We start from the raw sequence: 121896 nt of genomic DNA on the forward strand, positions 1-121896 counted from the left end.
GAGCTGGGGTGGACAGGGAGTTGGGAGGGGACACAGTAAGGACAGCTGACAAAATGGCCAAAGGGATATCCCTGTATTATATGCTGTCATACTCAGCAGTAAAATCTGGGGTAAAGAAAGAAGAGGTAGGGGACATTCAAAAGATGGTGCTTGTCTTCCCAAGAAACCATTAGACATGATGAACCCAACTTTCCTTGGAGTGACTGAACATGTATGCCACTTTACCTACTGAACTCTTTTTATTTCAAATCATGAGTTCTTGAACTTTTACCTTAGTAATTCTTCCCCCAATGGGATAGGGAGCAAGTAGCTGTGTGGTACTGAGTTGCCCACTGGGGTTAAACCACAGCACGCAGTAACTACAGGCCTACCTCACTGGCCAAGACTTGATAATGTCCAGTGCTACTCAGGTACCGTATAATAAGGGTACATCTCATAAAAGAACAAATAAGAAGTGTATTCAAACAGTGCTAGAGAAGAGGCAGAAAGTCATAGAATCATAGAATCACAGAATAGCCTGGGTTGAAAAGGACCCCAAAGATCATCCAGTTTCAACCCCCTGCTATGTGCGGGATCACCAACCAGCAGACCAGGCTGCCCAGAGCCACATCCAGCCTGGCCTTGAATGCCTCCAGGGATGGGGCATCCACAGCCTCCTTGGGCAACCTGTTCCAGTGTGTCACCACCCTCTGTGTGAAAAACGTCCTCCTAATATCTAACCTAAACCTCCCCTGTCTCAGTTTAAAACCATTCCCCCTTGTCCTATCACTATCCACTAAGCCAATATCCTTTTGTAAACCTCTCAATTACACTGTAGGCTTCTTAAGTTTGCATTTTAGCCTATGCTAGTCCAAAAAGAAATTTCACAGAAAGAAAGGAAAAAGGGAAAAGTGAAAAAGAAGGAATGGCAATAGGTCAAAGACTGTAGAAGGAAAGAACTTTCCCCTTCCCAAGCTGTGTGTGACAGCGGAACAAGAACAGGTTGGGCTACGTAGCCACCTGCTCTGCCTGGAAACAATGTCAACATAAGAATGTCTTCTTGCTGCACTTGTAATAAAGTTTTGTATTAACAACTTGATAGTGAAATAACAACTTTGTCCCTGGCCATCTTTCTCCTGACATTAACCGTTTCTCTTTCCACCTACAGGCACAAGAATAACCCTCCTTCACCAGAGCTCCACACCTGAGTCCTTGGCAACACTTTTTCACAAATCTGACTGGATTTGTGTCAGATTTGTTTCTTAGCCTGTAAAAACTTAGAAAATAGAAAAATTGAGACTTCTATATTCCATTTTAGTTGAAAATAAATAAAAGCTGCTATGTATTATTTCATGCATTCTTTACATTGTTACTTTCAGTTCATGTAGTGTATTCAATGATTACTTATGAATGTGATTCATAATATAGTATAATATTCATATATAACTTCATAAAGTATAATCTTATCACAGATTCACTCCCCTTATCTTCTCTTCCATCATAGGCAGGCCATTATACATCTTGCCTTCATTCTACAATGCTTTTGAATAGGAAATAGTACTCTTGCATGATCTCACAAAACCATAGTTGTAAGAAAGTCTTATTTATTGAAGAAAATCCAGAGATGTGCATAAGTGCTTTACACTTCTAAGTTCTCAACTGCTTCACCTGAACAGGTATGTAGTCTAATGCCTTTTCCCAGAGAACATGTTCACATTAAAAGTAGTCTCTATATTCCCCTGATATCTGAACATCATTAATGAGAGAAAGCAATCCTGCTACATGCTTGACAACAAATTCATAAAGTAATTGGATACTTTATGCTAAGTTGGTAAACTGATTCTGAATGCAGTAAAAACTGTTCAAAAGAAATGAAATGGAGAACATATTAACTTTTGAATACTACTGATCCTTATGGAAAATAACAAACATTTCTCATATAGCTATTTATTTATTCTTAATACCACTTGTGAACAGCAATGTTGCAATTGGAGATAATATCTTCCACAACCAGAATGAAGATAACATCAGCAGTCTACTAAGGAAAGAAAGGCAGAGGTAATTTTCTTTTCCTGGCCAATTTGAATTGCTGAAAAATGTACACAAACTTTGGGCATACACATTTCTCTGAAGAACATATTTCACCAAAGCCTTACCTTTGGATTACTCTTCCAGAAGAAACTAATTCCAAACCTTTTCTATTTACAACAGTCATTCTCTACAGATATAGCTGAAATTCAGCTTCTTTTTTTTTTTTTTTAATTTTTTTATTATTTTTTTATTATTATTTTTTTTTTACCTTCTAACAAGAGCCTGATCTCAATATTGCAAACTTTTTGGGACATAATATTTTCATAAAAGCCATTCGAAATTTATCATGACAGAGAGGGTAGAGGAATGGGTTCAGAGAGGAATTGATCCACAAAAGCCAAAAGGTAATTTGATATAGAATTGGATGGACACATTTTCCTTGGCAGGCTCCACGAATAATCATTAGTAAAGTATATGGGGCCCAGCAAATGGCAAAGACACACACAATTACAGCAAGTGACTTTGCAATCTTCTTGTCATGATGCAGTTTTGACCTGGCCTTTGCACAAACAGAAAAATCATTTTCTGGGGTCACAGAGTTGGCTCTGGATGGAGATGAGCTTTCAGTTACCAAAGACTCTTTCTTTGTCCTCATGGAGGAAGAAGCACTGTCCTCCGTTTCTGACAAAAAGGGTCCTCGCCTCAGCAAAAAACAAAACCTCCAGGACACACTGCTGCTCCCTGGAGACTCACAGTATTGAACGCTGCCACGCCGCTGGCGTCTCTGGATGTTGTGGAAGATGCTCACGTTGAAGTAGGTGACAGAGATCAGGGGCACAAAGAACTCCAGGGTGGATGCACACAGGAGGAAGTACCAGTTGTTGAAGAACTCGGCATAGCAATGCCCTTCCTCTACCATGCTGCAGCCAGACACGTACTCCCAAAGGAGAACTGCCGGAGAGTAGAGCAGGAAGGCAAGAATCCAGATGGCCACCATCTTGACGACAGGGTTGGACATCATTCCCTGCTGGGCTCTGTAAGATACCTGTGAGGGGAAAAAAAAAAAAACATGTTGTACACGTAGAGGCAAAAAACAAAGAGAAGTAGCCTGAGAGGAGCTTTGCATAGCATTTGCTAACTTGGAGTTGCAGCTTCAGTGATCACATGAACCTCTCTCGGGTAAGCTTAATTTATTGATGTTGACATAACATTGGGGTATCTACGTATCAGTAAAAAGTATTAGGGTCCTGGTTCAGACAAGAAAACAGAATCTTCCATCTGTGTTAGAAGTACTTTGCAATTTGGTATGCCTTGTTTGAGACATCTGCAGCCTGAATTGGCTGAATAATTAGCATCTTATAGTTGCTCAGAGAAGGATTCCCATTCACTGACAACTGCTCCGGTTTTTGCAGCACTTTTCAAGCACATTATGCTGTATGAGCGCTTTTACATTTCCAGTGTAATTTTTTCTTACAGAAAAAATGTTTTGAGTTTGATTTTCCAGATTTTTTTAATTAAAACAACATTAAGTAACAGAAAATTTAAAAAAAAATAATAGAGTCAAATATAATAAGTTGAAGTAACTATAATTAACAAAAATAAAACTGAAATTTTATGGTATGGCATTATATTGGCATTTTCACAGGTCAGCAAAGAGCTGAGACCCCTAGCTCAGCGCCACATTTCTCTGCCATTTCAGCAAGCAGAGTGAGTAGTGAGAACTGCTGACCTCCATCCTTAGCATGAACAAAGATATGAAGCACATATAAGGTGCATTGGGTGCACTGCAGAAACCAAAGACACAGAGTGCATCTATTCTGCTTCAGGCTCTGAAGAGGTTTTGTCTCATATCCCCAAGCAGTCTCTGCAGTCTGCCCTGAGTCTCACTCTCTGCCTCAGTTGCTCTTGCTCCCAGTGCTCTCCAGTATCATTAGGAGACAACTGTCCTAATGGCCTAGACGTAATCCCCAGCATCCTTTACTTCCCTGCCCTAGCTTTTCCCTCCCACACTGATTTATTTCAGATTTCCTTCTCCTGTGGTCCCTTTTTTTCCCATCTTCCTGCCTTACCCTACACTCCTTAAAGTGGCAGCACAATAGCACAACAACTTGCAGCAGAACTTGTGAGAAAAGACATATTTTCCAGCTATGGGCTGGAAGATGGGCTGCAACTACCTCCACATGCCAGCATATGTTCTGAACGCTATTATCTTGATTAATCCAAGTCCTATATTCACCAATATGGCAACATGCACAATACTAGTATCGAGATATAGCCCTGCCAAATCCCACCATCTTGCCACAAAACTCAGAGAGGCTATAAATAGGGTACTTACAGCTTTAGTAACTGAGAGGAAACGGTCATAACTAATTATAACAATGTTAAATACTGAAGCTGAACACATGAGATAGTCCATAAGGAGCCAGAGCTTACAGATGCCTCTTCCAAAGTGCCAGATCCCTGTCAGGGCATAGGGGATGTAGAGAGGGATGCAAAATGCACCTACAGAAAGCAACCACAGAGACACCATGAAGTTGTTACAGATTGCAAACAACACTCCTTGAAGTAAAAACAATATTCTGGTATTTAGTGTAAAAAAAAAAAAAAAGCATACTATTAAGGTGAATACATAAGTTATATAAAGAAATTCTTACATTACCATGAAATCTAATGAAAAGATTCAGATCTTATTATATGCTGATTGTTAGGGATAAAGTTAAAGCACATCAGCAACAAAGGATCTGCTGAAGAAGAAAACTGCAACCTAACCAACTTTACAGTCTGTAAAGATATATAATCAGTGCTGCATCTTGTATGCATTGTCATTATGCTCCAAAATGTAACCTTGTTGTTCTATATCTTATCTTTCATCTGTTTGAGTTTTCCGTCAAAATACATCTACAAACATTGCCAACATAGCTTATTAATATAAGATTAGCACTTGTGTACTAGAGACAGTACACTGGAGAGTCTGCATAGTGTCTGGAAACGTTTACTAATGATAGAGCAGACACAGTAGAGATATGAAAATCTATTCCAATTTTAGGGGGTGTTTTAAGTCACAACACTTCTCCAGTTAAGATTAACTACAAAAATATTTTTTGTTTTACTACATTTACCTTTTGTCCAGCAGTCTTTCTACTGAAGTACTTGGAAACATGACACTATGTCAAGAAGGGTTTAATACAGAAAATAATCAGGAGCAACAGTCTGTTGGTGGAATGATCCATCTGATCCATAGTCTACACTGAGCTCCATCAGTGGAAAGAGAGCTCATTGCTCACTACATCTACCAGGAAGGATGTTGCAGCAAGTGGAGTGTCTTTTCTCAGGAGACAAGTGATAGGACTCAAGAAAACAGCCTCATGTTTAGACAAGAGAGGTTTAGATGAGACATTAAGAAGAATTTCTTCTCAGAGAGGGAGATCAAGCATTGGAATGGGCTGCCCATGGAAGTGGTGATATTCCCATCCCTTGAGATGGAGATCCTTAAGAGATGTGGTCATGGCAGTAAGGGACATGGAGTTTGGTGGAGGGACATAGTAGGTCAAGATGACAGACAGACTTGATCCTGAAGGTCTTTTTCAATCTAAACATTTCTATGATTTTATGATCCTAAATCATTTTCACGTTTTATTTTTAAGCCAGCCACTTATTTATTGTACTGTGGGAACACAAGAAAAACTGTTCAGAGCAGAAGCTGTGGAGCAAGATAAACAGCATGAGAACCAAGGACACCTCTAGAAGAAGAGAGAACGTCCCACGGCACTGACTGGATAAGTGCCTGCATGAATGGTTGAAGAGTGTTTTGTAGAATGCTCTGTTGACATGTAAAGGTGGATGGGGAAGTTGTAGGGGTGGATGGGAAAGCCAGAAAAAGAAAACTTCTGAAGGTATATAAGTGATGTGAGAACTTGTAATAAATTATTTGGATCATTCACCTCTGAGTCCGTGCACCAGACGCTGCATTTTACCACTAATATTCTTTCAAAATTATAGTGTAATATCTAATTCTATTTGTCTACATTCCTGAAAAAGCTGATCCAACAGAGATAAATACAAAGCCATACACAGCCTCACGATCTATTTTCAACTCTACAGATTTTTCTTTTTTAATATGTCTGTCAAGATCTTAGAATTTACTGAACATGTTCAGGATGATGTGCTAATGGCTTGTCTTAACAAACATATCAAATATAAGCAGTATCAATTTTGCAAAAAACCCTCATTTTTCAAAATTGTTGATGTCAGCTACTGCACTCATCAATTTCAGTGGATCAAACTATGTTTGACACCATGTCAAAAATGATTGTTTTTTTTTTCCTGAAGATATCAATATAGATTAAAGAATCAGGCTTTAAGAGTTTATATTTGAAACTATTTTCAGTTTTGATAATTGGAGGATGCAAACAACAGTAGTTATGTTGCCTGAAAAGATTCCGTACTTCTAAGAAATTTAAAAATACTACAGCAGCTTTAAAAAAAAAAAAAAAAAATCTTTTCTGACTGATCCCAGAGATGAAGTCCTGGATTTAGACGGTCTATGGGCCAGCAAAATACTGACAACCATTTTCTGACAGCTGACTTGAGACTCCTCGAGGCACCAGCCACAAAAAAGAGCAGGTGAGGATGGGAAGTAGTTAAATCTCTTGACTAAATTGCAAGATACAAACAGAAACAAATTTGAAGATGTGAGCAATGAAATGATAGCTCCAGCAATTTTTCTGCCTGAAGTAGGAAAACAAAGGCTTTGATTCCTCTCGTTTCTGCCCCATGGGGAGGGCCCTGGAATTAAGGTCCACTTTTAATAAATGGCATAAGTGAAGAAACACCATAATGGCTAGCTTAGTACACTTCACTACTCAGCACTGCAAAAGAACAGCACTTTGGGGGGTGGTATTGCCAGAAGTGGAGTATGTTGCTGAGTGTTATTTCCCTCTTCAGGAGCCAGCGAGTACTGGTCTCTTTGATAGTCTCAAAGGGAAACAACTTACATGCAGAAATGCCTCCTTGCTAGCCTCAAGTCAAGATGATGCCAGAAGATTTTATCATGCTTCTCAAGATAGAATCACTTCCTTTACTCCTAAGACAAAGTTTTAAAAATTTAGAGCTCTGTGCTGAAGATACTACATTGAAAGAGCCAGGCAGACCTCAGTAAAACACCAACAACCTTCTAAAAAATATTCAGCACCTCAGATCTTACTTAAAAACCTGACTTTTTCTGTTTGCTGGAAGACCTACCACTGGGTTTTGTTCAGTCTTCTCCTCAGTTTTAATGGTCTGATCCCTGCAGGAGCACTGCACAAAGCATTCATGGCCGCTGCCTCTTTCCCAGTGTCACTCACTAGGACTGAATCCACTGCAGTTCAGGGACTGGTGCATGGACACTGTGGGACAAGGGGGCTAAGAAGGAAAACAGGTGGAAGATGCCAGCAGATTGTTGCATTTCTTGTAGTGTAATACACTCACAGGCCATTTAATACCAAATTAAGAAGTAATTCATTTACTTTGATGTACCAGAGATAGCTGTGTAAGAAAGCAGTTGCTCTGATAAATATGAAGATGTTGTGATGGCAGGTAATTAATAGTTTTACACAAGGAGCAAAAGTAAATCAGAAACTGTAGCATAGCTCCTCTTTCAGTCAATCAGTATTCATATACAGTAGATACTCCTCTTTTTTTGAAGAGACGTTAAAAGCATTTACTATAAAAAAGAATGCATTATGTGTCTCATTATGATGCATTTTGAGACGCAATAGGCTGCTGAAACACTTAACACAGTTTTCATCATCACTTACCTTTCCCCATGCCACACAGCTGGGAAATATTTCTCCAAGAAGAAACCACCCACCTACAGAAGACACCCTGCTCCCCCTAAGAGTACTGGAAAGCAAACGTTGCATGCTTCCCACTGCAACTTACCCACTGCAAAGTCAGAAATGGCAAGGTTGAGAAAGAAATAGTTACTCCGATGCCTGAGATTTCTGTCCAAGATGAAAGCCAGGATCACCAGGACATTTCCGAGGATCGTGACCAGAGCCAGCAGCACCATGAGCAGAGCCAGGAGCACCAACACACCCAGGGAAAACTGAGGGGTCGATGGCTGTGGTGACAGCGTCCCGTTACAGGGTCCCATCATGCACGGAATTTCAGCAGAAGAAACTTGGAAAGAAAGTTGCAAATATCAGATTTATCCTGAAGGTTGAGAAAAGCCTATCAAGAGGATAGGCTAAAGACTGAGACACCAAAAAACCCCACTGTATCAAAATAACAGATTACAAAATTTCAAAAACTGGAATCGTCAGTGTTTGTCTGAATGCACCTGAAAAAAAAAATCCGTAAAAAAGACACCTAATAAGTAAATGCAAACTGCAAGACAATTTGTCTCTTTCCTGAAGGCTGATCCTTATCTTTTGAGGTCAGAAAAACTGGTCTGAAAACTCTTTTCAAAGTCAGGCAGTTTGCATATTAGCATTATGCAAGCAGATTTTACACTGAATTCTGCTAAAGCTAAAAACAGAACTCTTTTCACTTCCCCAGTGGTCAACAGAATTTCTATAATCACAGTTCTATTTCTCTTACTGTAAAACGTAAGCATCGTTATTCTTGTTGCTATAGCACTTACTATACTACATAGTTAAGAACAGAGATATGCATTTTTTTAAGCCGAGGATAACAGAGCATCCAAAATTCATGTGTACGCTACAGAAGTGTTACCTTTTGAATTCACTCGAAGCAAGAAACCGTGGGCATAGCAAGCCAAACACCTGGCCTTTGCAGGTCCTTGTAAGCATGGTCCATGTAATCTTTCACTTCATAAGATATTCCAGGAAAGAGCCCGCTGCCCTTAGTCCTTTGGAAGCCTAAGAAGGCATAGTCATTCTTCATGGTAATTTCACCTATTTTGGTAAGAGTGACACAGAAGTCAGCAGGCTGTGGCTGTGACTCATGTCTCTGGGTCACCAGCCCCATAGCGCTGCAGCATGCTCTGAACAAGTTTTTAGGCTGTGGTTGTAGTGCTAGATGCTTAGCAAGAAGTAGGGCACAAAAGATGGAAAGAAAGCACTAAGATACTTTGGTGCAGTGCTCTGATCGTGTCTTGGGAAAAAAATAAATAAATATTTTATAGAGAATTAAAGCAAAAGGTGTAGTGCAACAGGAGTAGAATGCACCTCGGGAATGACAAAATACAGCAAATGGACACTTGCCTCAAGTGCATGCACAGCTTGGGAATTGCACAGGAGGATCTAAACCTGCCTGAACAGTCACAAAGCAACCAGGAGACAGTGAAGGAACTTAAAATCCTGCTTGACCATGTAAGCATGATATTAGAGAAACTAAAGCTTACCTGGAGTTGATGCTTGTAAAGGACATCAAAGACGACATAAGGAGCTTACACCAAGAGTCTCCACCTCTATGTTAGTAGTAAAAAGCTGAACAAGAAGAATGTGGGCTCATTGCTGAATGGGGCTGATGATCTAGTGATAGCAGATGTGGCTAAGGCCGAGGTTATCATCACCTTCTTTGCCTCAGTCTGTACTAACTGCATCTTTCCCACCCCTGTGCTTAGTGAGCAAGTTCAAGGAGGAAATCTAACAAATAGGAGGATTAAGTCAGGTTTTACTTGGGAGGACTTGACCCATAAGAATCCACGGAACCCAATGGACTTAAGAGGACTGAGAGAACCAGCTACCATCCTTCAGGGCTACTTCCCACCCTTTTTGAAAGGTCTTAGAGTTCCATGAAGGTTTCTGATCATCAAAGAAATGCACAAGTTTCACCCATCTTCAAAAGATGCCATAGGGTCACTGGAAAAATAACGTGGCATGTCCCCATGGATGGTACTTCTCATCATTTGAAGAAGGAAAATGTGACTGAGTATTGTCATTAAGGGTAAGTCATGCCTGAGCAACATGGTTCTATAATGGATTTGCAGATAAAGGGAGAATAGTCATTTGTTCCAAAAATTAGAGAAGAAAGCAAATTAAATTTTAAAGTTTTATCATAGCTCTTCACAGGGATGAGGGAAAAAAATCTACGTGGGCTATCCTTCCTTTTTCCATGTGAAGTAAAACTACAGCCTAGCATAGAGGACACAGGCAGGAGAATCATTAAAGAGTTTTCTAAGAAATAAACAAACAAATAAATAAACAGATAACACCATTCCTTCCAACATGTATGTTTTATTTGAGTTTTAGGATTTCAGAGGGCAAATTCAGAAAAATGCTGTTGTGGGTGGAGTTGGACCTCACAGAATCATTGGCCTACCGTCGCTGCCTACAATCGCTACCAAACATCTCCATAAACAGAAAAAAATGCAATGCCATTAAATGATGAAACAGATAACTGGATAGCAAAACTTTGCTCAGAAAAGCAAACTTGGCAAGGAAAGTACCTTTTTGTCAGTGCATGAAAGGCATGCCCAAAAACAAGTACTGAACAAGCATACTAGCAGAAGCCTGAAAAGTGTCTTTTGGAGAGAGAAAGACTTAGGATGAGACTTGGATTAAGACAGCTTTAATGCTGAGAATAGCAGCAGTGTTTGGCTTAATTTGGGAGCAGTGGAGCACTTAGAAACACACAGCAAACTCTGCAAATGTATAGGAGCTGAGTGAACACTGTATATCAAAAACACTGATCTCTAATGATTTCAGTTCTCTACGTGGTTTCAAAATTACTGCACGCTCTGCTCCCTGAAAAAACTCTTCTTTATCAGTGCTGCAAAGTTTTTACCATTTTATCTCATCGATAATTGAGTAGGCTATGTTTCCATAGTAATCAACCCATTTAGTTATAAATGCAAAAGATTTTCTTATACGGATTTATTTTATTTTATTTATTTGTTTGTTTTACTGAAAGCAGGTAATTCAAGTCTTTCCCAATTTGGGCATGTCTACAGCTTCTCTGTTGAGCAGATGTCCATTTAGTAGACTAGCTATTCTATAAATTGTTCAAGCATGTACATGCAGGTGGGTTTCATTTTGTTTTGTTTTGTTATTTTTTTTCAAGACTTACAGAAAAGTAAACCCCACAAAAATCTGTGCCAGCACCTTAAGTCACAACAGTGAAAGCAGCTGTGCTGAATCAATGACCTCTCGCAATTTATCTCCTTGCAGCCAGGCTCATAATGCATAATACTACTTATGTAAGGCAAGGAAGCAAAAATAAGCTGTGAAATGCTATCATCTGCCAGTACAAAAACTGGCAAGAGAGATCTTCAGCTTCAGGCCTCTAAACAGAATGGGATTTTAGCTCCTCAAAACCATTAACTTCTTTGTTACCATTAAGCTGTTTGTATGCACTTGGGCTGTGCTCACAAAGGGATCCTCTGGTTCAGCAACATTTCTATAGCCCATTTCAAATTTGATATTTATTCCAAAAGAAAACTACTTAAATCTTTGTTATTCTCTGCATTATTCTCTGTTAGATTTCTATTTCTGTACTTTCTACATACAAAGGTATAGGTGACCCTCTCTACTCTGCCCTCATGAGGCCATACCTTATGAGTGTGCTGCATCCAGGTCCAGGGCCCCCAGTACAGGAAAGATAAGGAGCTGTTGGAGAGGGCCACAGAAATGATTAGAGGGCTAGAGCACCTCCCCTATGAAGGCAGGCTGAGGAAACTGGGCTTGTTCAGCCTAGAGAAGGCTGCAAGGAGACTTCATTGCAGCCTTCCAATATTTGTAAGGGGATTATAAAAAGGAGTAGAATCAACTTTTTACAAGGGTAGACAATGATAGGACAAGGGAGAATGGTTTTAAGCTCAAAAGTGGAAAGCTTTAGGTTAGATGTCAGAAGGAAGTTCCTTATAGAAAGAGTGGCAAGGTGGTGGAACAGGCTGCCCTGAGAGGCTGTGGACTCTCCATACCCGGAGATGTTCAAGGCCAGGTTTTATGGGGCTCTGGGCAGCCTGGTCTAGTACCAGCTCTGGAGATAGGTGGCTCTCTCTGCCTGTGGCAGGAGGGCTGGAAGCTGATGATCCTTGAGGTCCCTTCCAACCCAAGCCATTCTATGAATTCTATAATGTGCATACTTACATTAAAATAGAGGGGAAAAAAATACAAATAATAACACTCATCCATCCATGAAAACCCTGAGGAAAACTTGCAACATTCAACAAAAGGTAAGAAAATCTGACACCTGGAATGGATTATAATCAGGCTCCATTGCATTACTCAGTCTTTTTATCACCACATATTCACTCCTGTTTTATTAATAGCTATTTAAGACACCTGTCTATCAGCTTTCAGACAGACTTCAGAGAACCTCTTTCTCAAGAAGTGAATATGGCTTCTGCTCAGTTATAGAGAAAACCCAGCTTGATGCTTGTTCAGTGTCAGACAAAATACACAAAATATCACAGCAAAGGTTGTGATATGGCACAAAGAAATGATTTAGTTTAAACATCACTCTGCCACCTTGAATTTCTTCCAGCCATTTAGATGGAATATCTTTGCACTTGCAAAGCTTTACACAGGAGAGTATTGTCTGTTCTCACACAAGACAGCCAAAAAACTCAAATGCATGAACTTTGTACTGCTTGCTCTGCTCATTCAACAGGAATGTGATCACATGCCAAAGCTTGGCCTACCTTCTAAGTAAACAAAGAGTGCACAAATCTGGCACTGAAGATGATTTAAGCAGGACCAAAGAGGCAGCCACTACCAGGAGAAAAGCTAGTGCTGGTAAAGAGAACGACTGTTTATGCCTGTGATTATTTTGATAAACAGTCTCAAAATTTCATTACCATGGAAACATCCTTTTTCTACAAATGACTCAGTTACTAATGCACATGCATTGTGTCCTACAGCACCAAGAAGGGACCACATTATAATTAAAAGGAGAAAGATGCTGGATTAGGCAGTCTGTACAATTAAGTAATGCCCATCACTGTAATCATAATGAGCACTATGTTGCTTTCATAACACTTTTTAAAAGGAAATGTTACTGCTCCTGTGTGGGTTTTACAGGACATTTCAAAACTGTAGCACGTGTTTCTCCTCTGCTAGCTAGAGGTCTACAAATTGTGCATAAAATTTTAACTCAGCACATACAAAAAGAGGTACATCCCCTCCGATGAACACATACAGAGATATCTACAGAAGAGTTCTTCCGTAATACCAAAAAGAAGCACTTCAAGCCCATAAGTCAAGAAGAGCATCCAGTAAAACTTTGTTATTAATTTCATTCCAGATGGTGTTTACTCTTGAATGAACCAGGATAAACAAAAAAAATCTGAAAATCAGCAAAATAAGAACAAGTACATGCCTCTGCCTATTCTTAACTAATGCCATTATCAAACAAACGTTTATTTCTATTGAAGAAATGTGAAAAAAGGCAGTAAGAGACAAATGTTATTTCTGACTCTTTTACTTTAATGCTCTAAACAGAAGGTGTATCATTTGATCTCAATGCTGCCAACTTTTGGGGACATAGTATTTTCATAAAAGCCATTTGAAATCTCATATGACAAAGTGGGTAAAGAAATGGGTTCAGAGAGGAATTGATCCACAAAAGCCAAAAGGTAATTTCATACAGAATTGGATGGACACATTTTCCTTGGCAGGCTCCACGAATAATCATTAGTAAAGTATATGGGGCCCAGCAAACGGCAAAGACACACACAATTACAGCAAGTGACTTTGCAATCTTCTTGTCTCTTTGCAGTCTTGACCGAGAGTTTGCACGGAAAGATGCAGAGAAGTCCCTTTTGACAGCCACAGGACTCGTTGTTGTTGGAGATGTACAGTTTGATGCCAGTGATGGTCTTGATAGCCTCATTACTGATGAAACACTGTCCTCCGTTTCTGACAAAGAGGATCCTCGCCTCAGCAAAAAACAAAACCTCCAGGACACACTGCTGCTCCCTGGAGACTCACAGTATTGAACGCTGCCGCGCCGCTGGCGTCTCTGAATGTTGTGGAAGATGCTCACGTTGAAGTAGGTGACAGAGATCAGGGGCACAAAGAACTCCAGGGTGGATGCACACAGGAGGAAGTACCAGTTGTTGAAGAACTCGGCATAGCAATGCCCTTCCTTTACCATGCTGCAGCCAGACACGTACTCCCAAAGGAGAACTGCCGGAGAGTAGAGCAGGAAGGCAAGAATCCAGATGGCCACCATCTTGACGACGGGGTTGGACATCATTCCCTGCTGGGCTCTGTAAGATACCTGTGAGAAAAGGACTTGTCGCTTATTAAGGTAACTCGTTGGCACAAAATAATATTGGAAAAAAAAAAAAAAGTAATCAAGCCAAATACAGTATTTGTTCTTCAGATTCCTTGATGCTTAGAGCAACCTCTCTTTTCCAAGGCCCCCAAAAATGCTATTAAGCTTGCTCATCAAATACTGTAGTTCCGCAATTTATTTTAATACATCAGGATTGGAGATGCGTAGAAGTTATGATGCCCTAGCTACTGCCCTCGGTGTAAAAGAGCATGGCTTCGTTTCATCATGATCACAGCAGGGTAGAAATGAGGAATCACTTTATGATTCATCAAATTCTCATGCTCGTAGGATAGTGAAAGCAGCTGCGGCTGCGCAGGCAAAAGCACAACTTTTCTGTATTAGACAGGTTTCTATGAGAAACTGCAAATACCAGACAATATAATTATTTCCTCTTGCCATAAAAGAAAAATCTATCCCCAACACATGCTTTAACATGTCTTCTTATTGAAATATTCCATTTTAACACTCACTTTATCTTGTAAACATCTTGTTGCATAGCTACAAAAGTTGATGTTTTGATGTCTACTCAGACTGCATTAATTTATCTTACAATCTATCTGTAAAAATCTATCTTTAAAAAAATGTTAGGAGTTAAAATTGTAGCATTCAAAGTTAAGAACTATCAACATTAAACCTGTCCTTGTAACATTTCAGACAAACATTCTTGCTCTTGGAACTCAATCTTTCGACTCTCAAGATTATCAGCCAATGAGAAGCTGGACAACTGTATGTAAGACATACTGTTAGATATTTGTCATCCCAGGCTTTACTGAGATTCAGAACTATCTTCCTCATCAACTTCCTATAGCACCTGCACGTCATAAAAATATTCATGAATGTTGTCTTCATTAATTTTCATATTAGGTATGAGGAGCATCATTGTCCCAATTTTATCAGTGAGTAGCAGAGTGATGGCACATTTTTACAGGCATTATTTCAGAATCTCAGTTTTAAACCTCTGGGCCTGATAATTCAGACTTCCTTACACCCTAAAGCACCAGTTCAGAGCACAGCTCCAATTCACTTCATCCGCAGTAGCAAATTTGCAGCCCTCTGCAAGACCACAGGCATCCCAGTTTAGTAGACAGATAACAGGAAGCTCAGCGTAACGACACAAAAATTGAGTGAAATGACTGGATCTGACCACATGTCAACAGCAGAGGTGGATCCTGAGCTGATGAGGAAGCACGACCTCTTCTGAACAAAAGGTTACACATTCTTGGACTCACTCCATTCTAATTCCCCAGAAGAGAAAAACAGAAGGTGATTATATATGCAAAGAGCATCAACAGTGCTTAAGATCATGGGGTCTGGCTGAGTTGCAGAAGACTTTATAATTTACTTTATTCACATTCTGAGTTCTGCAACTTCATTAATATATTTCAATACTGCAATTTGTTAAATACAGGGATTTTCATATTTTTTTCTTAAAAGAAAAACAAACAACAAATACCAACCAACCCTAAAACCAGAACACCAAAGAAGAGATACAAAGCTGTATCAGCACTTCCCAAACAAGAACCAACTGATCTTATGCACAGCTCATGTCACTCTAGCTAACAGACTCATCAAAAGCGAAGGATATTGGTTGTCTTCCATCTGAACACAATACCAAGAGCTCAAAAATGATGAAAACTAATTTTTAGTAGATATCTTCTGAAGAGGAATGATAGTACTCAAGGAACACCTCTCCCCTCTGCATATTTTGTTCCCTTCTTTTCACTTAGAAGGATTTATTTCCATACAGCTGCTGGTTGGCAGCATATGTCAGTCTTTTTTGGTGGTAACACAGATCATCACCTGTTCTCCAGTCAGTCCATCCTGTGTCTCTCTCCATATACCCCTCTCCAAAATAATCATAAAATCATTAGGGTTGGAAAAGGCCACTGAGACCATCGAGTCCAACCATCAGCCCATCCCCACCATCCCCACTAAACCGTGTCCCTTAGTGCCACATCCATACAGTTTTTGACCATCTCTAGTGACTGTGAATCCACCACCTCCCTGGACAGCCTGTACCACTGCCTCACTGCACTTTCAGGTAGGCAATTTTTTCCAATATCAAACCTGAACCTCCCCTGGCACAACTTAAGGCCATCATCTCTAGTTCTATCACTGTTACCTATGAGAAGATGCTGACCCCCACCACACCAGTCTCCTGTCAGAGAGTTGTAGAGAGTGATAATGGCTTGAGAGCAGCCTTGAGGAGAAGCATTTGGGGTGTCAGTTGATGAAAGATTCAACATGAACCAACAGTGTGTGATTGCAGCCCAGAAGGCCAAGCATTGCACCAAGAGAAGCATGACTGGCAGGTCGAGGGAGGTGATTCTGCCCGCGCTTGACTCAATCCAGATTTCTTTTTTTTTTTACCACTCTTTAATGGCTAAAGTCCAGGTCCTCCACACTCCCACATCCTCTGTAGAGTAACAAAATAATTTCTAGTCATGCAAAAGGAGGGAAATACTAAAATTATGAGAAAGACTTTATCTTTTCTCTAAATCCCAATGCCATAGCACCTATAGCCAGGAAACATGTAGAAAAACTCTTTTTTTCCAGTGTAATTCACTGAAGTGTATCTGACAGAAAAAAATCTTCAGACGATTTAGTTGCTTATGTCTTCCTAATCTCTATGAAGTCTTTGCAAACTCTGCATACTTGGGAAAATTTCCAAAGGCCAGGAAAAAGGATATCCAGGATGATCTTTCTGCTGTAGTTTCTCACCTATTACAATATACTGAAGCATCAGATTTTCTCCAGTACAGTAATAGTGCAACAATAAAGGCTGGCTTAGTTTCTGGGGTATTTGCAAATACTGAGTTTTACAAAAATCTCAAAATACATAAAGAAAATGAGAAATGTTCTTACCGCTTTTGTAACTGACAGGAAACGGTCATAGCTGATAAGGACAATGTTAAACACTGAAGCTGAACACACAAGGTAGTCCATAAGCAGCCAGAGCTTGCATAGGCCTTTTCCCAGGTGCCAGGTCCCTGTCAGGGCATAAGGGATGTATAGTGGCATGCAGAAGACACCTATGGAAATAAACAAATTGCATATCAGACAGCACACCAGTCAGTGCTATGCAAGCACAGAAACATTTCCATGGTGTCTGACAAAAAAAAAAGTGATGCTGACTGAAATTACCAGGTGGAAGGCCCTGCATTCTCATGCAACCAATGAACACTTCACCACATTCCAGGCACCAGTGACATTCCTGTTTAAGATATTTAGATCATTTTAGATTTAGTTCTTAATACACTACACTGCTGTAAAAGGTACCGAAGAGATTTTTGTAAGATTTTTAGGTAAATAGGAACTCTCAATTCCTCTTGTTCTCCCTCTCTACTGTGAATCAAGAGATCTCTGTATGCTAGTTATAGGGCCATAAGCAAAGATGTGTAGCAGAAGTTGTTGAAGATCAAAAGACAGATTGTATATGTTAGAAGAAAAAAAGAAAGGACTCTGCAAGGACAAAAATACATTCTTTTAGCAGTTAGAAATTGAAGATGATCTCGGCATATCCCAACTCTAAATTGTGTAGCTACAGAACTGAACTGCAGATCAGTTTGATGCTTAAGTATGCAAAGCTTTTCATCAAATTCAGACTGGAAAACTAGACAGGTTCATCAAGACAATGTGTGGAAATCAGATAATGCCAGGTAAACCATAATTCTTTCCTTGGCAGAGGCTATTTCATACTTCTCAGCTAGATGCCAGTACTTGTTCAGTGTGGTGCAAGACTGTTGAGCAGGACAACAGGACACCATTGACTGGTTTTATAGTCACTGCTGTTTTTTCCTCTTGTCAACCATAAGGAGCCCCATCTTGCAGTGGGGGAACTGCTGCCATTGACAAGGGCTCAGGGAGAAAGGCTCAGGATCTTCCGCCTGGCAGAAGAGGAATTGAGAGCCACAGAGACAGGAATCCCAGCAAAGGACATGATAGGCTCAAGCTGACGTTTGCAGGACTCCCTTAGCCCTGCAGTTTGGTTCAGCTACAATGAGGTGTTATGACTCAGCAGCACCTATCCAGGTGATAAGACTGCTGAAGTTTCCGTACAAAGCCTAGTGCTGTTTGAGAGTGAGACCAACAGGTGATAACGGGGTGCCTCAAGGATCCTTGAGGCACACCTGTACAGCAGGCAACAAGAGCTCTGCAGCACAATAAGGCAGTTGGAAGCTGGAAGAAGTCATCATCTTTACATGGGAAGGATTCCAAACATACAGAATAAAAACAGCCTCAGATTTTGTTGTGATATGACAAGTCAGAATACAGACTTCATGCAAGAGCCACTTGTATCCATAACCATTCATTTACATATACATTTATTGCCAGGGACATTTAACAGTTTAGATAATTTCAATTGCACATTACACTAGCTTTTTAACTATAAATTTTTTCCCCTAAGTTTCAAAATAAACTGTGTTCCTACCTATATAGATATATAATAAGCATCTTGAAAATAGCTTGATTTGCTGTTTTTGTTTATTGATACAAACACATTTTTAAGAAATTTCTTAAGACTATAGATAGTCCAACGTTCAGCAAAATATTTAAAAATATTATTAATCACTATTTAGTTGCAAACCCTAAGTAATTATCTGATTATTATGCTACAGTATACTGAAATAGAATATATCAACAACATATGCAAGATGCCCCAGATAATGTATACGGTGTGTGGTTTGATTATTTAGTCTTCAGTTGACTCATTACAGGCAACTGCCATTTTTTATTATTCCCTATTGCTTCACATATAGTAGTGCTTGGGCTTTTTTTTTTTTTTTTTTTTTTTTTAAAACTAAAACAACATTAAACATCTATTTACATAGATCAACTCTATCCCAGCCAAAACCAGCTCAGACCCATTCCCTATGATAATATATTTCTGTAAATAAGGAACATTACAAGCATTTATATGAAAAAAGATACATTATGTATCTCATTATGATGTATTTTGAGACACAATAAGCTGCTGAAACACTTAACACAGTTTTCATCATCACTTACCCTTCCCCAGTGCTGGGAAATATTTCTCCAAGAAGAAACCACCCACCTACAGAAGACACCCTGCTCCCCCTAAGAGTATTGGAAAGCAAACATTGCATGCTTCCCACTGCAACTTACCCACTGCAAAGTCAGAAATGGCAAGGTTGAGAAAGAAATAGTTACTCCGATGCCTGAGATTTCTGTCCAAGATGAAAGCCAGGATCACCAGGACATTTCCGAGGATCGTGACCAGAGCCAGCAGCACCATGAGCAGAGCCAGGAGCACCAACACACCCAGGGAAAACCGAGGGGTCGATGGCTGTGGGGACAGTGTCCCGTTACAGGCTCCCATCACGCATGGAGTTCCGGCTGTGCTGTTGTGGTTGTTGAGCATCCAGGTCAGTTCAGTCCAGGAAGAAACTTCCATTGTCCAGAAGGCTGAGATTCATAACAGCTGAGATGAAAAGGCTAGTAGGCATCCAAAAAATTGAGTCAAGAGGAAAAAAATTGAGAGGTTCTGATAACAGGTAAATGTTTTTCTTAAGATTTTAAAAATTGTAATAAATAATAAAACATGTGTAACCGCATGCATCTGTAGAAGAGTTACCAGAATGAGATATGCAGTATTTCAAAGCGCATATTTTGAAATGTAAGTTCTTGTTTATGCAACTTGATACTTATCTTCTGAGGTCATGAGGGCCTGTAGAAGATTCTCTTTCCTCTCCCTCATTTTCCTCTTCCTCATTTTCCTCTCAGAAACATTTTGCTCATTGTCGTTACAGACCTCAACTATTTCAGGAAAATATTTCTTAATCTCAGCTTCATACCCTTATGAAAATTTGATTTATTTCCACTTCTAATTTCATCCTAATGTCATTGTATTTCAACAAGTCTGTGGTATGTTTTTGCTGACCAAAGGCGTGGTTCACTTTGCTGTTGCAGTTCTTCCTCTTCTGAAAGCTGGTACCCTGAGTATAAACATATGCACAGTCCCTTACCAGACCAGCTAACCAGTAATGATCCAATGCTCAGAAATCAATTTCAAAACAACCTGTTGCAGCCTGAGGGATGCACGTTGATACCACCCCAGAATTCAGAGCAGAAATGGTGACTGTGAATAGTGTAAACAGGAGTTTTGCAATTAACTTCAATAGGAGTGGCTGGAAGGCCAGGCTCAGAGAGTGGTAGTGAATGGAACTAAATCCAGCTGGCGACCGGTCACGAGTGGTGTTCCTCAGGGGTCGGTGCTGGGGCCTGTCCTCTTCAATATCTTTATTGATGACCTGGATGAGGGCACTGAGTGCACTCTCAGTAAGTTTGCGGATGACACCAAGTTGGCTGGAAGTGTGGATCTGCCTGGGGGTAGCGAGGCCATACAGAGGGATCTGGACAGGCTGGAGAGCTGGGCTGAAGCCAATGGGATGAGGTTCAACAAGGCCAAATGCTGAGTCCTGCACTTCAGCCACAACAACCCCAGGCATTGCTACATGCTTGGGGCAGAGTGGCTGGAAGACTGCGTAGAGAAAGTGGATATGGGAGTATTGATTGATGCTCAGCTGAACATGAGCCAGCAGTGTGCCCAGGTGGCCAAGAACGCCAGTGGCATCCTGGAACAGTGTTGCCAGCAGGAAACAGGGAAATGACTGTCTCCCTGTACTCAGCTCTGGTGAGGCTGCACCTCAAGTACCGTGTCCAGTTTTGGGCCCCTCACTGCAAGAAAGACATTGAGGCCCTGGAGCGGGTTCAAAGGGCAACAAAGCTGGTGAGGGGTCTGGAGCACAGGCATTGTGAGGAGCATCTGAAGGAGCTGGGATTGTTCGGACTGGAGAAGAGGAGGCTCGGGAGAGACCTTACTGCTCTCTGTAACTACCTGTAGGAAGGCTGTAATGAGCTGGAGGTCGGCCTTTTCTCTCATGTAACTGGTGAGAGCACTAAAGGGAATGGCTTCAAGCTGCGCCAGGGGAGATTTAGACTGGACATTAGGAAATACTACTTCTCTGAAAGAGTGGTCAGGCACTAGAATGGGCTGCACAGGGAGGTGGTGGAGTCACCGACCCTGGAGGTGTTCAAGGAACGTTTGGATTTTGTGTTGAAGGACATGGTTTAGTGAGAGCTATTGGTGATAGGTGGATGGTTGGACTGGGTGATCTTGTAGGTCTTTTCCAACCTTGGTGATTCTGTGATTCTGACTAGGCTTCTCCTTCCACACTGGTGAGAGAAATCATGAGTCTTCAGCACTTAAATTTTGTAGAAGTAATGAAGACACTTGCAGAGAGCTATAAGCAGAACACAGTTGTAAAAAAATGAATCATATTTACTACAGGTTCTAAAAACACTTTAGTGTTTAGACACTCAAATTTGAAAAGTGTTGGCCATCATGTCTGCGCTTCTGTTGTGGGAACAAATTCATTAGCATTTGCAAAGCACTTGTGCTGAATGTTTGAATGGTAACAGTACAAAAGTACAGAAACTTTGCTATCTGTACACATAACTGCACAGCATGCACAACTATTTCTGTTTTTAGCTTAATCTCCTTACCAGGTTACATTGGAAATGTAGAAAACACACTTAGGCTAGTGGCATTCCTGTGTGGAGCCAGATGATGGGCTTGATGATCCTTGCAGGGCCCTTCCAACTCAGGCTGTTCTATAGATTTATGCATTAGATTGTCCTTGCTGCCTGTCTTCTACTAGCAGTATCGAGGCTGACACGAAGTCTGATGTCTCAGATATTGAAAAGAAAATTGAGGTCAAATTTAGGGTTCATTTAACTCTGTCTCCTGTCTGCCTCAGCAGCCAGCAGCCTAAGGAAGAGGATAAGGACACAGCAAAATGTTCTGCTGGTGTGCTCCCCGTATCTCTGGTGAATCGTGGCTCCAGGCACTGATGCAGTACCCAAAAGTGACGTTCAACTACTTTATTTTCACTTTGTCTGACAAAATCACTAAGTTTTTGCTCCTGCAGGTTGCTGATTAAGAAAAGGCATAACAGGGCCTCTGAGCCCTGTAGGCCTCTAAAGGAGGGTAACTCCTGTGTGATCTAAACCACAGTACAGCAGGGAAATCGCCATGCTTACTGACAAATCACAGATCCTATGCAAACTGTTAGCATATCCCAATTATACTCACTCTCCCTTTCCTTATACGTAACATGACCAGGCCTTTTTCACCAGTCTCACCTCCTTATTATGGGGAAACAGCCCATCCCCATGCATTCTAAGTCTCAACCCATGGGAGGAAGCACTGAACATAGTGCAGCTCACTTGCAACAATCAACCTGCTTCACACCTTCATGACTGGGTGCCATAAACTGCATAGTCATGTCTCCTGGAGGAAAGTACACAAGAGGTTTAATGGAAGACACACTACATGAGCTTTTGGCAGACTTTTTTTTTTTTTTTCTCCACATATGTGAGTAACTATGATTAAACCAGTTGGGAAAACTCGTCTTGCTAGAAAAATACCTGAAGTGGGTACTGCATAAACTTCTGATTTTCTATTGGGGCCAAGAGAGCATGTGTTCAATGCTAATCCTATAAAAAAGGGATAGGCAATTTCTATTCAAATAGACATGCTAGACAGTAAACAAACAAGCACAGATAAATACACCAAAGATCCATAAACAAAAGTTATGGCATCCACTTTCCCTTCTTTCTTCCCCAGGCATTTAACAATAACACACAGCAAACAGTAAAAGCACCAACCCTAACCACCCCACCACTGAAATGTTTAGACTTTATCAGACCGAGAAATCACAAACAGCTCAAAATTGCTCTGCTGCTGATACAGAGGTCTCCATTTTAGAAAGCTGCAGGTGCAAGCTGACCTTTCCATACTTCAGTAAGGAATCATTATATATATATATGATAGGAAATTTAGAAGAAATATTCTGTGCCACCACAATTTCTAGCAGAAATGACAGTTCTTCTCCATTTCTAAAATGTCTTGAATTTATTAATGTTATTCCCCTAGAGTATTTTCTTTTATAGAGAAATCAAGTGGAACTTCTTTAGAAGGCACCTTGCCAACAAAACAACGTGATCAGACAAATCAGATAAAAACTTCACCTCTTGTTCCACTCACTTAAGTCTGAGCAACAAAGACAAAATAAGACATTCTGATAACACCTCAAAGGAGACAGGGATCCTGTAATAGTTCATCAGGTTTCAGTTGTACTTCTGATTCATTTCCAGTAAAACAGAGTTCACCGTTAACAGTTCATTATCATAGAATATTTTTTTTCTTCTTTTGTTCTAGCTAATGAAACTTTTAACTATTCCACAACTGGGGAATACATATAAAGCCGACATTTTCCTTAATAAATGTACAGTATTTGACAACAAAATCACTCTGTTAAAACTGCTGCTTCACTTTAACATTATACATTTCATTAGGACATTATTTTTAAGATTAAAGCTATTTCAAGCCCCTTTTGTAACCCCTTTCCCTTGCTGGATCTCACTTGCTAGCTCCCATAAGTTATTCAACAGAATCCAATTTCCAATCAAGTCACATCCTGCACTGAAGAACACTGTGTCCTACACTGCTTTAATTGATTTTTCAGCATGTTCCTCTAGATCCTTATTTACAAATCCTTAACTTGCAGGAAAATATTCTCATAGTTTACATTGATAGACGAGATTAATACATCGTTTAGTGGCAGAAGTTCAGAATATCACAATTTAGGATAACGCACTCAGCAGGAACATGAAGACTGTGCTACTGTAAAGCCCCCCAAGTTAGATCTTTAACTTATCAAATGCAAAGGCTGATCCCAGCCTTGCTACCTGGCACAGGAGGAAGCTGTGCTTTATCTAAAGCTAACCTCATGTCAGCACACTTCAACTGAGTGAACAAATTCACTGCTTTCCTGCTATCAAAAGCAGTTTTTGCTTTTTCTGCTCAACTGAGCTTCACTGCAGAAACCTGCAAAAATAGTGACACATATCTATCAGAAAAAGCAAACCAGAAAAACCAGAGGCTACAACTTCAAGACCCTACCCTGAATCGAGAAGTCATTTGTCAGCAACATAAAAACCAAATTCTAAAAAGCTAGGTTCTTGTTTGTTTGTTAACTAGCCAGCTGCACTATACACAATGATAAAAGTGTAAGGATCAAAATGTATTGCATGCGTTAGCTGCCGCTCTGCTCTGTGCACATTAGGTTATTACTGTCCCTCAGTACCAGTCCCACTGTGAACATCCTAACATACCTCCAGTACTTCAACCTCAATACAAAGAGCCAAATTTTTGATGCTGCCACATCATACCACTGCTACTCTAACATTCTTGTACTACAAAGCAGAAACCGTTGTATTCAGCTAAGCGGTAGGATACAGCCTCCATGAAACACAGCTAATAATCAAAGAAGAAATATTGCAGGTTTTTAAGATCATGAGGCCTACCTTCTAAGGACAAAATCTAGCGTTGCAAAACTCTTCTGTAAAGCCACATGAAAACATTCTTAGAATAAAGGAAATTGCACACACAAAAAAGGAAGAGGCTGCACCTTTTCTCACTAAAATGTCCATAGGACAGCTAGCCATGTTCCCATTGAATGAAGCACAGTGAAAATAAATGCTCATTTCCATTTTGATAACCTACTTTCAGTGGTCTGTTGCCACAATTTTAAGTCACAGAACACTCATTTTGCTCACTGATTGGATGATCTATATGGCTTATTACACTTACAATGCAGTTAACAACTTGTTTCTCCCATTTTGGGATTTGGGGTTTTATCATCATGCAACACTGAAATAGAGGTTCTTGAAGACAAGGGACAGCAATTGCCAGAAGGTTAAAAAAAAAAAAAAAAAAAAAAAAACACTTAGTGGTTATAAATCTCAAGCTAAACACACAAAAGCAGACTTCCTAAATCTAAATTGGTTCTGTGTACTCTTTGGAAAAAGGCCATACATTGCCACAGTTCCACCACAGGTAGAAGTGAATCTATGGCAGGAGAACATCTCACAACTCACCTGTTTTCCATACCAAGTAACTGCAGCAATTTCATACTCCCGTAAAAGCAATAGAAACTTTCAAATACTTAGGTCAATATGCTAGTGGCAACATTCTGACTCCAGAAGAGTTCATCAATAAGACAAACTTTGTACAAGTACTTCCATGACTCAAAAAGTGCCAAGATTGGTACATATAATAATAAATGCCATTCCTTCACTGGGAAGACTGCTATTTTGGTATAGCAAGTACAGATGTTAAGGTTGAACCCAAAGAGTTTCAAAAAGCAGATGAGGTAACAGAACTGCAAAAAACTGTTGCAACAAAACAGATCAGGATCCAGCTGCTAGAAAGTCTATGATAACACCCTTGTAGTTTGTTTGTTTTTAAACTGCATATTTTAGTGGTACTTTTCAAGGTACCTGAATGATTAAGGAATATTTCTGTTGCTATACCTAACTCTGGAGTAGTTACTTTAGTTAGACGAAGTTTGCCTTACACAAAGCTTTCTGGGAAATCCATACTGAACAGCTGCAATGAACAGTTGAGTGGAAAAATATACCAGGCAAAAGGTGTATACCAAATGGATGATTAAATAAGCTAGTCTTACAAACACACCTTTAAATTATGTTTCTACTGCCAATGAAATGTCGTTAAAAACACTCACCACTCTGACGTAATTATATATATAAGTAAAATATATCAGGTGTGTCTAAGAACATATCTGGGACTCAAATGCCAATATTAATGAATCACAAAATTGAGAAATCAACTTGAGGGAAGAAAAAAAAAAGAGAAAAAACAGATAATTAAATTTCATCCTCTGGAAGTGAAAGATAAAATAAAAATAAAAACTATTTTAAAAAAATAAAAATAAATAAAAACTGAATTGCAATACGAAAATTAGCCGACAAAGTCTAGGTAATTTTCTCTCTAGAGAAAAGCATGGAAGTTATTTATTTACACGTGAGTAGAAAATCCAACCATTTCTGATCTTTTTTTTCCCCATCTTCAGAACTAATTTCAGAATGTTTACTGATGTTTATGACTAGCTGTAACAGTCTGATTTCAAAATCCCCTTATTCTTTGTTGAAATCATTGGTTCTTTTAGTTACACAACACTTAATCTTCAAGCTTTCAACAAGCTCTGCAAATCTGCTACTTAAGAGTAAAATCTTCAAAGAAACACTGAAGAAATTCCTCTGTTCCTTTATTCATCACTCACATTCCTTCCTTGTGTCATCAGGCAGGTGCTAACTAGCATGAGAACTGCATAAGCAGGATTAATGCCATACAGCACTGGCCACTAGTTTTACTATTAGGTATTGAAAATTTTAAACTTCATAAGTGATCTCGGCCTTCGAATAACTTCAGCCTCACTGTCAACACAACAAACTAGTGAATTTAAGTTCTAACACAAGACAGATGTTTGAGTTTGAACTCTGCAGTGGGTAAACAATCTGCACTTTAAATCAGTCAGCCATCACTGAGGGGAGGAAATAGTACAAGAATATAAAAAAGATTGTGTCTAAGTTCTACTATAGAACAGCAAAAGAAATCACGGAACAAGATGAAAAAATAGATATAGCTTTACTAAATTCTCTTTTGAATACAAAACTTGGTATTTCATAAGGCATTAATGTCCATGTTTCCTTTCTATAAATATGTGCAAAGTAATCTTTTATAGTTTCTAGAAATAAATTAGTAAATTAGTGTTCTGTTCTCTTCTTGTTGTCCTTCCTTATCTTTTTGTTCTTTCCTGCTGGTTTGGATGATTCTTCCTGAAATGAAGAACAAGCACATCAAAATTTAAAATAACATTCTTATATTCTGCTGGTAGTCTTTCAAAGTCACTCACCAGAATTATTTTAGATATGAAGCATTGGTAGTTCACTGGGACTCACTGCAGTTTTGAACTTTTTTAAACCTTTAGTTTCATCATTTTGGCTGCTTATTTTGCCATTTAGAAACTTCTGCCTTCAGCAGTGTTAAAATTAGTGACATAACTATGATAACAACAATGCAGTACAAAAATAATTTAAGCCACTTTCATTCAAGGAGGAGCTTACCAGTACAGGAATACTTCTACACTATATTACAGAACTGCTTCTAGTGTGGATGTGGCCCTATCAAGAAATGTACCATGCACCAGCACAGAAAAACTACTTCCCTAGACAAAATAAATCTGCAACAAGGAAAAACATTCTAGTATTACTAGAATAAGTTACTGTATATTCCATCTGCTACTTTTCTAAAGAACACTGGTAACTAAACATGTTTGTTAAAAACACAATCTGATTGAAGTTGTTAGGAAAATAACACTTATTTACACTCACTTTCAGTACTAAACCTTCTCGAGTAAAAACGCTTGAACATCTTGTTATAATTTCCTTTTATTTTATAAAAAATACATTAAAATAAGAGAAATTCGATCAGCAGCCAAGAAAGCGAGTCAGTAAGTATATACAAGCACCTCTGAATTGCTGAAAGTAACTGAGAAGTGAAGGGGGAGGAACACAAAACAATGCTAAGCGTCCAGCCACAGCAATCTTAGATACCTTTATACAAAAGGAAAACTTGACAGTGCATACTTGACGAAGCATCTGTTAGAAATTATTTCCTGCTGTTGTAAATTTTCTATCATTAGCAATGACATATTTTAATATAACATACACTTATCCACTGATCTGAGGACGAAGAATGTGGAAAAATGGGAGTAATACACAATTAAGAGATCTACATATTCCACATAAAATTACATTTGAAGACATCTGGAATTCTTGACTCAAGTGATTTACCCCATTGAAACATTATTCCTTCCTCTTTTCTGTAATGCTAATGTGAGTTGGTTTGAATTCTTCCAGTCTAATTTTTTTTTTAATGATGCCTACCGTCTACTATTTTAATAGTATTTTCTGTTATTACCATGCTATATTTTGTAATTTTGAAATCTTCTTTGAGCCTACTCAAAAGGCATTCACATTTTAAAATGCCCACTAGCTACAGTGATTCCTAAGCTCAATCTGCCTGCAGCACATGTAAACATAAGAGGCAGCAGTAGCAGCCAGTTTACTTAACAGAAACCAGCTCATCACCTTCCCACCCTTCCTCAAGCTTCACAATGATGTTATGGATCACAGTTCTCAACTGCTCCCACACTCTTCTACTGCACACTTCATGATTACAAATCACTAACATTGGAAGTTTTCATAAAGGCATCTGATCAGTGCAAACTCTCCTTACCAGTGCACCGAAGCAATGAGAGGATGACATTTGAAATAGCTTTACGTTTCTTCTGACTTCATCTAAGAGTGACAGTTTACACACATTTACATATAAATGCCTCCATTTTAAGTGGTAGAAACTTACCACTGAATGTACATAGTTGTATTCCACAAGTATATTTCTTGCACAATTGTTGATATGTTTAAAACGATCTGGTCCTAACAGAATACCTCCATACCAGCGGGATACCACAACTAACACATTCTGGACATTCAAAATCTGTTAGAAAAAAAAAAGAAAGAAAAAAGTGATTTTTTTTTTCTTTTAAATTAAACTAGTTTTATTATTGTTATCTTTGTTAATTACAGAAAAAGTCTACTTGTTATTAAGAAATTAGCATTAGGTCTGTATCACACATAGCACAAAAGTCATCGGAGGGCAACAAGTAATGACAATTCAGTACATGTGGTAAGTTTCACTGTCCACATTTCTACTGAAAGGTAAATTCAAGTAAAAAAGTAAATCCAGTAAAGATGTCCCTTTAGAAATGGCATAAAGTTACCTAGTGCACTAAGTTGCTCACCAATGGAAAAAGCCTCAAGGCATTACTTAACGGGTCGATTACTGAGTTACTTTTACTACTTTTTAATAGGACACTATTACTTCCAGAGAACCTCTGCCACTAAGCAGATTGTTTTTCCACACTCTTGGAAACATTGGTGGATAAATGTTAATAACAGCCAGAGAACAGGTACATAAGGCATGGTTCATCTGGATATCTAGAATGCCAACTCAGTGATCCTTGTGGGTCACTACCAAGTTGGTATATTCTATGATTTTGTAGAATTTTCTCCTACTGTTGCTAAGTCCTTTGTGTGGCAACAACAGTTAGATAATACAAGAGAATCTCTGAATTTTTTGGGTCTGAATCAGCGTCCCTTAGTTGCTTTCTGAAATCCAAAAGGCATACATGAAGTTCATGCAACATAATTTTATTAGCAATTAGTACTGAAAGGAACTAAATAATCTCACATAGCATTTTTAAGACCATCAGTAACAAAATAAAGGACAGAACTAAGCAGAAGAGATAATTTCTTTTACTGCAATTAAAGGCAGGAAGCATGGAAGACCTCAGCATCTTTATTTGTCACAACACCTAAATCCAGCAGCAGCACAAAGTAATAACAGTGCATGACAATGACTAAATATCAAAAATGAGTCTTGCTAAAATATGACATTATAGCGTGGAAACACTTAGTGATAATCACCATTAGTTAATGGATAGTGGCTATGATCCTGAATCTGTTCCCTCCAACTTCGGCATCTAAATCTGTGACAGGTCTTCACTTACAAACACCTCACTCACAAGAGTGGTGCACTATTTCTCTAATACACACAGATGGACAGACAGAGCAATCACAGCTTTATTTGCTTACTGCAGAGTAAAGTGCAGTCTGCACTTTGGTCTGCAAGACAGAAAGTGCTTTGGTGAAGTGGAATGTGAGGAAAACCCCTCAGAAGCCATCTATCTATAAAGCAGGTTAATAATCATTATAATCTCCATTAAGGAGGAAAAATACGCATTTATTTGTCTAATTTCAACAATCCTATCAGAAGATTTTACCTTTGTGAAGGTAAAATGGAGACAGAAACATTGTTGGTATTTTAAAATTTAAAGGATAATGTAAAAAAAAAATTAACAAAAAGGAAGGGCAGTTTTTGTGACAGGCATTTTCTATTCTCCATTTACTCATCAGCCACAGATTCAATTTATAGCATCTTTTCACAGTAAACAGGATGTCAAAGATAGTTGGGAAATATTTTAACTCTAACCTTAAGTTTAAAAGAATAAATCTAAAATTCTTTTTTCTTGTAACCAGAAAGTGCTACCTTGACAAAAATGTTAGGTTTATCTAAAACAAGATAAGATCCCTACTGCAAAAGAAGAACTACAGCAATAATACAATAATATAACTGTATTATACTACCTTATTTTCAGCCCATATCAGAATTGCTTACAACAGAAGAATTAAGAGAATTACATTAACACCTAGAAATTAGCCCTTAAACTACTTCAATCTTGTCCCAATGAAAACTACACTTTCCTGATCCCTGCAGCACTGTAATTCCAAAGCAAAAATATTCCCAATAATGAGTACTACTAATGGACAGATATAATCCATATGATTTAGATGCATTCACATTTAAAAGGTAAAATTTCATGCCATTCTAAACTGCACTTGTATGGACTGTTAAGCACTTAAAACACTGTAAATCTGCTAAGTTTCAAAAGTATACATTAAAATACTGAGAAAGAGTCGATGGGCTTAGGATAAATTCAGGAACAGTAACTGCAAAGTTGCTTCCTCATGCTGCTATCACTACAACTGTACATTCACACTTAGCATGTAAGCTTAATTTATGTAACATATGCAAGTATTCCTTTCCAAGTCAGAGTTGAGTTAATTAGAAAGTTTCAAAAAGTTCTAAACAAACAAACAAAAAAAAAAAATTGAGGTATTTTGAGGTATATAATCTTTGAAATTAAAAAGAAAAGTTTTAAAGCACTTTCCAAAAATACTAAGCAAACTAAGCAACAAAATATACAAGCAAGCAAAGGCCAGGAAAAGAAAACCCTTGTTCCAAAGGTGATGTGAATCTAAAATCAAAATGCAGAACAGTAATTAGTGTGCTGATGCAGTTAAGCAACTTGAGGCATAAGAGGTATCCAGCTGTTCCCTGAAGTTAGGATATTTTACTTATGGCTTTACAAGGGGTTGCACTGCATAACGTCAGTGAATCAAAGTCTATCTTCAGTGTATATTTAGCAGGAACTTTACCAAGGCTTTATTTCCACACCTGAAAACTAAGAAGTATGTCAATATGAGGGCTAAAGACGCAGAACTGGAAACAGCACTAAGAAGCAGATAATCAGAAAAGCTTGACTGCATCACTTCTACTGACTTTTGCATTCAAAGCCTTACTCTGCAAGTTCAAATGGAACAGACTTCTCATTACAAATGTTCATGGAAACTGAAGTAAAGGTTGTGTAAAGGTCAGCTGTTCATCCTGTCGATCAGCTTCTTCCAGTCTTCATTTTCATTATACCTTACACCAAGTAGAACATTCAAAATTTCCTTCTCTTCTAAACCAGTCCAACTATTAATGCCATCTATGAAATATTATTTATTTTTATGATTCAAGACTTGGAAAACTCAACTCATCACAGGCATACAACAGTCTGTATTTTTTTCTTTGACCGCAGAGAAAGTAAAAGAGCAAGAATTACAAAAGTCTGCTGTGAGTTTATTCACACTGTAGTGATTTTTAAAATCTGTTCAAGATTATAGAAATTAATCTTCGACTTCTCATAACCTGCATAAGATGAAGAAGACGTCCACCAGCTGCTGTCTCCCCATCATCTTCACAGTCCTGTAAGAACGTATGCTTATCTTCACAGTATATCCTTAAAAAAAAAAACAGTAAAACGACAGAAAAACATAAGCATAAAAACAGATTCCAAAAGTATCTATCAACTAACATTATAAGTGATTAATGAAGTTCCAGAAATCTTTTACAAACACGTGCATCAATTCTGCTTCTTCACTAAGGATACTCGCATCAAAACAGGATGAGGCTTCGGGTAAACCACAAATATTATCTGTATAGAGTAACAAGCATGAAGATTGTACATTATTTTAACTACTTCAGGTTAACTCCATATTCATTGCTAATGTAAAGTCCCCCAAAAGAAGAATCCTTAGGTTTTTATTCTGAAGATTACACTTACACTCAGCTTAAGCCAACAACTTCAGATACAGATGGTACACACCAACAAGTTAAAAGAAGCCTGACAAAAATACTATTAGTAATTAGTTACGTCTATATTTCACCAGCAGTGCAAAACTATTACTGAAACTCTGCTTCAAATTCACCACGCTGTTTACCGAGCCCTTCTCTAAAGCAGAGCTGTGACAGAATATGGTGATATGCCTGAGGGCACTCCAGGAGACTTGGTGCATGCTGCTATATACAAAGGTCAGGTATAAATTTCCAGAAAAAATGCTTGCAAGTTTTCTGTTTTGTCATCTAATTCATTTCATAACATCTGCACTTAAGTTTAATACACATGTGACACAGTGACGAAGATGTCACTTGTACTGGCTAGAATACATGAAGCAGTAACTACACTTCTTTTGCTATTTTGAAGTGTATTTAGATGGTATGAGTTAAAAGAGTCAGATCAGCAGCAGCTCTCATTACAGAAACCTTTAACTTAGGTAGACAAGCTGGTGAAGTAAGCATTCAGTTGCTCTCATTTCATATTTCATTAGGATCATCCCAGGAAGCACATGAATGGATTACTTTCAATACAGGCTTTTTCAGCTGACTGCTTCCTCCAGGGGGCTCTTTTTATTGTTCCTTACATTCCTCAGAACACCTGCATCACTATCTGGACTGAGACTATTTCATTTTACAGAAGCTATGACCCTGCATCTGGGTCAAGGTAATCCAAAGCACAAACACAGGTTGGGCAGAGAATGGCTTGTGAGCAGCCCTGAGAAGGATTTGGGACTGTCTGTTGGTGAAAGAGTCAACATGAGCCAGCAGTGTGTGCTTGCAGCCCTGAAGGCCAACTTATCCTCAGTGGCATGAAGATCAGTGTGACCAGCAGGTTGAAGGAGGTGATTCTGCCCCTCTGCTTTGTTCTCATGAGACTCCACATGGAGTACTGCATCCAGTTCTGGGGTCCCCAACACAAGAATGACATCAAGTTGTTGGAGCACGTCCAGAGGAGGGCCACAAAGATGATCAGAAGGCTGGAGCACCTCGCCTACAGGGACAGGCTGAGAGCTGGGGCTTTTCAGCCTGGAGAAGAGAAGAATCTGAGGAGACCTTCTAGCAGCCTTCGAGTACCTGAAGGGGTCTTACAGGAAAGTTGAGGAGGGACTTTAGAAGGGCAGACAGCAACAGGATGACAGGAAATGCTTTAAACTGGAAGAGGGTAGATTTAGACTAGATATTAGGAAAAAGTTCTTTACTGTGAGGGTGGTGAGACACTGACTGGAAGGTTGCCCAGTGAGGCTGTGGATGCCCCCTTCCTTGGAAGCATTAAGGCCATCATGCTGGATGGGGCTTTGAGCAAACTGGTCTAGAGGGAGGTGTTCCTGCCTACAGCAGGGGGTGTGGAACTAGTTGATCTTAAAAGTCTCTTCCAACCCAAACCATTCTAACATTCTATCATTCTATGTTCACAAAAGTTGTCACAGACCGTTGCCAAACTCATTATTACCCACTTCTCAATTTCCCTGAAGTTTCATGTATTTCAGCCAATTTCATACGCCAGTTTGCATTCAACTTTGTGCTTTAGTTCCTATTTCAACTAAAAATTTTCAGTTTTTTCCAAATGGCTCAAGTGATCAGGTAGAAGTTTACTTACTGCTTCGCATAAGTAAAACCATATTTAGTTCAGGTTGAAGCAGTAATTCCTTAATCTCATCTCCCATACAAAGCATACCAACAAATGTTCCAGTCCACTTTTAGGGTTTTTTGTTTCTTTGGCTTTTAAATCCTTAGTGCTGCACTGCTTTACTATCTTCATATTTTTTCTTACTATATGTTCTGCTTTTTTTTTCTCAAGTTCAAAATAAATCCTAATATCTTCAACACACAAATAGGAAACTTAGTCCCAAAATGACTCACTAGCAAGGAATTTCTTTGGTGGGTTTTACCTTTCTCATGCACAGCGCTCACTTGGCAAGAAATAGCAGAAAAATCACCATCTCTCACCTGTATGCATATATGTTGTGGGTGGCACTTGCAATTTTCTTATTCTCATATAATTTTTCAAGAACTCTCTTTACCTTAAAAAAAATATATATAAACAACAACACAGAAATAAGCTTATTTTTATAATGGGGGATTTCACATTCACCATCTCAACATCAATCTCATTGTTAAACAAGCATCTTTTCAGTACTACAAAGAAAGATTTTAACATTTTAATATAAAATTAATTAAGCAATCAGTGTGCTAACCCGAGAAGGAGTGCCACCACACCAGTACACTCATGCCAGTTTCAGATCATATTTCTGGGATACTAAAAACAGTTGTTCCTTGAATTGGCATACATTCACATCATTGCTGAATAACCAAAAGCATCAAACTGATTTAATACATAAGATATGGCAAGATCTAAAAAAAATTTAAATCAGTATTAAGTATCAATTATACCTTCATGTTTTTTGAAGTATAACATTAAGCTGGAGTAATGGCACAACATGTTTTCTCTTGCATGCTGCTTTTATTGATATCACAACAATGTGCAATGTTTAAGAAGTTCCACTATGTTTCATTTTGAAATATAATTTTTATTCAAACCTACTTGTTTTCCAGTTTCCATCTTATGGAAAGAAGAAAAAATAATAATACCAATAAAAGCTTTCTTCTATGGGTCTGAACATGCCAGTATTTCCCAGAAAACGTGTTTTTACCATGTCCATCCTTCGGTTCTTAAATACAAAATTCAAAACATTTATCAACATGTTCTAGAAAAATCAACACTTTTAAACTTGTTCTAGAAAAATGGAAAGATTTGACTAAAACAGTGCTTTGATAGGAAATATGTAATTAATCTTATCCTGAGGAAAGCATGACTAAAGTTGAGAAAGGTTGGGAAAACATGCGAGGAAAGTAAGTCGTCTTTCATTCCAAAGAAAAGTAAATCTGAGAAATAATAAATATTCACACTCATTATCTATCCTAGTTATACTGTGCTATTTTCAGTTCTTCTGACAGAAATTTAATGTCAAATAACCTCAATGAATCCCCTATTATTAACAGAGAACATTGCTTCAGACAACTGTTTTCTCCAGTTTTCCCTCTTAAGTGGAATACTGAAGAAAGACAACTCATTATTCAATAAGCTTTCATAAATACATTTCAATAAACAGCATAGAAAGCATATGAAATGATTGTCACCTTTGACATCAGTTATATTTTTAGAATCCTGGTAGCTGACAGATCTCTCAAAACCTCATTAAATGTCTGTATTATCAACAAACCTGCAATACAGCCATCTCACAGATGAGCAATAACTTATCCTTTTTCCTACTGTAGCTCTTGAGCCTTTCTTCCACTGTTCCTTCCTTAGGGAATTAAGAGATTCTCTACAAGGTCAGCAAGGGACCTGCTCATACAAGGTACAAAAGATCTTTAAACCATAGGTCACTTCCTAGCTCCATCTAGGCCTTAGTCCCTACACCAATTACAAGCACCACACACATTTTAAACGTCAAAACATGCTAGACAAGGAAAAGCAACAGTACCAAATCTAGCAGTTCTATCAATTTTGTTTCCCCATATGACAGCATATTTAACTATCTACAGCATTATTCTGGCCTTTGTTACTGAAAGCTGTACCAGAAGTAAAGCTCCACTACTAAAATTTTCAACAGAAGAATTTACAAAGCAATCAGTCCTATCTTAAATTATTAAAGACTACCACTGCAACATACAAACATGCAGATAAAGCATTATGGGTACACACCAGTCACTTCAGTTGATAAAGAAGCTAGCTTTCAGTATAGTACAACATTTATCCCATTGCTCACCTCTTTCAACTTTCTTTCTGAAAAAGGAACCCATGCCACAGCAATCCTACTCTGCAGCCTGCAGACCAATCACTTCACACAGTACAGCAAGACCCTGAAACAAGCTGGATTTGACACTCGGAAAATTGCACTACCTTAATACTCTGCATATTCCAAATATAGGTGGACTTTCAATAGAAGTCTTAAAAGAAGCAATGAAAAAAGAGCATTAAATCAATGATTCCAATTGCTTTCTTTTCCAAAGTAAAACAGCTCATAGAAACTTACATTTCATAGACTGAAAAAAGCTAAGAAAGCCTCTAAAGTACAGTGATACTTTAGTGAAAATGGTAATGCATTAAGTATTTTTAAAAATTGAGCTATTCCACATTAAACCTAAAGTATAAAATTACTTTCACTTTGGAAGCAGTAAGAGAACAGCTCAAAAAAGCTAAAGGCTTGTTCAAAAATTCTGATGTATTCAGACAGAGAAAAATAAGGCAGGTGACAAGATAGATATGAAAGGCACAGCACATTTTTGGACATATAAAAATAGAAGTCATAATAATATTTTTTCAAACTCATAAAGCTGAAGCCTTCCATAAATGTGTACTATGAGCAGATAGATACAATGCAGAAGAATCAATCAAAGAATATACTGCTGTAGCACAAAAACCTAACTGAACGGACAGTACGTATGAAAAAAGGTCAGGCAAGGACAGCAGAGCAGAGCCTTATGATAGAATAACATTGATGAAGTTAAGATGAACTGAAACAAATCTGCAAAAACAGATTGTATGAATTTAAACATTTAAAGGGAACTAGAGTATGAAGATGTTGAACATCTACTAAGGTATCTAACCCACCAGTTAAAACTGCTTCCGCAGCAAAGGGTGACTCATGTGATGCCAACATTCTCAAATGTACTCCAAAAGTATGTGTAAGTCTTACATTCATGCTAGGCAAATTAATAGAAGGAAAAACAACAACAAAAAAAAATAGAACAGCCCTACAACATCAGCACAGCTTAATAAACTACTGCCTTCACATAGGGAATTACACTTCTAAAAATCTGTCAATCTGTCAAGATTATTTCAGAGTTGTTGAGCACGTGCTTCCTAGCTGCTGGTTGATCTAGCCCACCTGGAATTTCAAAAAGCATTTGTCATGGTTTTGTGATTTTTGGTTTTGGTATTCCACATCATAACATCATGTGGGGCACTGGGAGTTTAACTGTTAATGCTCAAGTCCTGGGTACCTGCCCAGAAGAGAAGAACAACTACATTCCCCAGGGGAGAGGAGATACAACTCCTGGCAAGGTCACCTGATGCGCTCTTTCTCGTCTGCTCTTCGTCAGTTCTCCTCCCGTCTCCCTGCTGCTCAACTGGACTGCGCATCTCACCTCAGCTTTATGGTGAGGCCTATCCACCTTTTGCACATTTTCTCTCTCATTATATTTGATTTATTAGTTTCAATTCTAATGATATTGTATTATGGTGTGTTATCTTGCATTCCGATACTATATTTAGTAAATTAGTTTGTTTCTCCTCAGATCGTTGCCGCTGTTTTTAATTATTTTGGGGTCCCCTGTTCCCTTTTCTGGAGGTGCGGATTCTGTGAAATCCTTCCGCCCCGCAGATCATGGAACTGGGCCGAACCAGCCCGTAAACCAATGACACATTTGAGAAGATGTGCTACCAAAAATTCTTGAAATAAAAGTGAGAATTGGATACAAGGGAAGAGGAAAATATCCACAAGGTTTAACTCTTAGTTAATGACAAGAAAAGATGACTACATCAGTAGTTTCCACACTGAACATCATCAAAGGCGACAAAGTTAACAGATGCAAAGGGATGTACAAAGTGACTGAAATTAGTCCAGAAGTCACGTTTCAGTGTTCTCACACAGTTAAGAATAAGGGACAGCAACATCTACCCACCTCAAAAACAAAACTGGAAACTACCAGGCTGCATTGCAGAGCTGCTACTTAGGAGTTATTCAGCCAATAATGACAGGCAAAGACAGATGACTGCTCAGATGATATTGACACACAAAGAAAGATATATTCATCTAATTCCAAGTATTTCAGTAACATTCAGCCAAGCTCAAAGTATACTAACTTGTCTGGGTGTCACCACGGGAGCCAGATGTGCCTGGAATGTACTCCTTCGATCTGTGAGTGGGTTTCCATGATGTATCATTGGCAGTTCTTCATCTACTGATCACAAATAAAGAAGTGTTCATTTTCTTTAAGGGTACTGAAACAACAACTGAGTTGAATTATTTGAACAAATAAATTGAACTTATTTGTTGATTTAATACCCTTAAAGAATATCCAAACTTTTAAAAAAGAGATTGGTTAAAGCTATGTACAAAGTGACGACATGCAGAACCACCAAAAATATACAGGGTTATTTGCAATCATTATTCTTAATTATGATTTTTTATGCTATTAATTTTATTCAAAAGCTGAGTAGAAAAACTGAAACTTAAAGGTCACTCTTTCCTAAATTATTTCATTGCAATTAACAAGGAAACATCTTTACCTTCTTGACTTTCAGATGTGATATAACTTAAAATTTCTACCGGATCTTCCTGAACAGGCTGATAGTCCAGGAGAAAATCATCCCCATTGTCTTCATCAACTTCTTCAGTGGTTTTCTTAATATCTGGTTCTATAAAAGTGTAAGTAGTAAGCAGACCTATTATATACTTTTCTGAGAGATAAGTAATACAAATTTTCAAATTCTTTTTCTATTAAATGTCTGGCTGTTCAGTTGAAATCAGCTTGCTAGGAAGAAAAAACTACGAAGTGCAGAATTTACAACTTATTACAACAAAAAATTCAAAATATTTCTATTTCCTTCTGCCATAAGTGCATGCAGACATTTTGCTCATGTATTTCATGGCATTTTCATATGTATTTCATTTAGCATTTTCATATGGAAAAAGAAGGCCCATAATTTATGAGAAGAGCTGCTGTGAATTTATACAAGCCCTGTCACTATTAGAGTAACAGCAGAAAAATCACCTCAACTCCAGTTGTGAAGCAACTCTTAATTGCACTATAATAAAATTGAGGACTTTACTTCATTGAAACCACCCCCTTCCTTTTTATTTTCTATTGCTTTTTGAGAAAGGAAAGCTATCACTGTAATACAATAAGCCAAACCAGAGACTGTGTTCTCTTACCCACGTAAGTCAAGAAAACTGGGAATAAATCTTTAACTGACAATGAAACCTTCACTTTTCACACAGAGGGTGGTGACACACTGGAACAGGTTGCCGAAGGAGGTTGTGGATGCCCCATCCCTGGAGGCATTCAAGGCCAGGCTGGATGTGGCTCTGGGCAGCCTGGTCTGGTGACTGGCAACCCCCCTGCTAAGTGCAGGGTCAAAACTAGATGATCGTTGTGCTCCTTTTCAACCCAGGCCGTTCTATGATTCTATGATCTTATTTTGCAGTTGAACAAGAAGTAAACTGAAAAATCCATGTATTTCCTGAAGTACCTGAATTTGATGACTGTGCCTTTTCCACCAGAAGTTCTCGTATCTTCTCCACCCACAAGTAAAGAATACTTTCACCAAGGTTCTGTCTGGAAGTTAAAACTTGCAGTGAGTAAGGAGTTTGTTTTTTTTTTTCAGATTTCACTTAGAAAGTATCTACATTAAATAATACGCAGATTTCAGACATGCAGTAATAGAACATTACAGTCTAGGGCAGTAAGGAGCTTAGGCTTGTGGAAGCTCAGTGACAATCAGCATCATTATATACTCTACTGCACTTTTTCCAGCATTAAAAGCACCAGTACTGGAAGAAAACAAGCAACTGACGGAAACTTTTTGGCCTATAAAGAAAGTGAAAACAACTGTGAGTACAATAAATTGGACAGCCCTCAGCATTCTCAAAAGAATACTAAGCCAGTTCATCTAGTATCTGAGCATGCTCTGGATAGGTTTTCAGAAAGTTCGGTACTGCCTGTGATGAGCTCTTTCAGCCACTCTGCCTGCAGAGTCTCTTCCCCTTCATATCTGAGAGGTTTCTTTTAGAACAGCCTCCCTTCTCTTCCCCATCATGATCTCAGCACATATACACAGCAGGGGCTAATCCTGCAGGACTGTGACAGTAGGTCAGTGGTAGCTGACAAAGTGGAGCAGTAGATCAACATGCTACAGTTTGCTGATGATAAATCTTAAAGGAGAGGGAGGAGAGGTAAGTGTTGAGCTTAAGAGCCCTTAGTAAGCTGGCACAGACATGTATTATGCTAATTGGAGAGGATGGGATAAATGCTTTTATGTGCACATTCCAAGTTAGGAAACACTGCCTTAATGTGCAGCAGAACTGAAACATCCCAAAATATATTTAAAACAGTGCCCTGAAAACTAACTTTCCAAATTATATTTTAACATGTTCATGGTCTGTGCGTGTTAGTCTCAAAATCAGAACTGAAAATGTAGGGCTTTAGCCAACTCACAGCTTCTCTATTAATAATTTTATTCTTACTGCCACCGTCTGGGGCAGCATATAAATACACACCAGTAACAAAACTTTAAAAATGCTTATATTACACAGTGTATACAGCACAACTGCCAAATGAAATTAGAAATTCAAACAAATATGTATATTTTAAGAAAACTTTTCAAGCAAAAATGAGGAATTTGTAAACTTGTAGCTGTCTCCAAAACCTTGACAGACTCCAGAATGAGAGAAAACCACGATTTCATGCTGCTGCTTATCATATAGAAGCACTGTATTAATAATACATGAAGAACTATATTTGTTTTAATGATGGAATGACAGATTACAGAATGAACAAGATTTTTCTGTTCGATATGAGAAACTATCAATTTTTATAGCTATAACCCAATTTCAGTTTCTGTCTATTACGCTTAGTCTCAAAGGTTACTTTTATAGACAGCTATTTTTCTTGACACTTGCATCTAAATCATGAAACAAAGCTTTGTTATTGGAAAAAATAAATCTTACCAGAAGAGCATATGAAGAAATAAAATAAATCCAAATATTTTCTATATTGTAAGAACTTTGGGCCTAGCAAAGCAGATTTGTGATCTATTGCTATCTGCTTTTCCCATCTCCTTAAGAAGACATAGTGAGTCACCAACAGTACACATTATTTGCAAAACTAAGCAATTTAGATCACTAGGGATTCAAAACCAGGTAAGCCACACATTGTAAATGATCCAGAGTAATTAAGTTTACCTGGTAACTATTTAGACAGTGGATAGAAAAAAGGCTTTCACAAACACTGCATATATCAGTGACAACTCCAGAAGGGTTTAAAAACACACTCTAAAATGACACATACTGTCTAAAGTACAAACACATTCATTTCCTGCTGAACAAACAAAAATGGCAGGAGACCAACAAGGGCTCTCTACAAAGAAAAAGAGTGCTTAACAACCATGCTATTCCTCCTTGCAGTGGGGCAAGATGCTCTAAATGCACTGGATGCTTAGGAAGGACAGAACAGCAGCTTTATCTCTGGTGGAGACTCCAACAGAATCAAGGACACTCAGTTTCTTTTCCTCCACTCTACAACTTTTAACTTCAAATCCTAACTCAATTTTGCTTGGTTAAATTATAAGAAACCCATGTACCTGAAGTAAGTTGGTAATTAGATAAAAATGAAACAAAAACAAACAAAACATAAAAAAGCCAAGTGTCTTTCTTTTTTTATGACATTAAAGCATATTTCTTAAGCAAGACACTCAGATTTCATTATTTGAGCACAGCTATGCCTCCTTATGACATATTTTCATTTCATCTAGTTCATATATTAAATAAACTACATAAAATTACTCCATTTAATATTCCAATTTCATAGCAATTCTAAAACATAGTTTGATTCTATGATTATTTCTTAATGTTATGTTTTTTCTCATGCATCAAGAGTTCAGCTAGCTGCACACTGTGAGAATGTAGTTTGCCATGTTACAGATTCTAGTTAAAAGACTCTGCTAATTGTGCTTGTTTTGAAACCTACCTACACCTCAAATCTGAAAGTATCTTGAGGCTAGATGTGGCTCTGGGCAGCCTGGTCTGGTAGTTGGTGACCCTGCACATAGCAGGGGGGTTGAAACAAGATGATCATTGTAGTCCTTTTCAACCCAGGCCATTCTATGATTCTATGATTCTAAAGGGTCAAACATTAGGAGCCAAAATTAAGACATCCATTCTAAAAGAGCACCAAGTCTAAACAATATAAAAGAAATTGCCAGAGTTTAAGACAATTCATTCTTATAAAATGTTTAATATATACATAGCATTGAATGTTTGATGGCTGCTGCATCAACCACTACATTCACTAGATAAGCAGGTACTTAAAAGCACACAAGACTGAAGATGTATCATCACCTTCTATGATGTTCCACAGACTGTAACTTACATATATATTTCTTCCAAGCTATTTGCTAGTTCAGTGTAATCTTGTCCCCGAAGCCAAGGAGCACTAGAATAAAAAGATATACAATGAAAATGGCACCTGTACTCTGATTCCAGCACCTCAACAAACATTCATTTTTAAATAAATGTGATAAAAACCTTGAAAATAAAACAACATCAGTCATCCCTCGTTAAAAATTTCTGAAACTTCAACTTACACTTCAAACAAGCAACAATGGTAACTCCGTAAATAAATAAATATTTGAAAAAAAGCAACTATCAGCAAGAAACTTCACTTACTTCAGTTGATAAATAGGTGGCTCTGAAGTTGGGTATCCTGGAGGCAAAATCACCTGAAAGAAATTCAGAGTGAATGTTCATTGCATTATTCAGCTAGCTGAGCTTTACTAATGGACTCCAACATTGAGCTATTCAGTTTGGTTGATGTGAATATTGTTTGTTTCCACACTTTGGAAAAGTAAACATAGAAGTAGCTATAGATTCACTCAGGTGCCCTAACAAAGTCAATGTAAATAACAGTACGTCTAAAATAAGATTTTAAAGAAAAACACAGAGATATGGTTCTGTGAGTGTGGAATTAGGATATGTAAATACTGCGACCATCATAAGCAAGTTGTGTTGTCAAAGGAATCACAGAATAACAGAATTACAGGGAATGGAAGAGATCTCAAGAAATCATCGAATCCACCCCCCATGCTAAAGCAGGTACTTTTCAATAGGTAGCACAGGGAGATATCCAGATGGGTCTTGAATATATCTATAGAAGGAGACCCTACAACATCTCTGGGAAAGCTGTTCCAGTACTCCATCACCCTTACTGTATAGCATTTCTACTGCATATCAGTACAGAACTTACTATGTTGAAGTTTTAGGCTCTTACTCCTTCTCCTATCACTACACACCACGAAGAAGAGTCTGGCCTCATCCACTCGCATCCCACCTCCCTTAAGATATTTATAAACATTTATCACATCCCTTCTCAGTATTTTTTCCCAAGCTGAACAGTGACAGGTTACTCAACCTTTCCTCATACAAGATATGCTCCAGGCCTTTTATCATTATTGTGGCTCTCCACTGGACTCCTTCTGGGATATCTTTATCTTTTTTGAACTGGGGAGCCCAGAACTGGACACAGTAGACTAAATGCAGCCTCACCAGAGCAGGTTCTTTTTAATGCACCTCAGGATGCCATTGGCCTTCTTGGCCACAAGGGCACACTGCTGGCTCATGGCCTCATGGACCTGCTGTCTACCAGGATTCCAACGTTGTTCTCCACAGAGCTCATCTCCAGCAGGTCATCTCCTAACTTGCACTGGCACATGCAGTTATTCCTCCCTAAGCGCAAGACTCTACAATTGCTCTTCTTAAACCTCATCAGGTCGAAGTCTCCAGTCTGTCCAGGTCTTGCTGAGTGCTAGCACAGCCTTCAGATGCGTTGGCCAATCCTCCCAGGTCTAAGAACCACCAATGAAAAGTGTATTACAGACTCCAAAACAAAAACTTCTTAACCTACATGAGTGGATACTAAATCCTATTTTAAAGGATTTTACACAGGCGTAAGGTTTTGCCTGCCCAAGTCCCACAGCACACTGTGTCAAACTGCCCAGCAGCACTGTACCTGCAGGCAGAGGGTCCACTTTGGTTGATCCAGACAGTCACCAATCTTAATGCAATAGATTTTCTCATCTTCATCAACAACACACCAATCTTCACCGTATATGGACGAGAGGGCTTCGATTTCATCAATCTAGAGAAAGCAGCGTGTAAAAATCGTTAAGTACACAAATCGTGTACCAGCCGCAGCTTTAGGCTTCGCTCTCCTATAGCTTATTTACAAACATGACAGAATCAGTGCAACAGACAACCATAAAAACTGGGGGCCCCGCAACTCTCGTTCCCCCACTGCCGCTCACTTGCTGCTGAGCCACTTCCAGGCCGCTCGCCGCCATCAGTGCGGAAAAGCACCGTGGCAGGGCGGAAAGGGCGGGCAGTCCCGCTGCGCACGCTCTCTGCCGGCCGCTGACCGCCTCTGCGTGTGTGTGGGTGCGGGCTCCTGTGCGCTGTGGCTGCCTTGTGATCAGCACCGGTTCTGTCAGGGCTGGTTGCACCACTCAACTCTTAGCAGCAGCACTTATCTTCCCTTCCTGTGATCTGTTCTTCCTAAGTACAAACACTGTATTCTGTAAAACAGGGCAATCCTCTGAACAAAACAGACCTTCAACACAAGGATATCTACAACTGAATGTGTCTCCCAAATAACATCTAAGTAGCTGCTTCTTCTGCCCCTTCCTTTGGTAGAATGAGAGATAATGGCTTTAAGCTGTGCCAGAAGAGGTTCGGGTTAGATATTAGGAACAATTTTTTCTCAGAAATGATTGGGCACTGGCACAGGCTGCCCAGGGAGGTGCTGCAGTCACAGTCCCTGGAAGTGTTCAAGAACCCTGTGGATGTGGCACTGAGGGACGTGGTCAGCGGGCACAGTGGCTGATGGTTGGACTACATGATCCTAGTGGTCTTTTCCAGCCTTAATGATTCTGTGATTCTATTTTATCCCCAGGGATCCCCAGGCATCACTTATTTTGCTGTTCATGTTTTCTTCCAGTGTATTTTTATACTGATTTGTTGGGGGAATATTCAAGCTAAGCTTTGTTTTCCACTTTCTTGAAAGCTGAGAAAATCTGCACATGCTCTGGAGAACAGAATCAGAATTCAGAATGGTAACAAAGAGGACACATTTTACAACAAACAGGCAAACAAGCAAAAACAAAACAACGCAACGGGATGCAAATGAGCAGAGACAAATTCAGCACTGTATTATCAGCTGCAGAAATTCAGGGCAGCGAATCACCAGTTAGACAGCAGCTCCACAGAAGGGATTTGGGAGCTAGAGTGAAACCCAAGCTAAGCATTTACCAATTATGCTGTGCTATTCTTAAACAAGAACCGTCATGCTGATATGTCCAAATACGTGGGAGGTACAGTAGGACACACAAGGTAATCTTGCTTTGTATGGAACAATTGAAGCCCAAGCTCTAGCTTTGTGTCTGGTTTTAGGGCTGCTCTTTAAGAAAGATGTGCACTAACTGAAGTCTGGATTAAAGCAATAAAAACAGTACAATCTAGAAAGTCTGACAACTGTGAAGACTTGAGAGAAGGAGTTTGTTAACTTAAAGAGGATTTTGAGAGAGGTAGGTAGGTAACCTTAATATGCTACAGACCATTGCAGAGAATACACTGTTCTCCCTCTCGCATGTGAAAAAGATGCAAAATACAAAGATTTAAGTTGGATGTTTGAGAGAAAGACACTTCAGAGAATTTGCCAACAATGAAATTAGTCATCTTGAGTGAAAGGGAGGTAGTGATAATAGCCCTTATTTACACAACAATTGTTGCAAAGATGGAGACAATACCATGTGCTGATGAAGCAACACCTTACCTTACTCTGGAGGAATAAATACTCATATAATTATGAAGAAGAGTGAAGGACTGAGTTTATCAAGTTGCTATCACTGGAAACTCCAAGAGAGGACTTAATGAACATTACTATCGATGCTATCTCAGCCCAAAATGTTACATTCCATGTTCAGATTGAAGAAACACAAGTTTGGGGGGAAAAAAAAATCATTTTTCTTAGTTAATCCATGTGTAGTAATTAAAAAAAAGCAGAACTCTATCCTGGTGTTGTTTGAGTACCTGGACTAATAGGTAAATTTTCAGTTGTGAGATTATAAATACTAATGGTTGTCCCATATTTGACAACTGGAAAGGGATATTTTCCAAGCTTAGCAAGATTCTGCATTTGTCTTCATTGTCACAGGCAAAGGGTATTTAATTGTTTTAAGCAATTATAAAAAGAGTGCACCCAGTCAGAACATGGCAAAAATGCACTTTTTATCAGGCAAGTAAAGTCACATACTCCATTTAGATAGATAGACAGATGGATAGCTACACAGAAAGGTAGGTTTTCTTAAGTTATCTTCTTCTGATAAAAACATAGTAGAAAACTTTAAGTTACCAGGATCTAGAAAAGATAATGCTGCATTTATCCTCATACTAAATAGTCTTACAAATTTAAAGAGAGAAATGTGATATTACAGAACTTTTTTTTTAATTTTCTGATATAAACATCTACAAAGTGCTGGCATTTTATAACTGGCTGCTTTTGACTTAGCTGTACAAATGGATTTTTGTAAGTATTCACAGTAGTTGTTATTAAAAAAACAAAGGTTATCACTGACAGTATTTTTTCTGTTGTCCTTATAGAAATATTGATATGAAAGAAATCAGCAATCTAGCACCAGACCAGGAAGAAACTGTATCAGATAAGAGGACACAAAGAATAAATAATGAAAACTGTATGGACTGTGGACATCTCTGGTGGATTTCTGAGAGCCCTATCATTTCTTTTCATTGTCAGTTATAATTGTGAGAAGTGTTGATGTAACACAAGAGACAAACATGGTTAACAAATCTCCATGTTTATAGATACTCAGTAGCAGAGCAGCTGAATTGATATGCTGCCCATGGATGTTTAACAGCTGATTAATTTCTTTGTCTCAAATAAATGTTCTATTAAAGAAGGTTATGAAATACATATCCTTAACTTTCAGACTGATGAACCTCACAGTTCTTAATAGTGAGGAGTGTCTCTCCTATTGATGTTGTTCACAGCGATGCATGAACTCTGATACTTAAAATGGTTACCAAATGTAACCTTTGGTCCATAGAACTGCCTTTGGGATGGCAAACAAATACACTTAAAGCTCAAATCAAATCACTTAAGCTAAGGAAGACCCTGAAGATCAGGAATTGGCCCAGATTACTAAAGGGAATGCAGATTCCTTGTTCTTTCCTGTCAGGACAAGAAAACACACTGGATCATTACTGATGTCATTCTGAAACCAGAATCTAATCCTAGGGAAAAAAAGACTTAAACCAAATGTAACTAATGCTCATGTAGATAAGGAAGCAATATTTACACAAAAATATTAATTAAGAAGGATGTTATCTAAATTCAATGTATTGAAAAGCAATCAACAGTTCTGAAAGGAAAAAATAACAAAAATTCCAAAACATTTTTTAATGTGCTGTTTACTTTCTACTACCAAATCTGTCCAGAGGGGGGAGGTAAATAGCTACGTGTTTGGGTTACTATAAATGAAATGGAACTAACTGAACATTGTCATTTTTTCTATGCATGTAACTTCTGCTCATTTGAGATTAATTTCTTGTACATTATCTTTAACAGTCGGATATTTTTTAAGTTCATTTTCCAAAGTTTATATAAATTATATTGATAAAATAAACTAATGTGGTGCATAAGTGATATTAGGATAACTGTATAGAGCTTGACAGCGCACAGTAAATGCTGATTAGGAGTAAAATGTCGCAATTGATAAGAAAAAAATTACTAAAATACCAGAACAAAATATCAGTTAATCTGTTTGATTTTGTATGCAACTGTTGAAGCGGCACTGTGTATTTGCAACTTCTTTCCTTTTAAATGAGGAAAATTTAGAACAATGAAGAATCGCTCAATAAGGGATATGTAAACATTTAAGCATGAAATAGTTCAACTGATTTCAATTGCATAGATATGTATTTTGATAGAGTGGGGGCTAAACTGACAAAATTAGGTATAAGCTTCATCTCTCCTCATGCAGCTTATTTATTGTTTTGAAATTAAATCAGACCAAATTGATTAAATCACAATAAAAGACTGCATTGAACAAACCCAAATCTTGGCCTAAGGCTACTTGGCTGGTAAGACCTGTAAGAAGCATCTGTACATCTGTACAAGTAACTCTGTGATGCTTCAGTTAAGAACATTTCTTTTTTAGCCACCGTCCAGTTGCATGCTGTCTATAGAAGCACACCCATCTTGTGTAGAGCTCAAGAAAGCTTTTCCACAATGTTATAACTACTGGTTAGTTATTAGAAGCCTCCTGGCAAAAAAGAATCAATAAATCTCACATTTTTCTCCTGCTGTATCTGCATTCACATAAAAAGGGCATGTTAAATGCATACTACCATATGATTCTTTCTGCTGGAGAATGTCTCCAGAAACTGTCTGAACTTGGTTTAGATCTGCTTTGAGCTGAAGTGAGCAGTTTCAACACTTAATCAGGCTCACACCAACTACAAATTAACCACTCTATAGGGTTACTTCCCCTCAGTAAATATCAGCAACCAACTCGCACCTATAAGATATCCTGTTGCAGAAAGTTCAGAACATGAAAGATTGCTTTAATCTCTCACTGGAAGCTGTCCTTTGTAAATGAAGAAGACTGTATAAGAAACTATATAAGAAAAAAGCTATTCATGAGCACGTTGAGGCACTGTTATCCAGAGATGTGGTGGTTGTCCGTGCCTGGACACAGTCAAGGTCAGTCTGGATGGGACTCTGAGCAACCTGATCGAGATATAGATGTCCTTTCTCATAACAGGAGAGTTGGACTAGATGACCTTTGAAGGTCTCTTCCAACACAAATGATTCTATGATTCTATGAAGATCCATAGGGACCATGCCTGAGAGTGTCAGCACAGTTGTTAATTGTTCCATGCCTGTCTTCTAGCAGGCAAATACGCAGAGGTCTGGAAGAACAACCAAGCCCTACGTTCACTGTACTTCAAGCATAGTGCACAAGAGGTATATCAGGTCTGTGTACAAGCTATTAGGAAACAATTTTTTAGTTTCAGTTGAATGACTGTTAGCCAATTATTGAACATTCAGTCATTAAATATTTTGCTGTGTAAAAACATAGAAGCAACCTATCATGTGTCATTTCTTACTTCATTAATCATCTCCACAAATCAAATATCTTCAAACCTGACTGGTATGCTTTATTCTGAAGAGAAAGAAAACAAAAAGTGTCATGTGCTGAATGTGAAATTTCATGAGGGGTAGTAATATAAATGCCCAGTTATTCTGTTTTCCTTTCCAGGTATGAATTGTTTTCCAAAAGTTATGCCTTCAGTGGTTAAACTACCAGCAACCTAGATCAACTGTGCAGTGCCAGAAGGAGCACAGGGAGATGCTTGTCTTTCCCTCAACTGTGAGCAGTACCTTGTAAAATGGGATATGATCAGCATCTTGTTTGTCTAGTTGCTAGTAATATTTTTTTTTCCCCAAGAAATTACAATAAAGGGCAGTATTATTTGAAAATTTCCAGCTCTTATACTACTAGTCATAAGATTTGTTTGCCTGCAGCAATGAATTCAACTAGTTGATTATGCACTACACAAAGTGGAAGCTCCCCGTCTAAATCAATTTCTCCTCAGGCAAGGTTATGCTATTACAGCTTCACATTCTGCAGTCACGTTGCCCCATTGCCCCATCCCAGAGCAGGACATGATGTAAAGTACTGCAAAAATAATTGACAGAATGGTTCAGCAAGTTCTGTGCGAGGCTGTTTGCCACTGCATTCAACCTTAGCATGGGAAGTATTTCATGCTTTCTGCATCACTAATTTCAGCAGGTTGCCTGAAAAAAGACATGGAATAGAAAAGGTACATTCACAGCAGACAGAACCCTTGATATTAGCAGCACTGTTATTTGCATTTACACACTTCAGAGTCCAAAACTCACTGGATTATTACTCTGGGGTGTTCAAGGAGGCAAAGCTCTTGTAAATAATAGATGCTTCTTGAAGCATAGGGTGTGTAGTGATGCTGACCAGGACACGATTGTACATGGAAGAGTCACTGATCCACAGCACAGTTAATCTAAGTAAGCACAGGTCTGTGCTGCATCCTTAGGCTGTGCGGTGGTGCATAAATCCTTTATCCTCAGGATAAACTCCACCAGCTCACTACAGAAGAGGAGCCTACAGGCAGCTCCTGCTTTGTATTGGTGATTACAACACTAGTGTGGCCTTGCTTTTATCTGGCAGTATAGCAAGAGTTTCTCATGCAAGTATCCTCTATGAATAGCTGTTTCCTTTTCAGAAAGTTATATAATAAATAGCCAAAGGAGGAGTATCGTTCCACAGATGGTGCATGAACAGGGGATGCAGAGCATCTGGAACGTCATAAGATTTACTATCTGTTTTACTTCTCTTACTCTGCCTTATTGAAACATTTGTATTTTATTAAGCCGTTTTTAGTCAGGTCTTTCTTACTGCGATCCAAAAGAACCCCTGCATTGTTGTTGTTTTTCAATTCAATGCCCTAACTCCCAGTGCAGGACTGAGCTACACCGTAATTAGCTGGCTAAGAGGTACTATAAATGCTGTACAAAAATACAACAAATATTACAAAATTTGTAAACATCTGATGTGTGTGTATGTATCACAATAAAAAAAGGAAAAGGAAGGGAGGCTTGGTTTAACTGTGATGTTGCTCGGGGCAATTATGGCATTGCAAAAGGTGGCTCAGTGCCAGAAAGAAGAAACAATAGGGAAAGAAGCTCAGATAGATAAGAGCAAAGGAGCATGCAACGAAAGAGAGCAAAGTGGGCATGGGGCAGTCAGTGTTCTGAAAGTAAGGACTGCAACCTAAAGTAAGGAGTGCAACCTAAAGAGCCGCTCCAGAGAAAAAGACAATGGTACCCTTCAGTGAAGCATCTCAGATATCACATCCTTATTGCTGAAGCCGGTCTCCTAACTATGGTCATCTAATTCGAACTAACAAAAAGCAGGATAAATCCAAACACAGCACAGATGTAGTATCTCCACAGGTGTGGAACTGCCATTCTTTTGGCTCTTCATTCTCAAAGTGCCAATGATGCACAAAGTTACAGGCAGTGGAAAAAAAAAAAAAAACAAAAAAAAAAACAGAGAGAATTTAAAAAAAAAAAAAAAAAAGGCATGCCTCATTATTTATGTCCTAACTATTTCCCAATAACTGCTCAGGTACGAACTTGCCACTTTTGGAACAGAAACTTCATCCTAACCGTTAGAGATACTTTCTCACGGCACCCACGGCTTTTCCAGCATGTGACACAGCTGGGCTGCGCCTCAGCACCACAGAGCTTCCCTGCTCTCCTGCCAGTTCCTGCACGAACAATATGCAAGGCGATTACACAGGATGAAAGCGATTCCCCAAACCACCTTTATTCCTCACTTTTTCACTCGAAGACCTCTTCCGAGGTCGTTTTCCACGCGCCTCCCTCAGGAGCCACAGCCACTCGCCTCCTGTTTTCCAGCAGCCCCGAGGCCGCAGCACTCCTCCCTCCTCGCTGGGAAGGGCGGTCGCTGCCGAGTTTCTGACACGACGAGAGGGCGCAGAACTACGCCTACCCTTTCCCAGCCCCTCACACGGCTCGCAGCCAGCCTGGCCGGCCCTAGGCCCGCGGAGCGATCCCACCGGCGCTGAGGGGACGGCGGTGGGCAGGAGGCGGAGCGGCGCCCGCCTTGCGCGGTGGTGAGGGAGCGGCCGCGGGGCCGGTCACGCGCGAGGCCGGTGTGTATGGCAGCGCGGGGTGAGGGACGTTGGGGGTATCTGTTCGTGTGTTTGTATGTAGCGCGTCTGAGGCGGGCGGCGGCGGCGAGGAGCGGAGCGCTGAGGGGGGCGGCAGCGGCAGGTCGGCCCGCGCGGCCCGGCTGCGTTTTCTTCCGCGGTGCTCTCCAGCTGCGTCGTTGCCGTCGTTATCGCTTTCATGGGTGGCCTCAGGGCAGGCAGGCAGGCAGGCCAGCCAGCCGCAGTCAGGGGGGTGCTGGGCCACCAGAAGGCTTGGCCCTGTATGTAAGTGAAGGGCTGTAGGGGGGCTGCTGAAGTTCTCGTTGTGTGTAAGCGCTCTTCGTATGTCCCGTGCCTCTCATAAACCCCATTCGGGTCTCTTGGCTGAAAGAAGGTCTTTGACAGGCAGCTGGGTGCACGCAGCGGGCCACAGGAGGTGCCTGGGAACTGCGCTCGGCTCGATGCCTCAGCGAGGGCGTGGAACAGGTACGGGTTGTGCGTCCGTGCTAGCGGCTGTCGGCAAGGCGCTGCTGGCACATGGAGCGCCATGAGGCCGTGTGGTGGAAGCGTGTTCATCCCGCTGGCTGGAGGTTAAGGCAGCCGAGACGCTCGGCGTGGGCTCACGGGCAGGTTCTGTCTGTCGGTGTGGTTTGGTGCGTTTTTGCTCCCTCCTTTACAGCATCGCTCTGTGGTGCGCCTGCTGGCACGTGTGAGGACCTTCCTGCAGGAGTCTGGTTTTTACTGTTGAAGGGAGATCTCCTGAAACAGCAGCCGGCGAACCTGCTGTTGGCCATGCTGCTTGTCCTGCTATCAGAAAGCCACAGAATTACTTCAGTTGGAAGGGACCCTCAAAGCTCACCCTGTGCCGTGGGCAGGGCTGCCAACCAGCAGCTCAGCTGCCCAGAGTCCCGTCCAACCTGGCCTTGAGCCCTCCAGGGATGGGGCACCACACCTGAGCAGCTGTGCCTCACCACCCTACAGAATAAGTAGAATGATGATAGAAAAATACTAAAATAATGGTAGAAGAGGATTTGTGAATTGAAAGGTTCTTACGTTGCTCTGCTGACTCAGAGCCTTAAATTGGGCAGAGTTGGTCCTTTTTTTGCTGCTTGTAGGTTTTTTTTTTTTTTAATTGTTTTTGCTTGGGTTCTTCTGGCAGTTGAGTAACTGCATTTCCTATACCAGCAGCCATCAGGCGGTTTTTCATGATTAGATATCTTAAGCAGGGTGGTAGCCTGGGCTCCTGTGGGGTGGGGACAAACAGCCCCTCTGTGAAGGCTGTAATCAAGGGAGGGCATTGCTCTGGCATAGAGGATTCATAGAGGAAGGTAGAACAGATGTTATGTCTTAAATGTTATTCTTTACATGTTCTTGAAGAATAAGATTAAATTAGTAATCAAGTCCTGCTCGATTTGTAGTAATAGTAACGAGTTCAACACAAGTGCCTCACAGTCATATCTCAGTTATATAGGAAGCACTCAATATTATGTTCTTCTTGTGTTATTTTCTTAAAGCGTAGCAGTGACTGTAGAGACTGTTGCACAGGCTTTTCAACAGTACCAGGCATAAAGATAAGCCATGAAAGGCAGTGTAACTTGTATCTGCTGATGAATGAAATGAGCTAATGATGGCTGCATCTGAGTGTGAGCAGATGTCAGCTCTCTGAAGTGGCTGGTAGCTTTGCATACAGGCAGCACAATGCATATAAATTAAGTTGTAAGTAGTATTGTATGAGTAATAAATCCAAATTAAACCCTTAAGTTTTGCATTGATACTGGCCATCTATCCCGCTACTTTGAAGCCAGTCGGTGATGATTTTGGAGCTGTTTTGATGCAGGCTGTGTGGCCAACCAATAAGCACCTTTCTGCAGTGGGATGCAGACACAAGAAATGAAATTGCAAGCACATGCAGCTTCAGTGCCTCTGTATTGATTTCTTTCAGTACTCTCAGCTTGCTGCTCAAAATTCCCCTGGCAGTTGCTCATCTCCATTAAGCAGCAAATCATATTGCTTAAAACAGTGTTGGGAAGATGATGCTAAGTTCTGAAAAGAGTCCCTTTGCTGCCAGCTTCATTTAGGCACTTAATTTAGCTTGCTAGCTAAAACTTCAGGTTCTGTATCACTTATCTAGTAAGTAGCTGCACTCAGATTCACTTTCTAGCCCCAGTAGTAGGAACAGTTTCCTATGAATGATCCTTCTAACTATGACTAATATCCAGACAGTCGTTCTTCTGCATGACTGCATACTTCAGCCTTACAAAGCATATTTGAAATTGGAGATTTGGCCTGAGTAGTGAAACAGCAAAGCAGACAGATCTTTCTTAGCTGCTGTGCCATATTTGCAGTAAGAGTACAAACAAGTCACAGCAATTTAAATCCGGTGCCTATTTGTGGGGGGAAATCACATAAGTAGTTTTACCAAGTGATTCAGCTTTCTGTGTATCTTAAGCTGCTTAACATTCTGCTCATGCACATAACTGGCCTTACTGCATGCAAGAGTTGTGTATTTGGATCGGTTTCTTGGTTTCCTTCCCAAGCAGTCTTTTCTTCCTTCCTTCTCATTGATACTAAATGGAAGCCGCAGGTTCTTAATGTGTTGGAAGTGAATTGCTTTTTCTTCCTGCAGTGTGCGTGGGATGCTGACAAATGAGAGAAATATAATCCTGTCATTACTCCCTGTCATCTAATATATTTGAGAGATTGCTGAAGAGATATTGGAAGAGGAGGGGGGAAATGAAAGATGAGCTTTGTTTTGCTTCTCTCCCTCTGTCCCTTCTCTTTCCCAGAGCCAGCAAAATGAGCCAGCAAAATGAGCAGTGAGCTCTGTCTCTGTATCCCCACTGATGTGGTATAGCATTGCTTCAGAAAAAGCATTGCTTGTATGTGCACAATATGATTATTATATAATACATTATACAAATGATAATGCATTAACATGTTTGATTTTGATCTTCCACTGGACACTGACAGAACCAATTCACAGGAGAAAACCATGCTGTCCCACTAACAGCAAATTGCTGTGCTGCCTCGGCAAGTGGATAGGCTCCTGCTTAAAGCAGAAGATAGCTTTAGGGCTTGAAGGATTTCTAGAAGTACTAATGCTGTTTTTGCTGGCAGGACTGATAAGCAGGCACCAACAAGAGTATTGTTTAAACAGCGTTGGAGGGGTGGTTGTATGCTGTGTCTGCAGTAGTTTGCAGGAGATCAGACCAGTCTATTCTGAAATGTGCTAGAATGGTCTTGCTTAGTCTTCGGCACATCCCTCCATCTGAAAACGGATTCCCTCCTCCTCCTTCCTTGCTGATTGAGCAAAAGATAGAGAAGACTCTTCTCTGCTTTGCTGGCCATTTGGCAATCTGTCCTGCTGTAGATTTCTCTTTTTCTATCTCATATTAACAAGATCTGTTGCTGTTAGAGGCTTTTTATTGCTTAAGCAATGTTCTCATGGTCTTTTCTTGCTGAGTGCTTTCCCATTTAACCATAGTGCAGGAGCTCCCTGCATGTGTTTTAGCTCTGAGAGCACGTGGTGCAGTCAAGCTGCCTCTCCAAGACAGCAGAGCATAAGCATGCGGGTCTGATCAAAACTTCTGCCACTATGGGAAAGGTGACTATGTTAGATTTGTCATATTCTTTGCAATCATTAACTGAATAGGAATTTTGATTCTACAGGCTCAGGTAATCTCTGTGTGTCAGCTGAAGGTACTAAACTGGAGACACTTAATTTGAGCAAACTTTTCTTTTACTGCAGTTTTTAAGAGCAACAAATGGCATACTGCATCAGTGTCTTCTGAGGCTGCTGTGAAAACTTGAGTTCTTTTATTGTACTGCTAAAGAGAAGGTGAAATCTACAAAGCTGAGAATCTGACTTCCCTTCAAGTCAATTTGGGGGGTCAAATTTCTGAGTTCCAAGAGATGATGCTTTCAGTCTCTGATGGGTATTTGGAGTGTTGGCAATTAAAGTAAGTTGCTCTTAATTCTGAAGACATATCTGGTCTAAAATGTGTACATTTCTCCTTCTCCCACGTTCCCTCTGAAAAGCTTAAGTGCTCTGCTGATACGAAGAATTTTAATGCTTCTTAGTGGCATAACTGGACAATTAAGAACAGCTTGTGCATTAAATGTGCTCCACATAGGAAATAGTCTTTCTCAGGCTATTTGATGGAGAAAAGAGAAATAATACTAAGCAATATCTTATAGCACATAAGACATTGTAAAATTGATTCTTTTTTATTAGAGATGAGTACCGAAGCAGAACAGCAGCTTCTCCATGATGCTAGAAATGGAAATGCTGAAGAAGTTAAGCAGCTGTTGGATACCATGAGCAAAGGAGAAATAATCTTCGACATCAACTGTAAAGGTTAGTAGCCCTCCTCAAATGGTTGTGAACTCATGCTAAGCTACAGATAGAGGAATTCTCTATGATAGTATAACCCTGCTTTCTTTGGAACACTCAGTAGAGTAATGTAAAACATTGATACAAGTGTTTTTACCCCATGACTCTTAAGGCTGTACTTAGGTATAGAGGGTACTGTAGGGTAAAGAGCATATAAACAGAGTACAGAAAAATGTACATAAACTCTCCGAGTAATCCACAGGAGATAGAAATATGTCAACAAGACAAAAGAATTGGTACCTCTTTCTGCCTATATTCAAGCTTATACCAACTTTGAAGCTTTATGATGGTAAATAAAACAGACCATGGTGCCAGGGGGTGGTTCAGGGAGGTATGGAGTCTCCATGAAGGCTACTGATCAGGTACTGTATTTGCTCTGCTAGATAGGATTTTCAGGCCTGCGTTTCATCCCTGTGTAGTAACTGCAGCAACATTTCTTGACATGTGCTGACACGAGAATGTTTGGGATAAACATACAGGTTTTGCTGTTAGCAGTACACGAAGTCATTTGGGAAAAGAAAGTAAAACTGCCAGTTATCTGTGTCTGAGTCTTTGGCCAATATTAAAGTTCTGGATGTGCGTAGCTATCAGTTACAGCTAAGCAGTTTGCTTACTGAGTGTTAAAATTTCAAACGGTCTAGATTAGCAAGCTTGTCAGCAGTAGCAGAATGCTCTATTTCTTTATTCATTTAGTAGCTTTATGTTTCTTTACCTGAGTGTGCTTCTGGTTGCTTCAAAAAAGTGAATGTGTATCTCTTTTTACACAGGCTGGGATTTCATTGTTTAACTGTTGGGATAGCTGGCCCTAGAGAGCAGGAAAAGCTGTTATCCAAACAAACTGTGTTGCTTTCTTAGCTCTAGTTCTTAATCATCAGTTTACTCATCCATTTGTTTGAAAACTCATTCAAGACTGTGTTTTTCCAATAGTTAATGTGTCCATCTCAGAAAAAGGTGTTGTGTATAAAATCCAGACCCTTCATACTTCATCATAAGGGAGTAGTACATAATTTAAAAGGAAGCTATATAGGGGTTGTCTTCAGTGCTTCAGGAACGAATGCAATGATGCTTGGCTAACAGGAATGAAGTACATCTAGAGCAGGTGGGTGGCTGTGCAGGAGGCAGCGTAAACTTCTTTTGCGCGTGCCTTGGAAGACACAAGTCTGAGAGATTTCTGTGCCTGGGTGTGAAAGCCTACCTTCAACATCTTGGAAAAACTGTCTGGTGTTCTGAAGCTGTACTCTAGATGCAGGACACAAAGTCTAACAACAGTGTTGTCAGACAGGAGGAAGGGGGAAGACAAACTCAGACTTTGCATATTAGTTGTGCTGTGGCTGGGTTCTGGCCAGTCAGTGCTTGCAGATAAGCAAGATGTGCTTGACGATAATCTAGCTGAATGATGTGAACTCCCATTTCCAGTTTTCTCAGCTCACCAGCATTAAAGGAAGATACCCTGCATAAAAACAACACCAAGCCAGGGTTTCATCCAAAATGGTCATTCTTTCAAAGGCCTATCTGTGTTATTCATTCTCCTTAAATACAGCAGAAGTGTAAACATGGAGTGAGTGCAGAACAAGGGCTTCTGGCAATTATTGGATGAGAACTGCAAATCTAGACAGGTTTCTGAATTTTTAATGACTGGATTCCTTGGCAGCAGCATTCTCTCCTCAGTACTGTAACTGAGGGCTATCTTGGACTAATTGTGCGACTCCTTTCTGTTGTGTTTGGAAGAACTTTCTGTTCCACTAGACTAAGGGATGAATGATGTCCATTTATTGTGTCATTCAGTATTTGTAGCCCCAGAGTTGGTCATCCCCACACTGTTAATCTTCTGTGGTACTTGAGTCTATCAGTCATGCAGGGCAGGAACAACTATAGGCTGGAAGGAATGAGGGGAAGATTAAATCTGGAGCAGTGGAAGGATCTGAGAAAAAAGGCAAACAAATAATGAAAGAAATAGTTAATGAAGGATGGAAATATTAGCTGGAAACAACTATAAAGATAGAAAACTATTTCAGCTATGCACCACATTCTAATGTTATTTTGTAAAATGAGAGCAGAAAGAGAATGATGAACCTCAAAGGACAGCAGTTTTTTCTTTGTGCTAGTGGCTTATCTCCTTGTGGCAAATTTAAGCCGTGTGTCTTCCCAACTTCAACACTTGAGGACATATGAGAAGGGAAAACATGAGGATCGCAGTAACTTAAAACATTTTCTAATGCCTCCATTTTAAATTTTGCTTCCAAAAAGACTGATAGCTTTTAGGTGGCACTCCAAATGCTGTGTGTCTGTTGCTTGGTAAAAACGAAGCACAATCCAGCTTTTCATAACACAGTTGAGTATTGTAAATGGAAATTAACAGGACTTCATCAACTTAGTAGTAATTTCTAATGCTTTAATATCTCGATTCTTAAAGGAGTGATTGTATAGTCCTGACCATACTGCCAATCCTCCAGGACATACTTTACTTTTAAATTGTCTTTAAGAAAGACTTTGTGGATTTAAATGGGTTACTTTTCAAGCCACGTAATGGTTCAGATTGTGTGATTGATGCTTCCAGCCTCTTTGTTCTTCTGTTACTTGAACATGTGCAAACCTTCATGCACATGGCGGAATCTTTCTTTGTGCTGTATGTGACCAAAACTTAATTTACTGATTCTGTTTTGTGTCTCTTAGGAAGAAGTAAATCTAATATGGGTTGGACACCTCTTCACCTTGCGTGCTACTTTGGACATGCTGTTGTGGTAGAGGATTTGCTGAAGGTATATTTCTGTTTACCTCTGTGTAAAAGGCAGGAAACTTTGTTATTCTCGAAGCATTTTGTATTTATTTATATCTGCATATAGTAAGCCAGCATCTCATAGCAATAATACAAATGTTTCAAAGGCCTAAGTTATCTTACTGAAAAATGTAAGTATTTAATTTAGGCAATTTCACTTACTGTGTTGTAGGAAGGGCCAAAATGTTTTAAGTGCTGCTGTCTGTTACCTAATTTAAATTTTGCATAGAAATGTTTGCAGAGTTCTGTGGGTTACTTGTAGGCATTTTTTTTCTCTAGGCATATGTTAATGTAGATCAGCTCTTTCTTTCTTCTGTCTTTGAAATGATAAACTGTTAATCTTGCCTTCCAGTATTTAAAAGAGGATTACAAACAGGAGGAGAATCAACTTTTTACAAGGGTAGACAGTGATAGGACAAGGGAGAATGGTTTTAAGCTCAAAGGAGGGAAGGTTTAGATTAGATGTCAGGAAGCTCTTTACAGAGATGGTGGTAAGGTGCTGGAACAGGCTGCCCAGAAGGGTAATGGGTGCTCTGTCCATGGAGGTGCTCAAGGCCAGGTTGGATGGGGTCCTGGGCAGCATGGTGTAGTACAAGATCTGGAGGTTGGTGGCCCTGTTTGTGGCAGGGAGGTTGGAACGTGATGATCCCTGAGGTCCCTTCCAAACTGAGTCATTCTATGATTTGTGGTAAAACTGACCCATTTTTTTCTTCATAGTCATGTCTGCACTTTGTTTTGAGATATTTTTGGCTGAGTATGGTGTTTTCTTTATTTTCTTTTTAGATAGGTACCATCTTAATGCTGACGTGAGTTTTCAGGTGAAAGAGCCACAATAGGTGCCTAGAAACACTGCCATTTGTTAATCTGGCAGAACCAGGAGGCAGATGCTACTGCATGTATACACCTATAATAATATATGTATGTGTGTTTTCCATTACTATTCCAGTACTTTCAGTGAGTTTTAAAACAACACAAAAAAGCAAGAAACACCAAAAAATGCCTATAGATTATTAAACTCATTTGTTATGCTTATTTTCTGTTTACCATCTTCTCAAAAGTGAGAGAGCTGGCTGGGGGAATATAAGCACAGGAAGCTTTTCCTTTTTGAAGCATTATACAGAATTCTGGCTGTGACTCTTGCATACATACTTTGTTTCCAGCATGGTTCTATTAGAGTTCTGATCTCATTTGCCACGAGACCTGTATTGGTGTCCTGTCTTTCCCCACCCCTTTTAATCAGTGAGAATAGCTGTGCAGTTCCTGTTTGAGGGATACTTAGACATCTTTTGCTTTTGCTGTTTAGGCTGGTGCAGTTGTGAATGTGCTGAATGACATGGGAGACACTCCACTCCATCGTGCAGCTTTCACAGGACGTAAGGTAAAGCATGTTGCCTTTTTGAAGCTTCACCCATAGGTTTATTAAAGGAAATCCTGCTAGTAAGATTTGTTTCAAAATGTTGTTTTGGAGTGTGTTTCTAAAAATGACTTGCTGTCATCTGTTTCGGTACAGTGTGCTCAAAAGAACAAGGTACATTGCATAGCTACTATAACTGTCCGAAACAAAAACATAGCACAAATGTCTTCTTTTCCTGAAGGCAGAAAAAGACTGGTCTGTGTTGATTTGGGTTTGTTGTTGTTTTTGTGGTATAATTTGTCATATCTCTTTTAGTTTGCTGTTGGTGACTGTTGCTGGCAGACAGAGAAAGAAGTACTTGTATTTGTTTTCTATGCGCTGTGCGTCAGCTGTGTGGTTAAACTGGTGCCTGTGCTCTGCTTTTGCTGTGTGCACCAGAGGAAGCATTTAAGCATTGCACTAGCTGTAGCTGCAGGTGCTAATTACTGTGTGGAAAACAGTATAGAAAAATCTCTCATGTACTGCTGAAGTACAACAGGTTAATCTGTGTTTGTGCCTGGTATGCCTGACGCATTAAGAAGAGTAGGGATTGTTCCTCTTAACTAAATGCATATCTGCATAGAGAGATACCCAGTATTTTAATATTTTGAAGGAGTGAAAATGTAAATTAGGACACATTGGTGCACTTGGTGTCTGTAAATGTAGTTTCTTTGTAGAAAACTAGAACTAGAGAACTTCTTAGAGGACTGTGGTATGAGACTAGTTTGATCTGTTCCCTGCTTCCTGCCATCATTTCCAGTCTGGCAGTACTTCTGTGCATAATCTTTTGGTGCTACTGAAAGGGTGAGTGTTTGGTCACAAGATTTCTCGAGAGCCGGTGGTACTGTTTTTTTCTGTCAAATACAGCATTTATCCTGGCTACCCAGGCATGTTTTTGAATAACAGTCAGTCTGTTCAGCCATACTCCCGTTAGCTTCCTCAGCCTGACTAATGTGGAAGTGAAAGTCACAGTTAATTCCTCTCCTCAGTCTCTCTAAAACATTCCTTCCTGTTTTTGTAAGTGATGATGGACAGTTTTGCAGCTCTTCTTGCAGGATGTCAAAAGCTGGATTCTGGCCTCACCGTAACTGGAATAGATAAGCAGTGTTTTTTCAAATTCCTTTCCAGGAGGTGGTGATGTTACTCTTGCAGTATAATGCTGATACTTCTATTGTTAATGGGAGTGGAGAAACAGCAAAAGAAGTTACTCATGATAAAGACATAAGGAATATGTTGGAAGGTAACTTTAATAGGTTATAGACTTCTTTCAACAAGTTGTACCTTCTAAAAGCTGTTCTTTTCTGACAAGTTACAGAAGTTTAGTTGAATTTTCTCTTCACATTTTGTCATTAGAAAGAAATAACTTCGGGTTTTTCCCTGAAGTTCAGATGGATTATTTGTTATGGTACTTCTGCAAATGATTTGGAGAGTAAAGTATTATAAATCCTGATAGTATTATTCAAGTAAATATTTCAGTTCTGTTGAATCCTTGCTACAGCTCTGAATAGGTATATAGCAGTCAAAGCTGTAGCACTCTGGAAAAGGAAAAACTGAAGTCAAGAATACTAAGTGGCTTTGTCAACAAGATTGCAAACCATTCAGAATTTTGCTCCTTAACAAAGGTGACCTGGCATTAGATCAAGTTTAGAGCTTGCTGTTGCAGTCTTGAAAGTTACCCCAAATGAAGAATGGAAGGGAAACAAAACAGCTTTCCCCACATTTCTTCTACCATCTTTCAGGATTTGAAAGCAAGGGAGATAATGTCCAAATACTTGCACAGGCACTTGCACGTATAGTTTTGAAGATTCCAAGATCTGCTGCCTCCCGGTATTACTATGAACTGCTCCTAAATACTGTTGAAGTGCTGTGTCCTGTGCAATAGACTGTGTAGGTAAAAGGTGATCTCTTGTAATTTGCCATTCAAATGAACAGTTAACAGTCCTTTCCAGTAGTGATCTGCTGGATTGTTAGAGGAGCATAGAATTTCTGAGTAATGAGAGAAGAGAAACTGAGAGGAACACAAGGAAGATCTGATGGGGCTGACATGTAGTTTTCCTGCTTTCTGTTTTACTAGAGGGTGTAGATGGGCTGTAAGTGTATAAAAATAATGAAAGTATGTGTATATGCACTTGCACATCTTTTCAACTATCACAGTTTTTTACATCAGATTTTTGCTGACTCTGGCTTTTCTGAGTCAATATCCCTCTTTTATCTATCCCAAATAAATAATACTAGAAATGCTTCCTTCTTCCTTCTCCAGGCTTTGAAGCTGTAGTGTTTCATATAGATAACATTTTATCCTATGTTTTTTTTAACAGCAGTTGAAAGGACACAAGAAAGGAAGCTGGAAGAAGAGCTCTTAGGAGCAGCAAGAGATGGGGAAGCAGGGAAACTGTCTGCTTTGGTAAGATTTCAAGTTCTTGTAATACTTCAGTGTCAAGTGGCTGAAGCTGTAATGCTGAGTACAAATAACATGACATCTGGCCTTACATTTTGAAGTGCTGTGACCTCAGAGAGTGAGTGCTCTGCTCTGTATTGTGTAGGTAAGATGTTGAGGCCTTTTTGTTGAAAACCATTGTTTTGCAACCTTCAAAATCTTTGATGTTAGTTTCCTAAGTAGTCTTCATGTAGTTAAAAATTCCAATGTAATAGTTCTGGATCTCCTGACACGAGCTTGTTATTGTGGTTACCTTAATGTCATTTTTACAAGTTTATGTTTTCACTATCGTATGACCTCTGTTTTCAGTCTTGGAAGTAGGCCTTTGTCAGTACTGTCCATCACAGCTGAAGTCTCTGGTTTTTAACAGTCATCTGCATAATACAATTCCATGATGAGAAACACTTAAACTTTTTCTGTACTTTACTGTGTGCTCATAGTAATTTAAACTGATGGTACTATGAGATTTTCATGGTTAGAGGAGAAGAATTACAGAATTGAGGTTGGAAAGTGCCTCTGCAAAGCATCTAGTTCAACTCCTGTTTGAAGAGCAGTTGGTTACAGGGCTGCTGGGAACCATATCAAATTGGATTTTAATTGTTTCAGTGCTTGAAATCATGTTATTTTTGAGAGTACTAACATTCTCCTGGAAGTAAGATGTGTAGTGTGAAATACTTTTCACCTGATTGGCTTCCTTAGTCTTAAAAGGTAATACATCAGAGCAGTCTGAATGTTGTATTTACTTCTATGGAAAGTACACAAATGTGAGATTCTGAAAGAGTGAAAGCCTACATGTGCTTAGGAACTCAGGTATTTAAGACTTCATTGTTAAAGGGGTTGTACTTCTGCAAGCTGTCTCTTCCTGACTTTTTTTTGTATCAGTTACATAGTTACTCTAATCTCCAGTTTCCACTTAGTTAGACTTAAACAAACAGTTTTAATGCATTTTCAACAGGCTGCCTGTAGTAGGAACTTTTAAATAGTCCGGAACAGCTGTGTCACCAAGGTTGGCAGGCCTTCTACCCTGCCTAATGAAATTCTTCTTCTCTGAAACTGGGTGGCCACACAAACTTATTTTGGGCTTACCACTGGCCCGTGCTAACTTTCAGACTGTACCTGGAAGTCTTCCACAAATAGCAGTGAATCTTGGCTCGGGCCAAAAATCTGAAAGGGCTATTCCAGCAATGTAGATGACTGAACTGCAGTCCTGGAGAATTTTCTCTGGCACTGTGCAGCTTAGCAGGGTAACAGCTTCTGAGCAGAGCAGTAGGGGTGAGAAGAGTATAGTGTGTAGAAAACTAAGGAGTTTCCTACTATAGCTGAACACTTTATTTGACTGCTGTAGTGCTCGTCCTTCTCGAATATGTGCCTGCTTCATTGCCAGGCCTATGCTGATGTGTTCTAGTTAGGAATGGATAACTTTAAAAATGATGAAGGTGACATCTGGAGAGGGAGGAAAACTGATATGCAAACCAGTCTCCTCTTTTTTTTTTTTTTTTTTTTTTCCAGTTAAACAAGCCCAAACCACCAGATATCAATTGTGTGGATCAGATGGGGAACACACCATTGCATTGTGCAGCATACCGTGCCCACAAGCACTGCGCATTGAAACTTCTAAAAAATGGAGCAGATCCTAAAATAAGAAATAAAAACGGTGAGTACCAAATGAAAGTGTATAAAATGTTAAATGTCAGCCTACTCTTAACACCTTCTATAAGGTATGTTACTTACCACTTAGTGCCCAATAAATGGGGAGGTTGGTGGCCCTCCCCATGTCGGGGGCTGGAGATTCATGATCCTTGCAGTCCCTTCCAACCCTGGCCATTCTGTGATTCTGTTCAAAGAAAATCTGAGAGTGCTTTACAAGCGTTGCATCACAAGTATAGGAAGCCCAACTCTGGCTAAATTGCAGACGTACAAACTGCAGCAAAATATTTACCATACAAGCTTTTATATTCCTAACTTGGCTATTCCTATAAAGTTTATGTGTTGTCTATCTTAATCATGAAAAAACTCATGCTTGACTTTTGCTTTCTTAATGTTAAACACCAAACATTGCGACGTTGGTAATAAAAGTGATACAATTGAAGACATGACTCAGAAAAAGTGATCCTTCAGAAAAGTGCTTCTAATGAAAGCATGTCCAGGAAATCTTTACACGAATGTTACTCAAACTGTACTTGTCATCTGATAAATGATGCCTCTGTTTTGATATTTGTGAATGTTTAAAACTTGTTTACATGGCTGAATGTTAAAAATAAACAAATGGCTAAGAGCAAAGTCCCATCTGTGGCCAGTGGAACTCTTGTAGAGTAGTTCACTGCAGTGAAATACAGAGTGCTTTTGCATCTTCTGCCCCTGAGGGGTTTATGCTTCCTAACTTAAATGTCTGTGGGACTAATGGGTGGGGTATATGCAGGGTGGTTATTTTAAGCTGATTGCACCTAAGTTTATTTGCATCAAATTCTCATGCCTCATCTTGGTTACTGAACAGATCAGACACCCCTTGATCTAGCCCAAGGTGCAGAAATGAAGCTAATACTGGGAGGTAAAACTGGAAAGGTAAGAACTTCTATACCATTTAAAATGCTACTTGCTGAGGCTGTCAGTTTGGAGCCATTCCTACATAAGCTTTAATTTCTCTGCAGGCTATCAACAAACCACTGAGACGATACGAAGGTCTCCTATGGAAGGTATATCTTATTTCCTTTTCTGAAATAGCTTATAACATATATAAGTGTGTCATTTTCTATGCTTAAGTAAGAGTTGTTGAATGAGAGAGCCTTTCAATAATGCATTTGTTAAATGACATAACTTTTTACTTGAGTATATTGAATCAATTATAAATGGACTGTCTGAGTGTAGCTATATTTATGGCACTCTGGTCTTAATCTTTAATCTTTGCCTACTTTCTGAAGTTTTCTTCTCTGTAAATTTTCCTATATATTCACACATAAATATAATACAAGGAACTGTTATTTAAACTAGAACTGTGTGTGAAATGTAAAATTATACAGTTCAGTATCTTAATGTGTGTTGTTCTCATTTGATCTTATAAAATACAATTGTGTGATAATTAACAATTCCTGTAGTATTTAAAAAAATAAATTAGTATTTGGGTTCTTACTGAATAGCAGGCTCAGCAGAACTTTCATCTTCAGACATTTCTAAGAAAAGAAAGTATTCTCAGATTGTTATGACCACCAACATATGTAGCACGTAAAATTGTAGCTCATAAGGAAAACGTTGACTGCTTTTAAGTAACTCTTCAGCTGTTAAGCTTACCTGTTCCTGTGATCGGGTCTCTTTAGAGCTCACGATTTTTTGGTTGGAGACTCTACTGGATAGTATTAGAGCATGGAGTCCTTTCCTGGTATCGAAGACAGTAAGTTCTGTGCTTGAATTTCTGATAAGTACATTTAAATAATTCCCATCTTCATGTTATTAAATCTCTTTTTCTTTCAAAGAGCTGATGCAGTAAATAATGAGCATCGTCAGGGATGCAAGCATCTAACACAAGCTGTGTGCACGGTAGGAAGTGAAATAAGACCTGTAATTCCTGCTTTTGTTGTTGTTGTTTTTGGTTTGTTTTTGTGGTGGTGGTGGTCTGTACTTAATGAAAACGTCAGCTAGATTGCTAAGCATGTCTATTATTATTAATAATAATTAAGAAAAAAGGCTTGTGCTGTTGCAAGAAATGATGATTCTTGTCAAACAAAGTATTCTATGTGCCTTTTCAGCTCTTTCACTTCTTTCCAAAGTCTTGAGGCCTTAAACGAGTATAAAGCTTCCTGATAGCATGCCTCCTTAGACATTGTTGTGTACAACAGTGATAGAGAACAGCAAATAACTAGCTCCTCCTTGTAGCTATCACATGCTATTTGTAACTGAATGTGTAATTTAATCTTCTCAGTTAAGGAACTGATGAGTTCTTAAGAAGTTATTTCAAATCACCTTCACTTCAGATATGCTTGTGGGCATCCCTTTTGGGAGAGGATGAAGGGAAGACTAGGCTGAATATAAGCCAGTGTGACAATCCACCTCTGGGGAGGAAATATTTCAGAATTTCTGATCATTGGAGTGTTTGAGTGGGAAAGAAAGGTGTGTAGTGCACAGAATGAAATTCTCAAGAGGGATGCATTTAGGGTAATCTCAGTGCTTTTTATAGAGCTAACATGTCCTTGTTTGATAAACTGGCACCACAAGCTCTGTTACTCATGCTCTTGTATAAAAAAAAAATCATTCTTGCCTTTCTATATCAACAAATTCCTCAACTTTGATAGCTTTGCACCATTGCTGAGATCTCTGAATCAAGTGGTACTCTGCAAATACAGTATCTTGGCATAAAGAAACTCTGTCTTTTCATTCATGAAGTGCAAGGCTGCACTTTTTATACTCTGCAAAATTATTCTAAGAAAGTTTTTTTAAAAACTTTACCTAGTTTACCTCAAAACTGAGGCAAAAACTTCTGAGTTACAGTAATTCCTCAACCTTGCCTTCTCATAAAAACAGTTTTCTAACTGATGTATTACACTCATTTTGTCTCTTTTCTCTATTGCTTTAGGTAAAATCTACAGACAGTTGCTTCTTTTCTGTCAGGTGTTTTGATGACACAGTTCATCGTTTCAAGATCCCTAAAAACAATTTCCCATCTCATACTAGAGAGGTAATAATGAGCCTTTATGAAAGGCTTTAAGGTGTAATAATTTCTATACTGAAAACAATTTGCATACAGCTAGCTATGGATGCATTAGTGGCAGATTCGATGTCTTTCAGGACTTGGTAATGTAAATGTATATATTGAATATTTTAGCATGATTATACACTGTCTTGCAAAAATTGGCAGATTGTCATCTTTGAAATTAGTGCTGTGTTATTTTCCAATCTCATGCCAGTAGTGTGACTTGTAGTTTAACTTCCTCTTTAACTTCTCCATCTGATAGATTTCTACTGTAACTTTGTTCTGTTATTCTTTTTGTCGTGTTGTTATTCTCAAATAAAAGAATGCCTGATACATTCTGCTCTAGCTGGTCTCCTAGATGAGCTGATGAATGATATTAAAAAAAAAAATTGGATTTGAAACAGTTGAATGACATTTTGTTTGTAGGGATTTTTGTAGTGAAGTTACTACTGCGCTTCTGTGGGTTACTAACCAGAGGTAAGTGAGGGTGAAGGCATCTGCAATATTGTGCCCAGTTCTGAGTCCCCACTTGGAGAGGCGTAGGGATATATTGGAGATGTCCCAGTAAAGGGACACTACAATGATTAAAGGGACTGGAGAGTAGCTCTTGTGTGGGGAGAGGCTGAGGGAGCTGGGACTGTTCAGCCTGGGGGAGACTGCTTGGGAGAGGGGTCTTGTCAATGTCTATAAATATCTGAAGATAGAGCGCACAGAGGACAGAGAGAGGTTCTGTCCAGTGCCAGGACAGGAGGCAATGAGCACAAACTGAAATACAACTGAAAATGTTTAAGTAAATGAATTAGTGAGGGTGATGAAGCAGTGGCACTGGTTGCCCGGAGTGATTGTGGAGTCTTGATCCTTGGAGATATTCAAAAGCTGCCTAAATATGGTCTTTGGGTCAGCCTGCTATATGTGATGCTGCTTGAGCAGGGAGCTCGGACCGTTTGACTTCCAGAGGTCCCTTCTAATTTCAGCCTCTCTGTGATTCTGTGAACAGGAGAAGAATCTACCTCTTAGTTATGATAGTACCTGAAGTTTTGTAAGCAGCTGCCTTCTGCATGACATTGTCACGGGGATCTGAACAGAAAACCAAAGGCATAAGATACATTCTCTATAGTCTTTTAATAGTTGATGTGACATTTGTGAATTTGGATAGAGTTGGAGATGGTTGGCATTTGTACTGAGTATGATCAGTTAAGTCCTAGTAGCAGTCTGAGCGTGTTGTAACTTATCTTGAATAAATTGTAACTTTTTATAGTTTCTTTTCAACTTGTTAATGTCTCATTTTATTAATGAATATATTACATCAGCAGAACATTTTTTTGTTTTTTTTCTTTACGTTTATGCTGCTGCCTTCCAGGGATGACCTTAATGTTCTTAACTTTGTTTTTCTGATCAGAGTTGGCTAGAAGCAATAGAAGACCACTCTGCATACAGCACTCACTACTGCACACAGGAGCAGCTGAGTAGCGATGATGAGGAAGATGATTCGGTATCTGTTACAGACCTACAAGAAACACTGAAAGTATGTACTGAATACTTACTTGTCTCATGCATTTAGGCAATGGTAGACTAGTGCTGTTTCGTGCAGGGATACTTCAGTGTACTTTTGGTCCAAATTTATTGATTCATTCTTCCCAGTGGTACAGAAATGTTGCCTTTATTTCCTGCACTTCATACTGTGATATTTTCCCATTTAGACTGTATGTGTAAAATGTTATGTTTATTGTAGCTGTGGAGTGAGGTTTCCCAGTTTTACAATGCTACCAGAAGGTAAAGAATTGTTTGAAATTTTCAGCCAGGAGAGGGAGCCCTGTGTACTGTACTTGTCCTGCAGCTTTGATGTTACCAAAGCTAACTTTCAGCTATATGCATGCAGTGAAATAGTGTAAAATCGAGCATTTAAAACCTTAGGTCACATCAGGTACATTGTACAGTGATACTTCAGATCTCAGTGTAAATGAGTTGTCTTCCATTACTCTAGCATCCAGGCTGTGATTTTAGCTTTTTGTCATATACATGCTTAAAAAAAGCCTTTTACTTTAAGGGGAAGTAGGCAAAAATTATGACACTGCAATGCAAAAAAAAACCCAAAAAGTCTTCATGTGATTGAGCACCAAAAGTCTTATACCTCACCTTTTGGTACAAGAACTCTTTATTCATGGAATAAAGGAGATTAGAGGGTAAGTGGTACTGGTAATTTCCAGCAGCATACTGAAGAAGGTGTTGTCAGTAGACGAATGTCTCTAAGTTCACATGCTGGCCTGAGATTTGATCTTGGAATGGGTTCCTGTATATATCTGTACTTGCCATATGCCAGTTAAATTATGTTTTGCTTACTCTTGTGTTCCTGGTCAAAGGGCAAGCAGTGGCTCTTCCTGGGTTTTTGAGCTTTTTATTGAGAAAGAGGGTGGGGGAAGAATTGGAAAAGCAGAACATGCATAGAAACTTCTAGTTTTGGTTTGTTATACTAATTTAAACAAAAGCTGGTTGTAATGGAATGTGTATAAATCTGATTGCTTTTGTCTTTTAGCATACTTCAAGTAACTTTCAGTTTTAGCTTACCAATCTGTCACTGGGAATCTTTGTTAATATTTAATACTTTCCAAATTTAAAATTTTCAGTGTACTTAAGAGAACATATTTATATTTTCCCTAGAACAAGACACATCTGAAATTGCTGTTCATTCTCTCTTTCAGAAAGCACAAACATGCCAACAAAGACTCAGTAAAGAGATTTCAGACTTTCTTGCAATGGTTAAATCTTTGGATGTTACAAAAGGTAAAAATTGCTTTTATGAAAAACAGTTTGTTACTAGGCAACTCTTTTTTTTCTGCTAAGCAGCATGTGCTTTAATTTCACTGAAATTATGTATTCAAGCTCCTAAAAATTTAACTGTTTTCCTCACTTAAACAGATTCAAATGAAGTAATGTGATTATAATTGAGAGTAACTAAGAATTCAGATCTGCAGAAACAAATAATTGTGCTGATTTGAAACAAAATTTACTTGGATCGATAAATGTAGTAAAATTATCCTTAGATATAACGGTTGCTTTTAAAAACAATAGTTGGTAGTTTACTGCAAAGTGTAAGATTCCTCTGAAAGGTGCAAACATCTTGCTCTTTTCGCATAGCTTTCCCCTCAAAGAATGTGTGTTTTAGCAAGTAAAAACACATTGGAAGCTGGGACATAATAAACAGGATGTGAAATGAAATTAAAAAACTATACAGGGAAATGGAGGCATGGTGTGATGGGATGTGTTCCACAGACCTCAGCAATGAGTTTCTTGCCAGCTCTAAAGTATCAGGCTTCCTTTTAAATAATAAATCTTAAAATGACATCTACCTGAGACTTCCACAGTATAAGTGACTAAGAATAGCAGGTTAAGCTGTTAAAGATTAGAATGCCTTAAATGTGTACAGAAGTAGCTCATGTATTAAACACACCAAGATATCCGTTAAGAATGTTTAACTGTTGCTTCTTTGTAACTCAGTCTTATTTACACATTGTGACTAAAATTTACGACGCTCAAACTAGAAAGCAACTTGTTTATCTGTACAAGTCATAGGCCATAATAGAATAGCACTTTTGGGAGGGATAATTTTTCTTTTTCCATCTGTGCTCCAACTCAGTTGTTCTTCCTTTTGCCAATTGAATCGGTTACTGTGTGTGATGCTAACTTATCTTGCTCTTGAGCTCTTACTTCACAAAGAATGTTAAAGTTTTATGATACTTATGAATCTTTTATTGGGAAGACTATGTAATTCATAATACAAAAAGACGGCTATCTTAGAATCACAGAATGGTTTGAGTTGAACAGGACCTAAAAGACCATCTGGTTCCAACCCCCTACTGTGCTTGGGGTTACCACCTACTGATCAAACTGTCCAGGGCCCCATCCAACCTGGCTTTGAGCACCTCCAGGAATGGGGCACAGCTTCTCTGGGTGACCTGTTCTAGTGCCTGACGACCCTCTGAGTAAAGAATTTCCTCCTAACATTTAACCTAAATTTCTCCTCTTCTAGTTTAGAGCTATTATCCCTTGTCTTGTCACTATGCGCCCTAATGAAAGTCTCTCTTCGTAACTCCCGTAGGCCCCCTTTAAATACTGAAAGACCATTATATAAGGCCTTCCCAGAACTTTCTCTTCTCTAGGCTAAACAATCCCACCTCTCTTCTCCCTTCATAGCAAAGATGTACCAGCATTTCAGTCATCCTCACTGCCCTCCTCTGGACCTACTCTCAACAGATCCACACCCATCTTACGCTGGGAGCTGCAGAGCTGAATGCAGTACTCCACATGAGGTCTCACAAGAGCAGAGAACCACATCTCTTGACTTGCTAATTATACTTCCTTTGATGCAGCCCAGGATACAGTTGGCCCTCTGGGCTGCAACTGTGTATTGTCAACTCGTGTTGTTTTTGTTAGTTTTTTTTTCCCCACCAATATCCCTACATCCTTCACTATAGAGCTTCTTTCAGTTCACCTATAGCTCAGCCTCTGGGGTTGCTCAAACCTAGATGCAGAGCTGTACACTTGGCCATGTTGAACTGCATGTTGATCACTGGGGCCTGTCTCTTGAGCCTATCAAGGTCCTTCTGGATTACAGCCTTTGCCTCCAGTGTGTTGACCACACCACTCAGCAATATCATCTGCAAGCTTGCTGAGAGTGCACTGAATCTCACTGTCTGTGTCACTGGCAAAGTATTTAAATATAATACCAGATGTTAAATAATTATTCACGCAATTTGAAAATTAGTACTGAGCAACATCCCTTTGACAGATAAGAGAAGTTTTTCTGACCTCATCATGTTGACCTGAAAATCCAGTGAGGAATTTAGCTTTTTTCTAAAAATATACAACGTGAACAAACAAAACCAGAATAAAACAAAACCAGGTACTGTCTTTCCAAGAAACTGCTCATTCTGGCAAATGAGTAAGTTCCTGTTTTTCTACTAAGTATCTAACTTAATGGGCCAGTGAACTGTTTATCATCATGCTCCATTAAAGCCACTAATTCTTTGATGCTTACAGGTATATCTTCTCCCATCCTGCAAAAAGTTGATGTGGTCTCTGAAGTATCCCAGGAAACTTGTGAGGCCCTGGCTGACTGCCTCAACCTATTCACAAAGCAGGAAGGGGTATGTATTTGTGCTTGTGCGGGGTTTATTAAGGGTCTGAATAGCTTAGTATATTTTGCTAGCTGCTTTCTTAAAATAATTTAAAAAATAATAAAACCTAGTTTTGTAGGCAAGCTGTTCTTTCACATGCTGAATGTTTAATAAAAACTCGCTATTCTAAGGAGTAGCTCAGTTCCTTTACAAAGGGATATCTCAGTGTTGAGCATACACAAGAATCCCAGATTTTGCTTGCAAGCTGTTGCTTGAATTTAAGAAAGCAGTTGCTTTGCTGATTCAAAGGTTAAAATATTGAGAAAAATGATTTTTTATGTGTGCTTGCTAACTGAAGTGTTGAAGAGTGTTGCTTCTGAATTTGTTATTCAGACCATGTGCTTAGTGGGTGTACAAATGCTATCTGTTGAACTTCTGGCTTTTCCAGTGACAAATATCTTGTATGGTGTTAAACAAATGCTTCAGTTTGGGAATACGTGATACACTGTTTAAATCCTGGGGTGGGAGGGAGATTTGGTGTTTTCACCACTCTAGAAGACACTGTGGTACTTGGAATAAATTTGTCTTGCTGTGTGGTGGTAACAGTTACTGCTTCTTTTTTGGCACTTGTGGTCAGCAAGCTGTGTGTCAAGCTGGGGTTGTGTGGTTGCTGTTAGTCTTCTGGTCATTTAACAGTGAGCTGCTTTAAGGTTGGTTGGTTTCTTTTTCATTCCTTTCCAAACCTTTTTGTCCCCAGTCATGAGTCTTCTAGACTTACTTGAGTCAATCTCTAGCAAAGTGGAACAAGCATTGCTGTTTTACATATGTATCTTTTTTCTTCAAGAAAATCTAATCCTGAAGTTGCCAGTTCCATTTGTGGATGAGGGGGAATTGTTACAATGGTGGGTGTATAGTGTTAGCTAGTATTCCTTAATTGTGTTGGCATCTCTTCAGAAAAGACTAAAATAGGATATCAGAGTGAGTATAGCAAAACATATGGTGAAATGTAGCTTCACCTTACTTGAACCCGAGCTGTCTCTGTAGGTGGGAAGAGGCCTCGTTTCGGTTTGGGAGCATAGGGCTCGGGCACAGGGAGACAGGCTGAGGTGTGAACTTGGATTTCCACCATAGCTGATGAATCCAGAAGATGTGATCTGGAAGAGCTCTGTGTCTTGGTATTTTTAAACTTCCAGCTATTGCAATTTCAGAATAGAATCCAGGATTTTAAAGACACTGTCACCTCGTAAGGGAATGGAATTACAGCAGCAATCTCTCCTTAAAGCTTGAACCTCCCCGAAAGTTATGTTCCCTGAGCATTATTGTTCTTAAACTCACAACTTTTTTTTTTTTTTTTTTTTTTTTTTTCCCCCCTTGTAAGACAGAGTGCTGCTATTTGCCATTCAGTGTTGGTTTCTAGGCTGTACTTCTGTTGGCATTGCAAAAGTTATTGTTTTCCTGCCTTAGCAAATGACTGCTTGTAAATGATTTGGTATTTTCTTCCAGTATATGGAATAGTAAAGCATTACTCTGCTGAAGTATCAGACTGTGGTATAAAAACACTTCTGACCATGATGTCAGTAGAGAGTGTTGTAACTAGGAACAATTGCTGTGCATGCTGTGCTCTAGCAAGCATTGGCTCTTTTAATGTGAAGCTGCCCAGCCAGCTTCAGGAAAGGGAGCTACAGCAGTTGGAAAGCTTATTTTGTGCTTGTCCTGCTGTTCCAGCTGACAACTGGTCACTAGTGGTGTTCCTGAGGGTCTTTTTGATGATCTGGATGAGGAGATTGAGTGCACCCTCAGTAAGTTTGCACATGACACCAATCTGGAAGGAAGTGTTGATCTTTGTGGGAGTGGGAGGGGCCCCACAGAGGGATCTGGACGGGCTGGATAGCTGGGCTGAGGCCAGACGGATAAAGTTTAACAAGACCGAGTGTTGGGTCCTGCGCAACAACCCCAGACATCACTACAGGCTTGGGGTAGAGTGGCTGGAAAGCTGCATGGAAGGATCTAGGGGTGTTGGTCAATGCTTGGCTAAACATGAGCAGTGGCCAAGAAGGCCAGTGACATCCTGGCTTGTGTCAGAAATAGTACAGCCAGTAGGAGCAGAGAGGTGATCGTCATTTTCTATTTGGCACTGGTGAGGCTGCACCTCGAGTACCGCATTCAGTTTTGAGCCCCTCTCTATGAGAAAGACAGTGATATCCTGGAGTGTATCCAGAGAAGGGCAACGTGGGGTCTGGAGTGCAAATCTTATTGAGAGCAGCTGAGGGAGCTGAGATTGTTCAGTCTGAAGAAGAGGAGGCTCAGGAGGGACCTTATTGCCCTCTACAACTCCTTGAAAGGAGGTTGTGGTGAGATGGGAGTCTTCTACCCACATAAGAAGCAATAGGCTGAAAGGAAACACCCTCAAGTTGTAGCAGAGAAGGAGGTTCAGGTTAAATACTAGCAGAAATTTCTTCACCGAATGAGTGGTGAGGTATTGGAACAGACTGCCCAGGGGTGGTGGTGGTTCCTGGAGATGTTCAAGAGCCGTGTGGATGTGGCACTTAGAGACATGGGTTAGTGAGCATGGTGAGGAGGGGTTGATGGCTGGACTTCAGTGGTCTTAGTGGTTTTTTGATCTTAACAATTCTATGACAGCTCCCCAATAGTTCTTCCTTTGCCATGGAGGCACTGCTTGCTCTGCAGTACTGTCAGCTGTGTGGTTCATGCCCTATGGAACTTGTCTGGAGCAAATGTGGTTGCAGTCTCCACACCCTTTATGCCTCTTGAAGGAGGACTCTTTTGTCTCTCACTGGAATTGCTGGCATACCAGGAGCTGGGGCTCCTCCGGTGCTGAGTCTGCTCCCTTCACAGGGGTAACCAACACATCCCCTTTGCTTAGGATGATCCCCATCGTTACTGTGTGTCAACTGTAGCGTAATTACCCAGTACGCAAATACACTGCTGATAGAGCCCCGAGATGTGGAACGGAGCCGCCTTCCGCAGCCTCTCCATCTGCCTCCCGCAGCGTGGGCACCCGGCGCGGGGCCGGAACGGGCGTGACGTCACCGCCGCGCACAGCGGGGCCGCCGTGACGTCAGGGAGAGAGAGGGGCACGGTGTCCGCGCGTCAAAAATAGCGCTGCGGAGGAGCCCCGCGCGGGCGCTGGGATACGGCGGCACGCGGCCCCATGCGTCGCCCGAGCCCGCGGAGCGGCGGGGCCGGCCCGCCCGGAGGGACTCTCTCGGTTCCTTCCCGCAGCGCTAGCACGCGGGGCGAGGTGAGGGCCGGCGGCTGCTGCAGGGCGGGGCGGGGCGGGGCGGGGCGCTCCGGCTGCCGTCCCCCGAGCGCTGCCGCGGTGCGTAACGAACGCCGGGCCGCCGCCTGCTGCCATCGGCGGAGCCCCGCGGTGCCGAGCGGGGATGGGCGCGGGGACGTCTCGGCGAGAGATCAAAGCGGGCGAGGAGCGGGGGAACTACAGGGCGGCTGCGGGCGGAACGCAGTGAGGCGCTGGTGCCGGCGTAGCGTTTCGGAGAGCTTCTGCAGTGACTTTGGCACAAGGTTAGTAAGTACTGCTTCGGAGCGGGGCTTCCCCTGCGCTGCTTCTAGCAGACCCCGCCGTTTCGTTCTGAAAGCAGCCCGATTTCAGAATCGGTATGTTCCGTGGGAGCTTTGTGTAGCTGTAGCGAGAGTTTAACTGAAGGTTATGATTTCGATTGCTCTTTCTACTGTTATTTTTGGGTAAGTTTAAAACCTGCCCGTGGTACGTGCGTTCCATGCACTGAAGCTGTCAGAAACTGAAAGGCATTTTTTACTTTTTTTTTTTCTTTCAAAAAAGCAAGGGTTTTTTTTTGTTTGTTTGTTTTCTTTTAAATGTGTTTTCTTCGTTAACCAGATCTAGATAAAGAGTGCTGACAAGTGCCATGACTCTCCTAAGTTTCACTTTTACCATCAGGGATTATACTTAACAGCAACTGCTGAGTCTCATAGCTCAGAACAGTGGCTGCCTTCATTTGCAGTCTGTCAGCATCTGAGGTCTTCCTTTGTTTATAGGTGGTGTTCTTTCTGGCTATTTTTTTTTCTTTTCATTTTTGCAAAAGGGGCTCTGTTTGCAGGCTGATAGCCAACGAGATCAGGGATTCAGGAAAGAAGTTTTTGACTGCTTCTCCTGGTTTAGAAGAGCTGTGGACTCGCACAGAATCGATCATAGCAGAGTCAGTTTGTCATTTTTGCAGGAACTTTAAGGTCAAAAAACCGTAGGTCGTAGTCCTTGAAGTTAGTTACCTTTATCATGGTTGTAATATGTTATCTGCTGCATGGATCACTGATGTACTGCAAATAAATACAGAAATTTCTGTTGTTTAATTAGTAAATGTTAATTGTGGTTTAAAAGTTCAGCATACTCCCTCGTTTTTTTTCACATTTCTCAAATATCTTAGAAACAGAACTGAATGTCCAATATGCTGGTTCATGTTTCTGTGAATGAATGCGTGCATCTCTTTGAGATACACATAGCTGTCTTTGAGCCTCTGCTATGAGGTCTGAGGGACGTGCATGAGCATGACTGTTAGCGCAGAGCAGCTGCCTTACTGGGTTATGAATGAAGATGTTTGTAAGCTGCATCCAGGTGGTTTTGGAAGAGATTTCTTCTTATCAGTGCCCTCGTGCAGGTGGAGATGAGGGAGCAGTACTGACACGCAACAGTCAGAGGAGAATACCTGATGTGGGCAGCTGGAGCAAATGTGTCTGCAAGGAGCCCTGGAGTCACTCAACACTCCTACTCTGTCTGGCCCAGCACAGCTGTGATGACCTCTGCTTCGTCTTAGGGGGTCCATGGGGAGGGAGAGGTGAGGGACTCAGCTGAAGCTATGGAAATAAAGAAGGCAGTTCTGATTTCCAAGCTAGAGCTAGGGATGGAGGTCGTGACTTGGCTGGCTGGTATACTGTACTTAACCATGTCAGTCTTAATCCCTAAAGTAATGACATCCATGCCTTTTGCACCTTTTGCTCAGGTCCGTACAGTAGCCCTATATTTTGTTGTTCCCTTTCAATCACTGGAGAACACTGGAACCCTTATGGTGTCCACTGAGCTCTGCGGCCTTGCTGAAAGCAGTGGAGGCCAAGATGAGACCTTGGTGTGCTTTGTGCCCTTTGTGGGCAGTATAAACAATCAAAACACTATTTAGCTTGCGAGATCAGGGAATGGAGGAGAGCAGGTTTCAAACAGTAAGTGGTTGCAACAAGCATGGCAAAAGCTGTCTGGTGTTGAGAGACTGGAGGTGTGTCTGTGCCAAGGAAATTTTTATTGGTGTGGATGTCTCTGACATGACCCTATTCCTTCTCCTCCAAATGAGTAGCAGTGTACTAGAGATGCCTCGCTGAATGAATTGATGTAAATATGCCTGAATCTTGTTCAAAAGTAACAAGTTAATTGGAAGGTTCTCTGTGCTAAAACAAATGCTGAGATAAAGGCTGACAGAATTTATCCCTGAAACAGGAGGCCATGGGATGTAATATGCTGCAGAATGGCGTGTAGGCATGGAATACAAGAGAACAAAGCTGCTGACAGAAGTCATTTGGCAGATTGTTTCTCTCCTTACTTGAATGTCACTGGTTCTAGTCATGCCTTGATGATTCTTGCTGTGCTAATTTTTGGATACTTTACATACATATGTCTTGCCTGTGCTGAAGCTCTAAAGATGAGAGATTCAAATCAGAGCAACTTGATAGTGAAATGTTTGCAGATGGCATCATGTTGTTCCTCTGGAAGCATTTTCTTTACTGTACTGCAGATAGAAAGCAAACTAAAGGTCTGTGAAGACAGCGTCCTTGTCAGTGTTATGTAAAGAGAGGAGTTTAGCCAGTCCAAAGTATCCAAGAGATAGGGGAATTCGAGAATGCAACTTTTTTTCAGAGACTTTCCCTACAGCAGCCAAGACTGAATAGGTCACCAGAGCGGGAAGAGAAGTGAGCAGCAGCCCAGACGGAAACTTGTTGAAGTAACAAATACCAGGGAGAAGATAAGTAAATATCACTTTTTAAAAAATTTTATTTATCTTTTTTTATAAGGATACTATGTGTATTGACAAAATGCTTACATTCTAAAGTAGATGAAAGGGTCTGTGTCCAAATACTTAAATGAAAGGCTTCTGGGCACCAGACAGTCCCAGCTGCCAGCAGCATGCCTGGATGTTAACTCTGGGACAAAAAATGCAAGCTTCTGGGCTTTGAATTGCTGCAGGCTCCCAGTGTTGTTTCCTTAAGCATGGAATCATAGAATGATTTGGATTGGAAGAGACATCAAAGCCCACTCAATCCACCCCATGACTTGGGCAAGGCTGCCATTCAGCAGCTCAACTGCTCAAGGCCCCATCCAATCTGGCCTTGAGCGCCTCCAGGGATGGGGGCACCACAGCTTCTTGGGGCAGCCCATGCCTCACTCTCCTCTGAGTGAAGAATTTTTGTCTAACATCTAACCTAAATTTCTCCTCTTAGTTTAAAGCCTTTTGAACAATGTACACTTCGAAAGTTAATCTTTTTTTTGTTTGTTTTATATAGGTAATGATACATTTGAATATAATCTCTTGGCAAATCTAATTTTTAGTGGTAGGGAAACTTGCTGACTTATACGCTCTTAGCAGCTCATGTGAAAGCCAGTCACATAACTTGTTTGTAGGCATTCTCCATTACCACATTGCCCAATACAAAGCAGTGCTGCTCTGTTCTTGCACTCTCTAGCATGGACTAATTATTTTTTTTCAAAGCTTGACTTGCAGATTTTTTTTTTTTCTTGGCAGTTGTTAAGCAGCCTGGTGTAAACTAACATGGAATGAGTTCATGGGCCTCTGGGGAAGTACGGTGTAAAAGCATATTAGCTTGAAATTAAACCTCTCTCTGCTTCTGCAGCTCCAAACCTGAGGTTTGCTTCTGAGGTATTGTCTACAAATTATTTAGGGATCTTTTAAAGTTCAAAAACGGGCAGAAAAGGGACTTAACTGGGACTGCAAAGAAGATAAAGAAGCAATCAAATTTAATGGAATGATATTTGATATAGCAAGATTTTAAAACAGAAAACACAACTGAATGGTTTTTGTAAATGTACTTGGAAGTGGTGTTCTTGTCTGTGTATAAGCTGATAGGAATGAAAAGAAATAGAGAATGGAAACTTTGTGTGTCCTCACTCCTTATTGCAATGAGGATATTGTTTCTCTTCCTCTCCACCATGCTTGGAAAACAAACTGGAATGAGGAGGGTGCACATTCTTATTCTTGTATTGTCATTGTGATTTCGTAATGGCATGTAAAGCTGATCAGCTTGTTCTTAGTTTTCTGGCTTATTGTGTATCTGATGTGTTTTGGAAGAACAGATGAGGAACAGAGAGCTAAAACTTGATGGCTCTCCCAGATTAGTCAGTGTGTTGACAGTTAAGGACTGCTAATATTTCAGTGGAGAATAAGCAGCAAAAAAACCAAACCAAAACAAAAAAAACAGGATTTGAGATTTAACCTCTGCATATAGTATTTGATGTGTATCAAATGATGTGTATGATGTGTATCATATGATGTGTATTTGATGACTTTGGATACTGAGGTTTTGTCCCCCAATGGGGACTGCAGTAGCGGTCCAGCTGTGTGGTCTGTTTTTGTCTCAGCTGCATAAAATATCAGGATGCTGAATTGGGTGACTGCAGTCACCCATGGTTACTAATTGTCTGGAGATGCGTTCTCCATCTTGACCTTTGTTTCTTGGAAATTAAGGTTTTAATAATGCCTTCTTCCTTGTAAAACTGATAAAAGCTAGTTCCCTAGAATAAAATAATCTCTTGTTGGTTTGATTACTGGAAATTAACACGTTTTTAAGGAGGAGATGATATTTAACTTTTATTACCTTCTTTTTTTATGTGAAGTTGTTTTGAAAGCATTCTCTTGAAGCCTTAAGTTACTTATGCTTGCGTTGACAAATCCTCTTAGGATTGCCATGTGACGTTACGTTTTATTTGGTCTGCTTACATGTCAGTGATTTAAAAGTTAACATCTCTTGCCTTATGACCTAGTATGCTGTTGATGTGCAGTTGACTTTTCTTGAATCAGGAAAGTTGAGTCTAAAGTTCCTTTTCCCTCTTCTTTGCCCTTCCTCATTTATGTAGTTCTGATCTTCAGCTACAAAGACTAAAAGGCTGTTGAAGTAGTCTACCTAGACTTCAGCAAAGCCTTGGATACTGTCTCCGACGGTATTCTCCTAGAGAAGCTGGCAGCCTGTGACTTGGTCAGGTACACTCTTTTGTGGGCAAAGAACTGGCTGGATGGACAGGCCCAGTGGTGGTGAATGGAGTTAAATCCAGCTGGCAACTGATCATGAGTGGTGTTCCCCAAGGGCCAGTATTGGGACTGGCTCTGTTTAATGTCTTTTTTGATGATCTGGATGAGGGAATTGAATGCACCCTCAGTAAGTTTGCACGACACCAATCTGTGAGGAAGTGTTGATCTGTGTGGGAGTAGGAGGGGCCCTACAGAGGGATCTGGATGGGCTGGGTAGCTGGGCAGAAGCCAATCGGATAAAGTTCAATGAGACCAAGTGTTGAGTCCTGCATATTGGTCATAACAACTCCAGGCATTGCTACAGGTTTGAGGCAGAGCGTCCGGTAAGTTGTGTGGAAGAAAAGGATCTGGGGGTGTTGGTTAACATTTGGCTGAACGTGAGCCAGCGGTGTGACTTTGTGTGACTTGTATCAGAAATAGTTTTGCCTGCAGGAACAGGGAAGTGATTGTCTCTCCGTTCTTCACACTGATAGAGGTCACGCCTCAAGTACTGTGTTCAGTTCTGAACTTCTCACTACATGAAAGACATTGAGGCCCTGGAGTGTGTCCAGAGGAGGGCAACAAAGCTGTGAGGGGTCTGGAGCACAAGGCTTATGGGGAGCAGCTGAGGGAGCTGAGATTGTTCAGTCTGGAGAAGAGGAGGCTTGGGAGACTTTATTGCCCTCTACAATTCCCTGAAAAAAGATTGTGGTGAGGTGGGGAGCATCTTCTCCCACCTAAATAGTGATTGGATGAGAAGGAATGGCCTCAAATTGTGTCAGGGGAGATTTAGGCTTTAACACTAAGAAAAATGTATTCTCCAAAGAGTGGTGAGGTGCTAGAATGGGCTGCCCAGGAAGGTGGTAGAATCACTGTCCCCAGAGATGTTCAAGAAACATTTGGATGTTGTGCTAAGGAACATGGTTTAGTGGGGAAATATTGGTTGTAGGTGGATAGTTGGACTGGATGATCTTGGAGGTCTTTTCCAATTTCTATGATTCTATGAAAATGGATGGTCCACAGGTAGTATTAGTGGTGTGCGTGTGTGTCTTTTTTTTTTTTTAATTAATTTCACCTGACTTCTCAACCAAAGTTACCCTTGTCATTGCCTTATTCAGTGACACCTCAAAGCTGATAGCATTTTTGTAATAGAGGTGAGCCATTGTGGAATTTGACTTCTGTGATTGTCTTTATCTCATGTCCTTGTTGGCCTGTCCGTCTCTCCCAGGCTGCCAGTGACTTTGAAAGGGTTTTTTTTTTTTTTAAATATTAACATTCAGAATTGTGTTGGTGCTGTGCTGCCCAGTGAAGAAATGTTTGTGTAATTCTGACTGCTGAGTCACTGAGGTTATTACTAGAATTGGTAAATGGGCTTTATTTGAAAAGTGTTTATGTATTGAAAATAAGTCACTGTTTTTATACTTTTCCTTGAAGGTACGTGCAAGGCATAGTCATTAATGAGTGTTAGTAACCTGGTTCTCAAAGCAGTGCATTTCCACATAAACATCGTCATCTTTCAAATGTATCAGTAAGAGACTTTAAAAAAAAAAAAAAAAAAAAAAAAAAAAAGTGTTCCATGTTATTGGAACACAAGTTGGAAATGCTGGTCTGTGCTTATGTGAGGATGACTGCTAAGCACACACAAAGCAAATGATACTACTTTTATAGTAAAGAGCTAAGCTGAATGTTGTTGCAAAGGAATGGTAAGATGTATAGGGCCTTTGAATAAAGCATATCCATTTGTTGTGAATATCCTGTAGAGTTCAGTGTAAGAGGACATGTAGTTTTGATGCAGGACAGGCCTAATCTGAATATCTCCTGTCCTTATAGAATGCATTTGGGATTGGCGCCTGTGATGTGTGTTCACAATTTCTGTGTTAAGCTACGTGTAAGACAAATACAGACTCAGTCAGTGGTATTGAACAAGAATGGATTTTTTTTTCCTCTTGTACTTGTCACTGCTGCATCATTAATGCCGAAACTTGAATATCAATGCAGAAACTTCTGGATCTATAGGCATACTACAAAACTATATAAAAATGGCTTTAAAGTATGTGTATTTGAAGGAAGATCACAGTGTACATTATAATACAAGGGCACTTCTTAGCTTAGAACTTCAGTCCCCGAAGAGACTATAAAGTTTTTCATCTACTTCAGAGAGGTTTTGCTGTCACAGCTTCTCTGCTTTGACAAAATAAGCTAGCTTAGATATGTTGTTTGATCACTGAATAGAAGAAATGCAGCTCCCCATTAACCTTGAAATTTAATACTGTAGCCTGTTAGTTCCTGTCCTCTTGCCCTCTCCATCTCTCTCACAAGCTATAGCGAGATAAAGGTTAGGGAGAAAAAAACTACTCTCACCTTTCTGAAAAGCAAAAAAGCACCTGCTTTGAAGCTGAAGAATTTAAATTGTTAGACATAAAGCAATAGCAAAAAGTCATCTATGGTGATTTCATCATTTTGATGGAGAGCATGTCATGATAATAGTTTAACTCTATAGGTAATGTGGTTATCCATATATGTCAGTATTTATACCTTACTGGAAATGCCAACACAACTATTAATTGTGGAAGCATTCTGCATGCAGATTGCATTGCCTGCTGTTCCAGTGGAACACCTTGCTGCAAGGTCAGACAGAACAAATTCAGGAGAAAATGAGCCTTTAGGAGAGCTTGAAACTTTAGGCAGTTGCATCTATCCCTATGATTAGTGGAAATCTGTTCTGTATTTCCTCCACCACTGAACCCACGCTTTATGCTAAGGTTTAACCTCTACTCTCTCGGAATCACAGAATGGCTGAGGTTGGAAGGCACCTTTGGAGGCAGTTTTGTCTACTCCTTCTGTTCACACAGAGCCACCTATAGAGCTGGTTCCCTGCAGCCATATCCACATGACTTAGTTTTTCCAACAATGGGAGACTCCACAACCAGCCTAGGTAACCTGTGGCAGTACTTGATCATCCTGATGATGTTCTTCCAGATGTGTTTCCTGATACTCAGAGATAACCTCCTGTGTTTGTTAGTGTCTGTTGCTTCCTGTCTCGGCACTGGGCACCACTGGAAAAGTCCGAGCTCCATCTTCTTTATCTCCTTCTTTCAGGTATTTATAGACATTTACAAGACCCACCCAAGCTTCCTCATATGTAGGCTCTCCCAGTTCTATCAGCTTTTTCTCATAGGAGAAGTACTCCAGTCTTTTGATCGTCTAGATTGACCTACGTTGGACTTTGTTGCGTCCAAATCTATCTTGAATCGTGGAGCTCAGAATTAGATCAGGAGCTCCAGGTTTGGCCTGCTGGCAGTAATTTTCCTAATGCAGCCAAGAATACTACTGTTTGCTGCAAGGTTACGCTGTTGGCTCACTTTCAGCTTGATGTCTACCAGGACACCCAGGTCCTTTTCTGCAGAGCAGCTTTTCAGCTGGGTGGTCCCCAGCGTATATTGGTATATAGCTCTCAGTTATAAGCTTTTTCTGGAGGCTGACTGCTTCACTGGAAAGAATTTGTGCATAAGCAGAGGGAGCTAGTTATATATAAAAGTCATTTTGATGCCATGTCCTTTGATGAAATGTCCACATAGTAGTTAAGAAGCAGCAGAATGTAGTCACTGGAGAAAATTTGAGGGAACTGTGTGTCATAAATCAACATACAGCCTGTGTTTTTTAACTCTTGTCTTTGCACCCACATACTATTTAAAGAATCTTAAAAGCAACCTGTCACTCTAAGTTATCAGATCCTGTTTCAATTTGGGAGGGGTAAAGGGGAGAGTTTGACATTCCTCAGGCTCATGCTTCCATCAAGTCTACCTTCTAGTTTTCTTCTGGGGATTGATGTTTTTTTATTGGAGAATGTCAGAGAAGGGCTTACCAGAAATTTAAACTGGGGCCACTTCTTCCTCAGAACTGCAAATGCTAGTAGATTACACACTGAGAAATAATAAAAGATTTATCATTAAAAACATTTGCTACAGATTTAAGTCTAGATGAGCTGAAAGTCTGTAGAAGAATATGTAACTGGGAAGTAGGTTTGTTTTATCTGCTCTGATCTTAACTTACATATTGATGAAGAAAGTCCCAAGCAGCAATGAATAGCATGATGAATTCTTGCCACAGAAAAAATAGTAAAACCCCCAGATAAAGGTAAAATTGATATAAGATTATTCATAAGGAAAGAAGAACTATTCCACCAAGTGCAAATATTTGTTTGTACTATCTAGGTGTTCCGCATCATAGGGTGATGATGCACAGCATCTCTTTGTAATGTAACAGTAAGTGTCGTATTTTAGGCCAACTGTGGTGTTTGTTTCCTAGCAAAAATGCAAACTGGGAAATGATATTTCACATTCTCAGTATGCAAATGTCTTTTTGCTAATTTGACCTAATGTTGGATTTCCATAGCCCAGAGCACAGTTCTCTGTCTGCCCTAAATGCAGAATGAACTTCTGTACAAGATGCTCATATTCCAGGAAGTGTCTTAACAGCCTTCCCCAGGCTTCTGTTTGCCTGCTGTTCTCTGCTTTGGCATAAGGTCAGAACAGCTTCTGAGAGGAGAAACTTCCCTACAGAGAGACACATTTCTTAACGCTGCAAGTTCTTCTAAAATCTCAAGTAGCACTGAGATGCCTGTGTATATCTATGAAGTCTGATTCTCTCATACTGGAAAGCTGAGAAACGTCTGTTGTCAGATACAGGAAGTTGCCAAAGTAGTTTTCACTTAGAGAACTGATAGCACTGTGTTGTGAAGCCCACTATTGACTTCCAACCTAGGAAGGAGTTCAGATTTTTTTCATTTTTAACTAGCGTGCTTAGCATCCATACCTAGTTGAGTATTTCTATTCTAAACTAAGAACTAGTGAATAAAGCATCTGAGTTTTTGGTAATTATGAAATATCTGTTTGTTGGTTTGTTCTGGAAATGCTTTTAGAAAAACTTCTAGGTAATCTATATAATTAAGTAGATAGTAACTAATATGATTAGAGTTCAAAAACTGGAGATTGTAGAATAGACAATTAGCTTCAGGTATGTTAATTTTTATTAAAAAGAAGCAGATTTCGTGTCCAGTTATGTAATAGCACTGGAAAGCCAGTAGAAGCCAAACAGCAATAGAGCAAAAACGTGGCAATCACTTCAAAAAGGAAAGCATTAATACAGGGGTTTGCTGTGATCCAGCTTGGAAGAAGTGTGGAGTAAGGGGGTGCAAACAGGTTGATCAAAGTAGCCAGTGGTGTGTACTAAGAACTACTTAAGGGAAGTAGTTAGATCAAAGTAGCCTTGAGACCCGTTTTCAAAATAAAACAGTCCTTAAGAATAAAAAGGAAATGTTTCCTGTGTGCATTCTTAAGAACCCTTACATCTTAGTTTCACAGAAACCAGGCTAACAAACTTCAAAGATGTCCAGAGCTTCTCTAAAAACACAAAAACAAAAGTCCTTCTCAGATCTGAAAACATGTAACAGCATACTGTTCTTATGCTGTTGGCATCAGTATTTATGTACTGGATTGAAGGAGGCACTTTGCTGGGTAAGGTTACTTGTGGCATCTGCCTCTGAGAAGATAGATGCTTAATCTCACTAGGGCAGCAGACTATCTTGGGGTGTGGAGCTTTTTTGTTTTTATAGTCTTGCTGCTCTGCAACTTGAAATATGCTTCCTGAACATGTACATCACCACTGATGTCATTCAGCCCCAGCTTATTTTGGCTTAACCTATTGGCAAATGTGAATAGCAGCCATATTTAATTTCAGCTTGCCTCAGAATAGAAACTTAAAATAAATACTTAATAAAATAATTAATAAATAAATTAATAAAATAATTAATAAAATAAATACTTAATAAAATAAAATACTTAACAATACAAAATCAGAAGGCTCTTTTTTTGGACTCCATACATTTGAGTAACTGTCATTATTACAACACTGGAATGCAAATAGGGACTGAATATGGGATTTATCAGTTTACATTGAATCATCTAAGTAAAATACAACTGCAAGAAATAAATACTTCAGAGAGAAGACCTGAATGCCAAAAAGGTGAAACTTTTTGAAATGAAACAGAAAAGCCTCTGCCAACACTTGACCAGTGCAAAATCACATGGAAGAAACAAGTTTCTCTAGTAGGAAAGCTGAAACTTGGCTAGGGGTTGCAGTGTTCTCAGCTGGTTAAAACTGCACTGCTTCATTGGTCTCTGAATAGTAAACTTTGTTACAACCAAATGTGGAAACAGGAAATGGGACGCAAAGCACCACACTGAGGAAGAAGTGTCAGCCTCCTAGGAGGGAAAGATGGGAGACAAAAAGTATTTGTCCCTGGCATGTTAATAGTTCTCAGTAGTCTGAAACATTAAGAATTTTGATAGTACATTTGTATCTTTTAAGAAGATCAGGCTCTCCAGCTCTTCTCTTGAATAACAGTTCTTTTGCTGCTTCAGTGTCTATGTGTGTTGGCATGTTCTAGCTGAGGTGGAAATTCTGAGCGGGCAGTAGCTTGCGTCCTGCTTGTAGCAGTGGTTCCTATATCTCTGTTTTATGATTGCATTTTATCCTGCAGCAGAATGCTACTGTTTTAATTAATCAGATATGGGGAAATATTCTAACTCAGTACCCAGAACATTGAAATGTAGCCTTTCCAAATAAGCCCTGCTAAACTCCTCCTCTTGAACTTTGAGGTGAATGCTGGTAGTTGACTAACAATGAATCCTTATGTTCATCTGGGGAATAATTGAGGCAGAGTCTTGTGACTCAATTCACAAAGTCTTTGGTTTATTCTATGGGCTTTGAGTTAGAATTTAAGTGAATAGATGACTCGGACTTCAAATTGGTATGTATGGGGTTTGCTTGCACATTTGGGAGTCTTTCAGTTCTTGAACAAAAAGGAAATTTCATAGTGGCACTGCCTGTATATGAGTCTGTGGTCCTGCATTTAATCTTTTGAATTTGATGACTTTGATAAGCTATGGTGCTCCAGTGCTGTGGCTGCAGCTGGCCAGACTTCTGTGATGGAGTGATGCTGACTTGTGATACAGTAAGTAACCCGTTAGCGATTGTCAGAGAGCTCAGTTTATCCTTGATTAATTGTTCACATCTCGTTTTGCATTCCAGTAATTGCACTAGCAGTAGTTCAGCTCAATGGCAAGTGCTACCTGAGTATTCCATATTTAACTAAAGATCTGATAGATCTCCAATGCCAATCTCCACTGGTAAGCTTATAGCACACAGAGAGAGAGAGACGAAGCATTAATCAGCGATTGAAGTAGAGCATGGTTTTCTTGGTGCAGTCCTCTGTACCCCAGGGGTGAGCCTGGACCAAGTTTACAGGAACTACTTTACTGCAGAAGAAGTTGTGATACAAGACCTTAACATAGGTAATGTGGCAAATGTTGCGTGTTGCTTGTGGCTGGAAGTGATAAGGAGCGGTGAGTCAGCAGAGAAGCTGTATGTATAGGCCCATGTGTAAACAGATAAAACTCAGAAAGTTTTGTATAACATTTACTTGTTTTAGGGCCTTAGGAATCTAGGGAGGTATTCATGAGACTGACTGTATCTGTTAGTTTAAAATAAAAAAAAGACAACAAAGCGTTCCCAGTGTGAGCTGTCACCTTTGCAGTTTAATTATCTGTCATAAAAGTATTTGTAAAGAAATTGTTCTTTTCTCTGGTAAGTCAAATGCTGTACTTGGGCATGTTTACATTTCCCTGGTTGGATTTTTAAGCAAATGAGAGAGAGGCTGGGAAGCAGGGTGAAAGCAGGACTAGGCAAATTCGTATCACATTAGTGCTTAGTGAAAGTTAAGTCCCATAAACAAAGATAAAAACTGAGCCTTTTTTTTCTTCTGGAAAACTTCCTCTGTAGCTCAGGCATGTTTACAACAATGAGAACTCCAAATGAAAGCAACTGGTTTCAGTTTCATTTCAGTAGCTGCTTATGTAACGGCTATGCAACGCTGTAGGTAGTAGAAAATTTGAAAGCACTTTTTTTCATAGTAGCATATCCTGTGGAACTACAGTGCTCTAACAGCATGATTCAAGTCTAGCCAACAAAATAAACAGATCTGTTCCATTTTCAAATAGATATGCCTTGGAGGTCGTTCTAGGTCTTTAAATTTCTTTCATGATGAAATGAAAATATAGTCTTTGTCCAAGGTGCAGGGGCAGACCTGACTCTTTAAAAAAATATATGTATTACTTTTTCTACTTTAAATGTAAAAGAATAACAGATTTACTCAGCGCTAGCTGAAACTGGCCATTGCAAAGAATTGGCTCATGCCTGGAGGCACTCGCAATAGGAAAAGTATTGTGCTAACAGCAAAACTGCAACTGTGAGCTTGTCTGTTAGAATAGACAAACAGTGTATGTATCTCAGACTCTCTGTGTTGAGATGGCAAGATCTGATTTTTGATTCAATTTGATATGAAGATCACAGAACAAAGGAAAGAAGCCTTATTTTTAACTCCTGGTGCTGCTTCTAAATAGATCTCTGTAATGTAATGAGTTGCAAGGCATAACTTTGCGTTTGAGATTACATCTTTCAGTATACTGAACGAGTAGCTGACTCTGGAAAATTGACAGTTCCATAGAAATGTGTGAAACAAATTGCAGGTTTGATTGACATTTCGTTTGTTACAGAAAGGACTGCAGTTAACGTCAGAAGATATCCACTGAAAACTGGCAGTTCTACTGTAGCAGCATTTTTTCTTACTATTTGTGTAAATATTAATTTTAAGCTAAGTATTAGACTAGCCTTTAGCTTGCTGCTGAAAACTTGAATCCTTGCACCTGTGCTTCATGGCAAATATGCAGTGATGTTTTCAGGAGCAAGGAAATTCTGTAGCAGTTGGATGAAGCCATTCAATTCTGCAGACCAAAGCTCTGCTTCTGAGCCACCAGAGACATCAGTAAGATAGTGTAAGAGGCAGCTTTCCTGCCGTCAGCTTATTGCAGAGCAGAAGTGGTACATGGTGTACTGACACTGTGTGAAGTCTGCCTTCAGATCCCCTGGTGGTTGCTATGTGAAAGAAGTGGTTCTTCCTACACAACTTGAAAGTCTGCATATTTTGGATACTCTTATTCCTAGCACTGAAGTTGAGTATTTTTGGAAGAAAAATCTAACTAAATTGAAAAATTTAACTAAATTGTGAGGTCTGTCTTTTCTTTCTCTCCATCCAGGGAAACTTTAGAGCTAGGGTATGCTGCATCTTTATTTTCTTTTTAAATGTTAAAGGCAGGTAGCTCTACATGTTGAGATTTGTGCTGTGCTTTGCTTGCTGTGTGTTGTCTTTAGATGATTTACTTGCAGCTGCAATAGCATGTTGCTGAGATAATCATTTATTAGCTGGCTGTACAGTAGTGTGACCCTTTCCTACCCTACAAAAGTGCTACTGTTGTTGAGCCTCAATTTAAATTAAAAGCATCCAGCACCATACAAAGCAAGTATTTTGTGTATTGTACTGAGATATCTTCAGGATGGACAGAGAAGCCTTGGTTCCAGGCTTCACAGATAAACTTCAAGACTTCAGCCTTTAAAAAAAGAAAAAGAGGAGAAGTAGTGGTCTGATGCACCTTACTGATCTCCTGCCTGCCTCATGTAAGCTAGAGAGGAGAGGATGGGGCTGGTATTTGTGACACAGAGAAGCTATTTGCTGTTTTGGAATTGGCACATGAACTTTCCTGGTAGTGATATGCAGTGAGGAAGTTAACTTTTAAATAACGCTATTGAATTTAGCAGGATTTCTAGTGGCATGGAAAGACTATAGAAGTGTCTGCAAATAGCTTCTTGCTTTCCTTTAAAAGAAAAATAATGATAGGTAGAGGGCTGATTGCTAAAATAACTAGATTCTACTAGTTGAATTCACAATTTAGTGCTTAAAGCCTGAAGACTTTGATGTCTACGGGGACTTCCCTTCAACTAACCAGAAGTGAAGCCACCTACCAGAACGTGGGTATCAAATCATTCCAGTTGAGGTATTTAAAAAAAATAGAAATCGCTGTGCTGACCTAGATACTGAAGTCATCTCTTGGTGGTTCTGTGTCAGTGTATCAGGTGAAAGTGGTGTCTATAGGAGCAAGGTTAATGATTGAGTGTATGTTTATTTCTTTGAGACAAAGCTAGTTAGTTTCCATCAGCAATTATAAATCTGATTTTTCTCTATAATGACATTCCATTTAGAGATGAAAACAAGACTGATGTTAACTGTCACTGTTTAACAGGACAAGCATAAGCCCAAGGTCGTTGATCAACTGTGATTGCTTTTGTACAAAATAGCTTCTGACAAGGGTCGGGTATGGAGCCTGGCAGGTTGAACAAAGGTTGTAGCTGGTTTCATGCTGGGCTCACTGGAGATATGCTGTTGCATAAATGTGTGCTTTGAAAATATTGTAAGTCTGTCCACATCTTTCTTCAGCTTGGAAGAATGCCCAAACTCCTGCTTTCAGAGCTGAGAGAGCCACACGCTGAGCTTTAGGCTGTAGAAGCTTGTGTGGCCGTATCTGGGCTCTCTGGATGTATAGGCCGTCCTTCAGGTTTAGTGCTGTTGACAGAGGTTTCAGGTTGATTTTCCTACCCCCTGAGTATTGAATTCAGGTTGCTTTAGAACCAGATCATTTGTTTATGAATGAACACTCATAAATTGCAAGCGACAAACTTCAGCATGTTTTTATTAGCTTCTGGCTAGCATTGAGCTGCTTACATAACAAAGTTTTTTTGTTTTTTTTTGTTACCTACCTCTAGTGTATAATGGCTATACTAGTAAGTGTTTGGTAGATAGGAATTCTGAAGTACACAGAAAAGTGGACGTTACTGTTAAGCTGGCTAATCATTTTCCAAAAAGGGAATTGATTTTCAGTACATCTTCTGCAGCTCTGAATAGCTGTATATGATGATAGGGCAGAGGAACCTTAAAGTCAGTAAGGGACTTTTTTGGGGTCTTGAGCTCATACCTATTGTTACTTGTTTAGTTAGACTACCATACTATTGGTGGAGGCAAAAACATCTGAATTTAATTAGATAAACTTTTTCTTTCCATCATTGTAGCTTAAGTTTTAGATAAATACTCAGATTGCTCAAATTGTCAAAACATTAGAGGATATAACCATCTAACTCTTATACTGCGAAGAAATCTGTAAAGACCATTTTAATAACTAGTTTCCTTTTGTTGGTGTTTAATAATAATGAAAAGCAGTGCTTTAGTTGCAGTCCTTCATCCTCTCCCCTTTAAGAGAAGGTAATAGTAATCTCATTTCTCTAACTGGGCAGTTTCTTACCTGTTTGATAGCACATAAAATGTAACCCCCCTCAGAGCCTGCTCACTAACAGATCTTTTCCAGTGGCATGTCCTACTTCTTTGAAACATTGCAGTAATTGGCTTTGTTGGGATCTCTACAATGAACTTTAAATGAAAGTGGCCATAACTGGTCCAGCTTTTTTTCATTTTGTTCAAGGTAAAGCTATTAGGTAGTAAGGGATTTACTGATTTTTATTGCTTTCAATTAGCAACCTAATTTTGTACTCTTTAATTATCATTTAATTGGATTGCCCCTCTGTACTCAGAGCACGACAGCCAAAGCAGCTGATGTAGTATTTGACACAACTGAGGGGGTGAGAATTTCTTTCATAATTCTTTCTCCAGTGGTTCTGTTACTGCCAGAATAGAAACGCCTCTCTGGAAGTGGCAAAATCTGTTCTGGTATTTCCTTCCTAGCCCCTGAGTTCTCATCCCATCATTTGTGCCTGACATTGAAAGCACTGTTTCAGTGGTGGGTAAAGCTTTTTGTAAGTGCGAAGTAACCAGATAGGGCATATGAACAGTTCTTAGATTCAAAAAGGTAATTTTGATGTATAAATAGGTTGCTTAGGAAGATGTGTAACATGTCCTTGTATTTGTTCCAAGAGGTTTTCATGCCTTTGCATGTTGTTACTGGAGGGGGAGTTAGTTGCCAACTGACCTTTGAGAGTAAGCTGGAGGAGAAGGCAGTGTTTGGGGATGCTTGAAAGCCTTTTAAACAGGATCAGAAAGGGAGAGAGGAAGAGGAAGCGTAAGTGGCTCAGAGATTGGAGAAAGAACAGCCCATTGGAGCCTTGCTGGACTCTGAGAAGAGAGCCTTCCTATGTGTTGCAGCTACGGCTGCATAGTGCTGCATCTGGGAAGGGATTGCTGTACTCTGCTCTGTACTGGGCAGCCTCACCTCGAGCACTGCGTGCAGTTTTGGGAGCCACAATATAAGAAAGACACAAAACTATTAGAGAGTGCCTAAAGGAGGGCTAAGAAGACAGTGAATGATCCAGAGGGCAATGTGTATGAGGAGCAACTGTGATCCCTCTGCTCAGCACAGACCAGAGGAGCTGAGGGGAGGCCTGATGGCGGCTGCAGCTCCTCAGGGAGCAGAGGGGCAGCGCTGAGCTCTGCTGGTGACAGCAGCAGGGCCCAAGGGAATGGCGTGGAGTTGTGCCAGGGGAGGGCAGCTGGGGGTTGGGGACAGGTGCTGCACCACAGGCGGTGGGCATGGAACGGGCTGCCCAGGATGGTGGGCATGGCACGGAGCTGCTGGAGTTCAAGGAGCATCTGGACCATGCTCTCAGATCTAGGGCTTGGACTTTTGGTTGGTCCTGTGTGAAGCTGGGAGTTGGACCTTGCAAGTCCCTTCCAATTTGGGATATTCTGTGATTCTGAGCTGGCTCCCCTCCCCTGAAGGAAGTAGGAGGTGGGAAGAAACCCACAAAAAAAGAAGGGCAGGGGGAAGGAAATAGGAAGGATGTGTTGCTCTCCTGTTACTAGTCTTGGACTCAAGATGCAGATATCATCCTCCTCTCTGGTGCTTACTGCATGTGTGGGCTTTAAAAACAAAAAAACCTTCCTTCCATCTGGTGGCTGGTCTTCTTCCCTTGTCAGCTTCTGGCTTCTCTGTAAACTGTTTTGGGAGTGCAGAGAGAGCTGAAGTTAAATTTGTTAGTAGAAGAATCCCTTTTTTAACCTCCTTCTCTAATCCTCAGGGTTAAATGTTTTCAGTTCATAGTTCATTTGCAGTTATTTGTGGCTGGCTGTGCCATTTGCTCTGTAATTCAATTCAGATGATGCTTCTTGGCCCAAATTAGAGCAGACTAGTACAAGGAGCTTGGTGCATGTGGAAACTGATCACTGTAACTCCATATTTAAGGTCGTCTGAGTAGAGCTGTAAATATTTCCCCTCAATTTTAAGGCGCAGTTATCTAACTTGAATTTACTTGTGGAATTTTGGTCTATAGTGTCAAATGTTACATGACAGTTTTCTCAGCTACTGAAAAATTCTGAGTAGCAACCATACTGTGGTCACAGTAACACTGTAATATTCTCATTAATCTGTGTGGCTTCAGTTCCAGCTGTTTGCCTTTGAACCAGTTACTTATTTATCAGTCTATTTTCTGTATAGCTTTCAGCTACACATTCTTCGGAGAGATGAGATCTTATTCATACATGTATCTACTTATAGGTGAGGAATTTGAAACTGGAGCATGAGCAGGAGAAAAACAAGATCTTGTCAGAAGCATTAGAGACACTAGCTACTGAGCACCATGAACTAGAGCAGTCTCTGGTTAAGGGATCTCCTCCTCTCAGCATCATCAGTGAGGAGCAGTTCTATGATGCTGTTTCAGGTAAGTAATGATGTCCAGTGTGTAGCCAGCATGTGCATGGTGATTTCATTGGAGCGCCGGGGGGAGCAGTCTTGCTTTATGTGAGATCTTTGTCTTTCTGCTTTGGAACTGTTTTAAGGAGAATGCCTCTTGTGCTTTAAGCACGCCTCTAAAATCTTCCCCAAGTTCACCTGTAGAATTGTATCATTTCATCTGAACATGACAGAAAGCTACAAAATTCAGGACTGTTATAAAAAGTCTGATTGCTTGGGTGTCTACACCCTTTTTTTAAATAGCAAAATGTATGACTCCTATTTTAGAATATGTAACTGTATCTGGAAGCTTATGACTTGCTTTCTCCATGGTGGTGTTTCTTTTTTCTTTTGTTCTTAAGGTCTATATGAAAAACCACTGTATTTGAGGGATAATGAAGTTAAGAAAGGCTTGTTTTATTTCCCTTTTGTATACCTTAAAGTATACGCAAGTATGTCACAGATGGAAGAAGATTATGAATCAAAATCTTTCGTGCATTCAGAAATATTCTCTGTCTATTCGGTGATGTTTAGTATCTTTTGAATTTTGTGTGCAGAACATGCAAATAAGGATTTTGGAAAACTCTGAGTTGCATGTAGATAATTACAACATGGACTATGTAAAGCCTCTCTATACCAGTGCAGCTTGGTAATAACTCTAATTGGTTAATCCCACAATGCACAGCTCACTTACAACTGTGAAGGATCTCGAAGACCTTGAGGGCAAACATAGTCTAAACATAGTAGATAATTGTATTGGGATGGCATACTTCACAAGGAAGTGTGACTGGGGGTTACTTTTCTCCAAGTTCAACTGTCTGATGCTTCTGACAGATGAGAAAAGCAGCCTTCCTGGTCTGTTTGATGGATTTTCTACAGTGTACAGCTTGAATAAGCAGAGAATAAAACCAGGCAAAGTATGGAGTCTGTGCTTAGTGTGTGTCAAGTATAGCATAGGAATTTGGTGAATTAACTACGGACTGCTCCTTGGCACAGTAAGAAATGTATCAGGCCTTCAGCAAGCAGAAGAGATTGAAGAACTACTAGAAACAGGTTCTTCAACCAGAACCAAAAGAACAATTCATTTGAGAGGCCTCAGGCTCTTTGCTTGTTGTAACAAAGCAGAGAATATTTGTTTATATGGTGCTGCTGGAATGTAGTCTCTCCAGTCGCGCTTGCTTTCTGTATGTGAGAGAAGCTCAGCTTTTAGAGATCTGTTATTCTGTACCTGTCCTAAATAACCCAGCACTGTCGTCGTGAATGTGAGTGTCCAGAACTGCCTCTCTGGTTGAGAAAGGGGGGTGTTTTTACTGCTTGAAGGTGCAAGCAAATCACACTGAAAATAGTCACGCAGCTGTGAAAGCTTTATTTATACATATGTATACATAGATATGTTTTATATGAGCATATATATATATATATATATATATATCTGTCTATTCTTGCTTCTTTGGGAGAAGTTATTTGACATAATTCATTTTGATTGCAATTTAAATAATTTTCCAGGACAGCTCACTTTCTCGACTGTCTGTCAACTTCATCAGACTTAATATTAGTCTCTCTTCTCTGAGCTGCTCACATGCAGTGCTTTGCAGCGATTTGGGTCCTCTGTATCTCTCAGGGCACATGTTTGGGGGAGGGGTACTCTGATTTTTATAGGCTAGGGAAGGGGGAACATGACACGGTTTCCTGGCTGCTGGATGTGTCTTATGACTTCGGCCATAAGTGCAAAGGGAGTTAGATTTTTGTGGGTGTGATATGGGCATGTTGTGCTCTGTTTGCTTGTTTATTATCAGAATCCCAGTGAGAACGCTTTTCTAACCCTCTTACTTTTCTGCCATGTCTGTGGAGGCTCAGCCAGAAAGTCTGTAAGGACAACAATACAGTGAGAACAGAGAGGTCAGGGATATGGGTCTCCTTGTTTGGGCTAATGGGATGGGGTATGGCAATGTTTTCCTTGCAGAGAACAATGGACCCAATTGTCAGAAGCAAAAAAAAACTAACAAAAAAAACCCAAAACCACTAAGGTATTTGGACTTTGAGTCTTCAAAAATTTTGCAAAATCTCTTTTGCAAATGTCTATTTATTTTGGATAAACACGCTGTGAATCATCCTATTGCTTTGTAGGAGAGATTCAGCAAATAACAGTGTGTTTTAAGAGGGTGATGTGACAAATTATAATGTCTATCAGTAGCAAAATATTACTACTTTGAGAATATATCTGTTGTTAGGACACCATCTTTTTCTAGGTATGTTTTTTTTTTTTCTAGTTCTCTGACTTTTTAAATTTCACTGTAGGATTGAGTTTATAGAAGTGAGAGAATTGCATAACTCAGCTTGTACCTCGAGCTAACAAATCCTTAGCTTTTACTTACCAGCTTGAAAGAAAGAGCCACTGTTAATATTTTAATAGAATATTTTTGTGTATTTTCTGCTTGTTTTCTCTCAACAAAAGTATCACTGTCTGTGACAATTCAGAGCAAGACAATTTTCAAACTCTTTTTTGAACATAGAGTGTAATAGAAAGAGTATGTTTACAGCAGGAGCAACTTGTCCCCATTTACCAAGCTCTGATTCATGTTGTAGAACAGACTGAGTGCATGAATTGAACTCCTGAATGAAGATGAATCAGAAGATACAGTCCAGTTCCAATTAGACATTCAATCCATGGTAGGAGAGAGGAGCTAATCTGAGGAGAAAACCAACAGAAATGTAGCTAGTTTGAATGCCAAATCTTTAACACCATCTGTTTGGTGTGCAGATCTGCTCCAGCTGAGGCTTGCTATTTGCTAATGCTGACATAGACTAAACTGGTCACTGATAAGTTTGTTGGTGGAAACTGTGAGCACTATGACAGAAATGCCCTCTTTCTTTTTCAAAACTGGGGTCAAGAAAATGTTTATTGTGTGGTAAGACTGCTTGCTGTAGTAGTTTACTTGCTGAAGTCTTCTCTGTTTTTTATTTTATTATTATTTTTTAACTATTTTATTTATTTTATTTTTTAGCGATATGTTGATATCTGTGCTTTCTGATTGTTACAGTAACACCTTCCCTCCCATTGCAGGGGATTTAGTAGATGCTGAACATGAAAGGAAGATCCCAGAGAAAGTGGGAGTTGTGTTGTACTACAAAAACATAATATCCAGCATTAAAAACAGCAACATTAAGTGTGTTATTAATCCAAATTCTGAGTTTAACAGGTCAGTTAACAGTGCTTCCTGGTGCTGTCATCTGAGCATCCTGGGAGTGGTGGAAATACGTAGTCAGTAGCACATGGAGCACAGGAGCTCTTGGCTGCAGGTTTGAGTGGTTAACATGTGCCAAACTCTCCTTCTAGGTTTGTGGCAGACTGGGGAGGGGAAGAGGCACTGAACAAGCAGCAAAATTTACAAAAACTAGTGGCAACTTCTAGAGTTGGAGAAATTTCAGGTTCAGCCTGGAGAGGAGCTCTGCAGAGAGCGACCTGGGAGTCTTAATGAACAGCAGGTTGGCCATGAGCCAGCAGCGTGCCATGGTAACCAGGAAGGCCAATGGCACCCTGGGGCACATTAAAGAGTGTGGCCAGGTCAAGGGAGGTGTGATGCTCCCTATCTACTGTGCTATGGTCAGGCCTCACCTTGAGAATTGTGTCCATTCCGGGCTTTCTGGTACAAAAAAGATGGGGATTTTTGGAGAGAGTGCAGCAGAGGGTCATAAAAATGATAAAGGTCCTGGGGCATCTCTCCTGTGAGGAAAGGCTGAGCAGCCTGGGTCTGTTCAGCATTGAGAAAAGAAGATTGAAAGGGGATCTGATCAATGTCTATAAGTACCTAAGGTGCAGGAGGCAAAGGCACGAGGCCAGACTCTTTTCAAAGGTGTGAGGCAATAGAACAAGGGGAAACGGCCACAGACAGAAGCATAGGAAGTTGTGCACAAATGTGCGCAAAACTTCTTCACGGTGAGGGTGATGGAGCAGTACAACAGGTTGCCCAAGAGGCATTGTGAAGTCTCCTTCTCTGGAGATATTCAAGACCTGCTTGAACGCCTACCTGTGCAACCTGGTCTAGGGAGCCTGCTTTGGCAGAGGGATTGGACCGGATGATTTTTAGAGGTCCCTTTCAGCCCCTACAATTCTGTGGGGAAAAAAAAAATGGCTAAGCAGGACGTGAACTGTAGTGGGAGGATACTTGACCTTGCCTTGTCCCTTATTACCTGCAAATCAAAAAGTAAGATTGAGAAGAGCTTAGAACTGTCCAGATGTTTCTTTTTAAAAGCTTTTCTCTGAGAGGTGTGGGTTTTTTTTGTTTGTTTTGTTTTGTTTGCTGTCTTAATTTGTGTGGCAAACAAAGCTTCTTTTGCGTTAGTTAAGGAGATCTTAATGATTTGGTATAGGTGTGATTTTACTATAAATGCAGTTTTTTGCTGCAGGCATATGTAGATTATATTAAACCTAACCTTTTGTAGTGCAGTGTCAGCTGTTACATACTACTCACTGGTGCTGTATTCATAAATACTGCTCATAAATGGTACGAGAAATGGTATAGTGGTTGTGTTCACGTTTCAGTTTATCTCCAGTTATCATCACACATAAAGCTTGGGAACTTACAGCTCTTTCCTTCATTTTAAGGGTGTATCGTCAAATTGTCATTTTTGAATGTGTTGTTGCAATAGAAGGTGACCCCTTAACTTAAAAGTTTCTATTTTCTTTTGCTCTCCTTATCTTGTAAAATGTAGCCAGTGCATTTACTATTACTCTGACACTTAGGGTTTTGAGCTGGAGATCTTCATGTTCAGCCATTTTTTGTCTTGAAGATCAGTTAATGTTGGCTCCTGAATAGGGAGTCTTCTTCTGTCTCACCACTTTCGCAGCCCACATCCCCTTCAGTTCACCAGAAAAAAGTCTCTTTTTCTCCTAGTCATCTGTTTGACAGCTGCTCTGTAGCAACTTGTGAATATAAATCTTTTTTTACAGTAACGGGGGAGTATGCAAATCTTAATTCAGAAAAGAGTTAGCTCTGAGTACACAGGGAAAAACTCTGTTAGTGTGGCCTGTTGAATCAGACTCAATAAAATGCTGGGCTTTCTTTGATACCTAGGCGAAATCTGAAGGCTTGTTAAGCTCATTGGGTCGAAGGAGATAGTTGAAATTCTGGGGACTGGAAAAGGACATCTTTGGTGGCAGGAATTGCTGTAGACATACTTTCTCAATGAGACGCATTTCTCAGAAAAAATGGGAGAGGCATCTATAGGGAGAGAATTTCTTGTAACAGTTTCATTCTTCTACTGTTATTTGTTGTATATAGCATGCTCTGCTGTTATTAGGTAAGTCACATGCCCTGGAGAAGGCTGCCTGGTCACTGTCCATCTCTGGAGAGGTCGGCAGGTGCTGAGTCCAGTCATTTCAACATAATTTTCTCTTGGCAATGGGACAAAGACAGCATTTGGAGAACTGAGCATGTGTAGTGTTGAAAAATCCTTATGCTGAGAGGTGTATCATAGTGTGATCAATGATTCTGGTGAAGCTTACCTATTTTTCTGCCTCTGGTATTCAAGGTCTGTTGTAGAAATTCAAACTGAGGGAATTGTGGGGTATACTGTCATGATTAGCTAAAAACATCAGCCCCTAATGGTACAGAGAAATGAAGGTGTGATACAGCAAGCAGACTGCTGCTATGTTTCACGGTTTGCTTCCTGTTTCAGGGTTTCTCTGTTACAATAACTGCTGGCACAGTTAAGCAGTTATTTCAATAGGACTTCAAGGGGCTTACAGGTCATATATTTGCTGTACAGTGTGGGTTGGGATGCTGAGGGCCAAGTTGTCTTACACTGCTAGAGGGTCTCTTCCTCTTTGACACTAGGATATGCAGCAATGTTTTTCTGAATACCTGGTCTTATGGTCTCTGAAGAAATCTCTATTTCGTGTAAGAGTTGTCCGCAGGTAAAAATTCATTTGTTTATCCTGCTTTCTGTAGACAGTACCCACCATGTTATATCATAAATTGGCATATAACTAGATTGATACATTTGCAAAAACTTGTGAGAAGGTTTTCTGGAGTGCCAGTCCACTTTTTTAGCATATCCTCAGCACCAGCTGGCAGCTCTTTTCATTCCCTAGCAACTGGCTTAATTTCAGTACTGAGTTGATGAGCAGAGGAATGGATGTTTTTAAGAAACCAAAAATCTCATTTATGTTTCTAGATCTCAAACTCTCTAGAGAGAGTGGAGATGTTGTGGCACAGCCCATCCATGGATTAACATTTTCTTATTTTGACCTTCCTGTGGTCTGCACATTCATAAAGTCATAGAATCATTTGAATTAGTCCCTGCAACAGGGACACCTACAGCTACATCAGGTTGCTCAGAGCCCCATCCAGCCTTACCTTCAGTGTCTCCAATAATCCAGTGCCTCATAATCCTTATTGTAAAAAAACTTCTTCCTTATATTCCACTAAATCTCCTCCCTTTTGGTTTGAAACCAGTTTCCCTTGTCCTATCACAGTAAACCCTGCTGAAGAGTCTGTCCCCCTCATTTTATGTCCCCCTCTTTAGGTACTGTCAGGTCTCCCTGGAGCCTTCTCTTCTCCAGGCTAAACAGCCTCTCTCAGCCTGTCCTCTTAAGAGAGGTGTTCCATCTCTTGCATCATTTCTGTGGCCCTCCACTGGACGTGCTCCAGCAGGTCTGTGTCTCTCCTGTACTTGAGGACTCCACACCTGGACACAGTGCTCCAGGTGAGGCCTCACCAGTGCAGAGCAGAGCAGAGGGGCAGGATCACCTTTTGACATGCTGACCACACTTCTTTTAATGCAGCCCAGGGTATGATTGGCTTTTTGGGCTGCAAGGGCACGTTATGGGCTCATGTCCAGCTCCCCCCCTCCCCCACCAGGTCCTTTTTGGCAGGGCTGTGTTCTATCCTTACATCCTGTAGCTTGTATTGATAGTGGAGATTGCTGAAAATCTTCTTGTCACTGCCCCCTTCACCAAAGCAGAGTCTAATTGACGTGTTTTGGGGAAGCTGTATGTTTTTTAGGAGAAAACAGGAAAACATCTGGCAGTGGACTGCTGTGACTCTTTTGGATGGATAACTACTTCAGTGGATTTTGATTGCTGGGTTTGAGTTAGAATCAGTGTATGAGAGAGTGACTAATTTTGCAATTATTTCTCTGGGTATTTGCAGCCAAGAGCAGTAACACATGCTCAAAAAAAGTGCATAGCAGAAACAATGTCTACTACAATTTAGGTTTTCTTTTTTCAGAGGCGGTGAGGCTTACTACCTCACTGGCTGTCCACTATTCATTGTTGTACCTGGTTTCTGCTGAAAGGTTTCCCAAATGAGGTAGAAATTGGTGCATCTGCACATGTCTAGAGCTGTTCCATTGCTTCCTGGAACTTGCAATTGGATAATCTTTGGCAAACTTGTCAAGCTTGAGAGACTGAAAAATGAAACAAAAATAAGACCTTTTGCCAGGAAATTTTTTATTTTTGAATTTGGAGCAAGACTGTCTTTTCTTGAGAGCTGGTTAAGCACTCTCTGAACAAAACACTGGCTGGAAGTCAGGCTGGTACTGATATCCACAGTTTTAGCTGTGATGTGGATTGTACTATTAACCTACCTTCCAGAGTACAAAGCTTGTTTATTGGTAAGCTTATCATTGTTGGGACTTGCATGGCAATCTTCATTGCATACAGTACCTCCTTTTGGTCTTTGTTACTTACTTGCTCAGTGAATCGGAAACTGAAGGTTGCTGAAAAGCAGGGCGTCTGAGAGTTTAGACCAAGCAGATCTTGTATAGAAGGGGGTCATCAGGACTCAACTGTTCAGCTGGTTAAGTAAGCTACTAGCATTTGCCCTAAGCAACTTGTAGTAACTTTGATTTAATAAAAACATCAGGTTTTGGCTCTGTTGGATAGAAGATTTTTAATCTTCTGTATTCTTGAACGGTTGGACTGGATGATCTTTTAGGTCTTTTCCAACCTTGGTGATTCTATGATTCTATGATTCTTGCTCATCTCTTTAGTCTATTTCTAGATACAGAGCTGTAGCGGTCTGTGACAGTACTAGTTACTTACCAAGTGGATGCAGTCGTCAGGACACAGGAGCCTACTTAGGTTTCAGTTTTGTACAAGGAGAGAAGATCTGTTAGTGACGGAAGTCTAGCACTGGCAGTAGATTCATTAACATGCACCTGCTCTTTTGCAGATTCAGAATCTGAAAAATCATTAAGTGGGTTTGAAACTGTAACAACATACTCACTAGAAGACAGCATGGATTCAAAAGATACAATAACTTCAAGCATGTCTGAAGAAAAGGTTTGTGGCAGTGGAGAGTCGATGTCTAATGGAATCAAAAAACACAGGTAGGATATTGCCTGTTCTTAAGGTATTATAGCATACACTAAAGGTGAGTGAAAGACGACTAGGATCTCTGAAAACATAATTTGTGGAAAACTTACAAAACTTTGCTAAGGACAATTGAAGTCATTGTTGTAAGATTTTATAAAGAATGTCTTTCCAAGTGTTTTTCTTTGTAGCTTGCTTTTTGTTTATCTAATCTGAATAAGTAAAAATAAAATGTAATGTGCTATGTAAAAAATGAATAGATGTTATTGAGGTGGATGTGGATTTTAATTCCTTCATGTATCTTTAATGATCTATGCCTCTTATTGCCACTTTAATCTCCAGTCATTTGATCCTTCTGTTGGTATTAGGAATGAATGAAAAATATTTCTAGCCTGTCATCAGAAACTTAAATGTGAACAAAGGGAGTCTTATTCTAAAAGTCTCATCTATGTTTTATGTGCTCATTTTGTGTTGTCAGATGATCCATTTTTGTTTGTTTCCTTGCCTGTAAAGGAGGACAATAGGTCTAGAGTTAATGAGCTGTAATAGACACCACAATTCTCAAGTTTCAGCGCAGGGCAATATAATGTTTGTGCTACAGATGAAGTCAAGCTTCAATATGATTCAAAAAGATTAATTTGGAAGTGTTTCGAACCTGCCAAACGATGATGGGGACACCAGATCTCTGTGAAAAACAGGGAATTAAAATTTAATTTTAGAGAAACAAAGGCGTGCTTTAATTACTTGATATCGTAAGCAGTTAAATTGCACGACTGTTGAAGCATGTGGGAATGTCAGAGACTTGATGTCTCAAGGTTCAGCCTTTCAATCTATGTCCCTCCCGTACTAGGCAAAGACTCAGGCGAATGAGGGCTTGGGTGGAGTAACAGGGTGGTTGGGAAAGATAACATAAAGCAGCTGACTGAGCATACTGCTCTCTGCTGTTATGTTGTTAGGGTGTTGTTTATGGTCTTGATTAGCTGCCTTTCCTAATCAGAAGAGGAACTCTGGGGAGGGGAAGCGCCAGGTGAACTTGAACTTTTGTATTGCACTCACTGCCTTTGAAAGCATGAGGAGGAAGGAGGCAATTTGTGATCAGCATAAAAACGATGCATGTTGATGTGGATTTTCTGAGGAGTATTAACAGCAACTGATAACTTGGTATGAAGGGAAGTAACTTGGCTAGCTTTGATAGCTGTTTTTTCTCAGAGCTCTGCTAATTTACATTTTTCCTCCAAGAGCCATCTCAGGACAGAAGTTGTGCAGTGCTTCTTGCCTTGTTTCTGAGTCTTGTGATGACTGGTATTCGTTCTGGTAAGGGATCTGCTCACCGTGTCTGCCTGCAGTTCTGAATTCAGAACTGTCACCTAGCTGGAGTTCCTGGCTCCAATTTGTGCCTGTTTTGGTTTGTGAGTCAATTTACAGTGCATTTTGTCAAATATGTATCATCTACAATGCCTCCTTAGCTGCTTTATGCCATGCAAATTGAAGAGAGCAGAATGTATTGCCAGCATCTCCTTCCAGTGTTATACCTTTAACTCTTTTTATTTAACTTGCTTTTGTTAACTGCATGGAAGGAAGTTGCTTGGAAGCTTGATAAAGTCTTTTGCCTGAAGTCCTTGCACATTCCAGTAGTTCATCAGATGAATAGAGGAGTTGCAGCTGCATTTAAGTTGCACATACAAGTACCCAATGCTGCTTATCTGTCTTTACAAATACGATTTTTTTCCTACCTTGAGCTAGAAAACTTGAGCTGTAGTCTGCCTCTCTCTGCTTGAGTGGTGTGGGTTTTGTGCAGGGAGTTGAAGGCTGCTTTTTCTTGACTGGCTGTTGTTTTGGAGATGGAGGAACAAATCCGTTGGATTCATAAAATTATAGAATGGCTTAAGTTGGAAGGGACCTTAATGCCCACCCAGTCCCACCCTGTGCCATAGGCAGAGCTGCCACCCAGCAGCTCAGCTGCCCAGGGCCCCATCCAACCTGACTTTCAGCGCCTCCAGGGATGGGGCACCACAGCTTACATGGGCAGCTGTGCCAGCGCCTCACCAAACTCTGAGTTAGGAGTTTCTTCCTAACTTCTAATCTGAATTTCCCTTCTTTTAGTTTGAAGCCATTCCCCCTTGTCCTATCACTATGAGACCATGTAAAGGTCCCTCTCCTGCTTGTAAGCTCCCATTAAGTACTGGAAGGAACTTCAAAAAAGTAATGGTGTTAGGATGTGCAGGTGGATGAAGCCATTGCCTTTGGATATATTACTTGGATGTATTACTAAGGATGCTGTTGGTGGCAGCTACAACCTGGCTTTCATCAGACTATTTAACTTTTAAGCTTTCTAGGCAAGTAATAGCCAATGAAACTTGAAATGCCAGGGCCTAGCTCTGACTCATAATTTGCTATTTGGGTCAGGTCTTATCTGAATAGCTTGCATGCTACTAATTGGTCATAGAATGTTTGCAGAAATGTTGATGATTTGCTTTGTAGTTTTATGTTGATTTGAGAAAGAACTCTGTAATTTTTGAAAACTTCATGGGAGAGAATTTGAGTGGTAGGAGTTTAATATGTTAAATAGCTTGGAATAATTAAAAAAAATCATAAAAAACAACAGCAACAGAAAACCCTCACACAGAAATACTCTGTAGTATGCATCACTGTGTAACATCCATTTGTCACTACTGTTTCCCTCTTACTGCTGGGTTTCAACAGTCAGCTTTCCCTTTGGGGAACCTTTCATACGTGTTTGTGCTCTGTGCTTTGCGAGCAGTCAGTTTGTTCAGTCAGGTTTGCATGAAGACAAGCTGAACAGGCCTTGCTCTCACCATATGTCTCCTTCCCAGCAAGATTCCTGTAGTAGTTAATCTGCTATAGGTAATGCTTTGGACAAGTGGTTTTTATCTGTTCTACTGCAAAGAAATTCCTGCAGCTGTTCTTGTCGCTTACAGCGAAAACTAACTTCCTGAGTTGTTTCTAAAACTGACATCTGGAAGGAAGTTTTTGCATTCACAAACCTTTCCCTTAATCACAGGGACTGGGTCAAGGTTAGTAGGCCTCAAGTCTTGGCTGCCTGTCATTTTTGCACGTGTCCTTACTTGCCCCCAGAAGCTGCCTGAGTGGATTAAAAGTGTTCTGTTGCCTCAGTACATGTGTGCTACAAGGAGGAGAGAGCTGAATATCACAAGCTTGCGCTGTTATGCTCACTCATAGAAAGAAATGTGGATGAATGGCTTAAACTGAACGCCAACTTCCAAGCAGTTAAACAAATTGAGTGGGTGACACGTTATCTTCAACAAAAATGTGAATTGTATGAAGCGTTAGTGGTATGTTAGTGTTTTATATGCAGAAGGGCTTACTCAAAATTAGCTGCTCTACTACCTGCCTTCTTTAGCAGATACACAGGGAAATGAAGTAAACATGACAATTGAAAATAAGACTGAATGCTTGGTGGACACTGTCCTCTCCTGGACATTTGTATCAAAGCATCCACAGAAGTGTTTAATACTTACTGTTATTCAGAATTCTCTATTTCAATCCACATATTGTTGTCTGTCATATAGGGAAGGACTGATACTATATTGATTAATTAAAACAAATCCACCTGTCTACTTATGCTCTCTGCCACAGTCAGGCTGTTAACAAGTAAGAGGAAACATAGTTTAGTACCTTGAGGAGTTCAGGCACAGACTTTTTTTTTAACAGAACTGAAGGACCAACTCTGGTAAAGGTGTTTTTGTAACAGGTAAGTTTGGGTGGTAACACAGCATACAGGACTACTGAAACAAACAACCTAGCTTGGCAGAGTTGGCTAATCTTTGAAATTAAACAGCTCATGCAGTTTGAGTGAGCTGTAGGTGGTTCTTACCTATTGAGGATTTTCCTCAGAACCAGCTTTGTGATTCAAACACTTGATTTTAATGTTGCTGTGGCCAAAGGGATTTGATCTGTATTTCTGCCTTTCTGTAGGCAAATGGATTAATAGCTGAGCTGGTCAGTTGCAGCATGAAAGCTAGACAAAATCTCTACTTGATTTCATGTAATGCTGATAATTACAAATTGTGTTGCATAGACAACATCTAATGTTGCTTTTGAGAAAATGTGTAAGACTTGTTCCTGAAGCTCTTTTTTCTATTTGAGTTTTTGTTGGGGGTGGTTTTGTGGTTTTTTTTCTTTCTGTAGTTTGTTTCTTTCCTGTGTTGTTGCTGTTGTGTTTTGCTTTTCTTTTGTTTTCCCTGAGAGATTGTTTTAATTTGGGGCAATAAATGCTCTATGTAGTCACTTGGTGACTAGTAAAATAAATAAACTACATTTCATACATTTATGTCCCGTATCTGTTTCACATAATGAATGTACCTATAGTGTCTTTCATGAAGAGAAATTCTCTTCCACTGCTTTTATGCAAAATGAAGGGAATGTTTTGGAAACTGTTTTTGGAAAAGAAGAATCAACACTGATTTCTGTGCAGGTAAAACAGTTCAAATGCTTCAAAGTAGGACTGTTGTTTTCCTTTGGTTATAATTTTAGTTGTGTTAACTTAAAATAAATAAAACTAAAACGAAACGAAGTTTAGTTTAAATGATCTTCTGAACATCAAAATTTAAGTGAGACTGGTATCTGTAATGAAAGCTTCTCAGCACTTTATTTAACTTGGTAATGGTGGTTTGGCTTTACAGTTCACTGGGTGATTTGAAAACTCTTACTTTCCAAGAAAAGCATTTGGGTTTATCCATCATTGTTGGTAACTGAAAGCTTATGTTACTAATTCTATTACTTCCTCATTTCTTTCCACAGAACAAGCTTGCCATCTCCAATGTTTTCCAGAAATGACTTTAGTATTTGGAGTATCTTAAGAAAATGCATTGGAATGGTAAGTAATCAGAAAGCTGTGGTAAATAATTTGATCATAGAAGCATAGAACGTTTGGGTTTGGGTTGGAAGGCGCCTTTAAGATAACGTAGCTCCAACCCCCTGCTATAGGCAAGGACACCTTCCTCTAGACCAGGTTGCTCACAGCCCCATTCAGCCTGGCCTTGAGTGCTTCCAGGGAGGGGGCAAATTGTACTATTGATAGAATCATAGAACTGCTCAGGTTGGAAAAAACTTTCAAGATCATCAATTCCAACCTCAACCTAACCATACTACCCTAACTTTAACAACTCAGCGTGTTACTGATTCATTTGATGCCCAAATAGGAACTTGTTGGGGAGAGGAATTTTTGGTTTTTTGTTTTTTGTTTTTTTTTTTTTTAACTTGTGCTTTGTTTACTTTCGTAACTGGGGAAGGTGAGACTTGCTCAGATCAGTAGTGCTTGAGTAAAGTCATTTTCTCTTAAATTTAACCCTTGAAGTACTTTGTGGTAGCTGGGTTGGTTGTTTTTTGTTTTTTTTTTTTGTCGTTATTTGCTTTCAATATTGTTTTTTTCACTTTTAAGGATTTTTTTTTTTTTTTTTTACTTTGCTCTTCTCCCTGACCTCCCCTTCGTATTCCAGCCTCCTCCCCCCAGCAGTGTTACTGGCCAGATGGTAGGCACATCAGAGGTTGGCTGATTGGCACCAATAATCCGCTTCCAGCTAAGGGTGAATTGGAAAGAGGTCTTCTCTTCATTAGATCCCCCAATAGGCTGAAAGTACTTGCTGATAAACCTACATAATTCTGTAATGGTAGCCTACCAAAAGGCATGTGTGTTTAGTTGCTGTTCTCTTCTTTGTCTCCTGCTTAGGAACAGCACACAACACCAAGCAGTGAGATATGGAATTGGTAGGGAATGCTGTATCAGTAGACCCGAGTCTCCTGAATTGTTATGAAGCATTTGAGATTTGTCACAGTGGCTCTAGCAGAGAAATGTTATATTCCTAAAACACAAAGAACTGATTGAAGGCTTGACTTGCATAGTGTGTACAAAGAAGAATCCTGCTATTGTGATTAAGAACAGTGTTGTTTATTCCATACGTTGTCAGTTGCCATATGCAACTTTCAATTTCCTACTGAAGGCAGTTTTAAAACTGGTATTTCTATTGCAGAAACTCCTTTTTTTTTTTTTTTTTTTTTTTGTCAGAATGCAAAACTCCTGTGCTTTTCCTGTGCTGCCACATCTCTCTGTCATCTCCTCTCCCCCTAGCGTGCCCACCTTCCTAGAATAAAGATAATGTTTTTAAGGAATTAGGTGGCCTATATCTATTTTAGGAGTATATGTAACTTAGTCTTCAAAAGGGCACTTATTTAGAGTAACGTATTGTTTACTCTCACTTTCTTCAGGTGTCTGTTAGTGAGAAGCTAGTCGTTAGATGTTTGGTTTTCTTTTTGTTTTAAAAGTAGCCTTACATGTCCACACAGAAGGGCTTACCCAGCTCATAAGGGGATGTGGAGGGTTTTTTTTTTTGTCTTCTCAGCATTAGCAGTGTCGGGTCAAGCACGTTGCCTTAGCGCTAAGAGCATCATTTAGTTTTGTAGTAAGCCAATTAGGATTAGGTTACTGCTGGTCAGAGTATGGTCAGTGTATCTAATCGCTTGGTTTTTAACACAAGTTTCATTTGTGCATCAGGAATTGTCCAAGATCACAATGCCAGTTATATTCAACGAACCACTGAGCTTCCTTCAGCGACTTACAGAGTACATGGAGCACACATACCTCATCCACAAAGCCAGCTCTCTGTCTAGCACAACTGAGCGAATGCAGGTACTTTGGCTTCCATAATTCGAATACTTCTGTTTATTTTCTTTTTGTATAGTTTGTCTTAGTATAAGAAGAACTGCTGTTATCAGCTGCATGTCAGATTCTCTTACTAATTCACCAGTTTTGCTTGCCTAGGGAAGTGTTTTGCTTTTCCTAAGGCTTACTTTTTTGAGCCTTTTGATTAAAAACCTATTTATTTTCCTCCCCTGTAAATAGAACCTTCCTATACTACTTGAGAAGAAGCATTCTGTATCACTGTGACTGCTGTTAGTGGTTGATAAAGACTAAGATGAACTGTGTACTCATATTCTTTTGAACAGTGTGTTGCTGCATTTGCTGTGTCTGCTGTAGCCTCGCAGTGGGAACGTACGGGGAAGCCATTCAACCCATTGCTTGGAGAGACGTATGAATTGATCAGGTAACCAACAGAGGATGCACTGAAGATTAGAAGGTGGTGTTTGATGTGTGAATGAATGTTTGATTAGATCTGTGAGGTGGCTTGCAAGACGCTGTCTGTTCTCAAAGCTGCTAGGAGTGTGTGCATTGTGCTGGTGTTCAACCATGCGCTCCTCCGTAATGAGAAAGCACTGATATTTTCATCTCAGGAAAAGGTTATAAAAACTGCTAGTAAAAGCAAGTTTTTGTTCTATTCTTACATGTAAAAAATGACTTTTTACTGAAACATTCTAAATGAAAAGATACATGTTATATATAAGGGAGATGTTAGAGTTGTTACAGTAATTATATGAGTGTCCAAGATGCAAATAATCTATTGTTCTGCAGCTGCATTTAGGGCAACTCTCAAACAAATGACTATTTGGCCTCTGATTATGCAGAAGTTTAAGAAAGAAGTTACTATGAAAAGTAAACAGATTGATTAAATTTGGTTTATATTGTTACATTTTTGCATGATGTCCTCAGTTACTTAGGATGAGGATGCTATGTGTATGAGTCGATTGTTTTGTATTACTTCAGAGCTTTAACTAAGTTTTACATTGGGGAGAGAGACTATCCGCGAGTCCAGAAGAACTACAGCTGCACTGTACTTTACGTGCATGCTTTCTCGTCTTCGTTTTGTATCTTCAGAATACTGACTTTTAGAAACTTTGTTTTGCAGAGACGATCTTGGATTTAGACTTCTCTCAGAACAAGTTAGCCATCATCCACCAATCAGTGCTTTCTATGCTGAAGGTTTAAATAATGATTTTGTGTTCCATGGATCAATTTATCCTAAACTCAAATTCTGGGGCAAGAGTGTGGAAGCAGAACCAAAAGGCACAATGACTTTGGAGCTTCTTGAGTAAGTTGATGAATAATAATTGCATAGGTACTGCAGCCACATCTATGATTACTAAAGGGCAATAGAAGTCTCATGGCTCAGGAATGGGAATGTCTAACACTCACATCTTAATGTCTGATGGCAGATTGCTTTGTGGGGTGGAAGGAATGAAGTCATGAAAGCAACTGACATCATTTGGCTTAATAAACTGTGTAGTAATAGCACTAATAGATGGTGCTTACGTCTGTGTTCTGCAGGTGCCTGGACATCCAGTCCAACACTAGCACACTTGAGTCCTGTTGGCTTTCCTAACGTCATTCAGCATCCACAAGGACTGCACTGATGTTGCTGTTTTAAAGAATTGATAAAATCAGTAGCAATAGGTTAATACAGTTCCTACTTTGCCTGGGTTCTTGCCATGCCCATTTCAAGACTTGATGCGGGTTGTAGAAGATGGCTTGTCACAGCAGTGACATTCAGTATAAAGATATGCTTATGGGTGTTTTTTTTTTTTTGCCTCCCTTAGACACAACGAAGCCTACACGTGGACAAATCCTACTTGCTGTGTGCATAACATTATTGTGGGCAAACTTTGGATTGAGCAGTATGGAAATGTGGAAATAACTAACCACAAGTAAGTTGAGAATGTGGGAGATTTCACTTGCTGTGAGCTGAAAAAAAAGGAAAGTCGTCCGCAAGTAATTAGTGCCCTCTTGTTCTGTCTGTAGAACTGGTGAGAAATGTGTGCTGAGTTTCAAGCCTTGCGGCCTCTTTGGAAAGGAGTTGCATAAAGTTGAAGGCTACATTCAGGACAAAAGGTAACAATTTCATTCCTGAGAGGAAACAAATTGCTGCCCTTTGTTTCTAGCAACTGCTGAATAGGGTGTCTTATGCCAAGGGCATGAACCTGGAAGAGAGTGGGTTAGGAGTTGTGTAATACCATTAGTGCAGTTTGAAGAATTGCTCTCAAAAAAGGTTTTCTTTTCTTTCAGCTATTTTCAACTGAAGTGAAATGAATCTCTTTTAGCTCAGTTGTACACATTGCCTTTTTTTTTTTTGACAGCAAAAAGAAACTTTGTGCATTGTATGGGAAGTGGACGGAGTGTTTGTACAGTGTTGACCCAGCTACTTTTGAAGCTTATAAAAAGAATGACAAGAAAAATGCAGAAGAGAAGAAAAGCAGTAAACAGGTATTAGTCCTTGAAGGGGCTGGTGCATCTTCGAAGGTATTGTAGGCCAGCTCAATGTTTCAGCGGTACTTAAGAGCATTAAAATTACATTTCACTTATTCTCTCTTTTCCGGGTGGCTTATAAAAATAGATTGGATGGATATTAGCATTAAGGGATGAAATGCTTCTGCTCTCAAGGGTTTGTATTCAAGCTTCCCAGATCTTGGAGTTACCAAACTGCAGGGTTGTTCATTATCTGCCCCTTTTGCCCAAGTCATATGGAGCAAATGGTGTATTTGTTGGTTGGACCATGGTTCTGATCATGTACAATAATTATTATATTTTAATAGGAGGATTTGGACTTCTAGAGGTAGAATAGACTGGCATTTCATCTTGATCCCATTTTTTCAGCTTTTCCAAAGAATGTTTATGTTTCTTTTACAACGTTGTTCCAATCACAGTGGGTTTTTTAGTTGAGGGTTTTTGTTCTTTTTTTTTCCTCAGAGTTGCATTAATTTTCTTATGGGAGAAAAATAAAAGCATTCTTAATTGTTACAGATTTCTGGTAGCAGTATGCTTTTTATTTAAGGTGAGTGGCAATATTGGCAAATACAATGTGATGAAGAATAATCATTCATAGCTGCTTAAAACAGCGGTTGATCCTCATTGGTGTTTGAAGCCAGACTTTGTTGTTGGTTTTGATGTTGCTCATTTTAATGTAAAAACAAGAGAGATAACTCTTGAATGCAGTTCTTCCTGTGCAGATTCAGATTGTTGCTGTGTCTGAGGCTTCTGTGCCTGTCTGCAGGAGAGAGCTAAAGCACAGGGGATTACTGCTTCTCCTTGAGTCTGACCCAGTGAGCCCCAGGGAGAAGGGAGCCAAGAAAAACATACTCAGTTTCTTTGTTCAGTTGCTGTTTTGCATGTTCCAACAAAGCTTAAGATGACCTTTGCTTTTCATTTCAAAATGAAGCACTCTGTTGTAACTTGAGCTTTATACGTGTTGTTCTGACTCTAGTAAAGCACACTATTTTTACTAATTTAACAGAACTATTTCTGTATTTAATAAAAAAAAAAAGGCTCTGTAGCTAAGATGAAGCTTAGTCTCCTTTGTGTGTTCCCACTGCCCCCTTGTGTTCAAGGAGTTGGCACTGCTTATGATATTTGAATTTGTAGGTGACCCAGTTCTCATGTATGTCTGGATGTGGTTTCTGTCCTCACGGTAATAAAGCAGTCACTCAGTGATGACAGTGCATTGCCTTCCAAACTCCTCCTAATTAGAATTTTCAGGTTTGTTTCTTCCAGTTGTTTTCCTGCTATTCTTTTTTATTGTTACTAAAATAGGCTTGCTTCTGTCTTTCTTCAGGGCATCTGTGGGGATGCAAATCTTTTTCAAAGGGACCCAGGATTCCCTCTCAAAGCCCTTTGGTTTTTATAGGGTTAGAACTACTGGAAACATGATTTTTTTGAACATTAATGTGGCACTGGCACAGCTGCCCATTGGGTGCCCCACCCCTAGAGGTTCTCAAGGTCAGGTTGGATTGGGCCCTGGGCAGCTGAGCTGTTGTATGGCAGCCCTGCCCATGGCAGAAGGCTGGGCTTTTATGGTCCCTTCCAACCCAAACCATTCCATGATTCTGTGGTGCTAGATAAGTCTCCTTGTATGCAAAGGTGATATTTTAACAGCATTGTGATAAGAGTAGTCCCTTGGGTTAGACCAAGGTAATTCTACTCTGAATGAACTAGTCTTTGTTAAATCAAGGTGAAGTACTTCATGCAGATATTTCAGTGCGAACATATGGAAGAAAACAATGTAAGGCAACAGCAGCTGCAGTCCTGTATGCCTAGTTACAGAATGATTGAGTAGTGCTGAGTATAAAATATGCAACATTGTGGGTAGGGGCACATGAAAATCCTTTAAAGGACAGGACAAGTTGCTAGCACAGCTTCGGCACCGTCAACTAAAAGCCTTGTTTAGCTTCCAAACCTGGTCTGTGTGTAGCTCTGTACTTTGTGACCTGTTTGTTACAAAAGCACAGTAACCAATTGCTCCTCAGTGAAACAAGATCCTTAATGCTTCCTAATATGCTTAGGCGTGTGACGCATGAATCATCTCAGAGCACAGTTGAGTCCAGTCTGAGTACTGGATTTTTTTTGTACTACAGCATCGGTGTATGACACAGCCGTCAGAGAGCAAAGCTTATTAGCAGCAGGATTGAAGCTGTTAGCTTGTAGCCAAAGTATTTAAAGCATTAGTGGCCTTTAAGTTCTGCTCTATGCTCCAGTGATCTTTGAAACGTGCTGTTGCTGCTTTTAGCTGTAATAGTGACCTGAAGTTTTCTTGGGAGGATATTATTCATTGTCTAGCAGGCGTTAGTTCAGTACTGTGGTGTAATCTCACGTGGCTGAATCAATATCATTACATGTAGAAGTGTTTGTGGTTAAATGGGACATCGTACTGGTAGAGAAACTTAAATTTCTTAACACATAAATATTCAGATCTTATCTACAAAGAAATTGATATGAGAAACTTCAGGTAGCCTTGGCTTGGAAAGAAGTACATACTCTGTGTAAATGCTGTTGTCCTTCTTGATGAGCATTTTTAGAAGTTTGTTGCTGACATTTACTTTTGGTCAAGGAAATTTTACATAATCCATTTTCTTTCTGTGCTGTTTTCAGGTGAGCAACACTGAGGAACCTGATGAGATGCCACTGCCAGATTCTGAGAGTGTGTATGTTATTCCTGGAAGTATTTTACTTTGGAAGATAACTCCAAGACCTCCAAATTCAGCACAGGTCAGCTACACTTCTGCTTACTGAAAAGTGCGTGTTATATCCAATTATTCTGCCTGGTCAACACAAAACAAATCCATTTGTCCTCTCTTTCTTAATGGGTCTGGGTTTACCTGCTCACTGCAGCAGACTTCTCACAGGCAGTTACTTAGCCAGATTTCTCTACGGAATCGAATGCTTTGTGCAGCCAGTGATGTGGGCAATTTCCCCACTTGTTCTCTGCACTCTGTTCCCTATACAGAGATGCACAGCTTTGCAAGGAACAACCTCTTCTGAAGGGCTTCCTAAGAGGGCAGACACTTTCTAGGAGATGTTTGCAAAGCCTATACAGCATAGGCTGGTGTGTGAAGGCAGTGCCCAAAGATAGAACAAGGGGCAATGGGTGCAAATTGGAATGCAGAAAGAAACAAGACCCACCATACAGCTTTCCTGTATGACCTGCTGTAGGGAACCTGCTTTAGCAGGGGCATTGATGTTGGACTTGATGGTCTCCAGAGGCCCCTTCCAACTGCTGAAATCCTATGATTCTAAGGGCCATGGAGCCAGTGGGCAGAGAATGAGATGTGTTCATGTACAAAAATAGACGTGGAACAAGTAAAGGTGCCCTCTGTAGGTTAATCAAGGGGGAAATCTCTCTTTGGAGACAGGGAAAATACCAGTAGGACTGGAAAAAGAAGATAAGAGAGAAATAGTGTACTGAGTAATTGGATGCTGTCCTGGTTAAACAGAAACACCAAGGATCAGCTACATTCTTCCTGACAGTGCAGTTTTGCTGGTATCTTGAGTATTCTTATCTGGAGTGACTAAATAATAAAAAAAGCACTTGGATGTTTGTTTTTAGACAGCTGCTTTGTTGTATATTAAGACTAGCAGCCAGAGGCTTTGTAAGAAAGTCACCTTTTCTCTTTGTCTCCGTATTTCAGATGTACAATTTCACTAGCTTTGCTATGGCTTTGAATGAATTGGACAAAGAAATGGAAAGTGTCATTCCCAAAACTGACTGCCGGCTACGACCAGATATCAGAGCCATGGAAAATGGAGAAATAGGTAATTTTATTTCTTGTTAAAACTGAAGAACCAGGGAAAAAAATGAAATTAATTCAATTTCTGAGTTGTTGTTAGATGAACTATTAGAATAAGTAGTCGTAAAGACAGACCATAAAGATACGGTTTTCCACACTACAAGGCAGTATTTAATCCTTGTACTGCTTCTAGTAAAAGCTGTCACCCACCTCTACTTCATGTACTTCACAGCTGCCTTTAACAATGCTGTATTTTAGAGTGGTGATCAAAGCTGTGTTGGTAGCACACTCTTGTTTTAGCTGCTGCTGAACAAGGAGGTATTCAGTGCCTTTAACATGCTCAACAGTAGAACTTTGACAGGAGGATGTTTTTCCAAAGCATCTTGGCTTAAAGGCTGGCTGGGCATAGGTGGTACTGGTGGGTGGTGATGAGTCATTGCCTTTGCATTCCTTTTTCATTCTCTTTCCCTTCACTTGGTTAACTGTCTTTAATTCCAACCCATGAGTTTTTCATGCTTTTGCTCTTTAATTCTCTCTTCCATCCTGGACTGAAGTGAATGAGTGGCTTAGCACCTACCCAGGAATGCACCGCACCACTTGCCCACTTACGTACTTCTGTACAAGCTGGAATCTTAGACCCTATGCTATTCTGTGTTCTTTTTAGCTTTAGAACCTTTGCTATGCTCTGTTGTCCAGCTCTGTAGCTGGAGACTAAGAGGAAAGTCTTGAAGCGTCAAAAGTATTTGTGAACTTGTCAGCTTCTGTTTTCAACAACCAGAGCAAAAAGAACATTTTGAAGTGACAATTCTGAGTAATGCAGTCAAAGCTACTTAAGTTGGGACGTCAGTGACAAATGTGTATGACGCAGAAACATTCCTCACTGGGAATTTGAACACTTTTGTTGTCTTGGGATACTGAATTAGAAATGCATTATGAGATTTGTATGCTTTTTAGAAACTTCAGAGAGATTGTTACTGTAGGTACCATGGAGTCTAAGTGTCTTTTAGTTTTCTGACATGCGACTTGGTGCTAAATACTTGAGTGTGGTTTGGAACAACTTCCCCCAGCCCTTTTTTGCCTCTTTCTTTTCAGTATTTTACTTTTAAAGCAAGGTGGCTACACTTGTAGACTAAAAGCAGGGGGCATTTTGCTTTTTCTGCCTTACTGAGTGATTGGGGTAAGTCATGAAACCTCTGAATCAGTTTCACCTACATAATAGCACAATAACTGTGACTACTTCTGATAAATAATCTGAGATTTGATATGACAAACAGTGACGCAGATGTACTACAGCACAGTTGTACTTTAGTGGGTTGTTTTCCTCAGAAGTGGCAACTGCTGCTTGGAGGCTTATAAATAACAACAACAAATAAAAAAGAGCAGATCACTGAATTCCCGCAACCACTTCTTGACTGTAGGATTGCTGTGTAGCCAGTGGGATGGACATTGCTGGTTCACAGCATCCCCAGTACCTTGCATGTCTAAATTCAAAGAGCAGTAACTGTGCCTTTAGCAACAGGTCATATTCCTTCACTGTACTAACAGCGTGAAATCGATGGAGCAGATAGACCCGTAACAGGCAGTGCTGGAATCCGGTAGGGTAATTGGGAACAGCTGATAGGCTTCCAGATGTTATCTCAGTTATTTCTTTCTGAGCTATGTAAATATGTGAAATACTTCTTGAGGATTCAAATATGGAAGAGATTACCCTTCACATAATCTGTTTTTCAGTCTTCCTCAAGATGTTCTGAAGGGAAAATGAAATTGTCCTTTCTGCTAAATGGAAGCTTGCTTTGGACTGTGACCCATGCTAGCTTACTGCTCCAACAACAAAAAATAAAAATAGAGGATTGATTCTTCATGTTTGGAAATGAATATTCCAGCCCCCTATTGCTGTGCTCTTAGGCTGAAACAGATGCACTTCTGTGTTACGTAGAATGCTTTTTAAAGGGATAACTTATTAAAATGCTGGGTCAGATGGACTAATGACTGTGTATTTTTATTCCTTCAAGATCTGGCTAGTGAGGAGAAGAAGAGGCTAGAAGAAAAGCAAAGGACCGCCCGCAAAAATCGTTCAAAGTCAGAGGAAGACTGGAAGACGAGGTCAGTGTGCCTGCATGCTATGGGTGTTTTGGTATGAAAGTGTTGAACATTCGGGTTAACTGCCAGCCCGTGCTGGTGGTGTGTGGTGTCAGCATGAAGCTGATATCTCAGCATTGGTGATGCTGCTGTGATATATACAGTCTGGGTCTGTGCAGGCTGCAGCACCCAGAGTCAGATGTGGTCTTGGTTCCTTCCCTCTCAGTGCTTGTGCACCCGTTGTTCATACGCTAAGCATTGAAGTGCGTTGCCTTTTCTAAGTGTGAAAAAGATGCTGCTGCTGATGGCTGTTTGTAAGGACAGTTGTTAGTGGCGACTAATGTGTAATGCCTCTAATATGTATGCTTGGCCAAAGCGAGGAATGAACAATTCCTTCTGTGAACTTGATGGCATATTGCCCACAACTTCTCAGATCAGTTGCTGGGTGCTGGCAACACTGTACTACTGCAGCATGCAGGTTTTTTGCTTTTTCTTTTTTTTTTTTTTTTTTTTTTTTTTGAAGATGGTGAAATGGCTCCATCAGCTCATTCTCCATGTCATTTCTTCCTTTCCAAAAGTGTTACTACCTATAAAAGTTAGAAGAATTAAGGGAAAAGTTAGCATACAAGGCAGCTGCCAGTTGTCTTTCTTAAAAGGGAAGTCAACTGGGAGCTGTCAGGCACAACTGGCTCAATAGAAGTTGTAAAAGCACAATCAAATGAATCTTGTTTGACCAGGCAAAGCCTATTCAAATTTATAACAAAAGATTGGTGGCCTCTTCACAGGAGGAAAAAAAAAAAAAAAAAAAAAAAAAAGTAGGGCTAAATTCTCTACAAGTAAGCAAACTTCATCTCTTCCCTACTTACTAACTGCTAATGCACCCAAACATCATGGATTAAATGTCTTCAAAATGTCTGTTTGTAACTATAAATCACATCTTTTTTTTTTTTTTTTTTTTTTTGCAAATGAAGTCACTCATCATGCCAGAGTCCCAGGTTTGGTCATGTCTGACTTGTTTTTCCTCTGCCTGCTTTCCTGCAGTGTTTGGGTTTGTTTGTCCTGAAACTGGCGCAAAATAACATTTTTTGTAATGCTTCTGAGTAGATGTGTTACATGAAGAACAGCCTCGCACCTCCCTCTTCCTTCCCTGAATTCAGGGGCTCTGTGTGCTTTGATTCTGGCTTTCACCAAGTGGTAGGGATAACTACACTGTTCCTCCAGCTATCCGAAGCTCAAAGCTTGATATGAGAACTAAGGGAATTTCTAGAGCACAGTGCAAAGCAATGGTTCTCAGGATCTGTAGTCAGTGCAGAACCATTCACGAGGTTCTCCAGTTGCTGTAGAGCCAGCACTGTGCAAGTTGTCAGTGCATGGACTTCAGATTCCTGGTATCGTTTAAGAACTCCTTATTTTCTTGCATGTCTCCAAAGCTTTGGCAGAACCTTTCTTGAGTCTGATCTTTTTAGTAGGAATGCCAAGTGTGACTGCTTTCAAAAGATGAACATAAATTATGTAGGAAAAGCTCCTTTTCACTTAAATGTAGAGATAAGCCTGGGGAAAAAAGCTATTTTGTTGGGAGGCAACTCTTCTGCTGCTCCCTGAGGATCAGCCTGCAGGTCTTAACCTGAAGTGTGATGGAAACTGATGTAAACAGCTGCATTTCCCACTGGAGTACACTGTCCTGATCCATTCCAGTGCTGAAGGCAGAGCAGTGGGATCCTGGGCGTACAGCTCCCTAAGCTACAGGGTGAGGTCATTCCTTGTAGCCCTGATCCTCAGCAAGCTTACACTCTGGAATAAGCTGCTGCTCCATGTGAGCTGGGAAGCATACTGGGCCTGCACACACACCAGTTACTTCAGAGCAACTGATGTACACGTCCCAAGCAAAGCTTACATGGTAGTAAACCATGTGTGGCACGAGGGGTGAGGGACTTTCACTGGCTTCTGTTAGTTTAATCAGAGCAGAAGTGCCAGTCAGGTGTTTGACTGTTCAATTTGTACCACTGTGATGGTTACATGAGGAATTATTTCCGATGTGCATCTCAGATCTTTTGGATCTAGCCAGAGCCTCCTACTGGCCACCCTGCTCTTTCAGTTGGTTGTAATCACAGGATCATTGAGGTTGGAAAAGACTGCTGAGATCACCTAGTCCAACCATCAGCCCATCTGCACTGTGCCCACTAACTTGTGTCCCAGTGCCACATCCATACAGTTCTTGAACCACCTCCAGGGACAGTGATTCTACCACCTCTGTGGGCAGCCTATGCCACTGCATCACCACTTTCTGAAAAGAAATTTCTCCTAATATCCAACCTGAATCTCCCTCAAAGCAACTTGAGGCCAATCCCTCTTGTCCTGTTGCTGTTACCTGGGAGAAGAGGCCGACCCCCATTTCACCACAACCTCCTTTCGGGCAGTTGTAGAGAGCATTAAGGTCTCCCGTGAGCCTCTTCTTCTCCAGTCTGAACCATCCCACCTCACTTAAGACTGGCGCTCCAGACCCTTTATAGCTTCATTGCCCTTATTTGATCCTAATGTATTTTCATTTCTGCTCTGAAAAGCAGAAAACCTAGAAAGATAGAGCGAGTTAAAAAAAATGCACATGCATGATTTACATCAGTGAGTGTGTTTGCTGCAGTGAGGCATACATGCAAGAACTGGCCTTTGTGGCCACTGAAGTGCAGAAAGGAAGCACTGGAGCATATATTAACCACAAGAGCTGCTTGCAAGCTGCCTGGTGCTGCCAACACAGCATGGCAAAACACAGTAAAAACTTAAACTACTGCTTGTCCTCTGGGGTCTGCTTTTGCAAGGTAAAAGATTGAGCCAGACCCAAACAGCAAGCTGTGCTCAGTTATGCTGCATGATGTAACTGCCAGAAATAGGCATGGATGAGGAGGAAGGAGGACAACCTTCTGTGCCATGGTGCTTTGACAGCTGTCCTCCCCACTGGGGGTACTGCCAGCAGTCCGGCCTTGTGAGGTGGCACCCTACTTTGTTGACTGTGCTATGTAAGTGCACGGCTTTCCTATGAGGAAGGAGAAGAGAAGAGGGGAAGAAACCAGCATGTGCAAGAGTTCAGTGTGTCAGTGAGCAGCCAGCATAGAAGCTGGCATGTAACTTGGTGCAGCTGGATCAGCCCTCTGGGCATTCACGTTGGCCCCTCAGCGCTAACAGTGGATACAACACCATCATGCTTTAGTAAGCCACAACTTTTCCTGCAGCCTGGGGGTGATGTTTCATCTACATTGAGGGTAATGAACACACTTGTTCTGAGTTGGCATGTTGCAAAACAAGGCTTTGAGACGCTGGGGGAAATCTAGATCCTGGGGAAATGGTGTTTTTCTGTCTTCAGGACTGCAGTGCTCGTGGTGTTCACATGTTGTGAAGACACTGTTATTATTTATGCATGCCAAAATGATGGTTCACAACTGCTTTGAAGTGTAACTGTAGCTATGCTTTCTATGTGAGAGTCTTGACTGCTCCAAGTGGACAAAATGTTGGTATCAGTAATGTCACCTGGGAGCCATTGGAGTGCTGTTGGAATGGGGAAATCTGGCTTCCAAACAACACGTATTTAAGATTTTAAACTAAGAGGAGTCCTGCATTCATGGTAATTACTTTGAACAACAACAGCTGAAGACGCAGCAAAGCAGTTCTGAACTACAGCAATGTATGGATAGCTTTGGTAACATGCTGAATGTTTCCTTACAGATGGTTCCATCAAGGCCCCAATCCCCACACCGGCACGCAGGACTGGCTCTATTCTGGCAACTACTGGGACAGAAACTACTTTAATTTGCCTGATATTTATTAAAATGCAATAAGAAGCCTGTGGCTGATACAAATAAGTCTTAATCTGTTTTAATGTTTTCCCTCATTTTACTTACCTCCTGAAAGAACTAACATGTTATCCAACAGAATATTACGCATCTCCGCAGTAAATCTGGCGGTACGTGACTGCGGTCCTTTAGGTAGGGGATGAACTGTTTTGGCTGGCAGTGGGTCCTACGTGGACAAAGTCAGCAAGTCACCATGATGTACAGCTGCCTG

The 121896-nt window shown here is 40.0% G+C and overlaps 4 protein-coding genes across 4 annotated transcripts; 1 reads left to right on the plus strand and 3 right to left on the minus strand.

Annotated features, from left to right (window-relative positions):
• Positions 1–2281: 2281 nt before the first annotated feature.
• LOC306944981 (histamine H3 receptor-like) lies at positions 2282–8158 on the minus strand (the record flags this gene model as incomplete). Its single annotated transcript, XM_079533661.1, has 3 exons — positions 7933–8158; positions 4346–4512; positions 2282–3055 (listed from the first exon to the last, which is right to left on the minus strand). The coding sequence occupies exons 1-3, from the start codon at positions 8147–8149 to the stop codon at positions 2282–2284; spliced, it is 1158 nt and encodes a 385-aa protein (XP_079389787.1). The 5' UTR covers positions 8150–8158.
• Positions 8159–13392: 5234 nt separating this feature from the next.
• On the minus strand, positions 13393–19654 carry LOC306945260 (histamine H3 receptor-like; the record flags this gene model as incomplete). The annotated part of the gene is made up of 3 exons (XM_079533975.1): positions 13393–14181; positions 17104–17270; positions 19366–19654. 3 exons carry the CDS (start codon positions 19652–19654, stop codon positions 13393–13395), a joined length of 1245 nt encoding a protein of 414 aa, XP_079390101.1.
• Positions 19655–26892: 7238 nt separating this feature from the next.
• IMPACT (impact RWD domain protein) lies at positions 26893–44372 on the minus strand (the record flags this gene model as incomplete). The annotated part of the gene is made up of 11 exons (XM_079533133.1): positions 26893–26964; positions 28553–28687; positions 31784–31874; positions 34199–34272; positions 38121–38218; positions 38547–38675; positions 39510–39595; positions 42407–42469; positions 42703–42755; positions 44042–44170; positions 44337–44372. The coding sequence occupies 11 exons, from the start codon at positions 44370–44372 to the stop codon at positions 26893–26895; spliced, it is 966 nt and encodes a 321-aa protein (XP_079389259.1).
• Positions 44373–56058: 11686 nt separating this feature from the next.
• Positions 56059–121660, plus strand: OSBPL1A (oxysterol binding protein like 1A; the record flags this gene model as incomplete). The annotated part of the gene is given in 27 exon segments (XM_079533725.1): positions 56059–56181; positions 58894–58974; positions 60295–60369; positions 61513–61624; positions 62703–62788; positions 64331–64475; positions 65316–65383; positions 65470–65514; positions 66133–66206; positions 66289–66352; positions 67386–67487; positions 68902–69027; positions 70202–70283; positions 72540–72646; positions 94347–94509; positions 102698–102854; positions 107620–107695; positions 109370–109504; positions 109822–109919; positions 110619–110801; positions 111307–111414; positions 111509–111598; positions 111844–111970; positions 114629–114745; positions 115666–115789; positions 117777–117867; positions 121558–121660. Coding segments are annotated over 27 exon segments (2862 nt in total).
• Positions 121661–121896: the final 236 nt, after the last annotated feature.

The sequence above is a fragment of the Tetrao urogallus genome (genome assembly GCF_951394365.1).
Source record: "Tetrao urogallus genome assembly, chromosome: 3".
NCBI lineage: Eukaryota > Metazoa > Chordata > Aves > Galliformes > Phasianidae > Tetrao > Tetrao urogallus.